This window comes from Thunnus albacares, chromosome 11 (genome assembly GCF_914725855.1).
Source record: "Thunnus albacares chromosome 11, fThuAlb1.1, whole genome shotgun sequence".
NCBI lineage: Eukaryota > Metazoa > Chordata > Actinopteri > Scombriformes > Scombridae > Thunnus > Thunnus albacares.
Window position 1 is genome coordinate 32,394,018 of NC_058116.1, and position 144,179 is coordinate 32,538,196.

Sequence of the window (144,179 nt, forward strand, 5' to 3'; positions counted from 1 at the left end):
TGTTCATCCAGAAGAAGAAGAAAAGCAGATTCGTCCAGTTTTCTGTCTGAACGATAGAAAACGAGTTCTATTTAGTTTCCTTCTGTCATTTATTGATAATCTCTGAGCCCATCGGCCGTCTGTCTGATGATGATTTATCCTCTGGAGACATTCGGGACTTCCAGCGTCGACAGCAGATATCTTGGATAACAGATAACGGATATCAGGGCCGAGACTTCCTCCTCCGGTCGTTGTTTACAGTCCGATCAGCAACTTGAGACGTCCAGACAACGTTTCTGCTGATGTCTATAAACAGATATATGATATGAATGCAGATACATTTTCTAAAAAGCCGTAGTCAGATGATAGCTGACCACACGGACTGCTCGCTCACGTGTGATTGGTCAAAACTACTCAAACTACAAACAGAAACCAGGAAGCTTCTGCTACTAAAACCTTGTCCCGTTGCTACAGATTGATATGCTGATATCTGTTTATAGAGATGATGTCTGTTCATGTATGAAACATATAAATGAGTCGGTTAGCTGGAGGAAGCCTGTGAGAGGAGAAAAAAAAGCTCATCTGTAGAAATGTAACAGGTCTTTATTTGTTGTGTGTTACCAAACCAGTCGCCAGAACAAAACGTCGGCATGGAACGTTTCTACAAACCACAGAAACGTTGAACATCTACGTTTCAACACGTGAATTACGTATCATATCAACAAATGTATCATATAAACATTTCTACCCGTTGAGTAATGATGTTTTATGGTGTGACAACGCTGTGGTTAAGCTCTGGTTACCCCTGGTTACCCCGGGGACACACTGGAACCGCAGCAGTGCGTCGCTGAACTGCTGCGTCTCTCAGGCTTGTAGCGTCCACACAGGAAGCGTGTCTGCTGCGGCGCTTCTGCCACCGGCAGCCCTGTCTCTCTATCGTGTTCCCCGTCTATTTCTGCTGAGAACCGCGCGCGTCACGCGGAGAAAATATGGCGAGACCTCAGATCTCTAGATGAAGCGACGCAGCAGCCTCGCCGCCTAGCAGCCGCTCTAACCTGTTAACATGGCCGCTGAAATGAAAAGCAAGAGGTTCCGCGACGCACGCGTGCTGCTCAGGCATCCGGTGTGTCCCGGGGTTATGTTTAGGCACAAAGACCACTTGGTTAGAGTGAGGGGAAAGATCATGGTTCGGGTTAAAATTAAAATAAAAAATAAAATAAAGACGGCCGATGTCTCGCTAAAGAAAGAAGCTTTTATCGGTTGAAACAGGAAGTGGACATTGGTTTCGGTTTCGAGGTCTCGAACCGTGTTCTCTTCCAACTTGCCGCCAACAAACTTACTAACCGTCCACCGACCCCTCGTCCTCCTATACAGGAAAGATCAGCTCATATAGATCACATGTGAACTACGTCACTGTAGAAATGTTGATATGCAACATATTTCACGTGTTGAAACGTAGATACAATGGCAGCGTTTTATTCTGGCGAGCAGGCTGTTGTTACAGGAAGAAGCAGGTCTAATAGTGGTGTAATAACTTTAATCCCATGTGTGATGTGCCAGATGTTCGACATGACACAGAAATAGAAATAAAAACTAATATCCAAACATTATGACTAATATTTTACTGTGTTTGGTGATAAAGAACAAAGGCTGAAAGTTGTGTCTCATCTTTCTTCAAAGTCCAAAAATCAAATCAGTAATCTCGGTGTAATTATTGACTCAGATCTAAATTTTAACACCCACATCAAGTCAATAACTATTATCATCTGAAAATATAGTAAGAATTAGAGAACACGTGTCCAAACAAGCTGCTCAGCTGCTGCTGGAGCTCCAACAACAGCTAAGAACATATTACACCAGTTCCAGTTCTCAGGTCTGTGCACTGGTTACCAGTGTGTCATAGAACTGTTACTGGTCTATAAATCACTGAATGGTTCCGTCCTGTAACAGACTTCTGCTAATTATTCACTGTGACTTTACTTTAGTCTGTGGAGAGCAGTTCTGTGTTAGACGCCACTGAGCATGTGCAGGAACGCAGCGTGTTAGCTTGTTGTGCTACAGATCACAACACAAGACCAAACTCTCCATGATGGAGGAACATGTGACCCAGTGCAGCGATGTTTTAATCAGATATATCAGCTTTGATACACACAGAGTAACGAGTTAGTAGATCAGTTCATTGATGGTTTGGATCCAAACATGAAGACAAATAAAGAAAATCAGCAGAAAGACATTAAAGTATTTAATGATGAGACTATTAAAGGAAACACTGAGTTTCCTCTGAAGCTTCACACAGTTGATCTACAGGTGAACATGTTGATCTCTCTCTCTCTCTGTCTCTCTGTCTCTCTCTCTCTCTGTCTCTCTCTCTCTGTCTCTCTCTCTCTATCTGTGTCTCTCTGTCTCTCTCTCTGTCTCTCTCTCTGTCTCTCTCTCTCTCTCTCTGTCTCTCTCTCTCTGTCTCTCTCTCTCTATCTGTGTCTCTCTGTCTCTCTCTCTGTCTCTCTCTCTGTCTCTCTCTCTCTCTCTCTCTCTCTCTCTCTCTCTCTCTCTCTCTCTCTCTCTCTCTCTCTCTCTAGCTCCTCCCAGTCTTTTATATGAAAATGCAGGTCGAGCGAGCTCTCTCACCTGCAGGTAACCTCTCTCTCTCTCTCTCTCCTCAGTGAGTCTCACCTGAGTGTGTAAATCACATCCAGTCAGAGTTCAGTCAGCAGGACAGTCAAGAGTCTCTGCAGGTTTTTAACGGTGTGATGACTGCTGGACAAAATCAAAAGTTTCTCTTGAACATCTTGAAGAAAGAAAGAAGTTTGAGGGAGTAAATGTGGACGACAGGTGGACATCTGCAGCGTTTGGATGTTTGAAGAAAGAAGGAGTTAAAAAATAAAAAGAGTTACAGGTACAGAGAATGAAAAGGACTTTTGTAAAAATAAAAGTAAAAATGTTTGAAATTAATTTTTTTCTGGATCATTTTGAAGGAAGATGATTGAACGTCTCTGAGATCTTTTATTCTTGAACAGTTTGAAGACAGAAGAACAAGAGACGGACGGATTTCTCTGAAATCTTATTTTTGTTTCATTTTGAGTTCTTGTGGAACGTTTTCTCTGGTTTGAAAGAGTCTGAGAGGATTTAAGGACGACGACGTCTCGGAGGTTTTTTTTTCTTTAGAGGAAGAAAATGTGACGACTTTTCTGGATGTCTGATGAGTCGTCTTCATGTCAGACCATCTGACCTCTGACCTCTGACCTCTGACAGGTGTGAATGATTTTCCTTTTTTTTAACTAAACAGAACTGTTGATGAAGACGAGTAAATGTTCTTCAGACCCTGAAACGACATCTCAATAAACTCTAATTAACAGACACCTGAGATTTTCTTCTTCTTCTCCTTTATTTACAGACGTCTGAGTCAGAAATTTGATATAAAAGTCACCTGATACTTTATGAAATATAATGTTCCTTCATCTCTGACGTTCAGTGTTTTTAATTCTTATGATTATAATAATTATAGGAACCATGAACAGTAGACAGTCGTAGTGCTGATCAGTCCTTTAATATTGATTATCTACCAACACCAAGTCTGATCTGATATTTATATCTACTTACATATTGATTAAATATGTATCTGACTCATTAAAGTAACAGCTTCATGTTGATGTTCAGGATCTACTTGATCCAAACCCTGAAGGTTATTGATTGATCAGAATAAATGAAGTGATCCTCTACAGAGACGACGTCTCACTCTGTTGCAACTACAGAAACACTCTGATTGTGTTACAGAGTGAAGCTTCTTCCCTCACAGATGATCTTTGTTTGAGTACAGAAACACAAACAGACCATCACTTCCATTAAAGAACATCTGAAGCATCTTTTAATATCCAGTATGAACAGGAGGAATGATCACAGCACGGACACCCGATCACATCTCAATATGCTAATTAGATGAATTAGAGGATGGTCATTTAGAGCAAACAGTCATTTAAAAGTCTGTGTGAAGCTTCTATTCAGCTTCATCAGTCTGAGTTAGTCATATCAAGTGGATATCTGACACATTTACAGTCTTTTTAGCATCAAATTCCCTCTTTGTGTTTCCTCGGACAGTGTTTCCCTGTTGAGCTGCAGGTGGAAGTATAGTAACAAAAAGAGGGACTTTGGCACTAAAAAGACTGTAACGTTGAAAGATATCTACTTGATTTGACTCATTTGGACGCTGAAGCTTCATATTAGCTTCAGATAAACTTTAAATACATTTTTGCACAGAAGGAGGACTGTGGATTTTGTCCTCCAAACAGGCTCTGAAAGCTCCTCTCAGACGACCACAGACTGTAACTTTATGAAACAGATCAATAAACATGACCACTTTGCTCTCTGATTGGTCGGGTGTGTGCAGAGTGGGCGGGGTTTCTTTTCCAAACTACTTCATACTTACTGTTCATTTGTCATGTGAACATTTTTTTCCAGTGACGACGTCAACAACAGACAAACAACTGATCAGTTGTATATTAGTAATAATAGTAACGTTCACTTGATGAGACATTAGTTTAGTTGTTTAATCAATTAGTTGGTCAACATTTACAACACTTTTAAATAAAAAAATTCTGATTCCAGCTTCAAAAATGTGATGATTTTTAGGTTTTGAGTCTTTCTGGAGGCTTTAAATTGTAACAGTCATATTTCACTGTCTGACATCTGAGAGACCAAACACAGATAAATCGTTAATGTACAGCTCAGACACACAAACTCAAATCAAATCCTGTTTAATATCATTTCATCAACCTCAGAAACAAACTGTAATCACCCCTAACATCAAACTCTTCTAAAAGTGATTTTTGTTGTTTGTTTCTTGAATTTTTACCTTTTTATTTTATTTTTAGGTTCAAGATTCTCACACAGAAGTCTCTCCTGGATGCCGTCGTTGAACTCTGAAGGATCATTTTCATGGTAACGTAGTTTTTTAATGCTTGATTAAAGATGGAAAAAGTCTTCTGTGATATATTTTCAGTTTGGATCAATTAGAGAAACATTTCAGTCAGTTTGATTTAAAAAGAACAAACTGCTGATGTGTTAAAGATTCGCTTCAAAAGGTGTGAGACAGGAAATGACATCTAAATTCTAATTAACGCTGCTGTAACAAACTGAGAACTTAATTTTGTTTTCTTCAACACAGACGCGTGATTAAATAAAGAAGAAGAAGAGTCTGAGTTACGAATCCGACCGACAGGAAAATGGCGGTGAGCGACGCAGGTCAAGAAGCAGACCGCTGAGGTGGAATCGAACCGACGTCGCTGGCGGTACGCAGGCGTGATGTTGGCGCGTCGCTCTCTGCTGCTCACCTGGGTGCTGCTCGCCCTCACAGTCCAGAGCCAGAGCTGGAAATCCTGCACAGGTACGAGCATCTTAGAAAAACATATGATGTAATACACACACGTTTAGCCTAGCTTAGCACAAAGACTGGAAGCAAAGGGAAACTGCTAGCATCACAGTCCAAAATCTACTCAGGGTGTTTCCACTAAACCTCCTGGTGGTGGCGGCATGTACAAGTTCAGCTTTGATTAAATATGATTGGTGACATCACACAAGCAGAATTCATCAAAACATTATTATTTTTCTGAAGTAAGTTTTCACCAAACGGCAAGAAAGAAGCTAGAAGTCAGATCTGGAAGAGTTCTGCCGGCTTTGAGAACAGAAAGACAAACTGACTTCTGTTTAGCGTAGCTTAGCACAAACACCAGACACAAAGGGAAACTGCTAGCGTAGCTCCATCAAAGAGAGAAAGTCAGTCTGACTTACATGTGGTATGTTGTTAGCTAGTCTGCGTGTCCCCGACGGTCTCTGAGCTGGACGGACTGTTTCATGTGTCTCAGACGTCTCTGCGCTGCTTTGTGGCTGTTTTTTTTTTGTGTCTTTGAAATGTGAGATCTGTTTCTGTTCATAACGTCCCCTCCCTCCATTCATCCTCCATTCATCCTCCATTCATCCTCCATTCATCCTGCATTGATCCTGCTGCAGCAACTAAACACACAGACAGGCCTCAGAGGAGCTTAAAGGGGAATTCCAGCTAAAAGCTAATATGGATCTGCTGCTGCTCAGTGAAGAAACACAGACTGAAACTCCCACAGATACATCTCATCTGTCTTCTTTTACATTTGGTCTCAGTTTATGTCCAACAGTGAAAGAAGAAGTACTCAGACCCTTTACTGCAGCAAAAATACCAATATAGCAATGTACAAATCCTCCATTACAAGTAAAAGTCCTGCATGAAAAATCCTGCTGCAGTAAAAGTACATAAGTATTATGAGCTTGATGTAGTTAAAGTATTGCAGTAAAAGTACATAAGTATTATGAGCTTGATGTAGTTAAAGTATTGCAGTAAAAGTACATAAGTATTATGAGCTTGATGTAGTTAAAGTATTGCAGTAAAAGTACATAAGTATTATGAGCTTGATGTAGTTAAAGTATTGCAGTAAAAGTACATAAGTATTATGAGCTTGATGTAGTTAAAGTATTGCAGTAAAAGTAGTGGTTTGGTCCCTCTGACTGATATATTATTATATATGACATCATTAGATTATTAATAGTGAAGCATCAGTGTTAGAGCAGCATGTTACTGTTGTAGCTGCTGGAGGTGGAGCTAGTTTACACTACTTTATATACAGTTAGCTAGTTTAGTCCAGTGGTTCCCAACCTAGGGGTCAGGCCCCTCCAAAGGGTCAGCAGATAAATCTGAGGGGTGGTGAGATGATTAATGGGAGAGGAAAGAAGAAAAAACAAAGTTCTGATACACAAATCTGTTTTCAGTTTTTGGACTTTTTCTCTAATCTTTGATTTTTGCTGAAATATTGGATCATTTGAACATTTATTGAAATGAAAGCATGTGAGAAGTTTAGAGGGAAAAATCACTATTTGGTGGAGCTGTTAACAACTCATAGACATGTGAAATGTGACCCCGACTACACACTGCTTTTTGTAAGACGTCAAAAGACAAAAAGGTTGGAAACCACTGGTTTCATCTTTAACAATGTGTTGTATTTTAAAAGCTTGTTATATTATCCATTGTGTCAAATCTTCATGTGAAAAGTAACTAAAGCTGTCAAATAAATGTAGTGGAGTAGAAAGTACAATATTTCCCTCTGAAATGTAGAAAGTAGCATCACATGGAAATACTCAAGTAAAGTACAAGTACTTCAATACTGTACTCAAGTACAGTAATTGAGTAAATGGACTTTCCATCACTGGTCTCTAACTGTGTGTGTCTACTGGGTACTGTGGGATATGATCAGTGCTGCCAAAACAGTGATATCATTAAACCATCACAGGAACCTGAGCTGCCAAAAGATGATTTTATTTTTAGATCGCCGCTGAAGCCGCAGACGGAGGAATCTAAAGATCTCTGCGGCGATAATGTGATAAAAATAAACCCTGTCCAGAGCTGAAGCGTTTATCTGTCACTGATCTGATCTGAGAGCAGCTCATTTACATCTGAGAGCTGATAATAATTAACATCCAGCTGACCACATGACAGACGGCAAACACACTTATCAATCACACCTATCAATCACACTTATCAGAGGGAAACGTCCTGTTAGAAAGAGATCCTGATAAACACACACACACATACATACACACAATGTTTTCTGTCACCAAGGCCGTCATTTAATCAGATTACCGTTTGTTATGAGTGGCATTTATTGCCAAATAATGTACATGTATCACTACAACTATAACCTGTATTGTAAGAATCACACAGACACCAATGAAGAGTTCATGTCAAATAAATAAATCTTTAACGTAACATAAACATAAATATTGAAAAGGAAAATCAGCATCATCTGCATTACATTTATAACAAATATAATAATTAAATTAATACTTAAAAAACTAACCAGAGCCTGCCAGCGTTCATTTACCCAGAGGAGAGTCTTCAGTGTGTTGATACATTATTGATTTGCTGCTAATTTCTTAATGAATGAAAGTGTGGATGATGGATCAGTGTATTATCTTCTGGGATCGTCTAGAACTGCAGGGAGCACAAAATCATCATTATCATGGATATCCTATTAGATCCTGTATATTTTATACTCTGGAGTTCCTAAACAGATACCCAACAAAGACCAGATGTGCTAACTGCTAAATAAGCAAGTTAATTTATCAAAAAAGTCCATGTGGGTCTTACAGGCTTCAGGCTGGAATTGAAATGTTTTGTCTCATTTTGCAACCCAAGTTACGTCCAACTCCCTTATTCCAAAAGGAAAAGAAACACATGTTTCCATGTGTGTCTCTGCTGGGTCACTGGACCGTCCTCAGGTCTCACATGGACCCCCCTCTGAATCCACACACAGAACCTGGACTAATCCAGCCAAGGTCATCTGCAGGTGGAGTCCATATGGGTAAGGACTCCAGTTGGCCCAGTTGGAGAGGTTTTGGGTACCATGTGGGTCAAACATGGGACCAGATGGGTTCAATTATGTGCCATAGAGAGCCACAGGAATCTAGTCCACAAGAAACCAAAACAACCCCTTCAAACTGTCTCAGCCAGTCACCACAACGGGGCCCGAGGGACCACGTTGGGTCGGTTCTCCAGATCAACGTGATCATGTTATTTGAATCAGACTGAAATATCTCCACAGTTTCGATGGATCGACATAAACATTCATGTCTCCCAGAGGATTAAAGTGATTTTAGCGCCACCAGCGGGATCAAATACCTGCAACACTAATGACGTTCCCATCAGCCCCTGCTGTACTTTGTGTTTACTGCTGATTAGTAAATAAGATCTGAAACATCCCAGAAGAGTAAAGTTGAACTCTGTTGATGATGGAAGAGGTTTGACAGTCAGACAAGACACAATTGATCTGGATCATTTTCATGCTAATATGTAGTTTTTAACGCAGCCATCTTGATTGAAGGTGGAAAAAGTCTTTTTTAGTTTGGATCAGAGACCAATTTTAGAAACAGTTCAGTCAGTTTGATTTAAAAAGAACAAACTGCTGATGTGTTTTTGTTCAAGATTAGCTTCAATTTGAAAGGCGTGAAACAGGAAATAGGAAGGTTTTTACACTTAAATGTTAAGTTCTTATTAACGCCGCTGTAACAGATCAAAACTGAGACTTTTATTTAGTTTTTAAAGTCATTTTCTTGTTGATATATATTTTCTCAACACATACTGCTGATGAGAAGAGGAAGGAAACCTGTAAAACATATATTTTGTGTGATGTGTCGCCTCCTCAGACCTGCTGCCTCTGGACCTGCTGGCCAGAGCTCTGCCGCGCCCAGGACAAGCCCCGCCCACACAGGTAGGACGCAGCAGGTATGGAGGGAGGAGCAACGGGTGAAAACATGAGGGGTGAATGAATGAACAAATAGTGGATAAAAATCACTGCACCCTGTACTGTACTATAGACATATATGACATTATGTTATTACTCCATATATATATGTGTGATCTATGTATGTGTGTGTATATATATATATATATACACACACACATTAGTGTGTTATACGCTATGTGTGCTGATGTTGAGCTGAAAGTTTATTTAATAAAAGCTTATAAATGGATCTAAAGTACAGTTGAAGCTGTACACATGATCACATGATCCATTAACTGACCAATCAGGTGCAGATGGTTCAGTCTGGAGGGTCCAGAGGGCTCCGATTGGCTGGCGCCGTGGCGACAGCGCTGAGTTTTCCTGCCTCCCAAATCTTCACCAACTGTGACTACTTCCCTGCTGAGTTCTCATTGGTCGCCACCATCAAGATACCGAGACTGAGACAGAAGGTGAGCCAGCAGAAGAGAGTAGAACCCGGTCTGGTCTAGTCCAACCTGGTGCAGTTCAGTCTAACCTGGTCTGGTCAGATCTAACCTGGTCCGTTTGGTCTAACCTGGTCCAGATGGTCTAACCTGGCCTGGTCCGGTCCAATCTGGTGCAGTTCACTCTAACCTGGTCCGGTCTGATCTAACCAGGTCTGGTCTGGTCTAACCTGGTCCAAATGGTCTAACCTGGCCTGGTCCGGTCCAATCTGGTCCAGACGGGCTAACCTGGTCCGGTCTGGTCCAACCTGGTGCAGTTCGGTCTAACCTGGTCCGGTCCGGTCCGGTCTAACCTGGTCCGGTCTGATCTTACTTGGTCCGGTCTGGTCTAACCTGGTCCAGTCTGATCTGACCTGGTCCAGACGGTCTAACCTGGTCTGGTCTGGTCCAACCTGGAGCAGTTTAGTCTAACCTGGTCCACATGGTCTGACTTGTTCTTCCTCTCTGTTCCAGAGGAATGAGTACATCTTCTCTGTAGTGGAGGAGGAAGCCGATTCGCTGTTGCTGGGGTTACGTGTTTCGGAGAACCGCCTCCACTTACTGTCCACGCCCCCTGATGGAGGGGGGAGGAGTCGGCTGAGCTTCAAGGAGGTGGAACTAGACGACAACCGTTGGCACACCGTGGTGCTGGCCGTCACCGGACCGTACGCCACGCTGACCGTCGACTGTGGACTACCGCTGGAGCTGTGAGTCACCTTCAGACCAGTTCGGACCAGTACAGACTGGTGTAGTTCAGTTCAGCTTTGCTCACTTTCATTTAGACAGTTTCATTCTAGTTCATCTGGTCTGCTCAACTGGTTTCCTGTCTCCCAGTAAACAGGTCCGGTCCTTCCCCAGCACTCTGAGCACCAGAGGATCCAGGTTCTTCATCGGCAGCAGGAGGAGGTGGAGGGGACGCTTCTCTGTGAGTCTGCATTCAGGATCAGGACTCAGCTGAGACCTTCAGGGTCCTGCTGAATATTCATTCTGTGTAGAATAAGTGTGAAGTAAAGTAAATATATGAATACAAGTCAGTAACTTGCTGCTCAATTCTAAAACGCTGTTTGAGCTAAATCGAAGCTCGTTTCTGCTGCTCCGTCCACATTAAAACGCCAAAACAGGTAATTCTCCTCCTACTGGGCATGTGCAGAGGACAGACAACTAGTAAGCCACAGAAAACCAGTGAAGAAGAAACAGTATACGGTTTCTGTTCCCGCGGCAACTTCCTGACATTTAGTTTATTGCAGCAGATTGAGCAGAGAAAGGTGGTAGATAACTATGTTTAACTCTGAGCAAGCTGTCAAAGTAGACAATAAAGAGAACAGCACTCACCGTCTGCCATCGTTGTTGTTGTTGTTATTGTTGTGTTTCTTCTTCCTCCTCTTCCAATGAAATGCTGTGCTACTGCCATCATCTGGGGTCCGTTTCACAAAGCAGGTTTAGTGAAAACTCAGGGTCTGTTAACCCTGAAATGAGGGAAACTCTGAGTTTTCCGTTTCAAAAAGGGAGGTAACTCAAACCAGAGAAAGAGGGATAACTCTAGCCTGTTTCACAGAGAGGGGTAACTTAAGCTCTTGGTCAGTTACCGTAGTAACAGACTCTATGAACCTAACCTGGTCGGGACCAGGTTTTTCTCAATGAACCTCGAGTTTCTCTCAGTCTCCGCCCTCTTTCAGAGCCACACACTCCATTTGATTTCCTTATTCGTTCAGTCAGCAGGCGAGTTTTGGCGTAGCCTAGTTCTGCCGTCTGTCATTTAAAAAAATCATTAAAAAAAATCAGAGTCAGTATATTAGAAGTCCATTAGGCACAGTAGGTGGCGACTTTTTCACTAACATGGCATGTCCTTTTGATAACGATCCCGTGGATGAAGGTGCAGCATTACTGCGCAGAGAATTAAATATTCGTTGAGAGATGGTTATCAGACCGCGCATAGATGTTCTAGCATTTCCAGACAATTATCTTTTTGAGCGGTACCGTTTCACGTCACAGTCCATTATCTACATACAAAACCTAATCCGTCCTTACATTTGCAACATTACCAATCGTAGTCATGCTCTCACATCCCAGCAGATGTATGTTGCGCTGCGTTTCTTTGCAAACGGAAGTTTTTTGTACAGTGTCGGAGCCAGCCACTGGCCTTCCTAAATTCTGACTTAGGGCCAGCTCCTCTGCCTCCGTTAGAGGTGGCGGTGCTGGACCACCACCCGTTTTACGGGCATCTGCCTTCTTTCTGTTGGCTGAGTAGAAGTCTGTGTTAATTTAAATAGGATTAATTATTTAACAGAACATGATGTAGATGAGAAGACATTTATGTGTGTGAAACCAGCATTATGTTGGGGATAAAACAACTGCACAGTCAAACAGCCACTTAATATTTACTTTACAATGTAAAAAAATGATCAAAGTGAGGTACCCCCATGAGATTATGCCGAGGTTTCACCTGTTTGAACAATGTTTTTATATTTTATCCTAAACTGCTGCCAAGTGCGCTTCTCCCTCGCGGGATTGGACCTAAATAAAATAAATTAATAGGCGACCAATCAAGCAGTTTTCTTCTGTAATATTATTGTGATTGCAAAGGACTACATTTAAACTTACGCATTGACCCGAGCAGTGATGTTCTCCCACGCCGTCTCCCTCTCTTTCGCAGCTGCAGCGGTGTTGCACTTCTTTTTGAAAACATGTTCAAACTCGCCGTATTATCGCATTAAGATTTCTAATTCTGGTGGGGCGAAAAACGCAGCCCTCCTCTTCCCCGTTGCCATGGTGACTCGTTGAATCGGGGCTCCATTGATGCTGGCTTTTTATAGTTGTGGTGCACGCGCTTAACTCCAGGTGAAACTACTCCGAGTTGAATAAACTGACTCAAATCAGCTGTTCTGGAACCGGAAACTCAGAGTTTCTTATCTCAGAGTAGATCAACTCAGAGTTCAGGATTAGACTCAGAGTTTGTTGAACCTGCTTTGTGAAACGGACCCCTGCTCCGAACACACTACAACGCCAAGCCAGAGTTTTCACATTTAGACACTCTGGAGGCTGTTTCGGAAAAGCTCCGTTTCAGCGGAAGAAAAACGCCATTTTAGTCTGGACGGAGGAACAAAACGGAGAGAAGAAGATGCGTTTGGTGTGGACATGGTCCCAGTCCGGTTCAGACTGGTCCCCTCTTTGACCCCCTCGGTTCATTTAATCACTGATGAACAAAGGTCAACAAATTATTCCCTACAAACCACATTTACAGCAGAAGCATCGATAAAGTGGAGGACCCGTTCATATGGTTCCATATGTTGAGTTTTTAACAGCAAGAACTCTTCTAAAAACCCTAAAACGTCCTGACAGGGAGCAGTTTACCGTACTGAACCTCACTGATTGGTCAAACACCAGCCTGATGTTACTTTAACGATTATTCTCAGTACACTAGTGGACCCAGTACATCGTTCAGCCCGTCGTTCCCTCAGAATGAGCTGATTATCACTTGTTGGCCAGGCAGCCTCCAGTTAACCCATCTGTCTGTGTTCAGGGTTTACTGCGTCAGCTGGTTCTACTTCCTGGTTCAGACGCCACGCCCAGAGTGTGTCCGAACTCTGACCCCAGTCTGGCCGAGCTGTCCGTCCCCCAGGTCCTCAAGTCCATCCCCCTCCAGCCAGACCACAACGGACCAGATTACCCGTACGGTGAGGAGGGACGACCAGTGTCCAACTCTGAGAGCAGATACTATTATTATATATGACATCATTAGATTATTAATAGTGAAGCATCAGTGTTAGAGCAGCATGTTACTGTTGTAGCTGCTGGAGGTGGAGCTAGTTTACACTACTTTATATACAGTTAGCTAGTTTAGTCCAGTGGTTCCCAACCTAGGGGTCGGGCCCCTCCAAAGGGTCAGCAGATAAATCTGATGCTTGACACTTGGTCTTGTTTTTTGGTTGAATATAGATGTATTTCAGTGTGGTTATGATCTGTATGAATACGTTAGAGGATGTAAACATGTCAAATGTTTTGTTGCTTGTTTGTGTTTGAGTGAGAAAAGTATTGAGGACATTTGAAGGCTGTAGTCACTGAACGCTTCCTGTGTGAAAACAATACAAATGTGTCACAGTTTGCTCCATAACTGATGCTGTTGTGTCGACTGTGTGAAGAGTTTCAACTTGTCGACTCAGTATTGATCCATGCAGGTAACCAATCAGAAACATCTCTAATTTGAGGAAGGTTACAGACTCCTCATCATCGCTCCACACAGATCTGATGTTTTCGTCTCGTCAGTGACGTTTAAGTCACATGATTCATGTACGTCAGTGGTAGGCAAATAGCAGCCTGGGGGCCGAGATATCTGCCTCCCTGACGAAAGCTGAAGTTTAGACTTTCATAATTCACAAATCTACTGTAGATAACAAAATGAACTCAAGAATCGTGTAAATCCCAGTGAATATAACCTTGTTACATCTAATACAGGAGAGGCATCAACGCCATGGTTGCATCCTGCTGTTTGAACAGTGGATGGTGCTGAAACTCTCATAAATATACTACAAATTAAATAGAAATATGTGAATTCTAACTGTTTTAATTCCACAACTCTAACTTATTGGACCAGAATTTATTTATAGGAGGCAGTCTCATAGAATTTGTGTGTTGATGCCATTTTTTTTCTAAGGCAACAACAGAACTTTTAATCAACGGTAAATAAAACAGGCTGCTGTTTATCGTATGTGGATAACTAATAAAGTCTCTATTCTCAAAGTGCAACACAGATCATATATTCACATATTTTTAGCTAAAATGAGTATTAAATAAGTAATTTACTAAAGTGAAACATGACATCTGCCCTCAGATACAATCCAGAACAGTGTTATAAATCAATTTTACTCTAAAATGTGAGTTTCCTCTGCACTTGTCCCACTGATGAAAAATCCTGTAGAAACTGTCCGATGGTTGAACTTAATTTCTATGTCATCATTCGTTCAGTAAGTCTGTTGACATTTGACTTTTATCAACTAAACTTTTACACCTCAGGAAAACAGGAAACACTTTTTTTTTGTAATATTTCAACTTTCTTTTCACATTTCTGGTCTTTACATTCCGATTTTTTATGCCCTAATTGAAAATGTGCATAACAATAGGCAGATAGGCGTTAAAAAACGTCTCTGGGACGTTCTTAGTTTCAGTGTTGGTGGTTTTGGTTTGATAAATTATATGTGTTACATCATGCTCGTGTGTGTGTGTGTGTTTGGGCTGTAAACTGCCAGTTGTGATGGTATCAGTGATTCAGTAACACGAGCTACAAACTGACTGAGAGGATGGAAGAGCCGCTTCGTGTGTGTGATTGTCAGTCCATTATAGCTACTGGTTTTATGTTTCACTATGTGTGTGTGTGTGTGTGTGTGTGTGGCCAGCAGTTTGTTTGACAGTTGGGTTCTGTCCTACTGTTTGATGTGTGTTTCCATGACAACAGTGTGAGGTCAGACTGGTGCTGAAGTGACCGACAGGGACTGAGTTTCATTTCAGTTTTCAGAACATCAACATTGTTCAGGTGTGTTCATGTCATGATGTCAACAATGAGGACAGTAATGCAAACATTAGCTTGAAAGCTAATGACATTTTTTGAGCAGGTTTTATGTTAAATTGGCTGTTTAATACCATTCCTATAATCCTCAAACCACAGATTTTTGTTGATAATGATCAAACATTGGTTTGTTAGAAAGCTACATTATCAAACTGACATGTTAGCATGATAGCTAACAAATAACCACAGAGAATAATAATATCTAGTACTGTAAATCCTATTCAGATCTCTGTGGGATATCATTAGCCTAGCTTAGCACCAAAACTGTTAGCATGGAAATAGACAGTGATAGAGCTCGCATTTGGAGCTAAATGTAGTTGAATACTCTGAAGGCTACTAAGTGGACATATGACCTTATTTCATTTTGTAGTGCTACCTGTTTGTAGCTAACTGATGCAATGGTAGCATATCTAACATTAGCATTATAGTAGTTGTTTGTAGCTAACCATGTTTAGCCTAGCTTTGCACAAACTTTGTCCCTTCTTTCTTTCTTTACTTATTTGCTATGAAAGCAGCAGGAGTAGGTGGACCCAAATGCAGAACACTGGAGGCAGCAGGTACTCGAGAATACTCTTTACTCCAGACAATATAGCTGGCGAAGCAGAACTTAACTGAACAGATGACTGAGCAGACAGAACAGAGGATCCAACAAAGACTGACTCCAAACCAAGGCTTAAATATTAATTGAACTAATAAAGGGAATGGGGAACAGGTGACTAGACACAAGGGCAGGCTGGGAGTGACTGGCTGGGGAAAGACACTGGTAGCAAGGTAGGGCTAACGAGGACGAATGCAGGGCAGGTGTGAGGAGGAGTACATGAACACAGGAGGAGTGAAGAACACACAAGGGAAACACAGAACTAACCAAAACCCAGAAAACACCACTCAACAGTCCAGCATAAATCAAACTGTCTCTGAATAAATAAACCTAGATACACAACACTTTAAGCTAACCAATAATCTAATAGTCTTTCCAAGATACAACTCAAATAACATGAATGAGCAAAACCAAATGACCAAAATGACTGAAAAACAGAAGTGCAACACAGGAAACCAAAAGGACAAAGAGTCCCAAAACCATGAGTCCGTTCCTTTTTGTATTTTCCTTCTTGCCCTCTTTCTCCTCGTCACGTATTTGTTTTTCTTTTTCCTTTCCTTTTTTTCATTTTACACCAAACTTTCCTTCATTCATTCACTCTTTCTGTCTTTATTTCATCCTTTCTCTTTTGTTTTACGTCCTTATTTAATTCTTTATATGCTGAATCAATTGGCTATCAGATTGTTAGACAAGATGTTGTACTTGTTAGCTAATATTTTAGTTGGCTAACAATCAGCAACGTCTGTGGTTTGGGGATTTAGGAATGAATTACAATAGCCTATTTTAAATTAACATTAGCATGCTTGCTAATGCTCGCATAACTTTCCCCCAGTGTTAATAATGGTAGAGATTTTTGTGATTATTATGGCTGGAAATTATTAAATTTACAGTGGATTTTCAGATATTTGTGTCTTTTGACAGAGTTTGTGATCAGTTGTGCTCAGCTAGGCTAAACACTTTTTTTTTTTTTTACTTTTTATTTTTCCTTTATTTAACCTGGTAAAGTGATCTGATGCAGAGAGCAGCATGAACACTGTTACAACAATAAATAAAAACAACATAAACAGACAAATACAAGTGTCAGACACTACAACTGAGTGAACACAATATCCAGTTAAGATGCATAAACAGATATGGTTTTCAAAAACTATCTCAAATTAAAAGAGGGAAAAATTTATCATCATTTAGAAGTAACAGTGAGTCAATTTTATTTGTAATGCAGCTTTTGAAACAAGTTACAAAGCGTTGTACAATAAAAAACATTAAAGAAATAAAAATAGAAAGTTAAAAACAGAAAATAATGCAAAGACATTAAAACTTCACAGAAGGCAAACACACATTATAAAACACAGTGCTTATGAAACAAGTTAGTTTTCAACAGCTTCTTAAAATTATCCACTGACTCTGTGTTTTTTTTATTGCTAAGGGACGACGGTTCCAGAGAGTTGGAGCTACAACTGCTAAAGCTCGATCACCATTAGTTTTTAGAGTTTTTAGTCGAGATTTCAGGACAACCAGAAGGCTCTGACAGTTTCAATCCTTCTGCACATTATTCCAGGAAGAAGGAGCAGCATATTTAAAAGCTTTTTTGCTGACTCGGGAAACCAACATCTGTAGAAAATCATGAGAGCAGGTACAGCAGAGTACAGTGATGTACAAGATACAGCCAGTAATGAAACATAAAGCACAGCAGTGAACAGTATCCAACGTATTTAAGCTCTGCTCAGGTACATTCATAAAGAGCAGATCACATTGTTTACTTGAGGCACAGAGAAGAAACTGATATCCATCTTCTGACTCTGAAGAAGACAGAAAACAAAATAAATGAGTATTTTAAAGTAAACATGTGAGCAGCCTGAGGCTTGGAGGGTTAATAAAGTTCAGCAGATTGAACTCTGAGTCTCTTCAATCAGATCTGACTCTTTATGACTCAGAGTTTATGTAAACCTGCGTCAGGTGAGCAGTCTGTGGTGTGTTTGATTTCAGTACCTGTTCACAGCTGAGTGCTCCATAAACTACAAAGTCACTTTAACTTGTGTTGAGACTCATTTGAAGTCACTGACATCAGAGCGTTTCTGCTTCCAGGTGATTATTTATTTGGTTGATGAGACTTGAGAAATCAACTTGTAAATTCATGACATTTAATCCCAACCTCTAAAAAACAGATTTCCTGCTCAGTGACCATGTCTCAGAGACAGTCAGACTCAACAGGCTTTTATAAAGAACAAACAAACATGTTTTTCATGTTTTTAAAAGACAAGTTTTTCTGGCTTTGAAAACAAAATGAGAAACAGAAATTTATCTTAACTTGGCACAAAGACTGGAAGCAGAGGAAACTGCTACCCTGCAAATAATAATCATAAAATTAGTTCTATATATTCTACAATTCTAGTGTCAAGACATTATTAAGAATAAACTTATGCAAACATTAGCTTGCAAACCAATGTTAGAAACAACAACACGTCTTCAGGAATGATGTGTTTTGTGGCGTGAAATGGTTGAACTTGAAATAAACCAACATGATGTTAAATAACAGCAGTGAAGAAACATAGTTGAAAAAAACAAATATCTCGATCATATTTGGGAATTTAGATCATTTGGGAAGACCTCAATGGTGGCCAGAGAGACAGTATTCCCTCAAGTACTCCAGGTTTGTCCTGTTAAGTAGACATAGAAAGCAGCATCAGATGGAAATACTCAAGTAAAGCACAAGTACCTCAAAACTGTACTTAAGCGCAGTATTTGAATAAATATACTGATCAAACACATAATTATTCATGTTTCCTAAGTAACTGATTTAGTAATTCCTCACTCAGCCATCGGAAGTCTCTGGTGTGCATCATGCTGAAGCTGTGCAGAAGATCTGGGTAATTCTACACCTGGAAATTGACCTGAGCAACTTTCATAGGAATGAACGGGGCTCCGCCTCCAACACTGCATCCAGTTCTCTTTGTAATCGCTGTGTCAGAAGCTAATGGGGATCCAAATAAATAAACAAAGACGTTGTTGATTGTTTGTATATTTTGGTTGATTGATAAAGAAAGGGATACATTAACCTGCCCATTGTACAGTTAAACTGTCATAAAACAATATTTAATTTGTGGTTTTGTTGTTGATTTTTAGAGGCTGAGGCCAGAGTGACTCTGGGAAATCCGCCTCCGTGTTCCAGAGCCGAACAAGGCCAGCTGTGGTTCAACGCTCGCAGGAAAGGCCTGTTCATCTGTGACGGACTCACATGGAAGACTCTCTTAATGAGTGAGTCTGAGAGTATTTAATATTATATATACTATTCACTTTGCAGAAATGTTCACTTCTCAGTAGCCTTTAGGGGTTTTTACTTTGGAATTTCACTGTTTTGGGGAAAAAAAGATTTTGAAATAAAAAAGATTTTGAGAAAAAAGTTGTTATATTACAAGAATGTCAAGTTGCAATTTTATGTGTTTAAGTCACATTATGAGGTAAAATAAAAATTTTATGAGAACAGTGTTTTATTATTAATAAACTTTACAAGAAAAAGTCACATTATGAAATAAATTTAGATTTTTTTGAGGAAAAGTCAGAATACTATGAGAATAAGTCTTAATTATACAAGAGAAAGTCATTATACTACGAAAAAAGAAGTGGCAATTTATATAAAAAGTCATGATGAAATGAAGTCATGAGGAAAAAGTCTTACTATTAGAAAAACAAAGTTAAAATTGTATGAGGAAAAATAATTGAGGATTAATTTTCAATTTTATGGGAAAAAGTTACAAGATAGAGACATAATTTGATGAAAAAAGGCATTACGTTATGAGAATAACATTGTAGTTTATGGAAAAAGTCAATGTTGTAGTTTTATGACAAAGAATAAAGCTTCAATGAGAAAGTTGTATTACCAGATGAAGTTGTAATTTTATGAGAAAAACTTATGAGTATGAAGATACAGTTTTACAGTTAAGTCATATTTTGAGTTAAAATCACTTTTTGAGAAAAACGTCATAACTTGAATGAGTTGTAATAAAAAAGTTGTGTTGGGAATAAAGTCGCAATTTGAGAAATTCATCATTAGATAATGTTTTATTTTATAAAAAAAGTACTTAAAAAGTAATTAAAAAGTCAGATTATTACAACTATACAAGTTTTAAAATGATTAATTATGAGATGAAGTTGTAATTCTATGAGAAAAACTTGTAATATTAGAAGAATTAAATTGCAATTTTCTGACTAACTGTCATATATGACAATGAGATAAATTGGTAATTTATGAGAAAAAAAATCATATTTTGAAAAAGTCATCACATTTTGATGTAGTTGTAATATTTCAAGAATTAAGTTGTATATTACAAAATCTTTATATTTTGGCAAAACGTTTTTTTTATTTTTAATTGTTTTTTTTGAAATTTAGTATTAAAACGTTGAGAATGAGCTAACGTTTGTCGTAGTAAACAGTTTATGTGTCACAACGAGGGATGTGAAGGATTTGCGGGGCTCCATCAGAGGATGATATAATACAGAACATAGTTTTCTACATTTCTCACATTGTCACAGCGGGCTAACTGACATTTTCAATGAAGACAATGTTGAAATAAGAAAAGGTAAATAATCAGTTCTGTTAAACGCGTTAATATTGTGGTTGTAATGAACACTACAGCCTCTAGAGGAGACACACAGATTATTAGTTTTATTCAGAATACACTGAAGAGATTTCTTCTGTAATTTACTGGAGTCACAATTTTTTTTCCGACCTAGTTTTCTTCTTCTTTGCTCAAAGCAGTTTGCAAAAACGATCTTAGCAACACAATCTGAAAAAGAGGAAATGAGACAGTAAACAAATAAACAAAAAACAAGATGCACAAAAAAAGAGAAAAACATCAAAAATTAAGCAAGGGACAACTAAACAATGCAGACAAACCAGTACAAAGTCAGTAAATACGACAGCATTGACATTCATTGATCTGTTTCATTTTGTTAGTTTTATGGGCTAAAAGATAGTGTTTCTGATGAGCAGGTGCTTTTTTCCACTTCCTTTAATCTGTGTCACGGAGCGTAGCAGGAATGGACCCAAATGCAGAGACCGACATGCAGTATTGACAAAAACCTTCTTTATTCTAGCGATTGTCAGGACAGCACAGGGCAAAACAGACCAATGATCCAGCAAAGACTGCTTCCCAAACCAAGACTTAAATACTGACTGAACTAATAAGGGAATGGGGAACAGGTGACTAGACACAAGGGCAGGCTGGGAGTGATTGGCTGGGAAACACACTAGGAGTAAAGCAGGGCTAACGGAGGATAATGCCAGGCAGGTGTGAAGGGACAGCAGACTGGGGAAGAACACTAAGACAACGGCAGGGCTAACGAGGGTGACTGCAGGGCAGGTGTGAGGACTACATGAACACGCGAAGGAAACAGAGTAACAGAAAACCAAAACCCAGAAAACACAAAACTCGAAATCACAACCCAGCATAAATCATACCGTCCCAGAATTACATAAACTTAAGCACACAACACTACAAGCTAACTAATAATGCAGTCCTTTAAACCCACCACCCAAACCATAGCAAACAAAACCATATGACCAGAAGGTCTTAACAGACGTGTCGCACAGGAAACCCCAAAGAACACAAAAACACAAAGAGTCCAAAACATATACAAAGTCCAGGCAGGATGTGACAATCTGCTTTTCCATTTCAGCTCTACATTTCTTTGCTGTACCCAAAATAATATTTAATAAATATGATATCTACAAACTTTGGGGATTACTTTTGACACGACCAAAAGACATCTGCAGATTCTTCTCCTTATTAAAACCATTAAAAGTTTAGAAACTCTGCTGTATTTGTGTTTTATCTGTACTACAAGTTGAAGCACTGCGTCATTCCTCTACTGTCTCATGTTCTCTGCAGATCAGGAGCGTTTGGATTACGTGGAGGACTACCAGGATCTGTACACCAGCTCAGAAACCTTTGACGTCGAGGTCTTCTCCATCCCGTCTGAAGGCCTGTTCATGGCTGCAGCCAACAGGTAAACTGACAAACCTCTGGAGAAGCAGAGAAATAGATCATATGTATAGAACATATATATATATAAATAGGACATGAAGGACTGTCCTGTCTGTGTCTCGTCCTGCAGGGACTCACGACCCGGTTCAGGTATCTATAAATGGACCGACGGCTCGTTCCGGCTTTACCAGAACATCAGCACTCAAGAGGCTCGAGCCTGGAAACATTTCACCATCGACGACAAGGTGAGAGCTCACAATAGGCGATTCACATGTGACTGTAAAGACACAGATTTAAAGACAAGACGAGATTTACTTTATTGTCACATTTTCTTTAACATCCTTTCAATCATTCATACATAAAAATACATTTAAGAAAAGCAGATGTTCATACATTCAACAGAAACAAACAAAAAACTAATAAAATAATTATTTTAGTAGTAGTTTTGCACAAAGAACTGTCATTTTTAAAGGTTTATTGGAGTTTGTCCTTATTTGAATTGAGGGTTTAGAGGATGTTGTTGGGATATATAAATACAAGTTACCATAGACTGGTGTCTGTAGAGGATTAAAGGAGCAGTTCAGCATTTTGGGAAATGTTTGATGATCTGATGGATATTAATCTCATGTCACGTGTTCATATAAACATTGAAAGAGGTTTTTCTTGCTGTAATCATTCTTCCTGTTCATACTAGACATTCAAAGATCATTCAACAACATAAGTAATGTAGGAGAAAATCCACAGTCCTCATGGGAATATATTCCACTCTTCAACTGAAGTTAATGTGAGGTTTGGGACAATGTGTGGGACAATAATAGTTGCCCAAAAGTTGTCCAGAATACTGAGATCAAGTCATAAATCTCCTGAAGCCTTTTAAATTCTCTCTTTATTCTTCACTGTTGAGCTGCAGTGGAGAGATTTTGCTTAAGTGTTTATCTTTATTGAATATAAGTACCTGATTTGACTGATTTGGACGTCTGACGCCTCATATTAACTTCAGAAACACATGTGACCTCCAGTTGACCTCTGACCATGTGACATCTGACCTGTAGCTGAACCATGACGGCTTTAATGTGAACAGTAGAAACTGTGTTTACACGGAGAGAGACGAGAGTCAAAGGAGAAGAACAAAAACAGTTGACTTTGTTTGAAGTTTTCTCCTCACTTTGTGTTGTTGTGTTTGTTCAGTGCAGGAGGTTCATGTGTAGCAGCGCACACACACACACACACACACACACACACACACACACACACACACACACACACACACACACACACACACACACACACACACAACAGGTGTTCACATAAAGGTATTCAGTGTTACAGGCTGATACACTCAGTCATGTAGTGATGCAACTTAATATTCAAAATAATTTAATTCAAACTCTGACTTACATCAACTGCTGGGACTGCTTTGCTGAAATTTCATAGGAGGCGCTATTCAGCCAGTCTGCATCACTGATGGAATATTGTCATGTAGACGTGTTCAGACCGGGAGAAGTTTGACAGACTGGAGCAATTACAATAAAGTTATAGCAACTTCCTCTGTCATGGTGAAATATTAAATCTCAACGGTGTTCTGCAGGGTGAGACATGTCTGTCTTGCAAGTTTTGTGCTCATTCACTTGAATTTCAATTAGTAATTTATAAACTCTTGATGAGTTTGTGTGTAAAACAAATTAATTTCCTAATTTTCATCAAGTCTATTTTTAGAAAAGTAAAGACTTTTAACCCACATGACCTGGTCAAAGTTTGATTGACATGTGTACTGTCAGGTGTGTAGAAACAATAAGTAACTGCAGCTGGACACAGAAAAATACTCATATATTTGAATGGAGAGTGTGAGTGAACCGCTAGGTGCTCGGGCCCTAATAAAGGAAAAACTGCAGTACAGAGCTACAAATTTTAGTTTTGATGGTATTTTTCTACAGCACTTTATCACTAAACTGTCACTCTCACTCCATTTTTCTCTTCCACTCATAGGTCATCCCCACTACTGAATTATAAATATAAGACCTATAATTATTGTAAAATAAATGATAATAACACCAAACTTCATACAAAGTTTGTATATAATGTACTGTATGTATATAGGCCTATCTGCTGTATCCTACAAAAATGAGCTGCATTCAACCCCCACACCAGTGGCGGCTGGTGACTCAAGAAATTGGGGAGGACAGGAGGAAAACCAACAAACCGCATCAAACTATATTATTGTCCCCCATCTGATGAAATCGGAGGGGTAGGGGGCAATTTTATATGCCAATAAAATTTATAGTATTTCAAATTTATAGTATTGTTCTGTTGTGACAACAGATTTATGTTCTCATCAAAAACAGACAAAATATCACATGATTTACACTTGTGTCCTATGTATTTTCTTAGTATACAGAAATATATAAAGTACCACAAAGCTTATAATGTGATACAGGAACAGATCAGTGCTGAATTCTAGAAAGACTGAACACTAAAAACATTCACAGATCTAAGTAGGTTCACATCAGAAAGTATGAATGCATGTACCAAATACTTGACTTACACACTCTTATCTATGTGCACGACATACAAAATACAGTCTACAAAGCTGACATGTTAACACTAGGGGTGCAATGAATCACAAAACTCACGGTTCAGATCATATCACGGATTTGAGTGAAACACTTTGTTTTCCATTTATTCTATAACACACTTACAGCAAGAAACAGCAATGAACTTTTTGCCCATGGTCTGAAATGAAAACAACAGACAGACTTATAGTTCAGACGTCCTCTGTTTGACACAAAGGTCATGCCTCCTCATTGCTTTACATTGTAAGGTGTGATGTGGCACTGCAAACTTTCAGGGCTTATAAAATCCAAACCGTTCGAGTTATTACAAAGTTTTTAACAACGTTTTTTCAGCACAGTGTCATAAGTCATGTATTAAAGTTTGAAGTCGATACCATTAACGCCCTCGGGGGAGATAGCGTTTGTTCGGGAGCCAAAACTGAGAACAAAAAAAAGTCTCTTGAAAGACTAATTGCGGATCTCTGGTTGGATTTAGGTCAGAGGTGTCAGTGTATGATTTGTAGGACTTGATGAGACGAATAAGTCGGTTTTGGTTTGATCTCTCTACGACATTCCTACGGGCCGTGGCAGCCATTTTAGTTACATAGGTGTCGCTAGAGAGCACATTTTGGCACTTTGGGGGTTAATTTTTACATTTTATCAAATTTTTCACCAGACCTGATGTGCGTGCCAAATTTGGTGAGTTTTCAAGCATGTTTGGGGCTGATGTCCCGTAATAATAAAGAAAGAAACAAACACATAAAATACAATTCACCCTTTGGACCTAATTATCACCTTTCTGTCAACAGAAACTGAAAATGTAGAAGCTTCATAAAGTCGAATTTATGGCAGAACTGTTGTGTTGGATTAGACTAATAAAGTGTGTAGATACAGAAGTTTAATGTATAAAAAAAGATGATAAAAGAAAGTATATTTGTTGTTAAGAAACATTATTGTGTAAAAAACAACGTTAAACAGAAAACTTTGTAGTTTACAGGGAAAACGGAGGCACATTTACCTTCCAAATTCATATCAATTTAAAAAACAATTAGAGAAACGAGCTCTGTTCAGCTACAAGTATCCAACATGAGTTTTATAGAACAATCTACTGACCAACCAAAAAGATCCCAAGTATTTATGTTGCTGTAGTGTCAGTCAGCATGGACAGGTATGGGAACCATACCAACCATAGTTCTGATCCAGAACTTTAAGATCACATTTATATAAAAGTCTTCAGTGCAGATTTATTAAAAGTGTTTTTGCAGCTTCACACAGTCGATCATTTCATGTTGAATCAAATGTTACTGATCGTAGTCTGAACATTACAACACTTTTTCTAGATATATAAAGTTTTGCACATTAATCCAAAATGTTTTTATGGATATAATCAAAAACAAGTTCGATATTTTTTTGTGTAATTTTGTTTGTTTCCTGCTGCTGTTGTATTTCTGTGTGTTGATGTGTGTCACGCTACTGATTGTGAACACACGTTACCGTTACGACTTACCGTGTTAAAAACTCCCAGATCTGATGATCGTGTCATTATTGTACAGAGACGGAGGGTCAGTTGTTGATATGATGTTAAAGTAGATGAATAATCATATTTTTTCTCCGTCAGATTTTCCTGGTGGTGGCTAACTCCAGGGAGGCGGAGCCCGAGCTGTCAGTCATCTACCGGTGGAATCGGCGGCGACGGCGTTTCCTCCGACATCAGACTCTGGAGACTCACGCCGCTCTGGACTGGGAGGCCTTTCACATCCACAACAACAGCTTCCTGGTCGTAGCCAATCACAGACGAGGTAAACAGGAAGTGAGCGCACAGATGACAGAACATAAGAGTGAAGAGGAGTCTTCATCAGAACATTTTTGTCGTTGAGCATGCTCAGTAACAACACTGCACATTTTCTATTTAAAGCTGTATTGACAGTGTTTATTAAAGGAATATTCCAAATACCGGATGTCTTGACAGGTGAGTCTGAACAGATTGTTTTTTGATCTTGTGTGGTGGACGGCAGCTGTCAGCTCATATATATCAATATGTTTTGAACAATCATTGCTTCACCAACATGTTGCTGACGTTCGCTTTTAGCTGAAGAAGAAGAGTGAAGCTGTGAGGAAGCACCAGATTTAGATTTACTGCGGAGAAATGAATTAATCATTCAACATGGCTTACACCACTTTTAGTTTTTTGTCGAGGAAAACTCTCGTCTGTGTGTCTGCCTCCTCAACCGAACATCAAACACCTGCTTTGATTGTGTGTGTGTGTTTGTGTGTGTGTGTGTGTGTGTGTGTGTGTGTGTATCCTGTGAAGACAAAACACACTCACTGATCTGAGCTGAAAAGAAAAAAGATTGTTTATGATCTGACCATCTGAAAGAAAAAGACAGAAAGAAAGAAAGAAAGGCAGCTGATGCAGCAGGTGTACTGTGGTTAGATCACACACACACACACACACACACACACACACACACACACACACACACACACACACACACACACAGTCTGTACAGGCCGTTGATGTTAAAGTCATTGACTTTGATTGACTTTTATCACACAAGACAAATTTACCAAAACACAAAACTGCTTCATAAAAATGTGTCAAGTTTTAGTTTCTGAGTTTTCAGCAGTTAGCAAAGAAGAAATTAATTTGACAGATTTAGTGGGTGGAGTTGAGCGGAATTTTGTCTTTTTTTAGCCAGCAAATTCATTTTAGGGCACTCGATATGTCTAATTGTATTTTGGCCATTCAAAATATTTTAATTCATTCCAAAGATCCAAATACAAACTTAATGTGTTAATGAGCTATCATTTATTAGCTTGACAGCTAATGTTATTCAGCTGACACGTTTGATTTCTACCTAACATATTAAAGTAACACTCCAACATGACAGTAAATCCAGAGTCACATGTTTCAGATCAGTATCTCCGTGTGTCCCATACTGAGACTGGACCTGGATGTGATTAGCATAGCTTAGCACAAAGACTGGAAGCAGGGAGAAACTGCTAGCTTGCTTTTCAATTCAAGAAAACATTTGTTTACCTGAATTGTTTCTTGATCTACAATCAGAATATTAATAGATCTTTATTAGATCAACAGGTTAAAATTATTTAAATTATTATTACATAATAAAAACAGTAGATTTGTTCTCACGTTCAGGTTGTTTTTATTCAAGTTTAAAATGATTAAAACGTGTCCCTGTTTGTCCTCAGCCAGAGACTCCAACCACAACATCCACAGTGTGATCTACAGGTGGAACCCAAACACAAAGGTGCTGCTGTCCTCACAAACCTGCTGCTGTCCCCACAAACCTGCTGCTGTCCACACAAACCTGCTGCTGTCCTCGCAAACCTGCTGTCCTCACAAACCTGCTGCTGTCCTCACACACCTGCTGTCCTCACAAACCTGCTGCTGTCCTCGCAAACCTGCTGCTGTCCTCGCAAACCTGCTGCTGTCCTCGCAAACCTGCTGCTGTCCACACAAACCTGCTGCTGTCCTCGCAAACCTGCTGTCCTCACAAACCTGCTGCTGTCCTCACACACCTGCTGTCCTCACAAACCTGCTGTCCTCACAAACCTGCTGCTGTCCTCACAAACCTGCTGCTATCCTCACAAACTAGCTGCTGTCCTCACAAACCACCTGCTGTCCTCACAAACCTGCTGCTGTCCTCACAAACCTGCTGCTGTCCTCACATACCTGCTGCTGTCCTCGCAAACCTGCTGTCCTCACAAACCTGCTGCTGTCCTCACAAACCTGCTGTCCTCACAAACCTGCTGCTGTCCTCACAAACTAGCTGCTGTCCTCACAAACCTGCTGCTGTCCTCACAAACCACCTGCTGTCCTCACAAACCTGCTGCTGTCCTCACAAACCTGCTGCTGTCCTCACAAACCTGCTGCTGTCCTCACAAACCTGCTGCTGTCCTCACAAACCTGCTGTCCTCACAAACCTGCTGCTGTCCTCGCAAACCTGCTGTCCTCACAAACCTGCTGCTGTCCTAACAAACCTGCTGCTGTCCTCGCAAACCTGCTGTCCTCACAAACCTGCTGCTGTCCTCGCAAACTAGCTGCTGTCCTCACAAACCTGCTGCTGTCCTCGCAAACTAGCTGCTGTCCTCACAAACCTGCTGCTGTCCTCGCAAACTAGCTGCTGTCCTCACAAACCTGCTGCTATCCTCACAAACCACCTGCTGTCCTCACAAACCTGCTGCTGTCCTCACAAACTAGCTGCTGTCCTCACAAACCTGCTGCTGTCCTCACATACCTGCTGCTGTCCTCGCAAACCTGCTGTCCTCACAAACCTGCTGCTGTCCTCACAAACCTGCTGTCCTCACAAACCTGCTGCTGTCCTCACAAACTAGCTGCTGTCCTCACAAACCTGCTGCTGTCCTCACAAACCACCTGCTGTCCTCACAAACCTGCTGCTGTCCTCACAAACCTGCTGCTGTCCTCACATACCTGCTGCTGTCCTCACAAACCTGCTGCTGTCCTCACAAACCTGCTGCTGTCCTCACAAACCTGCTGTCCTCACAAACCTGCTGCTGTCCTCGCAAACCTGCTGTCCTCACAAACCTGCTGCTGTCCTAACAAACCTGCTGCTGTCCTCGCAAACCTGCTGTCCTCACAAACCTGCTGCTGTCCTCGCAAACTAGCTGCTGTCCTCACAAACCTGCTGCTGTCCTCGCAAACTAGCTGCTGTCCTCACAAACCTGCTGCTGTCCTCGCAAACTAGCTGCTGTCCTCACAAACCTGCTGCTATCCTCACAAACCACCTGCTGTCCTCACAAACCTGCTGCTGTCCTCACAAACTAGCTGCTGTCCTCACAAACCTGCTGCTGTCCTCACAAACTTGCTGTCCTCACAAACCTGCTGCTGTCCTCACAAACCAGCTTCTGTCCTCACAAACCTGCTGCTGTCCTCACAAACTTGCTGTCCTCACAAACCTTCCTATGTTGTCCTCTGCCACCCCTTCCTGTCTTGTCCTTTTCTCTTCCATCCCATACTTTCTTGTCCTCTCCTGACTCGTCCTCTCCTTTCTTATTCTCTCCTGTTTTGTTGTGGTATCCTCATCTTTTCTTGAGATCTTGTCCTGTTCTGTCCTGTCCTGTTGCATCCTTTCCTGTCTTCTTCTTACCAGTCCTCCTTTATCCTCTCCTTTCCTGTCCTTTACTTCCCTTCCTGTCCTCATCCTCACCCATCCTCCCCCGTTCAACCCTGTCCTTCCTCTTTCTGACCTCTCCCGTCTAATTGTTTCTTGTCCTCTCTCAGCTGTTTGAGGTGAACCAGACTCTGTCCACATCCGGGGCATATGACTGGGAGTTCTTCACCGTTGGACCGTACCACTTCCTGGTGGTTGCTAACACCTTCGACGGCCAGACCACCACCATCAGCTCCACTGTCTACGTCTGGCTGGACGGATGCTTCCAGACCTTCCAGAGCATCCCGGTCAGTCTTTGTTGTCTTTGTATCAGAGACCTCGTAGCAGCAGGTTTTGGTTCAGGATCTGGGCCTCGTTTCTCAAAAGCTTCTTAAGAGTAAGATGATCGTAAAATCCATCTTACAAAAGCAATGCAACCGAAAACTCTTAGAAACGATCGTAGATCTTAAAAAGCTGCAAGAGGAACCAAAACAAAAGAAAACTGATGTTTTATTCAAGTTGTCACTGTTTTTTTACATTTTATACTTTTCTCATGAACACTGATGTTCTTTGTTCAGTGATGTTTCATATAAAATAAGTGATAACAATGTAAATTGGAAAGTAAAACTAAACCAACACACACACAACATTAATTCAACAACTGATCTGCCATTTTGTGTCATCCTCCTCCTCCTCTCTTCTTCTTCATCATATCTTCATCTCTTCTGGCTGAAACTCTCCCTGGTGGGATTCTGTATCTACTCTTTTCTTTTAATTTATGAAGTGTATGTTGTTTGTCTCACACTTACATACAGACAGTCTGAGACTTACAGGAAGCTCCACTTGTTTACAACATTTATGCTTTTGATGTATTTTCATTACCTATATTGTGCAACTTACAGATAGTTAAATATGCAGAGTTACTTTAAAATGTATTCATCATCACCTTCATCACCACAGACAGCAAACGTTAAGAAGCTCTTAAACATTCTTAACTTCTAAGATTGATCGATTGATCGCTGTGATCTGTTATGTCCATCTTCGAAAACGTTGTTCAATTTAATTCAATTCAATGTGTTGTTGTTACATTTCCATCCAGCCAGCTGGTTGAATCCACAAAGCGTAGAATTAGAAAATATCCAACTTTGATATCCTCCAAAATCACATTATATGAAAAATATTGATGTGGAAATCTGAACAGATCGATTATCAAGAGAACGGAGTAATAAACTGTCAGTAAAGATGTGTGCAGTGAAAGGTTAAATAATGTTACAGTAATGCTATTATTTATTTTAAAACACAGATTAATTAACTATAAAACATGTCATCTACACATATAAGAAAGACCATCAACCAATCAGAGCAGAGTATAAATCAGACACTGAGCGTCCTGTGTGATAATTACATACAAATTATATAATTTATATGTAGTGTGAGAAAGTAACTAAGTACATTTACTCAAGTACTGTACCTAAGTAAAATTTTGAGGCACTTGTTTATTAGATAATTATAAGATATTTTTCTCATAATTATAAGATACAGATCTTGTAACTAATTGTCTTTTATCATAATTACAAGGACTTGTCTTCGTAATTACACATTACACATTTTTAAAATCATAATTACATGATGTTTTTGATATTTTTCTCTAATTATGTGATACGGAGCCCATAATTATAAGATATTTTTTTAATCTTAATTATGATATTTGGGAGGATTTATGAGATATTTCTCTTATAGCATCTTTCTCTTGTAACTGTGAAATCACATATAATCATAATGCCTTTTTTTAAACTGAATTATGAGACTTTTTTATTGAAATTGTAAGATATTTGTAATCAATTGTGTTTTTTATTGTAATATAAGAATCATTCATTCTGTCCTCACACATATCTCAACAACTACTGATAAGATTTACATGAGACTTGCTGATAATCATTGTCCCACAATGACCCTAACCCTATGACCCCATGACCTTTCCTCCAGCGCCACGTTCAGGACAAACTTTCTTCTTCTTCTCTTGTTGTATTCAAACTACCTGGAAAGGTGAGTCCTGTCAGACAGCAGAGTCGAGAGCAGACAGACATGATGAGGAGGATTATCACAATTATTGTTGTGAATCAGACGTGACAACATCCAACCACAAATCACACACGGATAGTAATAAACCTGCCGACTCACCGCTGCAGGGAAACACTGTGTGTGTGTGTGTGTATGTGTGTGTGTGTGTGTGTGTTGTCATGGATTAAAGGAGTCAAACTATTCAGTGTTTCATGAGAAGTCAGAAAAAAATACATTTAATTTTGTAGAAGTATGTTCTTCTTGTTGAAGGGTATTTCAGGTTCATTACATCCTGTGTCTTATTTCTGTAGTTTTGTTGAGATCTGGAGACATTTGGGGGAGGGGGGGATGTTTTGTCTTGGTTTTGTGTGTGACTCGGACTTTTCTCGGTGTCATTATGATTTGGATTTATCGTATTCTTGTGAACTTTTTGCCTCGGACTTGCCTCGGTTTCTGCATCTTGACTTGGACTTTTTCTTTTTGATCTGGACTCATTATGGTTTTGGTGGGAGATTTGACTCCAACTTGTCTCAGTCTCATGGATGTTTTGACTCGGACTGCAGCTCTTATTCATTTATTTTAAAAAGTTCATAATCAAGTGATAAAATTAATAATAAAAAAAACTGGAGTCAAGACCCACATAATAGCTTTTTCTGGAGATTTCAACCACATCTCACTGTCTGCCACAGCGGATTGAGTTTAATCTTTTTTTAGCAGCTGTAATGTAACACAGCAGCAGCCTCTGTGTGTTTACTGCTTCTTCACTCATCAGCAGGAAAAGGTCAAACAGCAGTAAAACAGCAACATGATGACAGACGTTCACATGAAAGAACATCCATCAAATCAGTGTCAGATTTATGAAAATGTGTTTTCATTTCTGCGTAGTTACGTAGTTCATGATAAAAAGGAAATGAAACCTTCCAATTAAAACACAGGAAACTAAAAGGAGTGTAATTAATGAAACACACACACACCTGCAGGTGACCTGTGTGTGTGTGTGTGTGTGTGTGTGTGTGTGTGTGTGTGTGTGTGTGTGTGTGTGTGTGTGTGTGTGTGTGTGAGGGGGTTTCCAGCAGCAGACTGTTTGGACTCGTCAGTCGGGGCGGATCATCTGACTGAAGACTTTAATTGGATTTTAAAACCACAAAAAACATGTTAAAGCTTCATGAAAACCAACTGAACCTTTAATTCAACTTCTGACAGCGAGTCACAGCCAGGAGAGAAAACATTCAACTTGTTTACACAAATACATACGTAACACATCTACAAATACGTTTCAGCAGCTTTGATGCCATAAACACAGAGCCTGCTGGCGTCCTCTAGAGGCTGCAGGAGTCATTACACCCAGAACAAAAAACACACCGATGAAATCTGTTTGTTAAACTGAACATTACATTTAGAGACGTGTGTGTGGACATAACTGAAGTACAGGAAGAGGTGATATATGTTACAGATTAAGGGATTTTATAATATATTAATGAAAATCTGTATTTCCTTGCATGAGTCTGTTAGATGTTTGGGAAACTAATAATGATATGTTAAGTTTAGTATTTGCAACAGTGTCAATTTCTTATTTACTAGCAATAAAACTAAAGAAGCTTATTTCCGATTCATTCATAAATAAATCAGGATTCACAAGCTCTAAAAAAAAAAACTCCACAAAAGACGTCAGAAGGCACAAAAGGCACTTTTTGGAAATCGATACATAACTTCACAAAATTAATGCAAGATACTGAAATTCAATTCAATTGTTTATTTTTATTAAATTATTCCACATCAGATCAAAACTTAGATAAATTAAAAATAAAGATACTTATTATCGTTGCTTATTTTGTGTTGGACGGACTATACTGCTGTTTTCAAAAATAAAAAATATTGTTTAATGGACTTTTGGTAACAACATAATTTTAGCTCATTGTATATAACTGAAGTGCAGTTTTGTGTTTGTTTGTTTGTGGGGACGGGGTGATGAAAAGTGTGGACTGTATTACTTTTTGTTTGTTGGGATTAATTAATTAATTTCTGGGCTGATCTTTTATTACAGCTTTAGCAGTAGCGGAGCTAAAAATGTTTCTTCCTGACGGTGGCGCTAGAGGAAAGGTCAGGGTCTCATGAAAATAAATTGGGTTTTTCCTCACTGGAGCATCAATTTTCACAGTAAATTTAATGGAAATCTGACTTGTAGTTGTTGAGATATGTGACTCTGGAACAAAATGCTGGAAACCATGAAAACCAACAACACCAGATCACGTTCAGACTTGTGTCACATCGTGTTTTAAACAGTAACTGTACCTCGATAAGGCTTCTTCCAGTCGGAGCTTCAGATCTGAGTGTTTTCTTCTGGCTGCAGACGGTGGGAGCGACGGACTGGGAGACGTTCCAGATCGACGGCAGGTTCTTCCTCGCCGTCGCCAACAGTCAGAAGGTTTCAGAGCGCGGCCCGAGTCTCTACAGCATCAACTCCACCGTGTATGAACTCAACACGCTAACCCAGACCTTCATCCGCTTCCAGGACATCCTTACACACAGGTGACCAACCCGCTCATCACACAGCAGGTTCAAATCCAGAACAGATTAATGAACAAACATCTTCAAATGTTTGTTAAAAATTAAAAAGTAACTAACAAATAATATGTTGTCTGCCAGGAGGTGGTTTGTGGAGTTGTTGGATTTTCTTCTCTTTGATGGAGCTCAGCTAACAGTTTCCTCCTGCTTCCAGTCTTTGTGCTAAGCTAAGCTAAACATGTCCTGGACCTGTTGAAACATGATGTATTTTACACTTCTGGCAGCATTTAGGAGTTTATTGTACTGAATACCAGATATATGTGTCCTTATCAGGGAATATGAAAGACCTGAACTCAGCAGAGAGAAATAAAACAAACAAACACACATTCAGCATCAGAAACACTCACAGACACTAAATAGACTTGAGGTGAACACTAGAACTGAGGTTAAACACAGGTTAAAAGCTGTTGTTGTGTTGCTGTGTTCAGTGCTGTGGACTGGGAGTTCTTCACCATCGGAGAGGAGAAGTTCTTGGTGGTGGCCAACTCTCATGATGGCAGCTCCTACTCTCTGAACAGCGTCGTCTACAGGTACGTACATCCCGTTGAAGGTTGGAGACGAGTCTGACGGTGACATCAGCTGTTGCCGGGTGGTAGATGATAGGTGGTATAGGTGGCATTATTAGGGCCTGAGCCCAAAGGGCGAAGACCCTATTGTTATTTCTGTTCTTTGTGTTTACAGGTGGCAGGGCTACGAGGGCTTCGTTCCAGTTCACAGTCTACCAACATTCGGATGCAGAGACTGGGAACACTTCAGCACCGACGAAGGTTCCTTCCTCATCTACTCCAGCGCCACCTCCAGGCTCAGCAAGGTCTTCAAACTCAGGACCTACTGAATCACAGATCCTCACACTCCGCTGTGGACAGATTTCATCCGACTTTAAAACCTGCTGAAACACTGAAAACCTGCAAGACTTGACCGTCATCATCACCTCAGTTTCTCAGGTCTTCAAACTTCATTTCCAACTTACCACTTTTCACCAATGTCCACTTCAGGGCTTGTTTCAGGGCCTGTTGAGATTTTGTTCAAGCTACTTCCTCTTCAGGCTTTACAAGTACTACAAATAATAATAAACATTATTTATATATTTTCTCAAAGATGAAAGTTGAGTCATGTCAAGCTCTGCTGATAAGGACAGCGCCCTCCAGTGGAAGATAAACTCCCCAAAAATGATTTAATGAGAAGAAACGTTGGGAAGAATCTCACAAGATGTGACTCTTCAGAGCTGGAAGGTTTCTAACATTAACAACACACAGGTCCATCACAAAGGCCAGTCCATGTGGCACTTTCCCATACAGGTGTACAACCTTTAAAACCTGCTGAAATGCTTCAACACATATTTGTAAAACCAAGATTTAATGGATTCAGACTGAGGATTTAAACTCTAAACAACAACTTCAGCCTCTGTGAGGAGCTGATCAACGAGTAAAACCATCAGACTGCTGAAGAGATTCAGATTCATGACGGACTGAAACACAATCTTTGCTTTGTAATTGTTGGTGAAAGTGAAGTTTTGGATTTGAAGTTTAAACCAGACTGTAAAACATGAAGCTTACCTTAGTTTTTATTCTCATTTTTCAAAGTGATTTCTCACCAAAACTACGAAGTCAGCATTCGACCTATAGATGCTCGTTTTGTCCATTTGTCCAAAACCAAAAGATATTTATTTGAATCGTAGACAAAAAAGTTGATGTAAGAGAATTATTTGCTTTAACAAGAATAAGAGTCAACAGACATGTTAGCAGCTTTGTGAGGCTTTAATTAGGCACAGTGGTGCTTTAAGCTAAACGCTAACATCAGCAAACATAATGTTTAACCTTCACCATCTTAGTTTAATGTGCTAGCATGCTAACGTTTTTCAGGTATATACAAAAGTAAATTATAATTAATATATAACATAATATATATAACATAAATGTCTGAACCAGATTTCATGAGAATCCATGAAATAGTTATTTCAGTCTGGACCAAAGTGGTGGACTAACAGACCGACATCGGCTTCCACAGAGCTACGTTGCTAGCATGGCTAAACACAGTGATATAACGACAACATCAGTTAGTGTTTTAGAGGGAAGCTGTTTGTCTTTATCATGTGTTATTGACTTAATTTAAGCTTCAGATTCAAAGATGATAAATCTGCAGTCTTCCAATACTCACAAATCAAGTTATAAAATCCTTTTGATAAAAACATGTTCAGACCATCTGAAGCAGAATATATCATCCTGCTGTGATGCAGTGTGTTTCTGTAAAACCAGAGACACGGCTGCCAACTCTCACGGCACACGTCCATTTTCTGTGATCACAAGTGTTCAGCTGACACCTTGGAGACGCCTGATAGACACAGGTGTGAATGGCGATGTGTCCATTTGTGAAACGCATTTTAAAACTAAATGTAAACAGCCTCAAAGACGTTGGACTTTCATTTTGAAACACATATAACACAGTTTGTACTGTTTAAACCAACAGAGCTCAGGGTTTATGTTTGTGTCCTTCACACACTTTAAAACATGTGATCAGTGGACAGAAAGACTCTCAGGTGTCCTCACAGGGACAATAATGGACTCAGAGGAGGACATGTCACCTCATGATGGACTGTTTATCTGGACTGAAGGTTTTTACTTCCTGAGGAAGCTGGAACGCAGCACAAGACTCCGTTTTTGTCTTTTTTAATATTATTCTGTAGCTGAAGTGTAATTTATTATTTTAATGTTGTTGGTCAGAATGATTCTCAAACTTCAGGAAAACGTACTGTTTAAAATAATAATATGTTTATAAAGCATCTTTTAAACCATACACACATATATATAATATTACACTTATTTATTATAAGGCAAGGAAAGTTTTAATTTTTGTGTAAATTTTGGGACCAAAAATGATTTCATATTGTAAAACTGTACAGATAATTTTCTGTTATTGTGCAACAAACAACTCTTATAATATTCTTTCCAACATGTCTCAGTCATAGTCATACCTGTACTGAAATCTGATGGACAGCACCTGCTGTGACATCACAGCAACAGCTGCAGTCTGCTGCCCTCTGCTGCCTCAATATGGAATTACACTTTAAAATCTTTACTGTAAGTCCTCCTACATAGTATTCATAATCAGTATATAAAGAGTTAATAAATGGTTTGTAGCATACTATAATGCTGTTATAAGCAGATATTTTAAGTGTTTATTAATGACTGATACATTAATAAACACTTATATCTGCTTACAGCTACATTATAGTGGGTTATAAACCATTTATTAACTGGTTATAGACTGATTATTAATGATAAATTGAGTAAATAAATCCTCTCTTGTACAGTGATGGCTGCTGAAAAGAAACCAAACTTCAGTTTTTTTCATTTTACTTACAAAGTAGAGACAGTTACAGTCAATAATGTTCATACTAATCTTCATCTTTAGAACTAGCACAGGTCAGAAAAGGTGGGGTCACATTTTTGTTTTTCATTTTTTGTTCTTTTCATGTTTCATGTTGGGATGAAACTACTTAAATAACACTCGGACACAGAAAACTAAGTGACCTTCATCATCATCATCAGTTTTCTGCTTACACTCTAACAAACATATGAAGGTGTAAATCAGAGCTGTTAATGTGTTTCTGTTTCATATAAGATACTGTCATCATTAACATCATCATCATCATCATCTTAATAAAGCACTTTTACTACACAGATAATCTTAAATCTCTGCATGTGATGTATAGATTCAAATGTCAGTCCTGACTGGTTCGGCTTCGTGTTCATCATTAAAATAAAAACGTTTACATTTTCAGTTCACTTGTTGTTCTGTGCTGCTTTTGGACACTTTAGACGCAGATGCATTTAAACCAGTAGTGTTGTTTCCTCTCAGATATTTGAGATTGGATGCTTTCAGAAATTGTTTTATTATTTTATTTTCACAATATTTATTTTAAATTTGCCTTATCAATATAATCAATATAAACAGAAGTCACTTTTCTGTGTGTTTTTACTGCCATCTTCAATCAGAGATGGAATAAATACTCAGATCCTTTACTGCAGTAAAAGCACTAATACAGCAATGTAAAAATACTCCATTACAAGTAAAAGTCTTGCGTGACAATTCCAACTTAGGTACAGACTGATGCTTCAGTATTAATAATCTAATGATGTCATATATAATATAATATCAGTCAGAGGGACCAAACCACTACTTTTAATGTGCAATGCCAAGACTATATGTCAGATGTGTCTCAAGGTTGCATTGGCAGTAGCAGATCTATGGACTTAGTCTAACTTACCTATGTTACACCTGACCTCACACCTGACATAGTATCTAAGGCATGCAAAGGTTATGGGGGAAACAGACTACAAACTGACTATGGTACCAGATGGAGTGAGTAAGCGGTAGTGCATGCTGAGGTTGTGGGTACAGTACACTACGCTGATACTACCACGGTGGCTCCACCCCCCTTTGGTGTGGAGGCTGCTCCACCCAGGGTGTAGAAACGGCTGAAAGCTTGGCCAGGGGGAAGGTTCGGTCATCACCGCTGTGGTTTCGTTTCCCATCCTGCTGGCGAGGTGGTGGGCACCTGGGAGGTCCTGTTCTGCCGTCCATCCTGGTGCGAGGCATCTTGTTACCTTCCAGCGCTAGGTTGGCGTCTCCTGAGGTGTGGATCCACAGGACTTTGTGCCTTCCTAGAGGACACAAAGACGACGGGTGTTGATCAGGTTTGAGGAATTAGGTTCATTGAAAGGACTAGATGTTAAAATCCCTAGTGCACCACTAATTCGGGAGTTCTTGAGGGATGGCTGCTATAAGGCTGTACCAGCGGGACACATCGTCAGTTGTGTACCTCAGCATCACAGGGTGTTTCGGCCAGTTTTCACAATACACCCTCTGCTGAGGCAGGCCCACTGCAGGTTAAGCCTCATTTGCTGGTTAAGCCTGGGTGTGTGTCCCGCTGTTAGCTGTTCACCTTAGCAGCCCAGGTGGTGTCGCTCCTCTTCAGCCACAGCCAATGGCTCGTCCTCTCGGCGGTGTTGGTCAGCTCTTTGATGGCTTGTCTGTGAGCCTGTCCCCTGACTTCAACCTCCCTAAGCTTTGCTGTTGTGCTGGCTACAAAGCCCCTACACCCCACCTCCACCGGGCACACCCTTATCTTCCAGCCTCTGTCCTCTGCCTCAACTGCTAAGTTGGAGTAGCACAGCTTCTTATGCTCATACGCTTCTTCGATGGCGTCCTCCCAGGGAACTGTCAGTTGACTCACCTATGATGTAGGTGAGCTGGCAGGAATGAGACCAGAGGACGAGGTCTGGTCGCAGGGTGGTTGTTGCAATCTCTGGAGGGAAAATGAGCCTCTGATCTAGGTCGACTCACATCTGCCAGTCCCTGGCTGCATTTAGTGGGGCCAGATCAGGGTTTGAGGGGCCAACCTTCAGCTTGTCCCCCTCCCAAACAAATGATGGTGGGTGTCGGCGCACATCCTGGTTGAAGGGTTGGGCGTTGATGGAAACCCTCTTGCACTCAAGTTTATCAGCTACACACCTGAGGACCTGGTCTCCATGTGTATCTGCCTTGAGTGAGGTTGGTCCTACAGGTAAATATATTGTGATTTATTACTAATTTTGTTTTCACACAAGATGAACAATCATCTTCCCTCAGTCGCTTTATAACACCACTATGTACATAGTGACATGTGCTACAGATAATGATGATGATGCTGTTGATGATGATGAAGAACGAAGGCAAAGTGAAACAGATGTTTTAACACATCATCACTATTCTGCAAAAGCTTTAGTTTCATTTCTAATGGTGTATGCAAAATAATATTTTATTTTTTTATGTGTATTTGATAAAAGTCAGTGAATAAGAATGTTTAAATATATATATAATGTGGCATCTTCTGCTCTGTTGATCATGTTGATGAAGTTAAACTGAATTAAACAAGATACAGAGAAGTTGTGCTTTGTCAATCATTGATTATAAGTGTTTTGTTTTGTTTTTTACTGGTTGACATACAGTATAGTTATGTGCATAATGATGAGTTTCTTCTTTCCATTAAACACATTTGACATCTGTTCAGAGATTTTCTGTGAATTATCCACAGTAACGTGCAAACTGTCTGGACAGACACTGTTGTGTCGAATTGTTGCAGAAAAATGTATCAGAGCAAAAAAAAACCTCTCTCTTAATAAAAAGGGAGTCAGAGGTCCAAGTAGCAAAGTGTTCTTTAATGCCGGCAAAAAAGGGGAACGAGTAGCACTTTTTACAAAGTATCAAATCGCTCCAAAGGTTTTTCTCTGGGGCATTGTTTTTATGTCCTTGGGTCAGCTTAGGCCACACCTTATCATCCAGCCTCCCTAATTTTTGACCAATTATTATGTTACTTTTTCCCTCGTCACTCGTTGCTGGCAAAAACTCTTCAGACCATGTTTTGAGCTGTTTGTGGGCATATCTCGGCCCACATAATTCTTCCTGATTGTGTCCAATTTTTTATATATAAGTATTGGGAATCACTTTATACCATTATTGTCCAGTTGTCTTCTGGCCTCTTATTTTATTCTAGTTATTCTTAGTCATTTTACACCCTTATTTCTTGATCTCTTCCAGAGGGTATTTTTTCTAAAAGTTGAAGACTTTAATGCAGACCCAAGCAACATGACATGTAATACAAACACACTCAAATTTCTCCAGTGTATGATTATGATTCTTCTACTGTGCCTCTATATGTACAGTGTGATTAAATATGGTTCGTGAGATTATAACTACACCAATACAAATTGTATCCCACTAGCCCTTATTGCTTATAAACTTGTAAAATCAATCTGCATAGCTTAATATTGTCTTTAAGCACACCAATGACTTTTAATGAAACTACACCACATTTCCCCCCTTTGGGACTAAAAAGTCCCATCGATAATGCTTGGGGATGATCAGGTCCCATTGCCAATCGATATTTATGTACACTGTATTTAGGTTCACAAACCATGTCATCTCTTAATAACAAGGATCCTGCAATATGGGGAATGGGTGACAAATACATCTAAGTCATAGGGGTTCAGGCACATTCATTTTGTTTCAGTATCATAAGTATTAGTAGTAGTCTTAGGTAGCAAGAAAACAAATCAAAAACAATCATTGGACAATACAGTAGTTAGCTGATTGTAGGACTAGATTTCGGTCCTTCCCATAATGAGTGTGGAGCGGGCAGCAGGTCAGTCTCCACTGAGTTGTCGTCAATTTCTCGTTTAGTAGTGGAGCTGGCGCCCTTCCCCTCTTTGATGCCTTCTGATTCAGTGTATAAGTACTGCATGGGTTACGGCGGTTGTGGTTGCTGTTCCTGGCGGGTCCTGCTCCTCAAGAGCCATGGAGTTGATGGTGGCTTGTGGGGTGGTGGTGGTCTGCTCTCAGTCCAGGTGGGTCCTGTCGAAGGTGGCTCGTATGATGTGGTGGGTTGAGGTGGCCGGCCCTCGGTCCAGGTGGGTTCTGCTGATGATGGCTGGAATGTCCAGGTATACACACCGGCCCAACCTGGAGCTGCATTTCCCCCTGGTGTTGGTCCTGCTGGCATGTGTAGGCCATTCTGGTAATCTGCATTGGATTGCCCATCCATGCCGTAATAGTACAGCCACTGTTCAGCCATGTCTACCTAGGGTGGAACATCACATAATGAGGATTGACACAGACTTCTGCCAGTTATTACTCCTTTTCCTCCTCTGCTTCAGCATCCATCTCCCTGCCAAGCTGCCATAACTCAAGCATTCTTTTATACTTCTGCTCGTATCTAGTTGATAGTCATTCTAGTCCTGATCATGTTGACTGTATATTTAGTGGTAAGGGGAAAGTAGGGAAAATCAGGATAGCCGTAATATCTTGCTGTTGCCTGATTATATCCTGCTGTTACTAAATCGTATTCATATGTTAATGAGATTTTAGCACAGTCCTCCCCTACCACCTGATGGTCTTTTTGGTACTCCAATGGGCTCCTGGTTCCATGCTATGTATATGTTATTCTCCAATTTCCATGGAGTCTGAGCCGTTCGCCTAATTCTTTTGGTTGTTCTATTTTTTACTACCTGCTCACTAATTACAGTACCTTGTCCCGTTACCATAACTGGTGCGCATATCCCTGTCCACTTCCATTAAATTCCATTAACGTTACTTTTACTTGTTGGTTGTCGTCACACAGCCAAAATATATCTGCTAGTGGTCTTGTGCCGTTGTCTAAGGATGGTAAGATGAACTGACTGTAGTACCTATTATTGTTCATAACAATCAGTGGTAGCCCTTGATCTATTATAACTTGTTCACATTGTATTGCTGCAGTGTTTGTAGTACTATATACAAAGTAAGGCATGCTGCTTGGTAGGTGTTTAACTCTCCCCTGTTCTGGCATACGCAGCCACCTATAATCTAGCCGTACACCATCTTCTGATTCTACACTTAGCACTATTCCCAAGTCGCTAACATTATTCATCGTTGTCCCCATCTGTTTCAGTGCTACCTTTTCAGTTTGTTGCTGCAGCTTACCATTGAGCGCTACCATTTTCTTTTTCATTTCTTGTCCCCTTGTTATACAGAAGGGATGTTTTATCTTTTTAGTTATTTTAGTTAAGGATGGTGTCCAGGTGTTTAGTTCATTATCTACTCGTTGAGGGCATATAGATGTATTTTTTGTCCAATCCATATTTGTTATACTCTCCCAACTTGCCATTACCGTTGCACAGTAAGCAAAGCAAGTGGATTTATTTGAACATGTTTCTTCTTTTATCCCTGGAATTGGTTTTATTTCTGGCAGTCTTTTTGAGTTATAGCATGTAATACAAGCGCGTTGGCTGACCTGTCTAGCAGAATATTTTACCAATTGATAAAACACATTGCTCTCCCATCCTAATACCTCCTCTTCATCACTTTGGTGCACTGTTTCCTGCAGGCTTCTAACTTTACTATCGTTCACATACACCCGAGTCAATTTGATCGCTTCTTCGGCATTCATTATGCGTTTGGACCTTATGTTTGTACACTGATTGTGAGAGCATTGCACCCGTATTTGTACTATCCCCTCTGCCAGGCATTGTTGGTGGACTGCATATGTGTCTATTTTCACGTCTCCAGGTACTAATGTTAGGGTTTGATTGTACTGGGCTGATCTTATGTATGTGAGTGCAATTACCTCTTCCTTCCATATCTTTCCCTCTAATGCTGCTACTAGACCTGTGGCTAGGGCGCATTCTTCCAACTGCTCTTCTTCTGACTTTGCTCTGTCTTTCTGTGCTACTATACCTAGTGAGTATTAAACCCATCCCCAAAATTACTAGTAGCAACGCTTTCCGTCTGTCACTCCCTGGACTTCTCTCATGCTTTTGTCTTCCGATTATAGTAACTCTGTGGGTTACATTCAATGGGAATGGCTCCGGCTGATACTTTCTCTCCTGATGAGACACCTGAAGTTTCCCTGACTTCTGCTGGATCCTCATGACTCTGTCTGACTGGGGTTGAGCTACTACTCTGTGGCTCACCACTCGTTGACCCTCTAACTGTCTCTCCTCCCACTGCTTACTGACTCTCTACGTCTAGCAGCTAATCTTTGTGATCTTCTTTCTCCTTGAGGCCCGCACTGCTGTCTCTCCTCTTGTCGGGAGGCGTTGCCGTCCCGTTCTGGTTCTTGTCGGCTTCGTGCTCTGCAGCAATGGTTGAGATGAAACCAAAATCTCTTACCCTCTACTTTTAGTGCAGTTGGGGTGGCTAGGATCACCTTAAAAGGTCCTTCTCGCCTTGGCTGATCCCACTTTCGTTTGAATACTTTTACGTAGACCCAATCACCAGGCTCGACTGTCCTCAGTTGTTCTGGGATTTCCACGTCCTTGCTCTCAGCCACAGTTTTTATCTGTTGAAACACAACCTTGTGTATTTGGGTTAGATGTTGCAGATAACATGTTAGTTCTCTTTCACATTGTTCAAGGGGTGGCCCTTCATATGGCCCCCTACGATAGGGAACCGGCATCGGTCTCCCTGTAAGCGCTTCATGCGGTGTTAGATGCGTTAGTCGGTTAGCTTGTGTTCGCATAGACATCAATGTCAACGGCAAAGCATCCACCCAGTTAACCTTGTACTGGCTATCTGCCATAATTTTCCTAAGCTTCGTCTTTAAGGTACCATTTGCCCTTTCCACAGCCCCCTGAGACTGTGGATGGTACACACACCCAAACTTTTGTTTGATCCCTAACATCTTTAAGGCTATTTTGAGTGTCTCTGCTACAAATGACGGCCCATTATCAGAACTGATAGTGTCTGGTATTCCAAATCTCGGAAAAACCTCTTTGCACAAGAACTTAGCTACAGATCTACAGTCTGGACCTTTCGTTGGGATCGCTTCTATCCATCTGCTGAATCTGTTGATTACCACCAGGATGTATCTGAACCCTTTTACTCGTTCTGTCATATCTATGAAATCTAACATTAACATTACATCAACATATAAACGGTCCTTCTGGTGGCGGGATGTGTGCTATTGGTGCTGAAAATGCTTTCCTTACATTATGCTGTGCACACACCTCACATTCATGCAATGTTCTATCCACCATTGCCGCTAAATATGGCGACCACCATACCTTCTGAAGCCTTCTCAATACTTCTCCCCTTGCACAATGGTCCCGGCCGTGAGCATCACGAATTGCGATTTGTATCAGTGATGTGGGGAGAACAAAGTGGCCTTGTGTACTGCGCCATAGCCCCTGTGAGGGACCCTCATCTGTTGTTTTAACCGCCCCCCTTTGAAGCCATGCAGAGTGTGCATATGGACCTGACTGTTGTTGTGCTGCAATAAGGGATGCTAAGTTTGTTAAGGGTTCACAATCTTCTGCCACTAGCTGTGGTCCCATACATGTGGATGTAGCTATACATTTTGCAGCCTCGTCTGCCAAGTTGTTACCCTTGGCAATCAATGAGTTTGTTTTTTGGTGTGCCGCACATTTGATGATGGCTAGTGCCTTAGGGTGATGTATAGCTTCCAGCAGAGCTGATATAGCCTCCCCATGGGTTACTGGGGAGCCATCTGCTCTCAAAAAACCTCTTTGTTTCCAAATAACTCCATGAACATGGCATACTGCGTATGCATACTGTGAGTCTGTATAAACATTCAGCGTTTTGTCTGCAGCCAAATGACATGCTGCAGTCAAAGCCTTAATTTCTGCCAATTGTGCTGAACAAGGCTGAGGCAATTTCAATGTTTGTACTTCCGTAAAGGTATCATCGGGATGCAACTGTATTATAGCATATCCAGCGTGGTTTCCTGTAGCATCCCTGAAACAAGAACCATCTATAAAAAGTGTAAGTTCTGCAATTATAGGCTGGTTATGTAGGTCCTGACGAGGACGTAGGAACACATCTGTAGACCGGACGCAATCATGTGGTGTGCCCTCTATAGGCAGCATCATGCGTGTGGCTGGGTTAACTATAGTGCATCGTTGAACTGTGAGTTCAGGGGCTGAGAGGATTACCTCATAGCCTGTTCGTCTTGCTTGTGTTAACACAAATCTGGGGCTCGTGATCAAAGCGTGCAGCTGATGAGATGTGTACAAAATGGTTGGATGGCCCATTGTGATTGCTGATGCCTTCTGAAAGGCAAAGGCAGCTGCTGCTAGCCCCTGATAGCAGGGTGGTAGACCTGTTTCAATGTTGTCCAATTTGGTACTATAGTATGCTAGTGGTTGCTTACCTGTTGGGGTATCCTGCATTAACACCGCACAAGCATAGCCTGCTTTTTCTGCAACATATAAATGAAAAACATTAGCATAGTTAGGATTACCTAACACTGGTGCTTGTTGCAGGTCATGTTTTAAAGCCAAAAATGCGCCCTCAGCTTCAGCAGTCCATTGCAACTCAGCTGAGCCATTTGTTTGTCCTGCAGCACGGATTAGGCCACGTAGTGGGGCTGTTTTTATAGCATAATCACAGATCCATGGTCGACTAAATCCAGTCATTCCCAGGAATGACAGCATGTGGCCCACTGTCTGAGGTTTTGGAGCTTTTGATACTGCCTCGATTTGTGAGGGAGCGATTGCTCGTTTATTGCCACATAACTGTCTTCCTAAATACTCTACCTGTGTTTGGCAAAACTGCAATTTGTCTTTGCTTACCTTATGTCCCCCTCTTGCTAGAGCCTGTAGAACTGAGAGTGAGTCCTGTACACATTGTTCTTTTGTTAGACTACAAACCAGCAGATCATCTACATACTGTAGCACTGTGCTAGTGACGTTTAGATGTTGCAAATCATTGGCTAGAACTCTGTTAAAAATTGACGGGCTGTCCACGTAGCCTTGCGCAAGACGTGTATAAGTGTACTGCTGGTTTTTATATGTAAATGCGAACAAGTATTGTGAGTCTAGATGCAATGGTACACTAAAGAACGCTGAACATAGATCAATGACTGTGTACCAGCAGGCATCATGAGGAATATTAGACAACAGAGTGTGTGGGTCTGGGACCACTGGCATTTCTGCATCTACAATAGCATTAATGGCACGTAAATCATGTACCAGTCGATAATCATTTGAGTGTGGTTTCTTGATAGGAAAAATTGGTGTGTTACATGGACTTTTTGTTGGTTTTAGCACGCCTGCTGCTACCAAGCCCTTGATGGTGGGTTCTATGCCTGCTATTTGATGGGGCTTTAACGGGTATTGTTTTTTATATGGCAGTATGATGCCCTGTTTTATTTTAATTTGGACCGGCTGCGCTGACCTAACCAGCCCTACATCTGTTTTATGTTGTGACCACAGCTCCTGGGATATCTGTAGTAATAGCACACTGTGTTCTTCTGAGAGTGGCGCTTGAGTGGGAGATCTCTGGCTGAGCAACACTTGGATCCCAGTGCCTTCATCATACGTTCGTATGGATATTTTCAGATATTGTCCACAGGCAGAGGACCGCACATGGTTTTTTTGAGTTGGTTTCCATGTTGTTATTTGTAAGGCTTTCTTCACCATAGGTCCCATGTCCTTAGCCTTTTTTCCAACTGCAACCATGAGAGTGACATGTGGGGTGGAGTTGGCCACTTGGAACCAATGGCGCAATTCTGGTGGCAGGATGACTGCTACTGCAGCTCCTTGTGGTCCTACATAGAGGTCTTGACATACCATGGAGAATATTTTTCCACCCACCAGCTCTTTCCAACATTCTCTGTAATCCGTGTGTTGTTGGGTTTCATCATACAGCATAGTACAGTGCAGTGGCGGTTGTGGTTCAGATGCAGAGGGCAGCTCTCTTTGTACCCATGCTTTCCAGGTGTTCCACTGGTGTATTAGCTCTGAGTTGGGCGGCCATTGTATCCAATATACTGCAGGCTGAACATGAGTGGTTAGTTTTTCAAATTCTTTTAGCCCTTGGACTGTCATCATGCTTGAAACACTGTCTTTTAAGTCCAATTTGAGACCTGTATGGGTGCAGGTAATAGTTGCCTTTAGTGGGCACAGGATGTCTCGTCCCAATAGGTTGATAAGGGTGTTTTCTGAATAGAGTAGGGGTGCCGTTATTGATTTTCCTGATACTATCATATGCACCGGTCGTGTTAGGGGAATTATTTGGGTTGTCCCAGAGAAGCCTACAGTCTGGATGGATTGTCCTGAGAGGGGAAACAAGGAACCTTCGCTGCCTATACAGGAGTACGTAGCTCCTGTGTCCACCATAAAGGTGTATGTTCGACTCTGTATTTCAACGGCAATAGTAGGTTCTTCTTGTGGTTGTGTTGAGATGACCGGTGTCATGTGTATCCCCTCTGGCTTCTCTAGGCGCCCCTATTGCCAATCTTTGGCTGGTCCCACCCATGGATTGGTGGGGCAGTCCCTTCGGCGGTGTCCTTTCTGGTCGCACCCCCAACATAACATTTCCTCATCTTGGTTTGAGTTGGACTGGTTTTTGGACTGTGTCTGTCTGTTCATCTGTGGGTTTTGTCCTCTTCCTCTGTCAGGGCGATAGTTTCCTCCCCTTGACCTTGGCTGTCCTCTATAGGGGGGCCCTTGATTTACCTGAGGCTGGTTAACATGCACATGAATAGGTGGTAGGGAAGCAGGTGGCGTCACAGGTGTAACTTCGGGCTGTGCTTGGGGCTGTTTGGGTGTCTGGGGTGTTGCAGACTGTGGAGCTGGAGGTTGTTCCACTGCCACTACTGGAGCCTGTATTTTTGTTTTTTCCTTTTTTTGTTTGGAGTGTAGATCATTCAATTGGAGCTGGGTGAGCTTACTAGCCAGGTTTTTATTTACCTCCGCTTCTTTCTGTTTTTCTTTTCTCACATTTTCCACATAATGTATAAGATGTTCAGAAAACAGAGGCCAGTCCATTTTCATCAGCCCCACTACATTATCCAAGCGCTTTTGCACTTCTTGAGGCATGGCTTTCTTTGCCATGACCTTGAACAGGCTTTCAGTTGTGCTGTTCTCGTTCCATGCTCCACCAGTTTCCTCCCTCCATTTATTTTGAAAAGACCTTAGGAATTTTGCAGGACACTCTTCATCCCTTAGTCTTTCTCCCTCCAATTTGGATGGGTCCATTTTTTCAGGGTATTGTTTCCTCAGCTGGGCCCATATTTGGCTCCGATATCCATTAAATCCTAATGGATCGTGGCTATTTCCTAGCAGCACCGCCGGCATGTGTGCTCCCTTGAAAACTTCTTCTGTAGCAGCAGTTCCTGCCATGTGCATGAGCAATGCTTTGATGTCACCCAAAGCCAAGGTGACTCCTGCTGTGCTTTCTTCTAATGCTGTGATCCACTTATTAGCTCCCTCATTCAAGTCTGGCAGTCTTCCTGCTAGACCAATCATGTCACAGAAGGACCACGGAGTATATTGAGGAATCTGGTTTCGGCCCTTGGTCACTAATGGCATCTGGCGAAGGGGTGTCTGTTGAGCGTTTGGTCCTGTAGTTTTTCCATTTCGGAGTTGCATATCTAGGGGGCTGAAAGAGGCTTCTGGCCTGGTTGTCCATTCTGCCAATTCTATTGATTCCCCTTGTAATACTCTTGAATGTCTTTGCATCTCTTCCAGTTGTTCCATCTCCTCCAGATGTTCCAGCACCAGCCATTTTTTCTCCAAATTTTTTAGCATTTCTCGTTCTCTCTGCTCTTTCTGCAGACGCTCCTCTAGACGTTCTTTTGCTCTCATAAACTCCTCACGTAATATTGCTCGGCGTCTTTTTCCCTCCACTTCATCTTCTACTGTGTGAGCTTCTCTTGGTGGTGGGAGCTGAGTCCCCTCACATCTTGGGAGGGAATGAGCGCGGGGTGTCATTATATCGTCAGTTCGGTATCGTCGTTCTGTATACTGTGACCCCTTCTGGCTGCATCCCTCCTTTTTCTGGCTCTGCACAGGTAAGGCATGTCGTCTCTCTGATCCACAGGCTGTCATTTCCTTGTCGTTATATGTTGTTTTGGCTTTGTTTGGATCTAATTTGTCCACCTGGGAGCGTGTCTTCTGTCCATAAGCCTCACAGGCATCAAGATATGCTGTCCTGGCTTTATCTGTATCTAATTCATCCTCCAGGGTGCATGTAGCTTGCCTGTAAGTCTCATAGGCGTCATCGGACCGCACACCTCCTTTTTCTTCCTCACAGAGAGGGGAGGCAGCTGATACCCTTGATGACTCATTGCGTGCTGGAAGATCTTGTGTGTCCCAGTTCAATGTGAATCGTCCGGTGATTTCTCCCTCTGCTATAGCTTCTCGTCCCACCAGTGGGCACTGTTTTACTCGTACAGCCTCTTGCTGGGGGGAATATGGAGGTGGCTGGCTTGTTTCCATCGGAGCTGAGGGGGTAATTTGCTGTTCTGCCTTCTTTTTCTTGCTCTTTAAAGCGGGCATCTGTTTTATGTCCAATATATGTTGCTTAGCAGTGTCTCTAAACCATCTGAGCACTTCACGTTCTCTGGCGCGCTTTCCTTCCCTGCTATTGCTGGTTTCTTTTGCCTTGTAGTGTTTGATGTTAGCTTCTACTTCTTTACAGCAGGCCACGTCGAAAGTCCCCTTCTCAGGCCACTGAAGGATGCCTGTTGTTCGCTTATGCCACGTCTTCATACAATGTCTTATTTGTTTGACCTGGTCTGGATGCTGTCTTATTACTAGCTCTACTGGGGTTAGCAGCCCTTCCTGTTTTGTTATTTTAGCTCCCATCACTCCTTGTTTAGCACTGTCTTCTTTTCTGGTGATTTCTGGCTGTCCGTCTTCCCTTGTTAGTATTAAAACTAATATTTTGCCTACTGTAGTAGCCTGTTTTAACCTTGGTACTAACTCTGGGTTGTACTTTAAGAACTCACTCCCGTCTTCGGCTCGGGTTTTTTCAAGATACCCAAATTTACCTGTCTCCCACTCTACGTTCCTGGGAACAATCCAAATCTGCAGCCGCGGATCTACTGCCCCTCTATGTCTCCCTGCGATTGCTAAATTTTCAGGGATTCCTAAAAAAGGGCGCAAAGGAAGAATAGCTACACCTTTGGGGTATAGGCAAAGATTTTCCAATATTGCAGCTAGGGTGAATGGCACCCATAAACTGCGTATCACGTCTTCCCAAGGTACTGCTGGGAACTCTTCTTTTGTTTGATTCAAATTTATGATCTTTGTCAGTTGCCACAATTTCTGGTTAATTTCTTGTTCAGTCTGCCAGTGTTCCACGCCGTCCTCGTCAAAATATGTGTGTTCCAGCCAAAAATGTGTTTTTATGCCTTTAGTTTCCACATTTCCCTTATTCAAAAAATGACTGGGGGCCTGTATTTCATTATCACTATTACTTTCTTCTCTTTGTTGAGCCATTCACTATTTTTACACTCTATTCTATTTGTTTAATGTTATTCTTGAGTTTGTGTATGTTCATACACTTTCTCTGCACCTGTGTATGTGGGAATGTGTGTATATGTTTGACACGATCATCCACTTTCTCCTGCACTTGTGTATGTGGGAATATGTGTGTGTCTGTTTGACACAATCATCCACTTTCTCCTGCACTTGTGTATGTGGGAATATGTGTGTGTGTGCGTGAGTGTGAGTGCGTGTAGGTGTATAAGCGTATGTGTGTATGTGTGTAAGCGTGTGTGTGTGTGTATGTGTGCAAGAGTGTGTGTGTGTGTATGTGTGTGTATGTGTGTAAGCGTATGTGTGTGTGTGTATGTGTGTAAGCGTATGTGTGTGTATGTGTGTGCTCTGCACTCCTTATCTACACCTGCTCTGGCTTCGCGCCCAGATTTATGCACAGGCCTGCCTTGGCACAATGCCCAGGCTTACTATCTGTTGTCTTTGGGACTTCTAGCTCTTCACTTCTCCCTCCTTTTTTCCTCTCCCTTATACACTAGAAAGGGGCCTCTTTTTTTTTTTTTTATAATCCTTTCATACATGTATATTATATTTTTGTACACTACTTCATACTAACTTTAACAGAATTATCACCTCTTCTAGGTGATGTAAAAGATAAGCCTTTATCCTGAGGCTTAAAAATTAGCTCGTTTTACCCTTAAAACGCTAATTTCTGTTTCTCGAGATATATTCTTGTTCATCTATGCAGACCTCCCCTCTTTGGGAGCGGTATCATGAACTTTAAGATAAGCCTTTATCCTGAGGCTTAAAAATTAGCTCGTTTTACCCTTAAAACGCTAATTTCTGTTTCTCGAGATATATTTTGTTCACCCATGCAGACCCCCCACTCTTTGGGAGCGGTATCGTGAACTTTAAGATAAGCCTTTATCCTGAGGCTTAAAAATTAGCTCGTTTTACCCTTAAAACGCTAATTTCTGTTTCTCGAGATATATTTTGTTCACCCATGCAGACCCCCCACTCTTTGGGAGCGGTATCGTGAACTTTAAGATAAGCCTTTATCCTGAGGCTTAAAAATTAGCTCGTTTTACCCTTAAAACGCTAATTTCTGTTTCTCGAGATATATTTTGTTCACCCATGCAGACCCCCCACTCTTTGGGAGCGGTATCGTGAACTTTAAGGTACGCCCTTATCCTAGAGGCGTGACCTTTGACCTTTGACTCTAAGCGCTTACAAAAACTCACACTTATGTTTGTTTTGATTAGGTATGGCAGTCTAATTTAAGAAAACCTCAACCTTTGATCTGTTGGGCTGATTGGCATGGAACTTCACTCTACCAGATTCAACTTAATGAATGTTCCAGGATGAAAATTCCATGCCGCACAACCCAACGCTCAAAAAAATTATTTATTTATTTATCACCCGTCATTTATCACCCGTCGGTGAGTCATATCGCACTCCAGTCAGCCAGATCCAATTTAATGGATGGTCCAGGATGGAAATGCGATGCAACCCCCAACTTGGCGCCTTTTTTCTTTTTTTTTTTTCTTTTTTTTTTTTTTTTCACATCGGGTGTCAGGGAAATACTGCTCTGATCTTTCTAGCTATCCCTGGTTTATTGCCAACCTAATCAACCCTCCCGCAAAAACCACAGTTGCTAACATCCAAACAACTATACATACATGAAATATGATCTCATCACATTCATTCTTTTCCGCACCATGGTTTTGCTGGGGCATAGCAAACACAAACATCAAAAGACAGACAAGACATTTAACACATATTACACCAGCTACTTGGCCTCTTATAATTTGCTTAAATTTAGACAGGTTAGGTTCAGAGGAATAGATCATTTACCTGGGCGGATCACATCTCCCACACAGACACCACTATTAATTGGCAGATATAAAAAAGGCTCTGCTTACCTCAAGAATTTGGTGGCCCGTGGGTCTTTAGGGAGGTGAGAGTGCCGCCCCGGCGAAAGGATCCGACTTCCTACTGGCTGGGACTCGCCATTTGTTGTGTCGAATTGTTGCAGAAAAATGTATCAGAGCAAAAAAAAACCTCTCTCTTAATAAAAAGGGAGTCAGAGGTCCAAGTAGCAAAGTGTTCTTTAATGCCGGCAAAAAAGGGGAACGAGTAGCACTTTTTACAAAGTATCAAATCGCTCCAAAGGTTTTTCTCTGGGGCATTGTTTTTATGTCCTTGGGTCAGCTTAGGCCACACCTTATCATCCAGCCTCCCTAATTTTTGACCAATTATTATGTTACTTTTTCCCTCGTCACTCGTTGCTGGCAAAAACTCTTCAGACCATGTTTTGAGCTGTTTGTGGGCATATCTCGGCCCACATAATTCTTCCTGATTGTGTCCAATTTTTTATATATAAGTATTGGGAATCACTTTATACCATTATTGTCCAGTTGTCTTCTGGCCTCTTATTTTATTCTAGTTATTCTTAGTCATTTTACACCCTTATTTCTTGATCTCTTCCAGAGGGTATTTTTTCTAAAAGTTGAAGACTTTAATGCAGACCCAAGCAACATGACATGTAATACAAACACACTCAAATTTCTCCAGTGTATGATTATGATTCTTCTACTGTGCCTCTATATGTACAGTGTGATTAAATATGGTTCGTGAGATTATAACTACACCAATACAAATTGTATCCCACTAGCCCTTATTGCTTATAAACTTGTAAAATCAATCTGCATAGCTTAATATTGTCTTTAAGCACACCAATGACTTTTAATGAAACTACACCACAACACACTGCTGGTTAGTTTTTAAATGTGATTTTTCAATGCTGTGAGTACCACACGTTAAATCCCATCGAGATCCGGCAGCAGAAATATTAGAGAAACATTTCCAAAAACACAGCAAATAAAACCAAAATAATCTGCATGTTTACATATTCTAAGAGGTTTTCAGTGTACCAGTCCTCTAATAAACTGAACCGGTGCACATCAGCAGATGGTCTGTTAATTTCACAAGAAACTATATTATTCATGAAATTTGCAGAAGATTAAAGGCTAACCTTTGAATGAAAACACATTTTCAGCACTGATTCACCATTTGAAGAGCAAAGTACAGTAATACAACACTGAGCAGTTCAGTTTTTGGCCACATGAGGGCACAAGTGTCAAATCTATACTTTATTGCAGCTTTTCAAATGGAAAATGAAGAGGTCATATTCCAAAGAGTGTCTGACATCAGAGACAGCACAGTATTTGACATATATTAATGGTCAAATCAAGTGGTTATCAACCAAAGTTTCAGTCTTTTTGGTACAAAATTCTTTGTATTTTCCTGGACAGTGTTTGGTTGCTGAGCTTTGGTGGAAGGATTGTAGCACTAAGAGGGAATTTCATGGTAAAAAGACTGTAAGTAGATGGTCCCCCTTGATTTGACCAGCAGACTGTTGAAGCTTCATATTAACTTCAAATGAACTTTAGATTAAAGTCTAGATTTTGTCTCCTATCAGAAACACATTCAGAAGGAATGTTGTCTAGAAAGCAAAACCTGTGTCAATGTTCCTAAGGGCACCTGCTATTGTTTTAAGACATACTTGAAAAAATATGAGATTATCATTTAATCTCAGGAGATAAAAATCACAAATGAATGAGGAAACTGAAAGATCTTCATGTCAGAGGAATGTGTGATAACACACCTTTGATTTTGTTCTTTTAAACAACATTGTTTCCACCAACAAGTTTCTCTTTCTCTCTCTCTGTTCTCTGGAAACTTAAGGACATGTCAGATAAGAATGAAGATATTATGTAAAGTCAGTTTTAGGAAAAACTCTGTTTGTTTAATCCAAACTATTGTTGAATTTAAAAGAAACATTTCCAACATATATTGGTATTAATCCCAGTAACCCCGTGAAAAGTGTGAGACTTTCAAATATCTCTTACTTACCTATACAGTAGAACTTTTAGTTCCAAACAGTTTGTTAATGGTGAAACTTTTAAAGTTATTCAGATCAGATTGTCACATCTGTTTGTTTCACATACTGAGGCATCGTCAGCAGAGGTGTGTTTGAGTATCTATGGAGTCTGCATTTACTGAACATCTCTCTCAAAAATAATAAAACATGTAACATATTCAGCCTGTTATTGTCTGCTGTGTAAATTTACTGTCTGACGTGTTTAAAGGGATTTTGTTGCATTGTGGTTAAACTCACATACTTCTCACTTGTTGATTTCTTTTACTTTTCCGTTACAGCTTGGGGAATCTCTTCTGCAGTTATCATCTCTGTTTGTTCACATAGACACTGCACACATGCTGACCTGCTGACAGACACACATTTCCTTATTTAATTTACTTAATTAAAACATTTTACATTATTTAAGGACTATGTGTGGTCACATACTTTTAAACCAGGTTGTGACAAATCCCACAGCATGAGGTGAATATGAACTCTTGTTCAGGTTTCATCACTGCTCCCCTTTAGATTTTCTTCAACCAAATCACTTACTGACACACTCAAGAATAAACCAACATGTTTATCCTGCAGTCAGACTGATTACATGGCTGAGTGTAGATTATGTGACACAGTGGAGATTAAACGACTTTTGAAATCTACCTGAAAACACTCAGGTGCTTATGTATTCATTGACATGTTTTTTTTGTTTGTCATCATTCCTGTTCATACTGGCCACTAAGATATTCCTTCCAAACATGCTTCCAATGTAAGCAAGTTTACTTGAAGTTTCTCTTGTATCTTTTCAGTCCAGGTTGTTCTCTGGAAACTTAAGGACATGTCAGATAAGAATGAGGATATTATGTAAAGTCAGTTTTTGAAACCCTCCTGTTTGTTTAATCCAAATTATTGTTGTATTTTAAAGAAGTAATTCCAGCATATATTGGTATTAATCCCAGTAAACCTGTGGAAACTGAGGCTTTCACATAACATCTTCTACAATGTACAATTATTAGGCAAGTGAGTATTTTGACCATATCATCATTTTTATGCATATTTACCAACTCCAAGCTATATAAACTTGAATGCTTATTGGATTTAAGCATATCAGGTGATGTGTATTTGTGTAATGAGGGAGGGTGTGGCCTAAGGAGATCAACACCCTATATCACGGTGTGCATAATTGTTAGGCAGCTTCTTTTCCTCAGGCAAAATGTGCCAAAAAAGAGATTTAATTGACTCTGAAAAGTCAAAAATTGTAAAAAGTCTTTCAGAGGGATACAGCACTTGTGAAATTGCTAAGATATCACAGAACCATCAAATGTTTTGTGCAAATAGTCAACAGGGTCGCAAGAAACATGTTGAGAAAAAAAGACACAAATTAACTGCCAAAGATTTGAGAAGAATCAAATGTGAAGCTACCAGGAACTCATTATCCTCCAGCGCTGTCATATTCCAGAACTGCAACCTACCTGGAGTGCCGAGAAGCACAAGGTGTTCAGTGCTCAGAGACATGGCCAAGGTAAGGACGGCTGAAACCAGACCACCTCTGAACAAGACACATAAGTTGAAACGTCAAGACTGGGCCAAGAAATATCTGAAGACAGATTTTTCAAAGGTTTTATGGACTGATGAGATGAGAGTGACTCTTGATGGACCAGATGGATGGGCCCGTGGCTGGATCAGTAACGGGCACAGAGCTCCACTTAGACTTAGACGCCAGCAAAGTGGAGGTGGGGTACTGGTATGGGCTGGTATTATTAAAGATGAGCTAGTTTGACCTTTTCAGGTTGAAGATTGACTCAAAATCAACTCCCAAACCTCCTGCCAGTTTTTAGAAGACACTTTCTTCAAGCAGTGGTACAGGAAAAAGTCTGCATCTTTCAAGAAGACCATGATTTTTATGCAGGACAATGCTCCATCACATGCATTGAAGTACTCCACTGCGTGGCTAGACAGTAAAGGCCTTAAAGATGAAAGAATAATGACATGGCCCCCCTCCTCACCTCACCTAAACCCTGTTGAGAACCTGTGGGCCCTTCTTAAATGGGAGATTTACAGTGAAGGAAAACAGCACACCTCTCTGAACAGTATCCGCTTGCGGCTGCACAAAACGTTGATCGTCAACTGAAATGTCTGAAATGTCAGAAATGTTTATTTGTAAATTTTGAGTTGTTTGTTTATTATTCTCACTTTACCAGATGAAAATAAACAAGTGAGATGGGAAAATTTTTGTTTTTCATTTAGTTGCATAATAATTCTGCACACTAATAGTTACCCAATAATTGTGCACACATAGATATTCTCCTATGAAAGCCAAAACCTCACTTTTACTTTCTTAAATATTCAAGTTTGAGGGTTTATTAACATTTTGGATTGACCAAGAGGACTGTAGTTGTTCAATAGTAAAATTAATCCTCAAAAATACAACTTGCCTAATAATTGTGCACACAGTGTACTTGCCCACACAGTACAAACCGTTTATTAACAGTGAAACTAAGTTATTAAGGTAAAATTGGCACATCTGTATAGTTTCCCATGCTGAGGCTGAGGTATTGTCAGCAGAGGTGTGTTTGTCAATCAGGACTTGAATTTTAATAATTCTTGCAGTATTGTAAATCACATCTTAACAAGACCATGTGATATTATGTCATTAAAACAACACGACAATATAAAACAGCAGAGTTAACAAAAGCAGTTTAATCATCAAGATAATTACACGGAAAACAGAGAACATGCTCATGACCATAGGCACCTGAGCAATGGAGCAAGTGGAGTAAATGCATCCCAATTATCAATTTAGGGGGAGCAAAGTTATGGTTTTGCTGTCACACTTATTGTCTTTCTAAAAATAAACTTATCATCATAGAGAGGAGTAAAATCTGAACCTGTTCAGTGTGAAACTTAAAAATGTGAGATTTAAAAATGCAAGCAGGTCATGAGTTTCTGAAGTCAGAGGCCACATTTTCAATCAGCTTTTATACTGGGCTTATGTGTGATGAGTAATAAACAAGAAACTGTATTTTGGTGTGGTTACCTTCTGAATACAAATCATTACACCAAGCAATAAAATAAAACATTGCAGGTTTTGGTTAATGTTGCAGTAAAATGTGATCCCTGACAAACACACTGAGCCTCTAAAATCATAAAGATTTCCTGCTTCTTTGCTGAATTTTCTTTTTACTTGTCAGCAGCAGATGTGATGTCACGTGGGAAAATGTCCCAAGCGTCCATCCCAGGACGGTGATTCTTCCAGTCCGGCTGAAGAGGAGGATTGTTTAAAGCCATCAAACAACCCAACCAGCAGCACTCAGAGGCCAGATGTGTGAAATCCACATGCTGGGGGACTTGATCTTCATATTCAGAGAAATAAGTCTGTATGGGAGAAAGTGTAACTTTAAATGTTGAGTCCTGCAAGTTAAAGATCAGACATCTCATTGTTCCATTTTATCTACAGATGTACTTGTGTACTGTCTTGTTTCAGAAGATGTAACATCTATCAAACATACCTTCAGAACATCTTCTTTCTTGCTGTGGAACAGAGCCATTTGAAGGTTCTGAATTGCTAATTGTCTGTACTCTTTAACCTGGAACAAAAGAAAAATGCTGCTTACACAAGAACAGTAGCACAAGCTTAATGATCCAGTTTTAGACAAAAGTCTTCCAGTCCAATACCTGCTGAGGTGTCCGTCCACTGCTGGGCTCAATCAGTCCAAACACTTCATCTATCTGCTTCTTCTTTTGCTCCATTTGGTTTGATGCATCTTCAAACACTTTCTATAATTATCAGTTTAAATTTTAGCCACGTAAATACACAGAACAACCAATAGAACTTGAATTCCAAGTTTGTGAAATTGAACAGGAACTGAGTAAGTAGACTACAGAGTGATGTCACTTCAACAGACTGCACTGTACCTGAACCAGAGCTTTGGTAGACCCTGAGCGCACATCATTTGATTTCAGATGATCTTTGATCTTAGGCCACTGCTGCACTCTCAGCTTGTTATACATCTCTGTCAGTCTGGTTTTACTAACTGGGTTGTTCATGCTCTCCGTGTCTCCTGCCTTTATTGAAACAGCCACATCTCCTGCCACTCTGTACAAAGATTAAATGTGATTTTCAATCTTTCTAAGTCAACATGTGAAGCAAATTAGAATAAGTAGATTCAGCTCTTTGCATGTACAGTACCTGTTTTTGGATGACTTTAGTTCTTCCTCTTTTTGTTTCAGAGCAGCTCTGTGGGGTAAAAATGCAGCATGTGAAAAAGCCTCATGCTATTATTCAACAAATAATGAAACATCAACTGAATTAATGTTTGCATCAATGATGTAACACTCTGAATCACCAGGATTTTCAATGTGTTGCAGGGCTGTTGTGTTGGATTGTATCGTATTCTTCAGGTGTTACTGTGTCCACACTTTGTATGTCAGACTATAGTGAATTTAAAGGACCAGTTTATAGAATTCAGTGGCATCTAGCAGTGAGGTTGCAGATTGAAAACAATACCCCTCCCACCCCCCTCCAAGTGTGTAAGAGAAACTACGGCGGCCATGAAACTCACAGAAAACGGAACAGGCCCTCTCTAGAGCCAATTTGTCCGTTCTGGGCTACTGTAGAAACATGGCAGTGCAACATGGTGGGCTCTGTGGAACAGGACCTGCTCCCTATGTAGATATAAAGGCTCATTCTAAGGTAACGTAAAACCAACAGTTCTTATTTCATTTCATGTTACTTTTATGTTTTACCTTTATCCATTATTTCTAACTTTACTTTTAACTGTTTCATGTGTTATTAAGTTTATTGACTGTGATTTTGTATTTGATTGTTTTCCTGCTTTCTTTTATTTGTTCTTGTTTGTGAAACACTTTGTAACAGTTGTTCTGAAAAGTGCTCTATAAATAAAGGTTATTATTATAATCATTATTATTATTATTATTATTATTATTATTATTATTATTATTGTTATTATCATCATTATATTTTGCTGTATGATAAAATACATTTGCTGTAATTTTTTATAATTTGGGGTGAACTAATTATTCAGTAGAGAAACACAGTGGGATTATTTCACAGGTTTCTCTGTTTTGAATGAGAGTGAGCTCTCCTGCCATTTAAAGATAAAAAACAAGTTTTGAAAAAATGTGCAGTAATAAACTTTTAAGCTGTAATTTGAATGTTTGATTTTCCTATCTAAACATATGAATCTAATTAGAATAAGTAGATTCAGTTCTTTGCATGTACAGTACCTGTTTTTGGGTAACTTCAGTTTTTCCTCTTTTTGTTTCAGAGCAGATCTGTGGGGTAAAAATGCAGCATGTGAAAAAGCCTCATGCCATTATTCAACAAATAATGAAACATCAACTGAATTAATGTTTGCATCAATGATATAACACTCTGAATCACCAGGATTAGTCAAACTACAATGAATTTAAAGGACCAGTGTGTAGAATTTAGTGGCATCTAGCAGTGAGGTTGCAGATTGAAACCAATGAATACCCCTCCCCTCCCCTTCCAAGCATGTAGGAGAACCTAAGGTGGCCATGAAACTCACAAAAAATGGAACAGGCCCTCCCTAGAGCCAATTTGTCCATTCTGGGCTACTGTAGAAACATGGCGGTGCAACATGGTGGGCTCTGTGGAACAGGACCTGCTCACTATGTAGATATAAAGGCTCATTCTAAGGTAACGTAAAACCAACAATTCTTATTTCATTTCATGTTACTTTTATGTTTTACCTTTATCCATTATTTTTAACTTTACTTTTAACTGTTTCATGTGTTATTAAGTTTATTGACTGTGATTTTGTATTTGATTGTTTTCCTGCTTTCTTTTATTTGTTCTTGTTTGTGAAACACTTTGTAACAGTTGTTTTGAAAAGTGCTATATAAATAAAGGTTATTATTATAATCATTATTATTATTATTATTATCATTATTATTATTATTATTATTATTATTATTATTATTATTATTATTATTATTATTATTATTATATCTTGCTCTGTGATGAAATACATTTGCTGTCATTTTTTATAATTTGGGGTGAGCTAATTCAGTAGAGAAACACAGTGGGATTATTTCATAGATGTCTGTTTTTAAGGAGAGTGAGCTCCTCTGTTATACAAACAAAGATAAAAAATAAGTTTTGAAAAAGTGTGCAGTAATACATTTTTATGCTCTAGTTTTATTGTTTCGTTTTTCTATCTGAACCTATGAAGCTAATTAGAAAAAGTAGATTCAGCTCTTTGCATGTACAGTACCTGTTTTTGGATGACATCACTTCCATCTCTTTTTGTTTCAGAGCAGTTCTGTGGGGTAAAAATGCAGCATGTGAAAAAGCCTCATGCCATTATTCAACAAATAATGAAGCATCAACTGAATTAATGTTTGCATCAATGATGTAACACTCTGAATCACCAGGATCAGTTATTTTCAATGTGTTGCAGGGCTATTGTGTTGGATTGTATTGTATTCTTCAGGTGTTACTGTGTCCACACTTTGTATGTCAGACTACAGTGAATTTAAAGGACCAGTTTGTAGAATCTAGTGGCATCTAGCAGTGAGGTTGAAAATTGAAACCAACTGAATACTTGACCTTCAAGGCCCTGAACGGTATGGCACCGAGCTACCTGGCTGAGTTTCTGAATCATTACTGACCAGTTCGTAGCTTGAGATCCTCTGATAAGACCCTGTTAGCTCTTCCTGGCCAAGGCTGAAGATGAAGGGTGACAGAGCTTCTGCTGTCAGGGCTCCAACCATTTGAACAGCTAAGCAGAGGAACTCAAAACATACTTCTACCGTATGGCTTTTTATTAATTATTTTATCTGTTACTTATTTCATGTTACTTTTATGTTTTACCTTTATCCATTATTTCTAACTTTACTTTTAACTGTTTCATGTGTTATTAAGTTTATTGACTGTGATTTTGTATTTGATTGTTTTCCTGCTTTCTTTTATTTGTTCTTGTTTGAGAAGCACATTGTAACAGTTGTTCTGAAAAGTGCTCTATAAATAAAGTTTATCATTACTGTTATTATTATTATATTTTGCTGAATAATAAAATACATTTGCTGTCATTTTTTATATTTTGGGGTGAACTAATTATTCAGTAGAGAAACATAGTGGGATTATTTGACAGGTGTGTCTGTTTTGAATGAGAGTGAGCTCTCGTGCCATTTAAAGATAAAAAACAAGTTTTGAAAAAATGTGCAGTAATAAACTTTTAAGCCGTAATTTGAATGTTTGATTTTCCTATCTAAACATATGAAGCTAATTAGAATAAGTAGATTCAGCTCTTTGCATGTACAGTACCTGTTTTTGAATGTCTTCAGTTCCATCTCTTTTTGTTTCAGAGCAGCTCTGTGGGGTAAAAATGCAGCATGTGAAAAAGCCTCATGCTATTATTCAACAAATAATGAAGCATCAACTGAATTAATGTTTGCATCAATGATGTAACACTCTGAATCACCAGGATCAGTTATTTTCAATGTGTTGCAGGGCTGTTGTGTTGGATTGTATCGTATTCTTCAGGTGTTACTGTGTCCACACTTTGTATGTCAGACTACAGTGAATTTAAAGGACCAGTTTATAGAATTTAGTGGCATCTAGCAGTGAGGTTGCAAATTGAAAACAATACCCCTCCCATCCCCCTCCAAGTGTGTAAGAGAAACTACGGTGGCCATGAAACTCACACAAACACTCAAAAGGCCCTCTCTAGAGTCAGGGTTTGGTTTGTCTGTTGTGGGCTACTGTAGAAACATGGCAGTGCAACAAGGTGGGCCCCGTGGAAGAGGACCCGCTCCCTATGTAGATATCAAGGCTCATTCTAAGGTAACGAAAACACAGTGATTCTTATTTCAGGTGATTATACACTAATTAAAACATACTTATGAATATTTTATTCCATTTCTGCCAATAGATCCCCTTAAATTCTACATACTGGTCCATTAAAGCCTGTTTTATGTGTCGTTAAAAGTAAATTCAGAAAAATACTTACGTTGCTTCGTTCAGTTTCTCTTTGTTAGATGTTTCCATCTCAGTCATACTGTGTTAAAAACATCATAAATGGGAAGTTTGGTTAAAACACTTCAGAACAAAGATTAATGAGTAAAAACATTGATTGGGTGAACATTCATGACTGATTGGATGGCTGATTATCAAACTGTCTGTTAGGTCCATTAATCCAATATTTTTAGACACAAAGTTTTGTTTGTGTTTAACTTCCTGTTGTTCACGTCGCTGGCAGCTGCATTTGTATAAATAATAATAAAAACAATAGAAATGTTAGATAGACTGATAATGTAATAATTGTAAATAATGTATCAACAATGTGTTGTTTACTGTGTTTCTTAGCGCCTGTGTTTACCGTGTATGTTAACGAGTTAGCACATATTACCAGGCCTATACCCATTGTAGTAGTAGTACCCCGGGTGCCTCGCCTAGACGATAAGCCCCTTTGATGGAGCCCCTGTAGCTCATGTTAAAAGTTTGTATGACTTGTTTATTAAGAAATATGGTGTATAATATGCAAACATAATTTGTATTGAAATACTGAAGACAGAATAACCTCAAATAAAAGGTTGAGAACATGGTTTGGTATCTCTGGGACTGCCCTCTAGTGGTTCCCTTCATACTTTTCTGACAGAAGATTTGTTGTGTCTGCTGATGTTTTACCTCCTCTCAAGCATCGTCTACGTATGGGGTGCCACAGGGCTCCATTCTAGGACCAGTTTAATTCCTCTACATTTACTCCCTTTGGGCCACATTATCAAACAGCATGATATTTCATTTCATTGCTATGCTGATGATACTCAACTGTATTTATCCTGCAAACCATCTGAATCAGCTTAGTTATCGTCCCTACATTATTGCCTAGCTGCAGTTAAGGATTGGATGGCAGAAAATTTTCTTCAGCTTAATTCCTCCAAAACAGAAATCCTCATCATAAATCCTGAGCACACTGATGGCCAAGTTCTGCCTGCTCTTGGCTCTCTAGCTCAGCATGCTGTACCCACTGTTAAAAACCTTGGAGTTATTTTGGATCAGAAGCTCACTCTGGAGTCTCATGTTAAGAGGCTAGCTCAGTTATGCTTCTTCCACTTGAGAAATTTCTCTAGAATTAGATCTTTTATGTCTTTTAATGATCTTCAAAGAGTTATTCATGCTTTGATCACTTCTCGTCTGGATTATTGTAATGCTGTGTTTACATGCCTTGGCCAAAACATGACTGCATGGCTTCAGGGTGTCCAAAATGCAGCCGCTGGACTTTTAACAAATCAGGAAAGCATGATCATATCTACCCTATGTTAGCTTCCCTTCACTGGCTGCCTGTCTGATTTAGAATTGATTTTGACTTTTTACTCTTCACCTTTAAGGCCCTGAACGGTATGGCACCGAGCTACGTGGCTGAGCTTCTGAATCATTACTGACCAGTTCGTAGTTTGAGATCCTCTGATAAGACCCTGTTAGCTCTTCCTGGCCAAGGCTGAAGATGAAGGGCGACAGAGCTTCTGCTGTCAGGGCTCCAACCATTTGAACAGCTAAGCAGAGGAACTCAAAACATACTTCTACCGTATGGCTTTTTATTAATTATTTTATCTGTTACTTATTTCATGTTACTTTTATGTTTTACCTTTATCCATTATTTCTAACTTTACTTTTCACTGTTTCATGTGTTATTAAGTTTATTGACTGTGATTTTGTATTTGATTGTTTTCCTGCTTTCTTTTATTTGTTCTTGTTTGAGAAGCACATTGTAACAGTTGTTCTGAAAAGTGCTCTATAAATAAAGTTTATCATTACTGTTATTATTATTATATTTTGCTGAATAATAAAATACATTTGCTGTCATTTTTTATATTTTGGGGTGAACTAATTATTCAGTAGAGAAACATAGTGGGATTATTTGACAGGTGTGTCTGTTTTGAATGAGAGTGAGCTCTCCTGCCATTTAAAGATAAAAAACAAGTTTTGAAAAAATGTGCAGTAATAAACTTTTAAGCCGTAATTTGAATGTTTGATTTTCCTATCTAAACATATGAAGCTAATTAGAATAAGTAGATTCAGCTCTTTGCATGTACAGTACCTGTTTTTGAATGTCTTCAGTTCCATCTCTTTTTGTTTCAGAGCAGCTCTGTGGGGTAAAAATGCAGCATGTGAAAAAGCCTCATGCTATTATTCAACAAATAATGAAGCATCAACTGAATTAATGTTTGCATCAATGATGTAACACTCTGAATCACCAGGATCAGTTATTTTCAATGTGTTGCAGGGCTGTTGTGTTGGATTGTATCGTATTCTTCAGGTGTTACTGTGTCCACACTTTGTATGTCAGACTACAGTGAATTTAAAGGACCAGTTTATAGAATTTAGTGGCATCTAGCAGTGAGGTTGCAAATTGAAAACAATACCCCTCCCATCCCCCTCCAAGTGTGTAAGAGAAACTACGGTGGCCATGAAACTCACACAAACACTCAAAAGGCCCTCTCTAGAGTCAGGGTTTGGTTTGTCTGTTGTGGGCTACTGTAGAAACATGGCAGTGCAACAAGGTGGGCCCCGTGGAAGAGGACCCGCTCCCTATGTAGATATCAAGGCTCATTCTAAGGTAACGAAAACACAGTGATTCTTATTTCAGGTGATTATACACTAATTAAAACATACTTATGAATATTTTATTCCATTTCTGCCAATAGATCCCCTTAAATTCTACATACTGGTCCATTAAAGCCTGTTTTATGTGTCGTTAAAAGTAAATTCAGAAAAATACTTACGTTGCTTCGTTCAGTTTCTCTTTGTTAGATGTTTCCATCTCAGTCATACTGTGTTAAAAACATCATAAATGGGAAGTTTGGTTAAAACACTTCAGAACAAAGATTAATGAGTAAAAACATTGATTGGGTGAACATTCATGACTGATTGGATGGCTGATTATCAAACTGTCTGTTAGGTCCATTAATCCAATATTTTTAGACACAAAGTTTTGTTTGTGTTTAACTTCCTGTTGTTCACGTCGCTGGCAGCTGCATTTGTATAAATAATAATAAAAACAATAGAAATGTTAGATAGACTGATAATGTAATAATTGTAAATAATGTATCAACAATGTGTTGTTTACTGTGTTTCTTAGCGCCTGTGTTTACCGTGTATGTTAACGAGTTAGCACATATTACCAGGCCTATACCCATTGTAGTAGTAGTACCCCGGGTGCCTCGCCTAGACGATAAGCCCCTTTGATGGAGCCCCTGTAGCTCATGTTAAAAGTTTGTATGACTTGTTTATTAAGAAATATGGTGTATAATATGCAAACATAATTTGTATTGAAATACTGAAGACAGAATAACCTCAAATAAAAGGTTGAGAACATGGTTTGGTATCTCTGGGACTGCCCTCTAGTGGTTCCCTTCATACTTTTCTGACAGAAGATTTGTTGTGTCTGCTGATGTTTTACCTCCTCTCAAGCATCGTCTACGTATGGGGTGCCACAGGGCTCCATTCTAGGACCAGTTTAATTCCTCTACATTTACTCCCTTTGGGCCACATTATCAAACAGCATGATATTTCATTTCATTGCTATGCTGATGATACTCAACTGTATTTATCCTGCAAACCATCTGAATCAGCTTAGTTATCGTCCCTACATTATTGCCTAGCTGCAGTTAAGGATTGGATGGCAGAAAATTTTCTTCAGCTTAATTCCTCCAAAACAGAAATCCTCATCATAAATCCTGAGCACACTGATGGCCAAGTTCTGCCTGCTCTTGGCTCTCTAGCTCAGCATGCTGTACCCACTGTTAAAAACCTTGGAGTTATTTTGGATCAGAAGCTCACTCTGGAGTCTCATGTTAAGAGGCTAGCTCAGTTATGCTTCTTCCACTTGAGAAATTTCTCTAGAATTAGATCTTTTATGTCTTTTAATGATCTTCAAAGAGTTATTCATGCTTTGATCACTTCTCGTCTGGATTATTGTAATGCTGTGTTTACATGCCTTGGCCAAAACATGACTGCATGGCTTCAGGGTGTCCAAAATGCAGCCGCTGGACTTTTAACAAATCAGGAAAGCATGATCATATCTACCCTATGTTAGCTTCCCTTCACTGGCTGCCTGTCTGATTTAGAATTGATTTTGACTTTTTACTCTTCACCTTTAAGGCCCTGAACGGTATGGCACCGAGCTACGTGGCTGAGCTTCTGAATCATTACTGACCAGTTCGTAGTTTGAGATCCTCTGATAAGACCCTGTTAGCTCTTCCTGGCCAAGGCTGAAGATGAAGGGCGACAGAGCTTCTGCTGTCAGGGCTCCAACCATTTGAACAGCTAAGCAGAGGAACTCAAAACATACTTCTACCGTATGGCTTTTTATTAATTATTTTATCTGTTACTTATTTCATGTTACTTTTATGTTTTACCTTTATCCATTATTTCTAACTTTACTTTTCACTGTTTCATGTGTTATTAAGTTTATTGACTGTGATTTTGTATTTGATTGTTTTCCTGCTTTCTTTTATTTGTTCTTGTTTGAGAAGCACATTGTAACAGTTGTTCTGAAAAGTGCTCTATAAATAAAGTTTATCATTACTGTTATTATTATTATATTTTGCTGTATGATAAAATACATTTGCTGTCATTTTCTATATTTTGGGGTGAACTAATTATTCAGTAGAGAAACACAGTGGGATTATTTGACAGGTGTGTCTGTTTTGAATGAGAGGGAGCTCTCCTGCCATTTAAAGATAAAAAACAAGTTTTGAAAAAATGTGCAGTAATAAACTTTTAAGCTGTAATTTGAATGTTTGATTTTCCTATCTAAACATATGAAGCTAATTAGAATAAGTAGATTCAGCTCTTTGCATGTACAGTACCTGTTTTTGAATGACTTTAGTTCTTCCTCTTTTTGTTGCAGAGCAGTTCTGTGGGGTAAAAATGCAGCATGTGAAAAAGCCTCATGCTATTATTCAACAAATAATGAAGCATCAACTGATTTAATGTTTGCATCAATGATATAACACTCTGAATCACCAGGATTAGTCAAACTACAGTGAATTTAAAGGACCAGTGTGTAGAATTTAGTGGCATCTAGCAGTGAGGTTGCAGATTGAAACCAATGAATACCCCTCCCCTCCCCTTCCAAGCATGTAGGAGAACCTACGGTGGCCATGAAACTCACAGAAAATGGAACAGGCCCTCTCTAGAGCCAATTTGTCCGTTCTGGGCTACTGTTGAAACATGGCGGTGCAACATGGTGGGCTCTGTGGAACAGGACCTGCTCACTATGTAGATATAAAGGCTCATTCTAAGGTAACGTAAAACCAACAATTCTTATTTCAGGTGATTATACACTAATTAAAACATACTTATGAATGTTTTATTCCATTTCTGCCAATAGATCCATCTAAATTCTACATACTGGTCCTTTAAAGCCTGTTTCATGTGTCGTTAAAAGTAAATTCAGAAAATACTTACCTTGCTTCGTTCAGTTTCTCTTTGTAAAATGTTTCCATCTCAGTCATACTGTGTTAAAAACATCATAAATGGGTAGTTTGGTTAAAACACTTCAGAACAAAGATTAATGAGTAAAAACATTGATTCTGTGAACATTCATGACTGATTGGATGGCTGATTATCAAACTGTCTGTTAGGTCCATTAATCCAATATTCTTAGAAACAAACCTTTGTTTGTGTTCAAGTTCCTGTTGTTCACATCGCTGGCACCTGGATTTGTATAAATAATAATAATAAAAACAATAGAAATGTTAGATAGACTGATAATGTAATAATTGTAAACAATGTATCAACAATGTGTTGTTTACTGTGTTTCTTAGCGCCTGTGTTGACCGTGTATGTTAACGAGTTAGCAGGTATTACCAGGCCTATACCCATTGTAGTAGTGGTACCCCGGGGGCCTAGCCTACACAATGAGCCCCTTTGAGGGAGTCCCCATAACTCATGTTAAAGGTTTGGGACTTGTTTATTAAGAAATATGGTGTATAATGTGCAAACATAATTTGTATTGAAATATTGAAGACGGAATAACCTCAAATAAAAGGTTGAGAACATGGTTTGGTATCTCTGGGACTGCCCTCTAGTGGTTCTCTTCATACTTTTCTGACAGAAGATTTGTTGTGTCTGCTGATGTTTTACCTCCTCTCAAGCATCATCTACGTATGGGGTGCCACAGGGCTCCATTCTAGGACCAGTTTAATTCCTCTACATTTACTCCCTTTGGGCCACATTATCAAACAGCATGATATTTCATTTCATTGCTATGCTGATGATACTCAACTGTATTTATCCTGCAAACCATCTGAATCAGCTAAGTTATCGTCCCTACATTATTGCCTAGCTGCAGTTAAGGATCGGATAGTAGAAAAATCTCTTCAGCTTAATTCCTCCAAAACAGAAATCCTCATTATGAACCCTGAGCACACTGATGGCCAAGTTCTGCCTGCTCTTGGCTCTCTAGCTCAGCATGCTGTACCCACTGTTAAAAACCTTGGAGTTATTTTGGATCAGAAGCTCACTCTGGAGTCTCATGTTAAGAGGCTAGCTCAGTCATGCTTCTTCCACTTGAGAAATTTCAATAGAATTAGATCTTTTATGTCTTTTAACTATCTTCAAAGAGTTATTCATGCTTTGATCACTTCTCGTCTGGATTATTGTAATGCTGTGTTTACATGCCTTGGCCAAAACATGACTGCACGGCTTCAGGGTGTCCAAAATGCAGCCGCCAGACTTTTAACAAATCAGGAAAGCATGATCATATCTACCCTAAGTTAGCTTCCCTTCACTGGCTGCCTGTCTGATTTAGAATTGATTTTGACTTTTTACTCTTGACCTTCAAGGCCCTGAACGGTATGGCACCGAGCTACCTGGCTGAGTTTCTGAATCATTACTGACCAGTTCGTAGCTTGAGATCCTCTGATAAGACCCTGTTAGCTCTTCCTGGTCAAGGCTGAAGATGAAGGGTGACAGAGCTTCTGCTGTCAGGGCTCCAACCATTTGAACGGCTAAGCGGAGGAACTCAAAACATACTTCTACCGTATGGCTTTTTATTAATTATTTTATCTGTTACTTATTTCATGTTACTTTTATGTTTTACCTTTATCCATTATTTCTAACTTTACTTTTAACTGTTTCATGTGTTATTAAGTTTATTGACTGTGATTTTGTATTTGATTGTTTTCCTGCTTTCTTTTATTTGTTCTTGTTTGAGAAGCACATTGTAACAGTTGTTCTGAAAAGTGCTCTATAAACAAAGTTTATCATTACTGTTATTATTATTATATTTTGCTGTATGATAAAATACATTTGCTGTAATTTTTTATAATTTGGGTGAGCTAATTATTCAGTAGAGAAACATAGTGGGATTATTTCACAGGTGTCTCTGTTTTGAATGAGAGTGAGCTCTCCTGCCATTTAAAGATAAAAAACAAGTTTTGAAAAAATGTGCAGTAATAAACTTTTAAGCTGTAATTTGAATGTTTGATTTTCCTATCTAAACATATGAAGCTAATTAGAATAAGTAGATTCAGTTCTTTGCATGTACAGTACCTGTTTTTGGGTAACTTCAGTTTTTCCTCTTTTTGTTTCAGAGCAGATCTGTGGGGTAAAAATGCAGCATGTGAAAAAGCCTCATGCTATTATTCAACAAATAATGAAGCATCAACTGAATTAATGTTTGCATCAATGATATAACACTCTGAATCACCAGGATTAGTCAAACTACAGTGAATTTAAAGGACCAGTGTGTAGAATTTAGTGGCATCTAGCAGTGAGGTTGCAGATTGAAACCAATGAATACCCCTCCCCTCCCCTTCCAAGCATGTAGGAGAACCTACGATGGCCATGAAACTCACAGAAAACACAAAAGGCCCTCTCTAGAGCCAGTTTGTCCGTTCTGGGCTACTGTTGAAACATGGCGGTGCAACATGGTGGGCTCTGTGGAACAGGACCTGCTCATTATGTAGATATAAAGGCTCATTCTAAGGTAACGTAAAACCAACAATTCTTATTTCAGGTGATTATACACTAATTAAACATACTTATGAATGTTTTATTCCATTTCTGCCAATAGATCCACCTAAATTTTACATACTGGTCCTTTAAAGCCTGTTTCATGTGTCATTAAAAGTAAGTTCAGAAAATACTTACCTTGCTTTGTTCAGTTTCTCTTTGTAAAATGTTTCCATCTCAGTCATACTGTGTTAAAAACATCATAAATGGGAAGTTTGGTTAAAACACTTCAGAACAAAGATTAATGAGTAAAAACATTGATTCTGTGAACATTCATGACTGATTGGATGGCTGATTATCAAACTGTCTGTTAGGTCCATTAATCCAATATTCTTAGAAACAAACCTTTTTTTGTGTTCAAGTTCCTGTTGTTCACATCGCTGACAGCTGCATTTGTATAAATAATAATAATAAAAACAATAGAAATGTTAGATAGACTGATAATGTAATAATTGTAAATAATGTATCAACAATGTGTTGTTTACTGTGTTTCTTAGCACCTGTGTCGACCGCGTTAAGTCAGCAAGTTAGCAGGTATTACCAGGCCTATACCCATTGTAGTAGTACTATCCCGGGTGCCTCGCCTAGACGATAAGCCCCTTTGATTGAGCCCCTGTAGCTCATGTTAAAAGTTTGTATGACTTGTTTATTAAGAAATATGGTGTATAATATGCAAACATAATTTGTATTGAAATACTGAAGACAGAATAACCTCAAATAAAAGGTTGAGAACATGGTTTGGTATCTCTGGGACTGCCCTCTAGTGGTTCCCTTCATACTTTTCTGACAGAAGATTTGTTGTGTCTACTGATGTTTTACCTCCTCTCAAGCATCGTCTACGTATGGGGTGCCACAGGGCTCCATTCTAGGACCAGTTTAATTCCTCTACATTTACTCCCTTTGGGCCACATTATCAAACAGCATGATATTTCATTTCATTGCTATGCTGATGATACTCAACTGTATTTATCCTGCAAACCATCTGAATCAGCTTAGTTATCGTCCCTACATTATTGCCTAGCTGCAGTTAAGGATTGGATGGCAGAAAATTTTCTTCAGCTTAATTCCTCCAAAACAGAAATCCTCATCATAAATCCTGAGCACACTGATGGCCAAGTTCTGCCTGCTCTTGGCTCTCTAGCTCAGCATGCTGTACCCACTGTTAAAAACCTTGGAGTTATTTTGGATCAGAAGCTCACTCTGGAGTCTCATGTTAAGAGGCTAGCTCAGTCATGCTTCTTCCACTTGAGAAATTTCAATAGAATTAGATCTTTTATGTCTTTTAACTATCTTCAAAGAGTTATTCATGCTTTGATCACTTCTCGTCTGGATTATTGTAATGCTGTGTTTACATGCCTTGGCCAAAACATGACTGCACGGCTTCAGGGTGTCCAAAATGCAGCCGCCAGACTTTTAACAAATCAGGAAAGCATGATCATATCTACCCTATGTTAGCTTCCCTTCACTGGCTGCCTGTCTGATTTAGAATTGATTTTGACTTTTTACTCTTGACCTTCAAGGCCCTGAACGGTATGGCACCGAGCTACCTGGCTGAGCTTCTGAATCATTACTGACCAGTTTGTAGCTTGAGATCCTCTGATAAGACCCTGTTAGCTCTTCCTGGTCAAGGCTGAAGATGAAGGGCGACAGAGCTTCTGCTGTCAGGGCTCCAACCATTTGAACAGCTAAGCAGAGGAACTCAAAACATACTTCTACCGTATGGCTTTTTATTAATTATTTTATCTGTTACTTATTTCATGTTACTTTTATGTTTTACCTTTATCCATTATTTCTAACTTTACTTTTAACTGTTTCATGTGTTATTAAGTTTATTGACTGTGATTTTGTATTTGATTGTTTTCCTGCTTTCTTTTATTTGTTCTTGTTTGAGAAGCACATTGTAACAGTTGTTCTGAAAAGTGCTCTATAAATAAAGTTTATCATTACTGTTATTATTATTATATTTTGCTGAATAATAAAATACATTTGCTGTCATTTTTTATATTTTGGGGTGAACTAATTATTCAGTAGAGAAACATAGTGGGATTATTTGACAGGTGTGTCTGTTTTGAATGAGAGTGAGCTCTCCTGCCATTTAAAGATAAAAAACAAGTTTTGAAAAAATGTGCAGTAATAAACTTTTAAGCCGTAATTTGAATGTTTGATTTTCCTATCTAAACATATGAAGCTAATTAGAATAAGTAGATTCAGCTCTTTGCATGTACAGTACCTGTTTTTGAATGTCTTCAGTTCCATCTCTTTTTGTTTCAGAGCAGCTCTGTGGGGTAAAAATGTAGCATGTGATTGTTGTATTCAACAAATAATGAAGCATCAACTGAATTAATGTTTGCATCAATGATGTAACACTGTGAATCACCAGGATCAGTTATTTTCAATGTGTTGCAGGGCTGTTGTGTTGGATTGTATTGTATTCTTCAGGTGTTACTGTGTCCACACTTTGTATGTCAGACTACAGTGAATTTAAAGGACCAGTTTATAGAATTTAGTGGCATCTAGCAGTGAGGTTGCAAATTGAAAACAATACCCCTCCCATCCCCCTCCAAGTGTGTAAGAGAAACTACGGTGGCCATGAAACTCACACAAACACTCAAAAGGCCCTCTCTAGAGTCAGGGTTTGGTTTGTCTGTTGTGGGCTACTGTAGAAACATGGCAGTGCAACAAGGTGGGCCCCGTGGAAGAGGACCTGCTCCCTATGTAGATATCAAGGCTCATTCTAAGGTAACGAAAACACAGTGATTCTTATTTCAGGTGATTATACACTAATTAAAACATACTTATGAATATTTTATTCCATTTCTGCCAATAGATCCCCTTAAATTCTACATACTGGTCCATTAAAGCCTGTTTTATGTGTCGTTAAAAGTAAATTCAGAAAAATACTTACGTTGCTTCGTTCAGTTTCTCTTTGTTAGATGTTTCCATCTCAGTCATACTGTGTTAAAAACATCATAAATGGGTAGTTGGTTAAAACACTTCAGAACAAAGATTAATGATTAAAAATACTGATTCTGTGAACATTCATGACTGATTGGATGGCTGATTATCAAACTGTCTGTTAGGTCCATTAATCCAATATTTTTAGACACAAAGTTTTGTTTGTGTTTAACTTCCTGTTGTTCACGTCGCTGGCAGCTGCATTTGTATAAATAATAATAAAAACAATAGAAATGTTAGATAGACTGATAATGTAACAATTGTAAATAATGTATCAACAATGTGTTGTTTACTGTGTTTCTTAGCGCCTGTGTTGACCGTGTATGTTAACGAGTTAGCACGTATTACCAGGCCTATACCCATTGTAGTAGTAGTACCCCGGGTGCCTCGCCTAGACGATAAGCCCCTTTGATGGAGCCCCTGTAGCTCATGTTAAAAGTTTGTATGACTTGTTTATTAAGAAATATGGTGTATAATATGCAAACATAATTTGTATTGAAATATTGAAGACAGAATAACCTCAAATAAAAGATTAAGAACATGGTTTGGTATCTCTGGGACTGCCCTCTAGTGGTTCCCTTCATACTTTTCTGACAGAAGATTTGTTGTGTCTGCTGATGTTTTACCTCCTCTCAAGCATCGTCTACGTATGGGGTGCCACAGGGCTCCATTCTAGGACCAGTTTAATTCCTCTACATTTACTCCCTTTGGGCCACATTATCAAACAGCATGATATTTCATTTCATTGCTATGCTGATGATACTCAACTGTATTTATCCTGCAAACCATCTGAATCAGCTTAGTTATCGTCCCTACATTATTGCCTAGCTGCAGTTAAGGATTGGATGGCAGAAAATTTTCTTCAGCTTAATTCCTCCAAAACAGAAATCCTCATCATAAATCCTGAGCACACTGATGGCCAAGTTCTGCCTGCTCTTGGCTCTCTAGCTCAGCATGCTGTACCCACTGTTAAAAACCTTGGAGTTATTTTGGATCAGAAGCTCACTCTGGAGTCTCATGTTAAGAGGCTAGCTCAGTCATGCTTCTTCCACTTGAGAAATTTCTCTAGAATTAGATCTTTTATGTCTTTTAATGATCTTCAAAGAGTTATTCATGCTTTGATCACTTCTCGTCTGGATTATTGTAATGCTGTGTTTACATGCCTTGGCCAAAACATGACTGCATGGCTTCAGGGTGTCCAACATGCAGCTGCCGGACTTTTAACAAATCAGGAAAGCATGATCATATCTACCCTAAGTTAGCTTCCCTTCACTGGCTGCCTGTCTGATTTAGAATTGATTTTGACTTTTTACTCTTGACCTTCAAGGCCCTGAACGGTATGGCACCGAGCTACGTGGCTGAGCTTCTGAATCATTACTGACCAGTTCGTAGTTTGAGATCCTCTGATAAGACCCTGTTAGCTCTTCCTGGCCAAGGCTGAAGATGAAGGGCGACAGAGCTTCTGCTGTCAGGGCTCCAACCATTTGAACAGCTAAGCAGAGGAACTCAAAACATACTTCTACCGTATGGCTTTTTATTAATTATTTTATCTGTTACTTATTTCATGTTACTTTTATGTTTTACCTTTATCCATTATTTCTAACTTTACTTTTAACTGTTTCATGTGTTATTAAGTTTATTGACTGTGATTTTGTATTTGATTGTTTTCCTGCTTTCTTTTATTTGTTCTTGTTTGAGAAGCACATTGTAACAGTTGTTCTGAAAAGTGCTCTATAAATAAAGTTTATCATTACTGTTATTATTATTATATTTTGCTGTATGATAAAATACATTTGCTGTCATTTTCTATATTTTGGGGTGAGCTAATTATTCAGTAGAGAAACATAGTGGGATTATTTGACAGGTGTGTCTGTTTTGAATGAGAGTGAGCTCTCCTGCCATTTAAAGATAAAAAACAAGTTTTGAAAAAATGTGCAGTAATAAACTTTTAAGCCGTAATTTGAATGTTTGATTTTCCTATCTAAACATATGAAGCTAATTAGAATAAGTAGATTCAGCTCTTTGCATGTACAGTACCTGTTTTTGAATGTCTTCAGTTCCATCTCTTTTTGTTTCAGAGCAGCTCTGTGGGGTAAAAATGCAGCATGTGAAAAAGCCTCATGCTATTATTCAACAAATAATGAAGCATCAACTGAATTAATGTTTGCATCAATGATGTAACACTCTGAATCACCAGGATTAGTCAAACTACAGTGAATTTAAAGGACCAGTGTGTAGAATTTAGTGGCATCTAGCAGTGAGGTTGCAGATTGAAACCAATGAATACCCCTCCCCTCCCCTTCCAAGCATGTAGGAGAACCTACGGTGGCCATGAAACTCACAGAAAATGGAACAGGCCCTCTCTAGAGCCAATTTGTCCGTTCTGGGCTACTGTTGAAACATGGCGGTGCAACATGGTGGGCTCTGTGGAACAGGACCTGCTCACTATGTAGATATAAAGGCTCATTCTAAGGTAACGTAAAACCAACAATTCTTATTTCAGGTGATTATACACTAATTAAACATACTTATGAATGTTTTATTCCATTTCTGCCAATAGATCCATCTAAATTCTACATACTGGTCCTTTAAAGCCTGTTTCATGTGTCATTAAAAGTAAGTTCAGAAAATACTTACCTTGCTTCGTTCAGTTTCTCTTTGTAAAATGTTTCCATCTCAGTCATACTGTGTTAAAAAAGCATCATAAATGGGTAGTTTGGTTAAAACACTTCAGAACAAAGATTAATGAGTAAAAACATTGATTCTGTGAACATTCATGACTGATTGGATGGCTGATTATCAAACTGTCTGTTAGGTCCATTAATCCAATATTTTTAGAAACAAACCTTTTTTTGTGTTCAAGTTCCTGTTGTTCACACCGCTGGCAGCTGGATTTGTATAAATAATAATAATAAAAACAATAGAAATGTTAGATAGACTGATAACGTAATAATTGTAAACAATGTATCAACAATGTGTTGTTTACTGTGTTTCTTAGCACCTGTGTCAACTGCGTTAAGTCAGCAAGTTAGCAGGTATTCCCTGGCCTATACCCATTGTAGTAGTGGTACCCCGGGGGCCTAGCCTACACAATGAGCCCCTTTGAGGGAGTCCCCATAACTCATGTTAAAGGTTTGGGACTTGTTTATTAAGAAATATGGTGTATAATGTGCAAACATAATTTGTATTGAAATATTGAAGACGGAATAACCTCAAATAAAAGGTTGAGAACATGGTTTGGTATCTCTGGGACTGCCCTCTAGTGGTTCTCTTCATACTTTTCTGACAGAAACTGTGTTGTGTCTACTGATGTTTTACCTCCTCTCAAGCATCGTCTACGTATGGGGTGCCACAGGGCTCCATTCTAGGACCAGTTTAATTCCTCTACATTTACTCCCTTTGGGCCACATTATCAAACAGCATGATATTTCATTTCATTGCTATGCTGATGATACTCAACTGTATTTATCCTGCAAACCATCTGAATCAGCTAAGTTATCGTCCCTACATTATTGCCTAGCTGCAGTTAAGGATCGGATAGTAGAAAAATCTCTTCAGCTTAATTCCTCCAAAACAGAAATCCTCATTATGAACCCTGAGCACACTGATGGCCAAGTTCTGCCTGCTCTTGGCTCTCTAGCTCAGCATGCTGTACCCACTGTTAAAAACCTTGGAGTTATTTTGGATCAGAAGCTCACTCTGGAGTCTCATGTTAAGAGGCTAGCTCAGTCATGCTTCTTCCACTTGAGAAATTTCAATGGAATTAGATCTTTTATGTCTTTTAACTATCTTCAAAGAGTTATTCATGCTTTGATCACTTCTCGTCTGGATTATTGTAATGCTGTGTTTACATGCCTTGGCCAAAACATGACTGCACGGCTTCAGGGTGTCCAAAATGCAGCCGCCAGACTTTTAACAAATCAGGAAAGCATGATCATATCTACCCTAAGTTAGCTTCCCTTCACTGGCTGCCTGTCTGATTTAGAATTGATTTTGACTTTTTACTCTTGACCTTCAAGGCCCTGAACGGTATGGCACCGAGCTAACTGGCTGAGTTTCTGAATCATTACTGACCAGTTCGTAGCTTGAGATCCTCTGATAAGACCCTGTTAGCTCTTCCTGGTCAAGGCTGAAGATGAAGGGTGACAGAGCTTCTGCTGTCAGGGCTCCAACCATTTGAACGGCTAAGCGGAGGAACTCAAAACATACTTCTACCGTATGGCTTTTTATTAATTATTTTATCTGTTACTTATTTCATGTTACTTTTATGTTTTACCTTTATCCATTATTTCTAACTTTACTTTTAACTGTTTCATGTGTTATTAAGTTTATTGACTGTGATTTTGTATTTGATTGTTTTCCTGCTTTCTTTTATTTGTTCTTGTTTGAGAAGCACATTGTAACAGTTGTTCTGAAAAGTGCTCTATAAATAAAGTTTATCATTACTGTTATTATTATTATATTTTGCTGTATGATAAAATACATTTGCTGTAATTTTTTATAATTTGGGTGAGCTAATTATTCAGTAGAGAAACACAGTGGGATTATTTCACAGGTGTCTCTGTTTTGAATGAGAGTGAGCTCTCCTGCCATTTAAAGATAAAAAACAAGTTTTGAAAAAATGTGCAGTAATAAACTTTTAAGCTGTAATTTGAATGTTTGATTTTCCTATCTAAACATATGAAGCTAATTAGAATAAGTAGATTCAGTTATTTGCATGTACAGTACCTGTTTTTGGGTAACTTCAGTTTTTCCTCTTTTTGTTTCAGAGCAGATCTGTGGGGTAAAAATGCAGCATGTGAAAAAGCCTCATGCCATTATTCAACAAATAATGAAACATCAACTGAATTAATGTTTGCATCAATGATATAACACTCTGAATCACCAGGATTAGTCAAACTACAGTGAATTTAAAGGACCAGTGTGTAGAATTTAGTGGCATCTAGCAGTGAGGTTGCAGATTGAAACCAATGAATACCCCTCCCCTCCCCTTCCAAGCATGTAGGAGAACCTACGATGGCCATGAAACTCACAGAAAACACAAAAGGCCCTCTCTAGAGCCAGTTTGTCCGTTCTGGGCTACTGTTGAAACATGGCGGTGCAACATGGTGGGCTCTGTGGAACAGGACCTGCTCATTATGTAGATATAAAGGCTCATTCTAAGGTAACGTAAAACCAACAATTCTTATTTCAGGTGATTATACACTAATTAAACATACTTATGAATGTTTTATTCCATTTCTGCCAATAGAGCCACCTAAATTCTACATACTGGTCCTTTAAAGCCTGTTTCATGTGTCATTAAAAGTAAGTTCAGAAAAATACTTACCTTGCTTCGTTCAGTTTCTCTTTGTAAAATGTTTCCATCTCAGTCATACTGTGTTAAAAACATCATAAATGGGAAGTTTGGTTAAAACACTTCAGAACAAAGATTAATGAGTAAAAACATTGATTCTGTGAACATTCATGACTGATTGGATGGCTGATTATCAAACTGTCTGTTAGGTCCATTAATCCAATATTCTTAGAAACAAACCTTTTTTTGTGTTCAAGTTCCTGTTGTTCACATCGCTGGCAGCTGCATTTGTATAAATAATAATAATAAAAACAATAGAAATGTTAGATAGACTGATAATGTAATAATTGTAAATAATGTATCAACAATGTGTTGTTTACTGTGTTTCTTAGCACCTGTGTCAACCGCGTTAAGTCAGCAAGTTAGCAGGTATTACCAGGCCTATACCCATTGTAGTAGTACTATCCCGGGTGTCTCGCCTAGACGATAAGCCCCTTTGATTGAGCCCCTGTAGCTCATGTTAAAAGTTTGTATGAGTTGTTTATTAAGAAATATGGTGTATAATGTGCAAACATAATTTGTATTGAAATATTGAAGACGGAATAACCTCAAATAAAAGGTTGAGAACATGGTTTGGTATCTCTGGGACTGCCCTCTAGTGGTTCTCTTCATACTTTTCTGACAGAAGATTTGTTGTGTCTGCTGATGTTTTACCTCCTCTCAAGCATCATCTACGTATGGGGTGCCACAGGGCTCCATTCTAGGACCAGTTTAATTTCTCTACATTTACTCCCTTTGGGCCACATTATCAAACAGCATGATATTTCATTTCATTGCTATGCTGATGATACTCAACTGTATTTATCCTGCAAACCACCTGAATCAGCTAAGTTATCGTCCCTACATTATTGCCTAGCTGCAGTTAAGGATCGGATAGTAGAAAAATCTCTTCAGCTTAATTCCTCCAAAACAGAAATCCTCATTATGAACCCTGAGCACACTGATGGCCAAGTTCTGCCTGCTCTTGGCTCTCTAGCTCAGCATGCTGTACCCACTGTTAAAAACCTTGGAGTTATTTTGGATCAGAAGCTCACTCTGGAGTCTCATGTTGAGAGGCTAGCTCAGTCATGCTTCTTCCACTTGAGAAATTTCAATAGAATTAGATCTTTTATGTCTTTTAACTATCTTCAAAGAGTTATTCATGCTTTGATCACTTCTCGTCTGGATTATTGTAATGCTGTGTTTACATGCCTTGGCCAGAACATGACTGCACGGCTTCAGGGTGTCCAAAATGCAGCCGCCAGACTTTTAACAAATCAGGAAAGCATGATCATATCTACCCTAAGTTAGCTTCCCTTCACTGGCTGCCTGTCTGATTTAGAATTGATTTTGACTTTTTACTCTTGACCTTCAAGGCCCTGAACGGTATGGCACCGAGCTACCTGGCTGAGCTTCTGAATCATTACTGACCAGTTTGTAGCTTGAGATCCTCTGATAAGACCCTGTTAGCTCTTCCTGGTCAAGGCTGAAGATGAAGGGTGACAGAGCTTCTGCTGTCAGGGCTCCAACCATTTGAACAGCTAAGCAGAGGAACTCAAAACATACTTCTACCGTATGGCTTTTTATTAATTATTTTATCTGTTACTTATTTCATGTTACTTTTATGTTTTACCTTTATCCATTATTTCTAACTTTACTTTTAACTGTTTCATGTGTTATTAAATTTATTGACTGTGATTTTGTATTTGATTGTTTTCCTGCTTTCTTTTATTTGTTCTTGTTTGAGAAGCACATTGTAACAGTTGTTCTGAAAAGTGCTCTATAAATAAAGTTTATCATTACTGTTATTATTATTATATTTTGCTGTATGATAAAATACATTTGCTGTAATTTTTTATAATTTCGGTGAACTAATTATTCAGTAGAGAAACACAGTGGGATTATTTCACAGGTGTCTCTGTTTTGAATGAGAGTGAGCTCTCCTGCCATTTAAAGATAAAAAACAAGTTTTGAAAAAATGTGCAGTAATAAACTTTTAAGCTGTAATTTGAATGTTTGATTTTCCTATCTAAACATATGAAGCTAATTAGAATAAGTAGATTCAGTTCTTTGCATGTACAGTACCTGTTTTTGGGTAACTTCAGTTTTTCCTCTTTTTGTGTCAGAGCAGATCTGTGGGGTAAAAATGCAGCATGTGAAAAAGCCTCATGCCATTATTCAACAAATAATGAAACATCAACTGAATTAATGTTTGCATCAATGATATAACACTCTGAATCACCAGGATTAGTCAAACTACAGTGAATTTAAAGGACCAGTGTGTAGAATTTAGTGGCATCTAGCAGTGAGGTTGCAGATTGAAACCAATGAATACCCCTCCCCTCCCCTTCCAAGCATGTAGGAGAACCTACGGTGGCCATGAAACTCACAGAAAACACAAAGGCCCTCTCTAGAGCCAGTTTGTCCGTTCTGGGCTACTGTTGAAACATGGCGGTGCAACATGGCAGGCTCTGTGGAACAGGACCTGCTCACTATGTAGATATAAAGGCTCATTCTAAGGTAACGTAAAACCAACAATTCTTATTTCAGGTGATTATACACTAATTAAAATATACTTATGAATACTATATTCCATTTCTGCCAGTAGATACATCTAAATTCTACATACTGGTCCTTTAAAACCTGTTTTATGTGTCATTAAAAGTAAATTCAGAAAAATACTTACCTTGCTTCGTTCAGTTTCTCTTTGTAAAATGTTTCCATCTCAGTCATACTGTGTTAAAAACATCATAAATGGGTAGTTTGGTTAAAACACTTCAGAACAAAGATTAATGAGTAAAAACATTGATTCTGTGAACATTCATGACTGATTGGATGGCTGATTATCAAACTGTCTGTTAGGTCCATTAATCCAATATTTTTAGAAACAAACCTTTTTTTGTGTTCAAGTTCCTGTTGTTCACACCGCTGGCACCTGGATTTGTATAAATAATAATAATAAAAACAATAGAAATGTTAGATAGACTGATAATGTAATAATTGTAAATAATGTATCAACAATGTGTTGTTTACTGTGTTTCTTAGCACCTGTGTCAACTGCATTAAGTCAGCAAGTTAGCAGGTATTCCCGGGCCTATACCCATTGTAGTAGTGGTACCCCGGGGGCCTAGCCTACACAATAAGCCCCTTTGATTGAGCCCCTGTAGCACATGTTAAAGGTTTGGGACTTGTTTTTTAAGAAATATGGTGTATAATATGCAAACATAACTTGTATTGAAATATTGAAGACGGAATAACCTCAAATAAAAGATTAAGAACATGGTTTGGTATCTCTGGGACTGCCCTCTAGTGGTTCTCTTCATACTTTTCTGACAGAAGATTTGTTGTGTCTGCTGATGTTTTACCTCCTCTCAAGCATCGTCTACGTATGGGGTGCCACAGGGCTCCATTCTAGGACCAATTTAATTCCTCTACATTTACTCCCTTTGGGCCACATTATCAAACAGCATGATATTTCATTTCATTGCTATGCTGATGATACTCAACTGTATTTATCCTGCAAACCATCTGAATCAGCTAAGTTATCTTCCCTACATTATTGCCTAGCTGCAGTTAAGGATTGGATGGCAGAAAATTTTCTTCAGCTTAATTCCTCCAAAACAGAAATCCTCATTATGAACCCTGAGCACACTGATGGCCAAGTTCTGCCTGCTCTTGGCTCTCTAGCTCAGCATGCTGTACCCACTGTTAAAAACCTTGGAGTTATTTTGGATCAGAAGCTCACTCTGGAGTCTCATGTTAAGAGGCTAGCTCAGTCATGCTTCTTCCACTTGAGAAATTTCAATAGAATTAGATCTTTTATGTCTTTTAACTATCTTCAAAGAGTTATTCATGCTTTGATCACTTCTCGTCTGGATTATTGTAATGCTGTGTTTACATGCCTTGGCCAAAACATGACTGCACGGCTTCAGGGTGTCCAAAATGCAGCCGCCAGACTTTTAACAAATCAGGAAAGCATGATCATATCTACCCTAAGTTAGCTTCCCTTCACTGGCTGCCTGTCTGATTTAGAGTTGATTTTGACTTTTTACTCTTGACCTTTAAGGCCCTGAACGGTATGGCACCGAGCTACCTGGCTGAGTTTCTGAATCATTACTGACCAGTTCGTAGCTTGAGATCCTCTGATAAGACCCTGTTAGCTCTTCCTGGCCAAGGCTGAAGATGAAGGGTGACAGAGCTTCTGCTGTCAGGGCTCCAACCATTTGAACAGCTAAGCAGAGGAACTCAAAACATACTTCTACCGTATGGCTTTTTATTAATTATTTTATCTGTTACTTATTTCATGTTACTTTTATGTTTTACCTTTATCCATTATTTCTAACTTTACTTTTAACTGTTTCATGTGTTATTAAGTTTATTGACTGTGATTTTGTATTTGATTGTTTTCCTGCTTTCTTTTATTTGTTCTTGTTTGTGAAACACTTTGTAACAGTTGTTTTGAAAAGTGCTCTATAAATAAAGTTTATCATTACTGTTATTATTATTATATTTTGCTGTATAATAAAATACATTTGTTGTAATTTTGTATAATTTGGGGGGAACTAATTATTTAGTAGAGAAAGACAGTGGGATTATTTCACGGGTGTCTCTGTTTTTAATGAAAGTGAGCTCTCTTGTCATAGAAACAAAGATCAACAATAATTAAAAAAAAAAATGCATTAATAAAATTCTTCACCCTAATTTGACTGTTTGATTTTCCTATCTCATCATGTAAAGCTAGTTAGAATAAGTAGATTCAGCTCTTTGCATGTACAGTACCTGTTTTTGAATGTCTTCAGTTTTTCCTCTTTTTGTTGCAGAGCAGCCCTGTGGGGTAAAAATGCAGCATGTGAAAAAGCCTCATGCTATTATTCAACAAATAATGAAGCATCAACTGAATTAATGTTTGCATCAATGATGTAATTCTCTGAATCACCAGGATTAGTCAAACTACAATGAATTTAAAGGACCAGTGTGTAGAATTTAGTGGCATCTAGCAGTGAGGTTGCAGATTGAAACCAATGAATACCCCTCCCCTCCCCTTCCAAGCATGTAGGAGAACCTACGGTGGCCATGAAACTCACAAAAAACGGAACAGGCCCTCTCAAGAGCCAATTTGTCCGTTCTGGGCTACTGTAGAAACATGGCGGTGCAACATGGTGGGCTCTGTGGAACAGGACCCGCTCACTATGTAGATATCAAGGCTCATTCTAAGGTAACGAAAACACAGTGATTCTTATTTCAGGTGATTATACACTAATTAAACTATACTTATGAATATTTTATTCCATTTCTGCCAATAGATCCACCTAAATTCTACATACTGGTCCTTTAAAGCCTGTTTAATGTGTCATTAAAAGTAAATTCAGAAAATACTTACCTTGCTTCGTTCAGTTTCTCTTTGTAAAATGTTTCCATCTCAGTCATACTGTGTTAAAAACATCATAAATGGGTAGTTTGGTTAAAACACTTCAGAACAAAGATTAATGAGTAAAAACATTGATTCTGTGAACATTCATGACTGATTGGATGGCTGATTATCAAACTGTCTGTTAGGTCCATTAATCCAATATTCTTAGAAACAAACCTTTGTTTGTGTTCAAGTTCCTGTTGTTCACATCGCTGGCACCTGGATTTGTATAAATAATAATAATAAAAACAATAGAAGTGTTAGATAGACTGATAATGTAGTAACTAAATAATGTATCGAAAATGTGTTGTGACCAGTTCGTAGCTTGAGATCCTCTGATAAGACCCTGTTAGCTCTTCCTGGTCAAGGCTGAAGATGAAGGGTGACAGAGCTTCTGCTGTCAGGGCTCCAACCATTTGAACAGCTAAGCAGAGGAACTCAAAACATACTTCTACCGTATGGCTTTTTATTAATTATTTTATCTGTTACTTATTTCATGTTACTTTTATGTTTTACCTTTATCCATTATTTCTAACTTTACTTTTAACTGTTTCATGTGTTATTAAGTTTATTGACTGTGATTTTGTATTTGATTGTTTTCCTGCTTTCTTTTATTTGTTCTTGTTTGTGAAACACTTTGTAACAGTTGTTTTGAAAAGTGCTCTATAAATAAAGTTTATCATTACTGTTATTATTATTATATTTTGCTGAATAATAGAATACATTTGTTGTAAATTTTTATAGTTTTGGGGGGAACTAATTATTTAGTAGAGAAAGACAGTGGGATTATTTCACGGGTGTCTCTGTTTTTAATGAAAGTGAGCTCTCTTGTCATAGAAACAAAGATCAACAATAATTAAAAAAAAAAAATGCATTAATAAAATTCTACACCCTAATTTGATTGGTTGATTTTTCTATCTCATCATGTAAAGCTAGTTAGAATAAGTAGATTCAGCTCTTTGCATGTACAGTACGTGTCTTTGAATGACTTTAGTTTTTCCTCTTTTTGTTGCAGAGCAGTTCTGTGGGGTAAAAATGCAGCATGTGAAAAAGCCTCATGCTATTATTCAACAAATAATGAAGCATCAACTGAATTAATGTTTGCATCAATGATGTAACACTCTGAATCACCAGGATTAGTCAAACTACAGTGAATTTAAAGGACCAGTGTGTAGAATTTAGTGGCATCTAGCAGTGAGGTTGCAGATTGAAACCAATGAATACCCCTCCCCTCCCCTTCCAAGCATGTAGGAGAACCTACGGTGGCCATGAAACTCACAGAAAATGGAACAGGCCCTCTCAAGAGCCAATTTGTCCGTTCTGGGCTACTGTAGAAACATGGCGGTGCAACATGGTGGGCTCTGTGGAACAGGACCCGCTCACTATGTAGATATAAAGGCTCATTCTAAGGTAACGTAAAACCAACAATTCTTATTTCAGGTGATTATACACTAATTAAAACATAGTGATGAATATCTTATTCCATTTCTGCCAGTATATCCACCTAAATTCTACATACTGGTCCTTTAAAGCCTGTTTAATGTGTCATTAAAAGTAAATTCAGAAAAATACTTACCTTGCTTCGTTCAGTTTCTCTTTGTAAAATGTTTCCATCTCAGTCATACTGTGTTAAAAACATCATAAATGGGTAGTTTGGTTAAAACACTTCAAAACGAAGATTAATGAGTAAAAACATTGATTCTGTGAACATTCATGACTGATTGGATGGCTGATTATCAAACTGTCTGTTAGGTCCATTAATCCAATATTCTTAGAAACAAACCTTTGTTTGTGTTCCTGTTGTTCACACCGCTGGCAGCTGGATTTGTACAAATAATAATAATAAAAACAATAGAAATGTTAGATAGACTGATAATCTAATAACTGTAAATAATGTATGAAAAATGTGTTGTTTACTGTGTTTCTTAGCGCCTGTGTTGACCGTGTATGTTAACGAGTTAGCAGGTATTACCAGGCCTATACCCATTGTAGTAGTAGTACCCCGGGTGCCTCGCCTACACAATGAGCCCCTTTGATGGAGCCCCCATAACTCATGTTAAAGGTTCATGTGACTTGTTTAATAAGAAATATGATGTATAATATGTAAACATAATTTGTATTGAAATATTGAAGACCGAATAACCTGAAATGAGTCTGAGAAGTATGATATTTTATTTTGGGGTATCTGTGACATTTTGTTAGTATTTAATATGCATTAATCAGACAACGAGAGTATCTGTGTAGGAATTGGAAGCAGAGAATACTGTGTAGTGATTGTCAACCTAAAGTGCTATTTTCACGTTTTGCAGGAAAACTTTATTAAATCTGTAGCAACAGTTTGAGCCTATAAGACACTGTTCTGTTGACCGCTACACTGGCCTGGTTCTAGACTCTTAATTTTGTTTTCTTACATTATCTGCAATTTTTACATTACCAGGATGACAGATGCAAATTTAGTCACACTGGATGGTACAAAATCTGTAACTCCCATGAGCTGGATGCTTTCCTGGTCTGGTGGGCACAGTGGCAGTATTAATTTGTAATTTTTGTCATAGCTTTCATCAATGACAGTCTTTATTGATAAAAACCAGAAGATAACTAAAAAAACTAATTTAGGATGACAAAAACTATGACAAAATCTATTGACACCTTTATCAACAAATACAAATGAGATGGAAATTTTAGGGAGAGACGAGTTGGGAAGAGATCAGATAAATTTCATAACAATGATAAAAAACAATGAACTGGAATTGTTGAAGCCGTCCTGAAATTCATGCGAAGTTAAGTAGACTTCAGTGTTCTTTTTTTCTTTTCGAGCTAATGTTATTTTATCAGCTAACCTGAGCTGGTGTGTTTTCACTAAGCTTGTAATACAATACAAACTAAAAGAAACCACCACTATCTCTACTCCCACTCCCATTGTTTCTCTTATCCATCAAGATTTGTCTGATGTGTATTAGACTGTTAATTAAATCAATTCCCAATAAGGGCTTAAACAATAAGGCTGGTAAAATGATATCTGACGTCTGCCCTCTGGGAGGTGCTACAGGTCTCTCTCCACCAAAACAACCAGGTTCAAGAACAGCTTTTTTCCTGTTGCAATAAGCACTCTGAATTCTGCCTCTTAATCTGAAACTCCTGCATCTTGCTTTGTGTTACATACAGCTCTTCATTGTCTAAGAATGTTGTGATTATTACTTAGTGTATAAATATGTTATTTCTGCTCATATGTCGTGCAGTCAACACTGTCTTCAAATATGAGGGGCAAGATATTTAAGACTGCACTTTTACAAGACAAAAACTCATATTTGAAATTGTGTACAGGTGCACGAGCTTGATTTCTACTCACACAGTAAGCAATATATAAATGCAAACACACCATATCAATTATACCAATCAACTATTTTCATATTAATACATCTATGTGCATTATCTTTCTGTCAATGAAAAGAAGGGCAAAGAAAAACAGGAATTTCTAGCTTAGAGCATCTCATTAGACATGTTTATTTACATGGCTGCAGTTATTTGCATTACCTATACAGTGTAAAGTATTCATCAAGTGATGACACAATCAACAGTGAAACTATATGTCAGTCATTGTCATCAAATGTCAGACAGGTGCTTTACAAGAAGCAGAATAAAGCAGAATCAGTTCTCTTTGTTACATTATACCGGCCACAAAAACACTTCTCAATATTTATACAGGAGTTCTCGGAGCTGATCTCACTCTGTGTTACCTGATCCTAAACGAAGACCTGAATATCCATTTTAATAAAAGAAACGACTCTAAAACTATAGAGCTCATATATTCACTAGACAGTTTTGCACTAACTCAGCATATTATTGGAGCATAGTAATACTCTAGACTTAGTGATAGCAACTGGGTTAAACATCGATAATGTTTCAGTAACTGAATTACCTCTCTCTCCATCACTGTGTACTCTTTGATACTGAGAAACCTTAACTAGAACTAAAAAGGAACTTATAGTTCAAAAGAGGCTTTTAGATGAAAGCTGAAGCTTTTATGAGATCAATCGAGCCACACAGACATGACAGCTCTCTAAATGACATGGTAGAAGATCTCAATGGTGTCATCTGTGTAAATACTGTTGCTCCACTAAAAGTCAAAAAGAGGTCGACCAACAGAATCTCCCCATGGTTAAACAATAATAATGTTAATGAGATCAATAGAAAGTGAGAGGCTGAGAGAAAATGGAGGAAAACTAAGTTTACAGTTCACTGTGACATATACAGAGAAGCCACGACTGCCTATAACCAAGCTGTACGCATGGCAAAAGAGGAATACTTCTCTAAAATGATTACAGAGAACGCTGGAAACTCTAGAGTACTGTTCTCCGCTATTGATTAGCTGCTCAACACTGCCCCCAGCCCTCCACAGTCTTCAACAGCAAAATGTGAGGAGCTCGCACTGTTATACAACAACAAAACCTCAATTAGAGCCGCTGGTGTAAACACAGATGATCTCAACAAACACTGTAATGTAACCATGGGAAGATTTACATGTATCAATTAGGTGAGCTTTGCAAAACTGTCACAGAGTGTAACTCCTCCACCTCCTGCATTGATCCTATACCTACTGCATTTTTTAAGCGGGTGTTTAATAGTGTCTCAAGTCAGGTCCTGAACATTATAAATACAACTGTTAGAACAGGCATCTTCCCAGGTGCCTTCAAAACAGCTGTTGCTAAACCTTTATTAAAGAAACCAAACCTAGATAGTAATGTACTGACTAACTATAGACCAGTGTCCAACCTTCTCCAACCTTCTCTCCCAAAAAAATTCCTTTCTCAAAGAAAATAATATTCTGAAGGAGTTTCAGTCGGGCTTTAGAACAAACACAGCACTGAAACTGCTCTCATTAAGATGATTAGTGACCTCAGACTGAACTATGATTTGAATAAGGTTTATATAAAAAATATATAATTGAACACACACAACAGCTGGTAAAGTAACATATTTAATGCCCCTTTAATTGGCATAATGTAAATTGTGAATTGTATTAACCACGAACAAGGAATTCACACTGAATAAAACTGATTAAAACCTAAACAATAATATTACTTTTTCACTGTACCAGATCAAACCTGCCTCGCTCTAAAAAACTGTGTACTGTGTTTATTTGTGGGAAATGGTGTGTGGGTGGTTTTGGCATTAATTCAAATTGTGATGTGTGAATCCAAAATGTTGATGAACTAAACATTTGCCCTTGATGTTGCTTCAAGTTGTTCTTTACAGACAGAGAGCTGCTGAGCTCACTTAAGAAATAACAAGCAGCTTTTATTTCTGTTTCTCATCCGGTTTGTATGATGCAAATAATAAAATCTGCAAGTTGTATTTCACTACACTCAACATTCCTCTTTCTACGGCATGGACTATTAAGAGTAGAAATAGATTTTTTTTCTTACCTCCAACAGTCCCCCATTTTGCCTCTTCTCCTTTTTCTCGTCCAAAGTGAAAATGTTTTGTCAGTCTGACAGCAGAACTCATATGACACTCAGCAGACCAGGAGGCGGGACTTACTGAGAGAGAACAATGACTGCTGCTCATTGGCTCATTGACTCTTTTCTTCACCGAGACTAGCAGGACCTGTTTCTACAATGAGTGACTCACAACATTAAAGTAGTAGTTAAGCTTTATTTATTCAGAAAGTCTTACTGAGATCAAGATCTTTCTACAAGAGAGACCTGAGAACACATTACATATTACAAAACAGTTCAGTCATACATACACACATTAACACACATACAATAACAGGTGTGTTTATAAACTGAATATTGATTAATTCCTTTTGTGTGTTTAACTTTTATCGTTCTTTTAATTTACATAGGATGCGTCATTTTATTTCCCTGTTATATTATATTATATATGAGCTACAAACTATTGATTGATTACATTTCTAATGTTTAATAATGATGATGAGAAATCACAGCTGATGATGGTTTACAGGTACATGTGATGAATTAATGATATGGACACAAAACATAGCCACAGCTATGTGTAATGACAGCTGAACGTCTTCAATTCCATTTTTTTTCAATTCAGTTTTATTTATATAGCGCCAAATCATAACAAGTTATTTCAGGGCAGTTTTCACATAGAGTCGGTCTAGACCGAACTCCTTAATTTACAGAGACCCAACATTCCTTCATGAGCAGCACTTGGTGACAGCAGCAAGGAAAAACTCCCCTTTAGCGGGAAGAAACCTCAAGCAGAACCGCACCTTAGGTGTACGCCATCTGCTTTGACTGGTTGGGTAGAGAAAGAAAGAAAGAGAAAGACAGAGCAGCATAATAACAACAATAATAACAATAACAATGATGATAATAGAGATATGACTAGTAATAATAATAACAATTAAAGCTGCAAGCAGCGATGAACGGGCCCTCGCGCCTCTGCAGACGTCGGGCTGCGGTGCAATCGAAGGGCTTCTGTCACGGGTATGTAGATGTCTTCAGACTCGGGCTGTTTTCAGACAGTGCAAGAAGGGGATAAACATCACTTCCTTTGTCCACTATTTTGCCTGCTATTGGGGCTGCTTTACTGAAATTTCATAGGGGGCGCTATTCAGCCAGTTTGCATCACTGATGGAATATTGTCATGTAGACGTGTTCAGGCCGGGACTCTTATCAACCATGTAAAGTTTGGTGCAGACTGGAGCATTTACAATAAAGTTATAGCAACTTCTTCTGTCATGGTGAAACATCAAATCTCAACGGTGTGAGAATTTTCTGCATGGCTGTCTTGCAAGTTTTGGGCCCATTCACTTGAATTTCAATTAGTAAATTGAAAACTCTTGATGAGTTTGTGTGTAAAACAAATTAATTTCCTAATTTTCATCAAGTCTATTTTTAGAAAAGTAGAGACTTTTGACCCACATGACCTGGTCAAAGTTTGATTGAAATGTGTACTGTCAGGTGTGTAGAGACAATAAGTAACTGCAGCTGGACACAGAAAAATACTCATATATTTGAATGGAGAGTGTGAGCGAACCGCTAGGTGCTCGGGCCCTAATAAAGGAAAAACTGCAGTACAGAGCTACAAATTTTAGTTTTGATGATATTTTTCTACAGCACTAAACTGTTACCCTCACTCCATTTTTCCCTTCCCCTCATAGGTCATCCCCACTACTGAATTATAAATATAAGACCTATAATTATTGTAAAATAAATTATAATAATAACCCCAGATTTCATACAAAGTTGGTATATAATGTACTGTAAGTAAATAGACCTTTCTGCTGTATCCTATAAAACTGAGCTACATTCAACTGTCACACCACAGGATTTCAGAGCAGTCGTCTAGTGGAAATATCCTCATAAATCCCATGACTTTGGCCAAATCTTACATTAAAAATCACATTTTATGTAGGAATTTTCGTCGCAAATACATTGATACAGGTTTGAAAGTGGTCTGACTTATAGTTTAGACGTCAGACGCCTCAGTTTGGCACAAAGTCTATGCCCAGAGATTGCCTCCCCATTGGTTTACATTGTAAGGTGCGATGTGGCACTCCAACTTTTGGGGCTTACACAATCTAAAAAGTTCGAGTTATTACAAAGTTTTTAATAACTTTTGTTCAGCACAGTGTGATAAGTCATGTATTAAAGTTTGAAGCCGATACTATTAGCACCCTAGGAGGAGATAGCGTTTGTTTGGGGTCCAAACTTGGCACAAAGTCATACTTTCATGGGTGAATTGTGGACTTCCTGTTTGATTTAGGTCAGGGTGTCAGTGTATGATTTGTAGGTCTTGATGAGACGAATAATTGAATTTTGGTTTGATCTCTCTACGACATTCCTACGGACCATGGCGGCCATTTTAGTGACATAGGTGGTGCTATAGAGCACATTTTGGCACTTTGGGGGGTAGCTTTTACATTTTATCAAATTTTTCACCAGCTCTGATGAGCGTGCCAAATTTGGTGAGTTTTTGAGCATGTTTAGGGTGTCAAATTTAGGGTTGAAGTGGCAGATTAATAAAGAATGAATAAGAAAGAAACAAACACACAAAATACAATAGGGTCTTCGCCCATGTGGGCTCAGGCCCTAATAATGACAGGTGAGAATTTTCTGCAGGGTGAGACATGTCTGTCTTGCTCACACCTGTGATACATACATGAATCATACAAGTTTTGGGCCCATTCACTTGAATTTCAATTAGTAAATTGAAAACTCTTGATGAGTTTGTGTGTAAAACAAATTATTTTCCTAATTTTCATCAAGTCTATTTTTAGAAAACTAAAGAATTTTGACCCACATGACCTGGTCAAAGTTTGATTGAAATGTGTACTGTCAGGTGTGTAGAGACAATAAGTAACTGCAGCTGGACACAGAAAAATACTCATATATTTGAATGGAGAGTGTGAGTGAATCGCTAGGTGCTCGGGCCCTAATGAAGGAAAAACTGCAGTACAGAGCTACAAATTTTAGTTTTGATTTTATTTTTCTACAGCACTTTTTCACTAAACTGTCACCCTCACTCCATTTTTTCCCTTCCCCTCATAGGTCATCCCCACTACTGAATTATGAATATAAGACCCATAATTATTGTAAAATAACACCAAACTTCATACAAAGTTTGCATATAATCTATTGTATGTATATAGGCCTTTCTGCTGTATCCTACAAAAATGAGCTGCATTCAACCGCCACACCAGTGGCGGTTGGTGACTCAAAAAATTGGGGAGGACAGGAGGAAAACCAACATACCTCATCAAACTATATTATTGTCCCCCATCTGATGAAATCAGAGGGGTTGGGGGCAATTTTATATGCCAATAAAACAATTTGCTAAAACAAAACCCTAAGTGGTGTAAAGGCTGCTTCTTTAAAGACATTTAGCATATATATATTGTTTCTAAACAAAGAAGAGCTCATTTTAGCCGTGGAGTGGTTCAGATGTGTGATTTTACCAACAAAGTGAAATTCAAATTTATAGTATTCTATTGTGACAACAGATTTATGTTCTCAGACAAAATATCACATGATTTACATGTGTTTCCTGTGTATTTTCTTAGTATACAGAAATATAGAAAGTACAACAAAGCTTATAATGTGATACAGTGCTGAATACTAGAAAGACCGAACACTAAAAACATTCACAGTTTTAAAAGTGTAGGTTCACATCAGAAAGTATTAATGCATGTATCAAATACATGACTTACACACTCCTATCTATGTGCACGACATACAAAATATAGTCTACAAAGCTGACATGTTAACACTAGGGGTGCAATGAATCACAAAATTCACGGTTTAGATTGTATCACGGATTTGAGTCAAACAAATAAAACTTTGCTTTCTATTTATTCTGTAACACACTTACAGCAAGAAACAGCAAGGAACTTTTGCCCATGGTCTTAAATGAAAACAACATTTAAGATGTCCAATGTTTAAATAAAATAAAATAAAATATATAAAATATTCAATGCTCAATTATTGCAATATGAGGCATGAAACCTTCCTCTTTTAAACATGTTAGTGAATGAAACAGCCTCTGTCCACATCATCAAAACTTGATGATAACTTAGAAACATGAACACACGTCTTGTCCTGCAGCTTGGTGAATGAGCCACTGAACAAACATTCACCGCTAACACCAGTTAGCAGCTAGATGCTAATTAGCTGCTCAGCTGCAGCACATCAAACAGCGTGTAAACATACCTACAGATGTCACTTCAGACCTGTTAGATGCTGATTTGATCATTACCTTTCAAAATCCCTGTAAACGACACGCTGCCTGTCCATGACTTGTACTTACAGCAGTTTGTTTACTTTGTCTTAAATGAGACATTAAATTTTGAAATTAATCCGCAGTTCATATGCCTGCCGAACCGTGGGGGGTGATCCGTACGGATCATGGATCAACTACAATCAGTTACACCACTAGTTAACACTTGTTATTCTAGTTACTTTAAGCTTATTACTCAATATATGGCTCAGCTTAAAAACAAACTAAAGAAACTGTCAGAAGCAAGCAGCCAGACCTCCTGCACACTAATCATAGAACATCAACAAGTGACTGAACAACCACTCAATTAAAAACGGGATCAAATCCACATGAATGAGTGAGTCCAGACATCTCACTGTAACTTCAACAAGAAAACTACCCACAACACATTATACATATATCTCTGCTGCATTCTTGTTAAGGAGATAAATTCACACAACAGCCACACAGAGAGACCTTTAACCATCAGAGATGAAATTAGTGACCAAAGAGACAGAGAGAGAGTAGCTGTATCTGACACACGTTATCTGATGTCTTCTTCTTTCTATCATGGTGATGAAGTGTTCACGTCATAACATCCATTTGTGGCTGTTGGTCATCTTGTTTGTTAGTTAACAGAACTTTATGGCTGCTGCTTAACCAGTCTGATATCATTAGCAAGAATGACAAACAAGCTAACTCTCCTGGTTGTTTCTCCGGTTGCTTCTCTCTCCAGCCGCTGCCTGGCGGTGTCCTGCTGCTGCTGCTGCTGTGCTGCACAGTCCAGATCATTTGTCCCATTAGCTTAACAACAGTCCTTAACAGTCCTTCCATGGATGTATAAAGAGTCCTTCAGGGTGCTACAACAAGCCAGCTGTTGCATTGGCTAACGCAAGGAGCTATCTACTGCTGCTACTCTGCCTTACAGTGGAGAGAATTGAAGATGAATTCTGGAAACTATCATTGGACCAACTTGATGTCAATATTGCATTCTGGTTGTTGATTGGTTAGGGAGGCCGTCCTCCCTTGGAGCATCATTTTACGTGTCTTTTCCAAAGAAGAGAGAAAAAGTATGTTGTAAATAATACTGAGATTTGGTAATGGTTTATTTCAACCAAATATTCTTTTTTAGGATCAACCTCCTCTGCCTCTATGGACCAGCCTCCACTGTGTGTGGCACACACCCCTCCCCCCCTTTCTTCCCTCCTCTCTCTCTTCCTCGCAGTTGGAGAGGAGAATGTTAAAGTACCCTTCTTGTGAAATCTCCTCATAAATCCCATTACTTTGGCCAAATCTTACATTATAAATAATATTTTTTGTAGGAAATTTCATTGCGAATCATTGATACAGGTTTGAAAGTGGTCAGACTTATAGTTTAGATGTCAGAAGCCTCTGTTTGACACAAAGGTCATGCCTCCCCATTGCTTTACATTGTAAGGATGATATTATTATATTATTAAAAAGTCATAAGTCATGTATCAAAGTTTGAAGTCAATACCATTAATGCTCTCGGAGGAGATAACGTTTTTTGGGGGGCCAAAATTGAGGCAAAGTCTTGTATTGACAGGCTAATTGCGAACTTCCTGTTGGATTTAGGTCAGGGGTGTCAGCATATGATTTGTAGGTCTTGATGAGACGAATAATTGAGTTTTGGTTAGATCTCTCTACGACATTCCTACGGGCTGTGGCAGCCATTTTAGTTACATAGGTGGCGCTCTCAAGCACATTTTGGCACTTTGCGGGTTAATTTTTACATTTTATCAAATTTTTTGCCAGACCTGATGTGTGTGCCAAATTTGGTAAGTTTTTGAGCATGTTTAGGTGGTCAAATTTAGGGTTCAAGTGGCGGAATAATAAGAAAGAAAGACACAAAATACAATAGTATATACTAATAATAGTAGGAGAAGGTGTCAAGGCAGGACACCACAGGACCACGCCACTTCTTCTTTTGACTGTGTCATTGACAGGTGCAAAGACTTCCCCTCATTTCATTGGATCTTTTGAAATCGACCGTGTTATCGGCCCCTCTGCTGTCCGGTTGAAACTCCCTGCTTCCCTCCGTGTCCATCCAACCTTTCATGTGTCCCCAATCAAACCTGTCCATTCCAGTCCCTTAGGTTAGTTTGTTCCTAAGCTTATTTGCTAGTTGTTTGTTGCTTCATACACAGTCTGAACCTTATTCCTTCTTCCCTGCAGTTTCATCTGCTCTGCTCTCTGGCGCCTGTCTCCTGGGCCTTGCCACATCTTGTTTGCTCCATTCTCCTAACCTGGACCCACCAAGCTCCATCATTCACCTTTCGGATCTCCACCTGACTCTGCTGTGAACCATTCCCTGGGCCTCACCTGGCAAACTAATCCTGCCATTCTGAAAATAAACACTGTTTCATTCCCACCCTGTCTCTGGCTTGTCAGTGTTCAAGCCAGATTTAAGGACTGTCATCCATTGAATTTCCAAATTTCATTCTCTTATAGTCATCATATTTGGAGTGATGTATATTAATATTTAGGGTGTCCTAATTTGTATCTTGGAATTTCAGGTGCTTCACTCTTTTCTTTCCCTTCTCTCTCCCCTATTTCACCTGTTGTTGTGTTTAAAGGGGATGAGAGGAGCTCATGTGATTGGTCATTACTGAAGCTTGCCACAACTCCATCTGTTGATTTTGTATTCCTCTCACTAACTAACTAAGTATTTAGCGTTTCCTCCATGGTGCGCCTGGTTGCACCCAGTTAGTGCCAACCCTATTTCAGGTAATAGTGCCCTCAGTGTGTCATAAGGGAGAAAGCCCTGTGTTTCAAGGGAATGAAAATAGCAAATGTGATTGGCCGCGATTGTCACAGCCTCCAATAATCTTGATTTACCGTGTACTCCTCCTGTCTGCCCTGCTCTTCTCCGCCCCCGCATCCTAAATTCCTCCACTGTCAGTAGATTTACAGATCTTGTCTCACACTTAAACAGCACTGCTCCGGCCAAGCTTGTTTCTGTTGCGGCTGTAAAAACTAGAAAACCTAAGTCTTTGGCCTCACTGTGACTCAGTAACAACAATACCAAAGAAATGAGGAGAGCATGCAGAAAGCAGAGCAGAAATGGAAGCGGCATACATTACAAATCTCTTTTCAAATTCTGAAGGAATTTTCTTGGGGAAATACCAGCTAGTCATAATTATAATATCATAATCCCATTGGTCATAATCCCAGAACACTTTTACTGTGTTAAACTCTGTCACCTCCTCCCTTCACCCATCCTGCTTAAAAGCCTCTGTTACTAAATGTGAAGATTTCCTTCATTTCTTTAAAGGTAAAGTACTTGATATCAGATCTGGCATCATCCCATCTGTAAATAGTATACCCATCTCCTCTGGCAACCATTAACCCCATCACACTGCCTGAACTCATGATCTCCTCTATGAAGACCTCCACCATATTTCTAACTAAACTCCAGCTTCCATTCAATCTTTGATAGCTCCCTAGTAACCGGCTATGTTCCCCCATGTTCTCTTTCAAACATGCAGTTGTCCAGTTTAAAAAAAACAGAACCTAGATCCTTCAGTCCTCAATAATTACGGACCAATCTCCAAACTCCCATCTATTTCTAAAATCCTTGAAAAAGTAGGTTTTACACAACTTTTTTGAAAAACTTCTGAATCTGTAATTTAACTAAAATGGTTATTCTCAACTGCCTCATGATTTTACAAAAGCAATGTCGGTCAGTGATGCAAATACTAATGTGATTTGAATGCAACACAAACTTTCATAGTGGAGCTGCAGGCTGTTGTGGGAAATCTTCAGATGGGCCAATAAATCTTCAGGTCACCCACAACTTAGCATTATACTCAAAACTTACAAGAGAAAGACTCAAAAATACACTTGAAGCTGGTAGAGTTCAATGTTAATAGGTTTACTGTGCATAACGAGCAATACAAAGCAAACCGAGGCCTTGATCCTGGGATAAACAAGCTGCTGCAAAATCATAAAACATCATATTATATACTTCTCATAACTCCTCCTACTGTGGAGCTTATTTTCTAGACTCCATCTCGTATTTTAATCATATCCAAAAAATTCTTTAATATTGCTGAGTTCATTAGTGACCTTGATACTTTGGTAATAATCCAAGTATGATTCATCTTAGAAACAATGGTGTCTCAGACTTCTCTAAAATGTATCAGTTGTCTTGGAAATAATACTGACTCAGCATCTTCCACATTTTTCAAAATAAAAACAGGCCTAGCAGCCTTCATCTTCATCTTACTCAGAGAACCAAAATGTTAAACCGCTGAGTGGCATTCTTTTTAACTTCCCTGGGAACTGTCTCATATTGACATAAATGTTGTCTTTGCAAATTCACTGGCACATTTGTTTGATCATGAGAAGGCAGCCTCCACCACAAGGCTTGTTAAGTCCTATGGGGCTTGCTATTTTGTGTTCTCATGGTAGAACAATGAAAATTTCAATGAGAATGTTAAAGAGCAAGTTGCAGGTTAAAGTTTTTACAAAATTTTTACTTAACCTTGTGTGAAAATGAACATTTGAAAAGTTAATGCAGGCCCATGGATGTGCTGACGTGCTACGGTAAGCGTATTGTATCATTTCTGGTTGCCGACTGTGTCTACTGATAGCGTTGTTGCTGCTCTCAACTCAGTTGATTTTCCTATATATATATATCACATTACTGTGGATTAATACCTGCTGTATATTTAAACTTTCGCTAGTTCTACACAATCACTCTCACCGCTTTTCTCTTAGCGACTTTTCTCACCAATCACACAAGTTGTTAGTTACTTTAGCTCTGCAGCTAGCATTCGCAGCTAACTTAAACTAAGCAGTTAGCGATGGCTTCTCTCTCTCCCTCTCGTTCTCCTGCTCTCTCTTGCTCGGTGTGTCAAATGTTAAGTTATTCCTCTGCCTCCTTTAGTGATAGTGGTACGTGTAATAAGTGTAGTTTATTTGCAGTACTGGAGGCAAGGCTAAGTGAATTGGAAGCGTGGCTCCGCACCATGGAAAAACAATCAGCAGCTAATGTAGTTAGCCAGCCCCCAGTAGCCGGTGTGGGCCAACCTAGCGTAGCTCCCACTCCCCCAGTAGCTCCCGAGCAGCCGGGAAGCCAGGGTGGCTGGGTGACTGTCCGAAGGAAGCATAGCCCTAAGCAGAAGCCCACAGTTCACCACCAACCAGTTCATGTTTCTAACAGGTTCTCCCCACTCAGCAACACACCCACTGAGAAACAAACTCTGATTATTGGCAGCTATTATAGTCAGAAACGTGAAGTTAGCGACACCAGCAGCCATAGTTAAATGTATTCCTGGGGCCAGAGCGGGTGACATAGAATCAAATTTAAAACTGCTGGCTAAGAATAAATGTAAATATGGTACGATTGTCATCCATGTTGGCGGCAACGACTCCCGATTACGCCAATCGGAGGTCACCAAAATTGATGTTGAGTCGGTGTGTACGTATGCAAAGACAATGTCAAGCTCTGTAGTTTTCTCTGGACCACTGCCTAATGCGACCAGTGATGACATGTATAGCTGTATGTCACAATTCAACTGCTGGCTGTTGAGGTGGTGTCCAGCAAACGATGTGGGCTTCATAGATAATTGGCAGACTTTCTGAGGAAGACCTGGTCTGATTAGAAGAGACGGCATACATCCCACTTTGGATGGAGCTGCTCTCATATCTAGAAATATGGCTGACTTTATTAGTAGACCAAAACCATGACAACACAGAGTTGAGACCAGGAAGCAGAGCTGCAGTCCTACACGCTTCTCTACGCTTCCATTAGAGCAGTTAACCACCCAAAACCACATAGAGACTGTGTCTGTCCCCAAAACCACATAGAGACTGTGTCTGTCCCCTGACCACTTGAATCAATTAAATCCCAAGTAAACAAAAGAAGAGTCATTCATGAAAATCTAGTAAAAATTAAAACCACTACTGCAATAGTACAACAAAATAAGATAATTAAATGTGGACTCTTGAACATTAGATCTCTATCATCTAAAGCCGTATTAGTAAACAATTTAATCTCAGATCATCATATTGATTTATTTTGTCTTACTGAAACCTGGCTGTGTCATGAAGAATATTTCAGCCTAAATGAATCCACTCCCCCCAGTCATATTAATACTCATATTCCTCGAGACACTGACCGAGGAGAAGGAGTTGCAGCCATTTTCAACTCAAGCCTAATCATCAACCCTAGACCTAAATTTAATTATAACTCATTTGAAAGCCTTGTTCTTAGTCTCTCTCAGCCAACCTGGAAAACTTTACAGCCAGTTCTATTTGTTATAGTGTACCGTCCTCCTGGCCCGTACTCTGAATTCCTATCTGAATTCTCAGAGTTTTTGTCGTATTTAGTCCTTAGTACAGATAAAGTAATTATAGTAGGTGATTTTAATATTCATGTGGACGTTGATAATGACAGTCTCAGTACTGCATTTATCTCATTATTAGACTCAGTTGGCTTCTCTCAGCGTGTAAATAATCCCACTCACCGTTTTAACCACACCCTAGACCTTGTTCTGATTTATGGGATTGAAATTGAACATTTAATAATTTTTCCACAAAATCCTATTCTATCAGATCATGTTTTTAATAACTTTTGAATTCCTATTACTGGATTACACACCATTAGACAAAATGTCCTCACTAGATGTCTATCTGATAGTGTTGTAGATAAATTTAAGGAGGCAATTCCATCAGTACTGAATTCAGTGCCATGTCTCAATACTACAGAGGACTCTTATGTTAACTTTAGTCCCTCCCAAATTTATAATCTTGCTGATAGTGCTGCAGGCTCATTAAGAAAAACACTCGACTCCATCGCCCCCTTGAGCTTCTTTAATGATAAAATTCTAACTATTAGAGACAAAATTAACCACCTCCTGCCCTCAACAGGCACCAATTTCTCCTCAAACACAGGCACCTTAGAAACAGCTGTAAATCCTGACATATATTTGGACTGTTTTTCTCCAGTCGACTTTTCTGAACTAACTTCAATGATTTGTTCAGCTAAACCATCAACCATCAACCTGTCTCTTAGACCCCATCCCAACTGGACTGCTTAAGTAAGTCTTACCCTTAGTTAGCACTAGATATGATCAATCTGTCTTTAGTAAGAGGCTATGTACCACAGTCTTTTAAAGTAGCTGTAATTAAACCTTTTCTTAAGAAGCCTACTCTTGATTCAGGTGTTTTAGCCAATCGTAGACCTATATCTGACCTTCCATTTCTCTCTAAGATCCTTGAGAAAGCAGTCTCTAATCAGTTATGTGACTTTCTACATAACAATAGTTTGAGGATTTTCAGTCAGGATTTAGAGGCATCATAGCACAGAGACAACACTGGTGAAAGTCACAAATGACCTCCTAACTGCATCAGACAAAGGATTTGTCTCTATACTGTCCTGTTAGATCTTAGTGCTGCATTCAACACAATCGACCATCAAATCCTGTTGCAGAGACTGGAACATTTAATTGGCATTAAAGGAACTGCATTAAGCTGGTTTAAGTCCTATTCATCAGACAGATTTCAGTTTGTACATGTTAATGATGAATCCTCCATGAAGGCAAAAGTTAGACACAGAGTTCCACAAGGTTCTGTACTTGGACCAATACTATTCACCTTGTATATGCTTCCTTTAGGTAATATTATTAGGAAACACTCCATAAATTTTCATTGTTATGCAGATGACACCCAATTATATTTATCAATGAAGCCTGATGAAACCAATCAGTTAAACAAACTCCAAGCATGCCTTAACGACATAAAGACCTGGATGACCTGCAATTTTCTACTACTAAATTCAGATAAAACTGAAGTTATTGTGCTTGGCCCTAAACACCTTAGAAACACATTATCTAATGATATAGCTACTCTGGATGGCATTACCCTGGCCTCCAGCACCACCGTAAGGAATCTGGGAGTTATCTTTGATCAGGATATGTCCTTTAACTCCCACATAAATCAAATCTCAAGGACTGCCTTTTTTCACTTGCATAATATCGCAAAAAATTCACATCCTGTCCCTAAAAGATGCAGAAAAACTAGTCCACGCATTTGTTACTTCTAGGCTGGATTCTTGCAATTCCTTATTATCAGGCTGCCCTAACAAGTCTCTAAAGACTTTCCAGCTGGTCCAGAATGCAGCTGCACGTGTTCTGACTAAAACTAGGAAAAGAGATCACATTTCTCCCATTGGCTTCCTGTAAAATCTAGAATAGAATTTAAAATCCTTCTCCTAACTTACAAAGCCTGTAATGGTCAGACACCATCATATCTAAAAGACCTCATAATACCTTATTATCCCACTATAACACTGCACTTCCAGTATGTAGCTTACTGGCGGTTCCTACAGTCTTTAAAAGTAGAATGGGAGGCAGAGCCTTCAACTATCAGGCTCCTCTCCTATGGAACCATCTACCAGATTCGGTCTGGGATGCAGACACCCTCTCTATGTTTAAGAGTAGGCTTAAAACTTTCCTTTTTGATAAAGCTTATAGTTAGGGCCGACCAGGCTCGCCTTGGATCAGCCCTTAGTTATGCTGCTATAGGCCTAGACTGCTGGGGGACTTCCCATGATGCACTGAGCTCCTCTCTCCTCCTCCTCCTCTCCATCTGTATGTATTCATGTCACATCAATGCATGTCACTAACTTTGCTTCTTCCCCAGAGTTTTTTGTGCTTTCTCATCTCACAGGAAACCCTGGGTTCCGGGCCGAGCCTTCGCGGTCCTTCATAGTCCTGTTGGCATCCTTCCCTGGCTATTGATGCTTATACTTATTGTTATTGTTATGATTGCTGTTATTCTGTCCCCCCTCCCACTTTCCCTCTTTTTTTCTCTCTCTCAACCCAACCGATCAAAGCAGATGGCCGCCCACCAAGAGCCGGGTTCTGCTTGAGGTTTCTACCTGTTAAAGGGGAGTTTTTCCTTACCGCTGTCACCAAGTGCTGCTCATGGGGGGATTGTTGGGTCTCTGTAAATGAAAGAGTACAATCTTGACCTGCTCTATGTGAAAAGTGCCCTGAGATGATTTTTGTTGTGATTTGGCGCTATATAAAGAAAAATTGACTGATTGATTGACTGACGATGTTTGTCGTATAAAGCTGACTTCCTGTTGTCAATAGACGGCACTATGACTATGACTCATTATTGACACGTAGATGTGTTCGGGCTTGGACTCCTATGAAGCATAAGACATTTGGGGCAGATTGGACAATGTAAAGTGGAGTTACAACAACTTCCTGTTTAATGCCCCAAACATGTTTTGGGGCCTGTCAATTGCTTTGCTTTGCAAAAAAAATTCAAAGTTGATCCAAATGGCTGACTTCCTGTTGGGATTAGGGTATGGCTCCAAGAGGTTCTTTGTAAGTCTAGACATGATACATGTGAATACCACATTAGGTACATCTAGTTGAAACCTAAATGTATGGCATTCAAATTTGAAATATCATGGGGAGCGCTAACGAGCCATTTAGCCACACCCATGTCCAAGACCCATAAAACATATAAATCTTTGCCACTTCTGACACATGTGTGAAGTTTCAAAGGTTGTGATTAATTTGGACAAAAAACAACAATTCCTTGCATTACAATGGGACCTTCGCACTACTCAGTGCTCAGGCCTTAATAAATAATGGTGTGATGGAAAAGCAAAGCTCAGAAAGACTGTCCATCAGTCAGGTGAATCATCCTGAACTTCTGTGAATTTGTTGTGATATGGCGCTATATAAATAAAAATTGATTGATTGATTGACTGACTTAATATGTTTTACAAGACATAAGGCACATATTCAGAGCAAAAAGTGGCCGTTTTGAGCAAAGTTCCTAAAAACGCTTCTTTTTCAACATCGTGTCAGATTACATAACAGGAGGGAGTCGGTCTTCTCGGCTCTGCCTCAGCTCAGTGTGTAGTAGTAGGTGGTAGTGAGTCTGTGCGGTCGTGATATAGTGAGTTGGTCTGTTTTCAGTAGTTTTATATTGCATTTATTTATCATCATCATGGCTGGATGCACAAACTCCAACCTGTCCGAACATCCAGCCCACCATTTTCCAAACAGGAGAAGGAATGGTGTTATCTTTCGTGTCTGGGTGCATTTTGTGCAGGTGAAGAGATGGGACTTCAGTTTGGCATCTGTTACTAAAAACGCGGTCGTATGTGGTGCTGATTATGGGATTATCATCCCAGCGATATGATGGAGTTCAGGATGGGATGCCAATGCCAGGACCAGGTGAGACTCACAGCTGGTGTGGTTCCCTCAGTGCACACAGCGGCTTAATCAGGTCACAGACTAACGGTCACAGATCCGTCAGAGATTCAGCCTGACGAAAATGTGAACTGTGCACTGTAAATATTGTTTGCTAACTTCTAATTAGTGAAAATAATGATTTCAATAATGAGACGCAACGTGTGATTCATGTTAATTGTTGTAAGGCAACTTAGCTAGCTTGTAAAACCCCCAGCTAATATGGCATAGTGACTAATGTTAGCCAGCATTAGAAATGCATTTTGTTAGTATACTTTACTGTTTACATATGAGAAGGCATAATTGGTAACCTCAGTTTTAACATTAGAACCCTGAAGTCTAGTTACAGTTTGGTGACTTTTTTTGCACATCTAATAAATTTGTAATTTATTTTTATGTGGTGTAATGTTGTTGTTGTTGTGTGTTATAAGGATTTGGGAGATACTGCAAGTAATGAGGGGACAGATGTAGACCCAGAGGAAGAGGCTTTCTCTCCATTGGCTCCTGTTACCTCTCCAGTTTCATGGCACCGAACCGTAGTTGGCTGCTAGTGTGACGCTAGCTCACTTAGCTTAGCCTGGCTCGCAGCTGGTAACAAACTTTACAAAGAGTCCGAACCAACTCTGCAGTGGAGAATGGGACACTTTATTCCAGCGCTGCAGCAGACTTGACACGTAGCCTCTCTTGATGCATCTGACTCTTTCTTCACTAAAAGTGATAACTTTTCTGCTCTTGGCATGCAACTATTCACTGTGGCTGCGGCTAAACACACACATGCACTTCAGACTGCCAGCGTTACACTACTATGTCACACACACACACACACACACATTACCCACAAAGCCACCTTCTTAAAGGAGCAGGCTTGGCTTGCAACACTCCTCAACCATCTGTGCTTCAAGCCTTTACATCGTTAATCGGGTAATGTAAAATTACTATTATATCTAGAATTAGCTGTACATGCCTCACATTCATTTACATAGTGTAGGAGGGCAAAATATTAGAAAAACTCAGTATGATGCAGGCTGGTACAACTCCAACACTATGACCTCCATAATTAACATATAATTGAATTAACAAATCTCAGACCGAATGTCAACAAACATTGAACATTATAAGCCTCATAAATGCAGATTTTGTGGCAGAGCTGTTGTATTAGATGGCATTCGATTGTACAGGTGTACCTATTAAAGTGGCCACTGAATGTATGATGTTACACAATTATATAAGGTAGACCTCTTTTTTTTAATCATAGCTTTCCAGGTACAGCCCAAGATGATCAGTGTGGTGGCTCAGACAGAAAGGTTTGAGAAACAAACATCAACTCCACTGGCCAGTCCTGTACACAGTGATGATGAATCCTCCTATGTTTTCATGGATGAACCTAGTGATATGTCATGGATCCCAGAGGAGGAAATGAGTGAGTCATCTGTCAAAAGAGTCATCTCAGGAATCTCCCCCTGACCTCAAGTTAGACTTCTTCTTTTAATTTTAGATGAAGTGTCATCAAACTGTGTCATAGTCAGAAATAATAACTGTTTTTCCTTTTTCAGTGCTGCTGACAAGTTAATTGTGTGCCAAAGCCAGCTGATGTCCTTGTTTAACATTTGCCCTGCCTGTTGTGGAGAAACCAAGGGAAACATGGAGCAGCAGGAGGGAACTTATGTAAAAATAAAGCAAGTAAGAGGATATTTGTGAATTCTGTATCATAACGTGTATATTAATTTTTATTTTTATTTTTATCTATTCATATATTTTTTGTATGGGATAGACTGGCCTTTCATATACATCTCTTAGGTCTGTGCAACATGTGGGTATGAGCATTATTGGAAGAACCAGCCAATGCTTCACTGAAACATGCCTGCCTGCAACCTCTTATTGAGTGGTGCCATCCACTTTTCGGGTAGCATGGCTACCCAGACCATAAGAATGCTGAAGCTATTTGGGCTTCAGTGCATCGGTGCAAGGGATCGTCAGAGAGCTGAATGAGATAGTGGGTGGGCTAATCCTCTCTGGTGACTGTAGGTAGTACACTTCGGTTTGTATCATTCATATAGAAAACAGGTCAAAACAATATGATATAATATAGTTTAATGTGTCACTTTTTGTGCTTTAATGTCTGACGGCAGATGTAAATTAGCTATATAGCGAACTCTGGCCCAACATTTGTGTTGTGCGTTTTGTGTGGTTTTTGACATTTATAGGTCAGATTCTCCTGGCCATTGTGCCAAACATGGCACTTACTCTTTGATCGAGGACAGAATTAACAAGGTTTTGGATCTTCAACTTGTTCAGGAGAGTTAACGTTATCAGACACACAAATCAGTTGTCTGATAACACAGTTAGTGATATGACTGAATGTTTTTTTACAGAGTCCCAAGTAGCACCTGGTGTGAGGTAGAAGGTCTGAAGTGCAGCATAGAATTTCTTAAGGAGCAATACATGCAAGTGTCAGCCCTCATCACAGACAGAAATCGGCAGGTAAAGACATGCAACAACAGACATGTACACACAAAAAATCTTGGCACGGACAACATTTACAGCTAAAACTACATTTTCTGATTATGATTAATGTGTCCTATGCTTTAGGTTGATAAGTGGGTGTGGGAAGAGTTGCGTCCAGAAGGAACAAGCCATTTCTTCAACATCTGGCATATTGGTAAAAGTACGCATCTCAATGAAGGTAGTTTCGTTTAGGTTGGCTGTTCTTTATAATGACATTTTCTTTTTTTTAACATTGTGTGTTTCTGTTCTGAAACAGGTCTAGGCAAAACTCTGGATGCTGCTGCAAAAGAGAGGGAGTGTTAGGACCTGAAGTTCTCTGGAGGGAAAAGCAAGGGACAAGGAGTGGCTACAACCAGGTACAACATACCGTGTACAGTATGTGGCTGAAAATGTTTAGTGCTTGGTTTATATTGATTCTATCAATATATAACCCAGAGTGTTCTAGGAATTGCTTGTGTTGTTCTTTTATCAAAGAGAATATCTGTTTTTTAAGCTCAGCAGCTATTTTCAAGATAAAGGGTAAAAAAACATGAACAAGGTGTTATACAAATCACACCTGATTGTGATCATACAATCATGCCTTATCATCAGAACAAGGTTTGTGTTTATACTGTCGTGTCAAATTGATGAAAGGCAGTTGGAAAAAACACAAGGTCCAAAAACTACTCTTAGGTGATAAAAAAATCAGGAGTCAGAGGTCCAAGCAGCAAAGTGTTCTTTAATGCTGGCAAAAAGGAGAGCAAACTGTGCATACAAGATGTACCAGGTCACTCTGAAGGTTCTGGCCTCCAGGGCGTAGGTTTTTATGCTCTTGGGTCTGTATAGGTCACATCTATTGTCCATCCTCTTTAATTACACCATTATAATTTATCTTTGTCACTCGTTGTTGGTCAAAATTCTTCAAGATATGTATATATATGTATTAGCATATTCAGTTCTATCTAGTTATGTCCCCCTTTTTATCTATTGGGGATCATTTTACACCAGTATTGCCAAATTGTCTTCTGGCCTTATTTTTTATAAGTTATTCTTGCCCTTATTTCTTGATCTTCTCAGGGTGTATTTTTTTTTAAAAAAGGTGAAGACTTTAATGCAGACCCAAGCAAAGTGACATGTAATACAAACTCACTCAAATTTTATCCAGTGTATGATTATGATTAAATGAACAGTCTTTTACCACACTTCCATACCCATATCTTGATTCTATGTGATTTGTAAGATTACAAATACATCATCAATAAGAATTCAACACACTAGCACTTATTGCTTATAATGTTTTATAAACTCACTCTGCATAGCTTAATATTTTCTTTTAGCACACCATGACTCTCAATGAAAATACACCACAATACAGGATCAGCTGTAGCAATTAAACTAGAGAGTGTAGCTACTAGAACAGCACTGGTGAAGGATGTTCGGCAGTTGTCCCCACAGCATCAGACCTTTTCTCTGGAGGCATTTCACTCCCTCATCCTGCACTTTGTGCCAAAGCACACTGGATTCTCCTTCCTTGGGATGTACAGCAGGTAAATATGTGATGATCAAGGAATGAGTATGGCTAAAACTAATGCAGTCTAAGACAGCAGAATATTGCTTATAATGTTTTATAAACTCACTCTGCATAGCTTAATATTTTCTTTTAGCACACCATGACTTTCTTTTAACACACCATGACTCTCAGTGAAAATACACCACATTTCCCCTCTTTGGGACTAAAGGTCCCATCGATAATGCTTAGGGATGATAAGGTCCCATTGATAATCGATACATAATTGTACTGGGGTCAGGTTCACATACCATATCATATCCTAATAACAGGGATCCTGGAATATGGAGAATGGGTGACAAATACATTAAGGTCATGAGGTTTCAAGCACATCCATTTTAGTTACACTGTCTAACAATGGTCATAGGAATCAAGTAAAGAAATCAAAGTAAAAATTAAACACTGGACATTACAGGATTTGTTAAAATGTAGAACTATGTTGAATTAACTTTAGCAATTTGATTACAACTCCTGATCAATCACTGTAGTCAATCAAGCACAACTGTCATTATGATCACACCAATACATGTACACACAAAACAGGTAACTTAAGGTTACTCAAAATTGCAGAATATGCTGTTTTTATGGTCAAGATACCTGAGTAATAGCAAGCTTAATCCACACTATTTCACATTACACTTCAACTCAATATCTCCTCAAAACACTTTATAAACCTGTAAGGTTAACAATTGCCTTTATGAAAATCGTGTCATCTACTACATAAGGGTTTTCATTGACCAATTTCGTCAATGGCAGTGGTTGGTCACTGGAAGGATGAGGAGGTGACATCAGGGAGGAAAGCAGTAACGTGTTCCCCATCAGTTTGATTCAACAACATTAGTGTCACCTTCTGAGAGAAAGGCCATTTGAGCAGGGCGTCACTGTTGCCCCTCATGACAACAAAGAACAGGGACAGGTGGGTTCCTTGACCCACCCCGTCACCATTCAAATACAATCTTAGGCACATTTTGTACCCATATTTGCTGGAATAAAAGGCTGGTGAGATCATAGCAGGTGTTGGACCTGCTGCTGCTTCCTGTCTGCGATGTGAAAAGTCAGAGATTTTCCAGATAAATGTCCCATCATAGGTGCAGTGTTGGAGTTCGAGCACCTCATGTTCAGTTTCAGACAACAGCTGAGGTCGACAGTCCTACCGCAGTTGCCCTGACCGCTGAGGACAAATAGGTGCCCAAGTGACAATGGTACTTTCTGCAGGGTTAGGGATTTGGGGCCAACACAATTCTCTCAGAACATGTCTTTTGAGGCGATACAACAGCATGATCAGAAGAGAAAGTGGTGTCATACAGGTTAACCCCACCACAATGGGCCTGTATGCTGTGGGTGAAGGCACTGCCATGTTTGAGACATATCCTGAAGGTAGAGAAAATAAAATCCTCTGAGGCCTCTGACCTTCTTTACCCCCTGCTATTAGACAGTCCACATCTCCTTTGTAGTCAGCAGAGACTGTCAGGGTGATGTTGCCTTTGCTTGTGAACGTGTGGTCTGTATTTGTCACTGTCTTGACTGCGGTTTCATTACTGGCAATCACAGGGGGTGAAAAGAGCCATTGGATCTCTGGGGAAGGTTAGCCTGTGGCTGAGTAACTGAATTTAATCCTCACAAGTCCTTTTGATGGTATGCTGTTGAGCACCTTGGCATCAGTTCTTATTTTGGACAGTCCTTGTATTGAAAGGCAAGTCTGCTTGCAAGTGATGTTGCTCAAAGTGATGGATGAGGAGCTGTGGGATGACTGGGCAATTGTCAATTTCTTTTGATAGGGTTTATTCACTTGTGGTCCATGTTTCTTGTTGTAGGTAGCCAAATTCACTAGGGAAGCATTTTTAGACAGTCTTTACCATGTGACCTGGAGCACACCTGTTGAGTTCTGTAGTGTACATCTATAGTAGGTGTCCCCGCCATATTAAGCTGTTGTGTCTCCATGTGCTATGATCTGGTTCCCCCAGACTCCCAACAGCAAATTGGATAGTAACAGGAGATGTAGCACATCCATTCAGGGTTCAATTTGTCCGTTTCACACAATACAGTTCAACAGGATCTGTAGAAGAACACAAACAGGGTAAGAGGGACTTTCTCTGGTCTTTGGATTGCATTGTACAATAAACGCAGCAGGACAGTCACTTCAGTCTTTGCACAAAGGCAGTCATAGAGGCAGTGTTTCAATGGCTGTGTGAGCTGTGTGATGGGTGATGCCATGTCCAATTATGGACTGAGAAAAGAAGAGCTAAAGTCGAGACTTGGCGTAGAAGGGTCTGAAGATCCACGTGGGGTTGTAGGAGACAAAGAGGGCTCACTGCACGTAGATTGTTGATGGACGCTCAATTCTCCCAATCCCATAGCAGTGGAAGCCTCTATCATGGCCAGTCGGTCAATCATGTCGTTGTTGCTATCCGTGAGCTCTTTATTCATGCGCAGGAGATCTTTATTGGCACGCGTAAGGTCTGTAATCTCTGTCAGGAGTTGGCACCTTTCAGAGGTCCATTGTTGCCTCTCTGCATCTCTTTCAGTTATCATGCAATGCTTTTCTGTTGTCCACAGATGCTGTTCTTCTTTCAGTTGGTTGTATGAGATGCGAGTGCGCTTCTGGAGAAGACAAACCATTTCCACCTTCTGTATTTGGCGTAATTGTGCAGCTTCTTCTGGAGTCTGGCTGGTGCTCAGAAGGGCCTTGTATTGCCATACTGGCATAGCACCCACTTCTTTCCGGGTAGGTGCTTTCCGTGGCACATAGCTGATAGGAGGTCGTAGCTGGGCTGTGGGGTTCTCAAGCAACTTCCATAGAATGGGAGAGGCGGACATGCCCTTAGCTTTGGTCTTGGGCGGCAGTGGTCTTGGAGATACTGGGGTGGTAAGGGGTACTGGTGTTGGCTCCAACTCTGTCAAAGATTCAGCTGGAGTTGGGGGACTGGACTTTGACACCTTCTGCAAGGGGGCTGGAATGGACGGCAAGTTGATTATCAATGAGTTGTCATCCAAAAGTGGGGAAAATAAGGGTATGAATAATACCTTGCTGTTGCCTGATCATACCCTGCTGTTACCAGATCATATTCATATGTTAATGAGATTGTGGCACAGTCCACCACAATGCCTTGTTGCATTTGATAGGATTTATTCTTCCATGCAGTAGACCGTATGGACCATAGATGTACTTTGTGAGGTGGTAAAGGCAGTTTGTTTAGGAAGTCTTGTATGTCTTTATGATATTCGTGCGACCGTTGTGACTTTGATTTTCCTCTAGCATTTTTGTGGCTTTGTTGATCATTGCTGAAATTATGGGTAGTATGCAACACATAATGACTGCTACTATCAACAGGAAGCCCCCCCTTTTTCCAGGATAAATTGCCTAACCAGTCCCAAAGCTGGGACAGTACTTGAGACTTTGTATTCCAATTGGAATTTGTCATGTGTTCGTCTCTTAGGATTTTTATTTTGTGCAATAGTTTTGTCAAATTGCCATCTTTTCCTGTCACTGTAGGTATCACTGTACAACACTCATCTCCAAAGTAACTACAGACTCCATGTTCTTCAGCCATTATTTTGTCAATTGCAAAACTGTTCTGCAAGGTCATTTTAGTCGTAGCATGTAACTGGAGGCTTACGCCTTCCAATGCTGACAGTGTCCAATTGATAAAGCGCTGCTGATTATACCATAAATAGTTCACCCATCTGCTGTTGCGCACAATATTTTGTGAATTTATCATTGTCCCCACTATGGGTATCCACCCTGTTCCTTGATTCCCTGATTTTATCCAGTCTTCCCCTACAGCCTGATGGTCTTTTGGTACTCCAATGGGCTCTTGATTCCATGCTATGTATATTTTATCATCCAATTTCCATAGAGTCTGAGCAGTTTGCCTAACTCTGTTAGTTGTTCTATTCTTTGTTGCTTGCTCACTAATTACAGTAACTTGTCCTGTTAACATAACTGGTGTGCATATCCCTGTCCAATTTTTTAGGTAAAGTCACTTTTACTTGTTGGTTGTCGTCACACAGCCAAAATACATCTGCCAGTGGTCTTGTGCCATTATCTAGGGATGGTAAGGTGAACTGATTGTAGAATGTGTTATTGTTCATAACAATCAGTGCTGGTCCTTGGTCTATTATAACTTGCTCACATTGTATTGCCGCGGTGCCTGCAGTACTATATATAAAGTAAGGCATGCTGGTTGGCAGGAGATTTGCTCTCCCTTGTTCTGGCATACGTAGCCACCTATGGTTGAGCTGTAGGCCATCTTCCGATTCTACACTTAGTACTATTCCCAAGTTGCTAGCGTTTTCTGTCGTTGCCCCCATTTGTTCCATTGTTACCTTTTCAGTTTGCTGCAGTATCTTACTACTGAGTGCTGCCATTTTCTTTTTTCCATCTTGTCCCCTTGTTACACAGAAAGGATGTTTTATCTTTTTGGTTATTTTTGTTAATGATGGTGTCCACGTGTTCAGCTCATTATCTACTCGTTGAGGGCAAATAGATGTGTTTTTGGTCCAACTCATATTTGTTACACTTTCCCAACTCGCCATTACCGTTGCACAGTATGCAAAGCAAGTGGATTTGTTTGAGCATGTTTCCTCTTTTATCCCTGGAATCGGTTTTATTTCTAGCAGTCTCTTTGAGTTATAGCACATTATACAAGCATGTTGGCTGACTTGTCTAGCAGATTATTTTACCAACTGATAAAACAGATTGCTTTCCCATTCCAATACCTTTTCTTCATCAAATTGAAGCACTGCCTTTTGCAAGCTTCTAACTCTACGATGGTTCATAGACACTTGGGTCAATTTGGTTGCTTCTTCAGCCGTCATTGTGCGATTGGACTTTATGTCTGTACATTGATTGTGAGAGCATTGTACCCGTATTTGCACTATCCCCTCTGTCAGGCATTGTTGGTGGACTGCGTATATATCTATTTTCACGTCTCTTGGTCCTATTGTTAGAGTTTGATTGTACTGGGCTGATCTTATGTATGTGAGTGCAATTACTTCTCCCTCCGATATTTTTCCTTCTGATGCTGCGACTAGGTCTGTGGCTGGGGCACACTCTCTCAACCGCTCATCTTCTGACACTCTTCCTGAGCTACCATACCTGGTGAGTACTGCACCTATCCTCAAAACTACTAATAGCAAAGCTTTCCATCTGTTACTCCCGAGACTTCTCCCATGTCCCCGTTTCCCAATTATACTAAGTCTGCGGGTCACATTCCATGGGAGTGGCCCTGGCCGATGCTCCCTCTCCTGGTGATGTATCTGGAGCCTCACTGACTTCTGTTGGGTCCTCATGACTTTGTCTGACTGGGGTTGAGCTACTACTCATTTGCTCACTACTGGTTGACCCACTGCCTGTCTCATATCTGGCCGGCAATGAACCACTGCTTACTGTCTCTCTACGTCTTGCAGCTAGTCTCTGTGATCTTCTTTCGCCGTGAGGCTCGTACTGCTGTCTTTCTTCTTGTCGGGAGGCGTCGCCGTCCCTTTCTGGTTCTTGTCTGTGCTGCTGTCTATCTTTCAGTCGGGAGGCGTTGCTGTCCCTTTCTGGTTCTCCTGGACCTCGTGCTCTGCAGCAATGGTTAAGATGAAACCAAAATCTCTTACCCTCTACTTTCAGTGCAGTTGGGGTAGCTAGGATCATCTTAAATGGTCCTTCTCTCCATGGCTGGTCCCACTTTCGCTTGAACACTTTCACGTAGACCCAGTCACCAGGCTCAACTGTCCTCAGTTGTTCTGGGATCTCTGCGTCCTTGTTCTCGGCAACAGCTTTTATCTGTTGAAACACAGCCTTGTGTATCTGAGTTAGATGTCGCAAATAACATGTTAGTTCTCTTTCATATTGCTCAAGGGGTGGCCCTTCATATGCCCCCCTATGATAGGGAACCGGCATCGGTCTCCCTGTGAGTGCTTCATGTGGTGTTAGATGCGTTAGTCGGTTAGCTTGTGTTCACATAGACATTAATGCCAAAGGCAAAGCATCCACCCAGTTAACCTTGTATTGGCTGTCTGCCATGATTTTCCTGAGCTTTGTTTTTAGGGCACCATTTGCCCTTTCCACAGCTCCCTGTGACTGTGGATGGTATACGCACCCAAATTTCTGTTTGATCCCTAACATCTTTAGGGGTATTTTGAACGTCTCTGCTACAAATGACGACCCATTATCGGAGCTGATAGTATCTGGCAATCCGAACCTTGGAAAGACCTCTTTGCACAAGAACTTGGCCACCGATCTACAGTCCGGACCTTTCGTCGGGACTGCTTCTATCCATCTGCTGAATCTGTCAATCACCACTAGGATGTATCTGAACCCTTTCACCTGTTCTGTCATGTCTATGAAGTCTAGCATCAAATGACGAAACAGTCCTTCTGGTGGTGGGATATGTGCTATTGGCGCTGAAAATGCTTTCCTCACATATGACCACCATACTTTCTGAAGCCTTCTCAAGACCTCCCCCCTTGCGCAATGGTCCTGACCATGCGCATCACGAATCGCAACTTATATCAGTGATGTGGGGAGGACAAAATGGCCCTGTGCACTACACCATAGCCCCTGTGAGGGACCCTCATCTGTGAGTTTAATAGCCCCCCTTTGCAGCCATGCAGTGTGTGCATATGGACCTGACTGCTGTTGTGCTGCAATAAGGGATGCAAAGTTTGTTAGTGGCCACTAGCTGAGGTCCCATACATGTGGAAGTAGCTGCGCGTTTTGCAGCTTCATCTGCCAAGTTGTTACCCTTGGCGATTAGTGAGTTTGTTTTCTGGTGTGCTGCGCATTTGATGATAGCTAATGCCTTAGGGTGATGTATAGCTTCTAATAAAGCTCAGTTAGCCTCCCTGTGGGTTACTGGGGAGCCGTCTGCTCTCAAAAAGCCTCTTTGCTTCCAAATGACTCCATGAACATGGCATACTGCGTACTGTGAGTCTGTGTAAACATTCAGTGATTTACCTGCAGCCAAGTGACACGCTGCAGTCAAAGCCTTGATTTCTGCCAATTGTGCTGAGCAAGGCTGAGGCAGTTTCAAAGTTTGCACCTCTGTAAAGTTGTCATCGGGATGCAGCTGTATTATAGCATTACCAGCGTGATTTCCTGTAGCATCCCTGAAACACGAACCATCTACAAAAAGAGTAAGTTCTGCTTTTATAGGCTTGTTATGTAGGTCTTGGCAAGGTTTTAAGAACACACCTGTAGACTGGACACAATCATGTGGTGTGCCTTCTACAGGCAGCACCATGCGTGTGGCTGCATTGACTGTGGTGCATCGTTGAACTGTGAGTTCTAGGGCTGAGAGGATTACCTCATAGCCTGTTCGACTTGCTTGTGTTAACACAAATCTGGGGCTTGTGATCAAGGCATGTAGCTGATGAGATGTATACAAAATGGTTGGATGGCCCATTGTGATTGCTGATGCCTTCTGAAAGGCAAAGGCAGCTGCTGCCAGCCACTGGAACAGGGGCCCCATAACAGAGTGGCAGACCTGTTTCAGTGTTGTCCTGTTTGGTGCTGTAGTATGCTAGTGGTTGCTTACCCGTTGTAGTATCCTGTATTAGTACCGCACATGCATAGCCTGCTTTTTCTGCAACATATAAATGAAAAACATTAGCATAGTTAGGATTACCTAACGCTGGTGCCTGTTGCAGGTCCTGTTTTAAAGCCAGAAAGGTGCCCTCAGCTTTAGCGGTCCATTGTAACTCAGCTGAGCCGTTTGTCCTGCAGCATGAATTAGGCCACATAGTTGGGCTGTTTTTATAGCATAGTCGCAGATCCATGACCCACTAAACCCAGCCATTCCCAGGAATGACAACATGTGGCCCACTGTCTGAGGTTTTGGAGCTTTTGACACTGCCTCAATTTGTGAGGGAGCAATTGCTCATTTATCGCCACATAACTGTCTTCCTAAATACCCTACTTGTGGCTGGCAGAACTGCAATTTGTCTCTGCTCACCTTATGTCCCCCTTTTGCCAAAGCCTGCAGAACTGAGAGTGAGTCTTGTACACATTGTTCTTTTGTGAGACTACAAACCAGCAGATCATCTACGTACTGTAGCACTGTGCTAGTGACGTCTAGATGTTGCAAATCATTGGCTAGAACTTTGTTAAAGATTGACGGGCTTTCCACATAGCCTTGTGCACGACATGTGTATGTGTACACATACACATGCTACCTGCTACTTGGTAGGGCTATATTCCCCTCGTTTAGAAAATGACTTGGGGTCAAGACCCCATCATCACTATCACTCATTAACACTCATAAACTTATGTATGTGTATGTTGTGATCTGTTTATGTGTCTGTTTCTTTTATGTGTTGTGTTCTTCTTCTGCTATCTTATCTTCTGCCCTTAAGTACTATTTTAGTGTGCTTGATACAGTCTGTGCTTTCTCTGCACCTGTGTGTGTATATGTGTGTGTGGTCCACACAGGCTTATATCGCCCTTGCTCTTATCTGTGGCACTCTGCCACTTTTGTCCCCAACTCCTTATCTAAAAAGTCCCGTTTTGCCCAGGCTCTTGCACAGGCCTGAAGGGCCCTGTCCTGGCGCTCAGCCCAGGCTCATACGAGCTGAAAATTAAAAATCATTTACAGGTACTTTCCTAAACTAGCCCTGGCCGTTGGCTCAGGCTCATGCAACGTAACACTAAAAGGGCCTTTTGATTATACTTGTATATATATATACATATATGTACACTACTTTTCACTAGCTTTAGCAAAATCACTAACCTTTGGTGATTTAAAACGCCTTATCCTATTGGCATAATTTCATCAGCTCGTTTTACCCTTAAAAATGCTGGCAACTTATTCTCGAGATATACTAGTTCACCCGTGCAGACCTCCCACCTTTGGAAGCGGTATCCGTGAACTTTTTTGACTTTAAAACACTACAAAAAAAACCCAAAACATACACTTGTGTCTGTTTTGGTTAGGTGTGGCACAGTACTGGCAGTAGTCTATTCTCACATTTTCACTACATAGAGACGTTGTTTAAGAAAACCTCAACACTTGGTCTGTTGAATTAGTTAAATCCCACAGTATTCCAATCTACTAGATTCAACTCAATGAATGGTCCAGGATGGAGATACCATGTGATTCCAATTCAACCTCTCCTTAGTTTTCTATTGGTGTCAGGGACGTGCTGCTCTGATCTTTCTAGCTATCCCTGGCTTACTGCCAACTTAATCAACCCTCCCGCAAAAACCACAGTTGCCAAAATCCAAACAGCAATACATACATTAAATATAATTTCATCACATTCATTCCTTTCTGCACCATGGTTTTGCTGAGGCATAACAACAAACACAAACAGTGAGGACAGACTCTACTTAACACATATTACATTTTGCTGCCTGGCCTCTTATGATTACTTAAATTTAGACAAGTTAGGTTCAGAGGAATAGATCATTTACATGGGTGGATCACATCTCCCACACAGACACCACTAGTGATTGGCAGATATTATGTTTCTATTTATTTCTATATATTTCTTGATCTTCTCAGGGTGTATTTTTTTTAAAAAAAAGTGAAGACTTTAATGCAGACCCAAGCAAAGTGACATGTAATACAAACTCACTCAAATTTTATCCAGTGTATGATTATGATTAAATTAACAGTCTTTTATCACACTTCCGTACCCATATCTTGATTCTATGTGATTTGTAAGATTACAAATACATCATCAATAAGAATTCAACACACTAGCACTTATTGCTTATAATGTTTTATAAACTCACTCTGCATAGCTTAATATTTTCTTTTAGCACACCATGACTCTCAATGAAAATACACCACAATACAGGATCAGCTGTAGCAATTAAACTAGAGAGTGTAGCTACTAGAACAGCACTGGTGAAGGATGTTCGGCAGTTGTCCCCACAGCATCAGACCTTTTCTCTGGAGGCATTTCACTCCCTCATCCTGCACTTTGTGCCAAAGCACACTGGATTCTCCTTCCTTGGGATGTACAGCAGGTAAATATGTGATGATCAAGGAATGAGTATGGCTAAAACTAATGCAGTCTAAGACAGCAGAAACACCCCTCAGTATTAAGGTTGGGCAATGTCTACAGAATTGGCATATGACGATGTCCACAATGAAACATTGCGATGGACAATGATATCGTCCGGTGGGGGGCCTTTAAAATCACAATGTTACAAAGGTAGAGGCGCAGTGGTCGATGACTGTCAGCCATTGGAAATGGATGATGGCATCACCCATCGGCCCAACCCTACTCAGTATTATACATTAAAATTCAACAGCATCACATACTGCACTCAAAAATTACCATAAAGTGGAATCGTCACCACTTGAAATAGTTTGCACAAAAAACATTATAACCTACATCGAAATAGAAATTATTGCAGGGTTATTGCATTAGATTATATGAGTTTTAGCTTGGTGTACCCAGTGAACGGTGAATTAAGTATTTATTGTATAATAATATTATGTCAGAAAAATTAGGTTTTTACAAATTTTCTATATGTTGTTTTTACTTCTGGGTTTATTTACATGTGTAGAACTTGTGACAGGCACATTCTACTCTTTCTCCAGGCTTCTCTTGGCAGCTCTGCATTTCAACAGCAATGGCAGCAGAGAAGTTGCTCGAACCAGTGATGGTGAGGTATGTTATGCGGTTCACTATCTAAGGTTCTGCAAAGGTGGCTGGGTAGTCCGTCCTGTCAAGGAGAAGCCATCATACGGTTGGCAGTTTCAGTCAGTCCCTAAATATTATTTATTATGCGAGTCAGTCCAAGTCAACAGTAATGACAATGACTGTGATGTAAACATTTGTTTCCTTCCCCCAGCATATGCATTGGCCCTCATGGAGTCTCTGAGAGTGGGATACTCGAGGTCACCACAGGCTCTACGAAAGCGCATTGCTGTCTTGTCTTCCACTACACCTGCCCCCCTTTCCAGATCCTTCCAGAAGATCAACAAGGAGGAGGCAGTTGGCCTGTATCTTGCACAGCATTCCTGTTTTAACACAGGACATTAGTGTGAAACTAGCACAGGTGTTGTGGTTCGAATGACTCATTCTTTGCTTTTTTGGCCTTTTTTACTGTTTATTAATGCATATTATACTCAAATACACATATCTCATGACTTTCAATATGTGTATTTTAATGTAGAGCCAGATGCACATTAAAACATTTTCTATTAATGAAACATCTAATTGAGAACTGAGACGGCTTTAGTTGGAAGTATGCACTCTGAGTGCTTTCTAGTTTTACATGGGTCAGTTGGTATATTTTTCTTTCAATGATATACATTTGGCACATCCACATATATATTTTAAAAAGTTCCAATTTTGTGTTTTGAGTTTTGGTTGTTTTACAGAATGTGCCTTATTGTCTTATCTGCAATTCATGAACAAATAAATACATTAATATAAATACATTAATAATTTATATATCTATATCTGCTTAGGCTGCTGTGCATGCAGGCCTAATCATTAATGCAGATCTGTTTGATATACAGGACTGTGCAAAAGTTTTAGGCACCCTAGATATTTGGATTCTCATCCATTATGCAATACCGTCAGGGAGGTGTCTGATCGGTCCTAAATTTATTCATGACTATTTTCAGCAACAAGAAGATTGATGAGTCCTGCAAAAGATGGTTTGGTCCCCACAGAGCCCTGATCTCAACATCATGGAGTCAATCTGGGATTACATGAAGAAGCACCTAAGATGGCCTGAATAATATATCCAGAGAACAACATTCTTTCTCCAGGATGGTTACAACAACTTACCCACAAATTACCATGAAAAACTGTGTTAAAGTGTACCGAGGAGAACTGCTGCTGTTTTAAAGGCAAAGCTGCTCACAACAAATATTGATTTACTTTAGGTTTCTGCTGTTTACTCAACTTTGTAACAAGTTAATTGATAAATTAAAACAATTGATAACAATATTTTTGTAAGCATTCTCACTTTACTTTTAGTGCCTAAAACTTTTGCATAGTACTGTATATCTGATCTAAATTTCACAAAAAGTTTTTATACAGTACACTTTGTGATTGTGATTTTTTTTATTGATTGTCACCCAAATGAGATTATTTAAAAGCAATGACTTCTAGGTTTAGAAATCTGCTTAAAAATATATACATATCTATTATAGACACTATAACTGGCCTGGAGAGGGTCATGCACCTGCCTGAAGGTCATGTAAGCTATCTGTAGCACAAACGGATTCAGACAGCATACTTCAAAGCCTGGATGCACTGTCAGGCATGATATATCAGGTCTGGGGATGAGATTCTCCACCAGGGCCGAGAAGGCATCCATCTCCCTGCAGCACATACTCTCCTCAGCTGAGGTCATTGGCTGGCATTTCCCACAAAAGCACCTATCAAACAAAACGTCTCTCTCTGAGTAGAAGGAGTGAGTGTGCTGAGTGGTCGTGTGAGAGCGTTGTGAGTATTTTTTCTTCTTTTTTCTTATGTGTAAATGTTGTAAATAGTGTGTAGTTTGAAGTTGTTTAGGTGTTAGTTTGGTGTGTTTATAGGGGATTAGGGGGTTTGTTTTGCGGTCGGCCAGCGTTTTCGCTGGTTGGCATGATATACACCGGCATGGAGTTTACCAAACTCAGCAGGAAGAATGGTTTTAAGATCTCTTCTGGTTTCCATTGTTTGGTTGAGGACTGCAGTCTGGCAGTGGGAGAATTTGTGGGTCACAGCAGCAGTAAATCTGCTGCTCGGATGAATGGCGCTGTTGGGATCTTTGTTGATAGTATTGAAAAAGTGAATAAAGTGATTGAGACCGGCATTGTTGTGAATGATACGTTTGTATTGGTGTTTCCTCTCACTACACCTGCTAAACAGGTCACCATATCCAATATTCCACCATTTACCAGTGATGATGTTTTGTTGAGGGAACTGTTGAGGCACGGGAAGATCATTTCCCCGATCAGGAAACTGCCGTTGGGCTGTAAATCTCCGCTGCTGAAACATGTTGTTTCACACAGATGGCAGGTTCTCATGATCCTCAATAAAAAGGATAAGGAAGTCTGGTGTTTAATGTGAGAGTGGATGATTTTGATTATGTTGTGTGTTGTGAACTCTGGGACTTTGAAGTGTTTAGGCTGCGGGAAGGAGGGTCATTTAGTCCGAGCCTGTCTTGATAAAGTCCCCTCTGCTGATAAAACACAGAGGGAGGCGAGAGGAGACACACAGGGACAGACTGAACAAGATAGTGAGAAGACAGAAGAGACACAGCAGACTCAGGAAGACACTTGACACTGAGAAACACAGACAGACTGCAGCAGCTGTCAGTCAGGAAGAAAAAAGAAAGGTGACAACAGTGAAAAGGCAGCAGAAGGAGAGCAGCCTGTGTTAAACACTGCAGGCACAGCAGCAGAGGACACAGTGAGAGACAGTGATGAAGACTTGATGCAGGAGGAGAATGTTTTTAAAGTCCCTGTTCTCAAAAGAAAACAGACAAACAGTAACAGCAGCTCTCAGGCCAATAAAGGAGCAGTAAGCAGATCAGAGAGGCAGCAGGAGGTGCAACCAGAGTCTGAGTCCAGCATGGAGGAGGAGGAGGAGGGGGACTGTGCTGAAGGCAGCCATCCTCACACTGACTCACAGCTGTCTGCTGAATCACAACAGAAGAAAAAGTATGAAGTACAACAACTTGAAAAGTCCTGCAAACAATGAAAAATATGAAAAAAGTCAAAGTTGAAGAGCACTTTGCAGACAAAAAACTATTTTTACTTTCTGTCAGATCACAGATGAGCAGCAGAGGAAAAGGACGTTATACTGACCAGGAAGTCTACAGACTGAAGAAAATAGTCCTGAAACTCAAACAAGAACTCTGTAATGATGAGGACTCAGAAATAGTGTAAGACAGTCTGTTTTCTGTCTGTTTTATTTTGTGTGATGCTTCTCACGTCAGAGATCATGAGTGATTTCAGAGTCTCCACACTTAACATAAATGAAGCCAGAGATGTGAGAAAGAGAGCAAGTCTGTTTGAACTGGTTAAACTGAAGTGTGATGTTGGTTCAGGAAACACACAGTGACACTTTAAATGAGACTGACTGGAGGAGGGACTGGGATGGGGAGCTGGTTTTGACTCATTTAAGCAGAACCAGTGGAGGAGTGGCACTCTTTTCTAAAAACTTCCTGCCAAAATATCATGTGGTGGAAGAAGTAATGAAGGGTAGACTGATGGTGGTTAGAGCCAAATATGAGCTTTTTGCTATTGTTTTTGTAAATATATGCACTCTCAACACAGGACCCGCCAGAGCTAATATTTAAATGAGCTAGATGTGGTTTTAGGTCAGTGTGGGCCTGAAGAGTTTTTATTTTTAGGAGGAGATTTTAACTGCACAGAGAATGATCGGCTGGACAGAAATTAGAACCTCATGATGCTTCGAAACGAGCCATGAAGCAGCTGGTCGAAGCTCACATGTTAACTGACATATGGAGAGAAATACATGACAAACACAGGCAGTACACTTGGGTCCAGACCAGAGAGAATCTTTTTTCTATGGCCAGATTAGACAGATTTTTATTGTTTTAAGTATCATTTTAGTATTTTTAAAGGATGCAGAATACTTCCTGTGGGGTTTTCAGATGATTCTATGGTGTCTTGTAATGTTTTTATTACAAATGTTAAGCACAAATCTGTGTATTGGCACTTTAACACTGCTTTGTTATTTGATGAACATTTTATAGACACTTTTGGAAAGTTTTTAGAACTAGAAAAGAAGATTTTACATCGTTGAAGCAGTGGTGGGATTGTGGGAAAGTGGAGGTCAAGCAATTTTGTCAACAGTACACTCTCAATGTCTCTTGTGACATTACCAAATCTATAAGAGATCTGGAGATTGAAATAGTGGAGCTGCAGGGTTCTGCAGAGTCCACAGGACTCCGATCTCGCTTTCAGAGCGCTGCTCTGATGGACTCACCGTCAAAGTTGGAAGGACTGAAGAAGAAAAAGATGTTATAGAAGTCTTCACTGACAGCTTTAGTGAATCGTCTCTGTCCCAAAGCTGCAGGAGAGCAGTTCTGACTCTATTGCCAAAAAAAGGCGACCTTCAAGACATTAAAAACTGGCGACCAGTCTCTCTACGGACTATAAACTGCTGTCTAAAGTCCTGGCAAACAGACTGAAGAAGGTGATGGACCAGGTCATCCACAGAACCCAAACCTACTGTGTGCCCGGTAGGTCTATTGTTGACAATGTGTCACTGATTTGAGATCTTTTGGAAGTCTCTGGTTCTTTGGGTTGTCATGCGGGTCTGATTTCTTTGGACCAGGAAAAGGCATTTGACCGGGTTGAGCACTGTTACCTTTGGAAAGTTTTACAAAGGTTCGGCCTCAGCCCTGGACTCATTGCCAAGATTAAGGTTCTGTATGGGGGGGGGGTGAGACAAGGCTGCTCGATGTCCGGAATGCTATATGCACTTTCTATTGAGCCAATGTTGCACAATATTTGTTTTTTTATTGATGGTTTGGTTTTACCTGATTTTAATAAACATTTGATGTTATCTGCATATACAGATGACATTATTGTTATAGTAAAAAACCAGGATGATGTAACAAAGTTAGGAAACATTGTTAAAACCTTTGGAAAAATCTCTGCTGTAAAAGTGAATTGGGCAAAGAGTGAGGCCTTAGCAGTTGGGAGTTGGTCTACAGGTCTCCCTCAGCTGCCAGGGGGATTGAGCTGTAGGAGGGGAGGCTTAAAGTATCTGGGGATTTATCTCGGAGACGATCAAACTGTAAAGAAGAACTGAGAGGGAGTGGTGGAGAAGGTGGAGGGGAGGTTGGCCAAATAGAAGTGGCTGTTACCTCACATGTCCTACAGAGGAAGAGTTCTGATCATTGATAACTTGGTAGAATCAACTCTTTGGCACAGGTTAAAATGTATGGAGCCCCCTGCTGGTTTGCTACAAAAAGTGCAGACCATTATGGTTAATTTTTTTTGGGATAACTTGCACTGGATTCCACAGAGTGTACTTTACCTGCCGGAGGAAGAGGGTGGTTAGTACACCTGGGTAGCAGAGCAGCAGCTTTCAGGTTACAGTTTATTCAACGTTACCTGACAGGAAATGATGACATGGTATGGAAATCAGTAATGAGCATCATTTTAAGGGGAGTAGCAGGTTTCGGTTTAGATGCATCTTTCTTTTTAATGAATTGTAGTTTTATATGTTTGTGTGACTTGAATTCATTTTATCAGGGACGTTTTAGAGCCTGGACTCTCTTTAAATGGGACAGATGACAACCGGCAGCTTCACTTTATTGGCTCCTGGAAGAGCCTCTAATCCACAGGGCCTGGTTGGATGTTCAGGACAGTGGTAGACCTGGTCTCACCCGGCATTTGTGTTCAGCTGGCACAGTGAAGCTGAAACACACAGTGGATGCTGCAGGTCCAGGACTTAACAACATGGAGGCAGCGGCTTCTCTATTGGGCCTGAAGTCACGTCGTCACACCAGAGACATTTTAAACACATGGACTAAAAGTAGTGAGGAAAAGGAAATGCTACTAGACTATTTTTCTGGAATAGACACTTAAAATAGACCAAACTGGATTAACGGGACCATTGTTGGTTTATAAAACTGCTGCATCTGCAGACCTCTACATGTTGACTGGGAAAGCTCTTTATAAATATTGTGTTCAAGCTTTGAACAAGAGAAAGTTGAGTGGGAGAATGGATACTGTGTGGAGAGAGAGATTAAAGGTGCAGGATGGCTGTAAATCAGTGTGGAGGCTGTTTTATAAACCGCCATTAAACAAGAGATCAGGTGATCTGCAGTGGAGAATCCTACAGGGAGTGCTGGCTGTCAACAGCTTTGTTTCTAGGATAAACCCCACAGTGTCCATTAAATGTCCTTTCTGTCAGGAACCAGAAACTATTTTTCATTGTTTCCTGGAGTGTAAAAGGCTTGAAGTTCTGTTTGAAACTCTGAAAACTGTGTTTTTAAACTAAAGTGAGAGTTGGTGTGAAACTGCTTTTATTTTTGGTGCTGGCTACAAAAAAGAAAATGCAGAGAAGTGGCAGCTGTTGAACTTTGTAGTGGGAATGGCCAAACTGTCCATTTATAAAAGCAGGAAAAATCGATTAGAAAATGTTTCAGGTGGGGGGCTGCTGTCAGTATTTAAGTTGCTGGTAAAAGCCAGAGTCAGAGTAGATTTTAACTCTGTATTTCTATGAGATTTTTAAAATCTTGTTGTCCTGATTAATCTGGAAATTATGTTGATAGTCTTTATTTATTGAAAAATAAAGGTGTTTTAAAAAGTCAAATCTCTCTCTCTGAGTGCATGCTGGGAGTGAGCGTGGTAAGTGCGGAGGTGAGTTTGCTCTGTGAGTGACTGAGTTTTTTCTAACTTTTTATGTGTTTTTTCTTGTGTGTGTAAATTCACTGTTGACCATACTGTTTTGTGTGTCTTTCACTGTGTTTGGGTGAAGTTTGGGTGGTGTTGGTGGCGTCAGCTACCAGCTCTGCTGGTAAGAGTGGTGTGGTCATTCAAGACACCTTCACCCAGTGTTTTTGTTGGTGAACCCCGCAAAAAGTCATCATTTCCAATGTTCCTCCATTCATTATAAATGAAGTGCTGGCAAAGAGTTGTCCAGGCTCGTATCACCCAAAACCTGGTTCCTCTGGGCTATAAATCTCCACATTTAAGACAAAGTCAGGTGTAAGTCACAGAGCAAACTCAAACTTTCAATTGAAAGTCAGGTGCTGCAGGTACTGCTGGGCCGCGGGTGCTGCCAGGTCCGGCTCCTGCTGCGGAGCTGCCAGGGCCATCGGTTTTGGCGGGGATTCTGCTGCCTCAGTCGCCAGTCTGTGCTGTGTCTCAGGATGAGGACATACAAGGTGACAAGCATAATTGAGAAAAATGGCGTGAGGTGACTTGATTCACAAACCAATTTGGAAGTTGTGACAAATGTCAAACAGGTAAATGACAGCAGAAATCAGGAGGAGGAAACTGTCAGGAAGGAAGTGAGCAGGGTGGGACAGACTGCTGCCAGGGTGGCAGAGTCTGTGAGGATGTTGTGAAATCAGTAAAACGAAATACAGAAACCAAACAAGTTGAAAGCAGAGTGAGAAGGATGTCAAAGTCAATGACAGAGTGTCCAGAGCAGAGAGTGAGACTGAATGATTGGATAATTCCCACAGCAACAGGTGAGGGGGAGAGCAGACTCTGACAGTGAAGAATCAAATACGTACTGATGAATAATATGTTTGTGAGTTTTCTTTTTTGTGTGCTTTTATCCCAGGTTTGGTCCATTTTGCACATGTGCAATTTAAATATTGGCACTTTAAGTCTTAATGGAGTGAGGGATATCACCGAGAGAGCCTCTCTGTTTAGCTTGATTGGTATGAAACATTTGAATGTTACTTTTGTTCAGGAAACTCATAGTATTAAAGAAAATGCTGCTGAATGGAGGAGAGAGTGGGCGGGGGAGGTTTTTCTCAGTCATAAAAGCAGCATGAGTGGTGGGGTTGGAATTTTATTTTCCCAAGATTTTAATCCCAGTAACATTGTTGTTGAGGAAGTTGTGGCAGGAAGAATTTTAAAAATGAGGGTTGATTTTGGAAAAGTTAAAATGGTGTTTATCAACCTTTACACACCAACTGTAGGGTCTGAAAGACTTGACTTTCATGATGTTTTAAGTGATGTAATTAAACAATGTCATTCTGATGAGTTTCTGTTCCTTGGAGGGGAGAACTGCACGGAAAACCCAAAAATGGACAAGAACCATCCAGAGCCACACGTGGCTTCTAAGAATTGTCAGTACACCTGGGTCCATACTAAGGACAACCTTTTGTCCATGGCCAGGCCTGATCGGTTTTATTGTTTTAAACATCATATAAATGTTTTTAGAAGTTCTTTTATAAGTCCAGTTGGTTTTTCTGACCACTCTTTGGTTCAGTGTTCTGTTTTTATCAAGCAGGTACAATCTGGCAGTGCTTATTGGCATTTTAACACATCGCTTTTATTGGATGGAAATTTTAAAGATGTTTTTAATTTCTTTTTGAAAAATTTGAGTGAAACAAAATCCCTCTACAGGTCCTTGCAACAATGGTGGGATAATGGGAAAAGTCAGATCCAGAAACTATGTCTACAGTACACTTTCAATGTCTTTAATGTCTATAAGAGCACTGGAGAGAGAAGTGGTGGAGCTGCAGGCTTTTGCAGATTCCACAGGAGAAAGAGGACACATTGAGAACCTCAAGACTAAAAGGTCTGTCTTGGCTGACTCGCTGGGTACCTCTGCAAGGGGCGCTGTGGTGCGCAGTAGATTTCAGAATGTAGAGCTGATGGACGCTCCTTCTCACTTTTTCTTTGGGTTGGAGAGGAAAAATGGGCAGAGGAGGCAGATGATGTCACTACGCTCACATACTGGGCAGCTGCTGCAGGAGTCGGCTGACATCTGCAGGTTTGCAGTGAGCTTTTATGGTGACTTGTTCAGGTCAGAGTACACCGAGAATCCGGAGGTGTCTCATTTCTTCTATGAAAATCTACCCAAGGTCTCGGAGGATGCCAACGCAGAGCTGGGGAACAAGATATCACCTGAAGAACTGTATGCTGCGCTGCAGGGCATGTGGGGTGGAACATCCCCGGGCATTGATGGTCTGCCTGCTGACTTCTATAAGACCTTCTGGTCGGTGCTTGGTGGGGACCTCCTGATGGTGCTAAATGACAGTTTGAAGAAGGGCCTGTTGCCTCAAAGTTGCAGAAGAGCAGTCCTGACTCTTCTCCCTAAAAAAGGAGAGTTACAGGATATTAAAAACTGATGGCCTATTTCTCTCTTCAGACAGCTTTGCTGTTTTAAGTTTGGTCTGTGATAGTCTGAATCTGAATCTGACTCCATCAAGTGGTTCCAAAATTTGATTGTTCTTTTCTTAATTTTAATTAAGAGTGGAAATTGGCCCAGTTCTGCTCTGCATCCGTGGTTTGGACAGTTTCTGTGGACTCTCAGTATGTTTTTACAGAACTCAAGATGTACTTTTACAATTGGGTTTGAGTCCTAGTGCTCTTATTTAATTAATGGGCCCCAAACTTCACTTCTGTATAAAAAGGATTGGTTCAATAATTAGGAAAATTTTAAGTCAAATCTTTACTGGGGGGTTTAACTGGAATAGGACTTTTCTTATACAGTAATAAGCTCTACGAGCTTTATCTGTCAGTGCACTTACAGCCTTGACAAAATGTCCTGAAGCAGTGACAGTCTGGCTGAGGTATGTGTACTCCGCTATATGACTCAATGTTGTTTCTCCAAAAATAAACTTGTATCTTTTAGTTTAGCTTGCTTTTTTAAAATATAATTTTAGTTTTATCTAGATTTACTCTGATTGCCCAATTTTCACAGTAATCATGGAGTATGTTCAGATGTTCTTGCATTCCTTGCTCTGTTTGTGACAGCAGCAACAGGTCTGCATAGAAAAGACACTTAATTTCCTTTCTTTGTAAGTCCAGTCCTGGGGCTGCAGAGTTCTCCAGTAGTTTTGATAACTGGTCAATGTATATGTTGAAAAGTGTTGGAGATATGTTACAACCTTGATGGACCCCGCAGCATTGTTTGAAAAAATTCTGTTCTTTTTTGTCCAATTTTTACAGCACACTCATTTTCTGAGTACTTGCATTTAAGTAAGTCATATACTTTGCCACCATTTCAGAGTAACTGGTAGGAAAGACCATTGTGCCAAATCGAATCAAAAGCTTTCCTGAAATCAACAAAGCGTACATTTTTCCTTTCTGTTTTTGGTATACATGTTTTTGGATTAGAGTATGGAGAGTAAATATGTGATCTGTCGTTCTCTGTTTGGGTATAAAGCCAATTTGAGATTTACTTAGTGTGTTACTTTCGATCATGTAGGACAGTATTCTTGAATTTAATATACTAAATGGTTTCCCTGAATTTACAGAGACACCTCTATAATTATTGGAATTTAGATTGTCTCAGTTTTTAAAAATAGGAGTAATCAGTCCCTTGTTCCAAATTTCAGGATATATGCCACTTTTTAATACCAAATTTAATCATTTTAGAACAGCCATTTTAAGTTTGCTACTACTGTGTTTCAACATTTCTGTCTTGATACCATCAATACCACAAGCCTTTCCATTTTTAAGATCAGACAGTTTTTCTTGTAGCTCTTCTATTGTGATTGGACCGTCCAGAGCACTCTGGTCGTCCTTTATTGTATTTTCTAATGATTTCAATTGGTCAGTTGGTGACATTTGATGTGTGTTTAAACCATAGTGTTCTGGACTTCGATATAAATTTCAGAAATACTTTTTCCAAACATTGCCATTCTGTATTGCAATGGTATCTTTATATTTGGTTTAATTCAAGTTTTGAATCACTTTGATTTTTGAGACAAGATGTTGTGGGATACTTGAAGACTTATTGGCCCATTTGAAGAATGTTTCCACAACTGCATTAATTAATGAACTAATTGATTTGAAAGCATCTTATGGTCTCCTGCTGTATGAGAATAACAAACTGAGTAGGAGGCAGAGTGCTCCATTGTGTTATTAATGACATGTCTCCAGCAGCAGAGAGCAGCCTTGTCATGCCCTCCACTTCTGCCACTTCCTCCACCTAGCCAGCAGCCTCTCTCTCTCTCTTTCCTCCCTTGTGTGTCTGTGCTTAATTACAGGAGTGGAGACAGGTGTGCGGGAGTCAGGCAAACAGCTGCCATTCATCATGATTAGTGCTGCCTAAATAACCGGTTCAGCCTCCACCTCATCACCAGATCGTAGACTCTGTTACTGCAGTCAGTCACGCTTCTAGCCCTCCTAACCTAGCCCTCGGTGATCAGCATTTATAATACCTGTTTCGCTGCCCCTGTCTCCAGCCTTCCTGCCTCATCTGTGTTGCATTATTCCCTGCCTGACTCTCCTCAGTATTCCCTCTGCTCTGCTTGGCCCAGCTTCATGCCAAAGCCTCTGCCCCAGGTTCCAGCTCCTGCCCTTGCCCTTTCCCCAGCCTTCCAGCTACCACCTTGCAATAAACCTCCTTGCAAAACTACTCACTGCCTCCTGCCTCAGTGTTCTGCACTTGGGTTCACTAGTAACGACTTTATGAGCTTCCTTAATGATAAAACTCAAACAATCCTAACTATTAGAGACAAAATTCACAAAAATCACCTCCTGCCCTCAACAGGCACTGATTTATCCCCAAACACAGGAACCTTAGAAACAGCTGTAAAACCTGATATATATAGACTGTTTTTCTCCAGTCGACCTTCTTGAACTAACTTCAATAATTTCTTCATCCAAACCATCAACCTGTCTCTTAGACCCCATCCCAACTAGGCTGCTTAAGGAAGTCTTCCCCTTGATTAGCACTTCTTTACTAGATATGATCAATCTGTCTTTAGTAACAGTCTATGTCTGGTTTCAGTCCTATTTATCAGACAGATTTCAGTTTGTACATGTTAATGATGAATCCTCCATGAAGGCAAAAGTTAGACACAGAGTTCCACAAGGTTCTGTACTTGGTCCAATGCCATTCACCTTGTATATGCTTCCTTTGGGTAATATTATTAGGAAGCACTCCATAAATTTTCATTGTTATACAGATGATACCCAATTATATTTATCAATGAAACCAGATGAAACTAATTAGCTAACTAGACTCCAAGCATGCCTTAAGGACATAAAGACCTGGATGACCTGCAATTTTCTGCTACTAAACTCAGATAAAACTGAAGTTATTGTGCTTGGCCCTAAACACCTTAGAAACACATTATCTAATGATATAACTACTCTGGATGGCAGAGATTATTTTATTTGCCTTTTTGATAGTGCGTTTGATATATAGTGATTCAACTGTATGCATTCATGTAACATCAATGCATATTACTAACTTGGCTTCTTCCCTGGAGTTTTTTGTGCTTTCTCATCTCGCAAGAAATTCTGGGTTGCAGGCCGAGCCTTTGTGGTCCTTCGCAGTCCTGTTTGCATCCTTCCCTGGCTATTACTACTGCTATTGCTGCTGTTATTGTTAGGATTGTTGTTGTGTCATCTGCATATTTGAGTATAGTGACTGAGCTGTGGTGGGATGTAAGGTGGTTTGTGTGGAGGGAGAAGAGCCAGGGTGAGAGCACGCAACCCTGGAGGGTGCCTGTGCTGAGGGTAAGGGGTCGAGATGAAAGGCCGTCCATTTTGACCCTCTGTTTCCTTCCCAACATACCTTGTATTGAAGGCTGAGCTGAAGTCAATGAATAGTATGCAAGCGTAGGTGTTGGGTGACTCCATGTGATTGAGGGCTAGGTTGACTGCATCCTCCACTGACCTGTTGGCACAATAGGCAAACTGGTGAATGTCCATCAGAGGGGTGGTGAATAGTTTCAGGTAGGAGAGAATGATGTGCTCAAATGACCACGGATGTTAGGGCAATTGGTCTGAAGTCACTGAGGCAGGAGATCTTATTTGATTTTGGCACTGGAATTGTGATTGAGTCCTTAAAGCACTGTGGACCTGTACACTGGTGGAGGGAGATGTTGAAGATGTACGTGAATGTGGGGGCCAGCTGAGCTGCACAGTGGTTCAGAATAGCTGAACTGATCCTGTCCGGGCCTGCTGCTTTCCTCTTGTTCGTTTTCCTGAATTTTGCCCTCACCTCCTCCTGGATGAAGAATGGACGGGGTGGAGGGGGGGTCAGAGGAGAGTAGGGTGGGACTGGAGACTGTTCAAACCTCCCATAGAACTCATTGAGCTTGTCTGGGAGATCAGGGTCAGTGTCAGTGGGTTTTCACTGTTTCGGTGGGGAAACACATCTCCGCACAGAAGTTGATGTATGTCACGGTGTCCGTGAGCTCATCGAGGCTGCTCGCACATGTACTGAATATCCCCCAGTCAGTACACTCGAAGCAGCCTCTCAGTTTCCATGGCAGATGTAGTCCAGGACTTGACGGGTTTGGATGTTATATTGGTGGCTTTGAGTTTCTGTCTGTATTTCGGGATGAGGAGCAGCATTGCGTGGTTGAGCCTTTCCAGTGGAGCCCTTGAGAACAAGCGGTAAGCTTCGTTGATGGTACCATAGCAGTGGTTGAGTATGTTGGATCCTCTGCTGGGGCATGCCACCTGTTGTTTATAGTTTGGAAGTTCAGTGGACAGGTTTGTGTGGTTGAAGTCGCCAAGTACAATTACTGCTGCATCGGTATGGGAATTTTCCACAGAGGAGATGTAGGTAGCTAGTTCTGTGATTGCTATGTTAGCATTAGCTGTCAGTGGGATGTAAACACCAACCATAACAACATGCAAACTCTCTGGGAAGGTAGGAAGGTCTACATTTAACACTGATTAATTCAAAGTGAGGGGAGCAGGAGCTGTATAGCACAGTAGTGTTGGTACACTAGCGTTCATTAACCATGAAACAGATACCACCACCTTTGGTTTTCATTGATACCTTGGCTGACCTGTCAGCTCGGCAGAGTGTAAGGGCAGGGTTACCGCTTGGTCCGGCATGGTGTGGTCCAGCCAAGTTTCAGTCAGGCAGATGGCAGAGCAGTCCTTGTTGGTTTGGATTAAAAGAAAGAGTTCATTGGTTTTGTTCCGGAGGGATCTCAGCCAGCAGTGCAGGTAGTGGTGGCCGGTATGAGCACCTCCTGACCCTGGAGAGAGCACCGGCTCACCGTCCGGCCCGGTTGTTGCCTCCTGGAGGTTGGGTAGCCAGGTGAGGAGTTGATCTCTAGTATCTCCACAGGTGAAGTTGGTAGAGTGAGTAGTTCTGAGGCGGGGATCGGATTGACTCTTAGGGATAGTAGCTCCCAACGTGTGTACATGAACAGACATGACGATTTCCTGACATATAACATAGAAGTGCGAGACACAGTAGCAGAGCTTGTACCGGGGTGAGCCTCATGTCCGCCATCTTGCCTGAAGCTTGCTCAGGCTCCTCTCCTGTGGAACCATCTTCCAGATTCAGCCTGGAGGGCAGACACCCTCTCTACGTTTAAGAGTAGGCTTAAAACTTTCCTTTTTGATAAAGCTTATAGTTGGGGCTGACCAGGCTCGCCTTGGACAAGCCCTTAGTTATGCTGCTATAGGCCTAGACTGCTGGGGGACTTCCCATGATGCACTGAGCTTCTCTCTCACTCCTCCTCCTCTCCATCTGTATGTATTCATGTACCATTAATGCATGTTACTAACTTGACTTGTCCCCACAGTTTTTGTGCTTTCTCTGACTAGACTAGTTTAAACACCTGGGTTACACAGCAAAATGAATAATGCAGTGTCAAATATTAACATGGAAAATTATAAGGTGGAAAACTCTGCTTTGATCTGATGTTGATTTAGAATAATGTCCCTCTAAGGTCAATTCAGTCTATCTATGTGGAGAATAGACTTACAAATATAAGCAACTTAATTATCATACCAAATAATGTTTTAAAGATTAACTCAGATCAGTCCTCTCCCACTAAGTCGAGTCTAAACAAACAGGGAACAAGTCTGAGGGCTTCCGGTGGACTGGTGGAGAATGTCACGTACACACACTTGGCTGTCCACAGACAAATGTTCCCAGATGATAATCAATAACTCCAAATATGGTGTCATGCTTGTCTAGACAGCTTCCTGTCTTTGTATTCACTTCCTCTCGGTAATTTCCACTTATAATGCAAAAAACACATGCACAGGACGTGATCTGCAGTCAATTTCACACAGTATTCTATTGGGTACATAATGTTGTCATACATTGACAATGATTTTTTAAAAAGGCTTTGAGGCCTTTTGTAAGTAATTTCAGGGTATAATAAGTTAGAATAGTAATATAATAGGTAATATTATTAGGAAACACTCCATAAATTTTCATTGTTACGCAGATGACACCCAATTATATTTATCAGTGAAGCCAGATGAACCCAATCAGTTAACTAAACTCCAAACATGCCTTAACGACATAAAGACCTGGATGACCTGCAATTTTCTACTACTAAATTCAGATAAAACTGAAGTTATTGTGCTTGGCCCTAAACACCTTAGAAACACATTATCTAATGATATAGCTACTCTGGATGGCATTACCCTGGCCTCCAGCACCACCGTAAGGAATCTGGGAGGTATCTTTGATCAGGATATGTCCTTTAACTCCCACATAAATCAAATCTCAAGGACTGCCTTTTTTCACTTACGTAATATCACAAAAATCAGACACATCCTTTCCCAAAAAGATGCAGAAAAACTAGTTCACACATTTGTTACTTCTAGGCTGGATTATTGCAATTCCTTATTATCAGGCTGCCCTAACAAGTCTCTAAAGACTCTCCAGCTGGTCCAGAATGCAGCTGCACGTGTATTGACTAAAACTAGAAAAAGAGACCACATTTCTCCCATTTTAGCTTCACTGCATTGGCTTCCTGTAAAATCTAGAATAGAATTTAAAATCCTTCTCCTAACTTACAAAGCCCTTAATGGTCAGGCACCATCATATCTTGAAGAGCTCATAATACCGTATTATCCCACTAGAACACTGCGCTCCCAGTATGCAGGCTTACTGGTGGTCCCTACAGTCTTTAAAAGTAGAATGGGAGGCAGAGCCTTCAGCTATCAGGCTCCTCTTCTATGGAACCATCTACCGGATTCAGTCCGGGGTGCAGACACCCTCTCTATGTTTAAGAGTAGGCTTAAAACTTTCCTTTTTGATAAAGCTTATAGTTAGGGCCAACCAGGCTCGCCTTGGATCAGCCCTTAGTTATGCTGCTATAGGCCTAGACTGCTGGGGGACTTCCCATGATGCACTGAGCTCCTCTCTCCTCCTCCTCCTCTCCATCTGTATGCATTCATGTAACATCAATGCATGTCACTAACTTTGCTTCTTCCCCGGAGTTTTTTGTGCTTTCTCATCTCACAGGAAAACCTGACCCCCGGGCCGAACCTTCGCGGTCCTTCACAGTCCTGATGGCATCCTTCCCTGGCTGTTGCTGCTTGTGCTTGTTGTTGTTGTTGTGAATGTTTTTCTTCTGTCCCCCCTCCCCCTTTCCCTCTCTCTTTCTCTCTCTCAACCCAACCGGTCAAAGCAGATGGCCGCCCACCAAGAGCCGGGGTCTGCTTGAGGTTTCTACCCGTTAAAGGGGAGTTTTTCCTTACCGCTGTCGCCAAGTGCTTGCTCATGGGGGAATTGTTGGGTCTCTGTAAATTAAAGAGTACGGTCTTGACCTGCTCTATGTGAAAAGTGCCTTGAGATGACTTCTGTTGTGATATGGCGCTATATAAATAAAGATTGATTGATTGATTGATTGATTGATTGATAATTTTATATGTTTCATATCTAAACATCATAATAAATCTATAGGTGTGTTGGGCCTCGAGGTCACACAGAGAAGGCCTACATGTAACCTGTGAGGCTTGATCACGAGGTGCTTTTTCCCTTGTTTCCCCCGAGACAAAGGAATAGCGCCAAAATGCTGCTTACATACAATGGGAGTCCATTGCAAACTCCATTTCCAGGGATGCTTTGTGATTTTCACACCTCAGCAGGGAACAGTCAATATACAGTCCCTCACTGGCGGAGACGCTCCTGCACAGCGGAGCGTCCTGATGACACAGCCATGACATCACCGCCCCTTTAAAAACTGAACGTGCCCTGAAGATCACACCTTCATTGTGAGCCAGGAGAAACACCGTCCTCCTGTGAGTCAGCTTCGCTAACGTAGGTATCCCACACACGTGTTTTTCCCTCACTGAAGACTCACCGCACCGGACGAGATGAGACTTCGCCCGTGTTCACCCAAACACATTCCTGGATCCGAGATCCACTGCTGCAACCAGCATCCTCAAATTCCCTCGAAGGAAGAAATGGAGTTTCTTCAGGAAGACGTGGAACTTCTCTGCCCCGCTCTTCTTCACCGAGTCGACTCTGCTGTTCTCTCCGCCATGCCGCTGAGAGCCAGCTTGCCGGAGATTCGCCACAGCGCGAGAACGGCTACCGTCTGCATCCGAGCCGAGAATTGAGCTGGACAGAACTGGACAGAAAGACAGACTTCACAGACACCCTGCTCGCTTTCTGAAACGACCAAGTAAGAGGCAGAGGCAGTGTTAGTTGTGTGTTCTTTACAGCATCAGTGCTGTTGTTTAGCTTTTAGCTTTTTAGCTTTATTGCTATTGTTCTTGTTGTGTGAGTTGACGGACCGCCGAGTCCATTTTTCCTGTTTACTCTGAGGAGTATTTTAAGTTTGCTGCCTGTTTAGTTGTGTTCACCACACTAGACTGTTTTGCGTTTGTCCCGCTCAGGATTACTGCTGTGTTTGTGCCACCGTGAGTGAGAAAGTCGGGCCAAATCGCCATCTTGGCACACAGAAACTCACACACACTCACACACACTCACACACACTCACACACACACACACACACGCATTCCCCTGCATGTGTCCAACCCTGTACATAGCTTTGTGTTTTGTTTGGTAGAATTAGATTTTAGGATAGTTGTTTATTGAATGAAGCATTTGTTAACTATGTTAACTTTGCTAAGTTTAATAAACAATGTTATATCTTTAAAGAGAAGTTCTTTTGTCATTATTGTGTTTAACATATTGTTAAAAGTGGCTGATTGAAGGAGTCAGAACTCGAATTCAACCCTTCTTTGAACACCCTTGAATGTTGATATCTCTCAGATATTAACATTCTAGGTGAACTCCTTTTATGAGGCTACTTTGTTTGGTTATTGGTCCCGGTTTCCAGGTGGTGCCCCATATTTGTTAATACATATTAATAATTCTATTAATTTTATAATTAATTAATTATTACTGATAATTGTTAAATATTGTTAATAACCAACTGTGCTCCTCACAGATCCAACAGCTGGTGCCCAAATTATTGATTTAGGTTAACAATATCTTGATTTCATAATTCATAATTATCTGTGATAATTATGAATAACCAAACGCACCCCTGCCCATCCCAACAGGTGTTTGGGGCCCTTTTAGCTAGGAGCCCTAAGCTTTGCCTAGTGGTAAAGTTTGCCTCTGTATACTGCAGTATGTCGTCTCATTTTGCACTATTTTCTTTAAAGAAGAAAAAGATCACAGTATTCCCAGTACGAACAAGGCTCCGCTTCCTTTACATCTGCTAATGTTACCTGGACTGATGGACACTGTTCACATCTGATTTTAGCTCCTAAATAAAAAATGTGACTCTTTCCTGTAAACCTCTTCAAGGACACGCCAGTTTATTAGATTATTCTTTCAAATACTATATAGATGGTCTTTGGACAAATAATGTGTGTCATGAGGAGAGAATGTGTGGAGTCAGTTGTGATCTCAGTGAAAAAGAACTTTTATTTAGAGCACAACCTAAAGACAAAAACAAAATGAGTATAAACACAACAATATCTTCAAAGAAAAACTTAAGACTTTATTGGATAATTACCTCAAAATAAAATATTAAAGTGATTCAGACATACATTGTTCTTCATCAAAATGCAGCAAACAATATCAGCATAAACACTTTTATTGTACAATATATGATACAAAATCACATTTTATGATACAGTAATTACCAGTTTCATTAACTCATTACTCTTCTTAGAAGCTCAGTCTTATGTGTCTCCACATTGTTAGGGTGGATGGAGTTGTTTTTTTTAAAAATGATGACGCATCACTCTGTGCTCACGTACTTAGCAGTAATTCACACAGGACTAGTTCTTCTCAAACAAGCTCTGTGGTTTAGTTGGACAGGAAGTCACAGCATACAACACGCTCTGCAAAGCTCTGAGAGACTCAGACACAAAGAAGAAATCTAGAAAAACAGAAGAAGCAAAAAGCAATAATCTGTATAAACATTATTACTGTATTTGTTTGAAGATTTCTTCACTGTCATTTTCCACTAAGTGAAGATTTACTGTGTCTTTGATTTGTACAATCTTAATAAGTACAAATCTTTCTTTTCAATTTTCAGACTGTCAGGATGTTGCATCCACTGATCTTACTTCTCCTATTACAGTCATGGGGAGGTCATTTCAATGAAACATGCTTGAGCTATACATGGTTGTGTGTGCATGTGGTGAAAAGCAAAGAACACAATTCAGCTTCTGACAAAAAAGAAAAAAAATCCTCTTTATGTAAGCGCAATGCATGAGATATGATAGAAACATCGACATGAATGTAATACTGACATGAAAACTAATATTAAATTATAAAAAAGATCATTAATTCAACAAGAAAGGCTGGGTTAGAGTCTACAGTTAAGCAGCTCTGTGAGGCTGCACTTTACAACATCAAGTGAGGTTTCCAGTGTGAATTCAGTTGAAATTTACAGCATCTTCAAAGGTAATGCCTGTAATTTTTGATTTCCAAAGCGATTATATTTCAAAAATATTTTTTGTGCACTTACCAACTGATTAAAAGTGAAAATACACAGAGTTGCCAGTTTACTTTAACTATGTCCAGATTAGCCTTGTAGGAGTATTAAAGAACAAGCGGTTGTCCTCTTACAGCCTGCGTTAGTTAGTACAGATCAATTTTAAATGTTTGCCTGTTATTGACTAATTGAATATACTGTTCAGTAGCTTTAATTTGGGTAATTTTAAAATATCACCTGAATAAGTGATTCAGGAATACACAACTTTTTTCCAGAACTCCAGGGACAGCACGACAGAGATTTAACATTTAAAAATTAAAGGCAAAAATGTTTTATAGTGACAGGGTGAAAGGGTCTCTTCAGATAACTAATCTTTGAAAAGCTGAAAATCTCACACTCAGTCAATCTTACAGTCAGAACACCATGAGAGAGACAAGAGTTCATTCCCACGCTCACTGTCAAATCTCATTTGGTTTCTCTTTCTGTTCATCTGTGGCTGCTGAGATAGAATCGGCACACTGGTTGTGGTTAGAAAAACAGGAAGGTTAAAGAGTGAGAAACAGCATATTGAAAGTCACTGACTTCACCTTGCAGTGAGAAACTTATGACTGTCTTCAGTGCCTGCATACACAGTATATTGGCTGAGGACTTTTTTATTCCTGATTCAATGATGACATATTTGTTAGTTTTCTTTTAACTGTTTTGGATTCACAGAAGTTCAGGATGATTCACCTGACTAATGGACAGTCTTTCTGAGCTTTGCTTTTCCATCACAACATTATTTATTAAGGCCTGAGCAGGTCCCATTGTAATGCAAGGAATTATTGTTTTTTTGTCCAAATTAATCACAATCTTTGAAACTTCACACATGTGTCAGATGTGGTAAACATTTATATGTTTTATGGGTCTTAGACATGGGTGTGGCTAAATGGCTCGTTAGCGCTCCCTATGAAATTTCAAAGTTGAATCCCCCACATTTAGGTTTCACCTAGATGTACCTAATGTAGTATTGACATGTATCATGTCCAGACTTACAAAAAGCCTCTTGGAGCCATACCCTAAGCCCAACAGGAAGTCAGCCATTTGGATCAACTTTGCATTTTTTTTTTTGCAAAGTGAAGCAATTGACAGGCCCCAAAACATGTTTGGAGCATTAAACAGGAAGTTGTTGTAACTTCACTTTACATTGTCCAATCTGCCCCGAATTTCTCATGTTTGATGAGAGTCCAGGCCAGAACACATCTACGTGTCGATATAGAGTCATAGTCATAGCGCCACCTACTGACAACAGGAAGTCAGCGTTATACGACAAACATCATCAGTCAACCTCCACTAAATATGTTGCTGCATTAATGACCCTCTTGTGTAGCACAGCCTACTGGCAACTGGAAATTAAGCCTTATGTAGCAAACATCATCTATTTCACATGAAATTTACAAGGTGTGGCCCACACTCGATATACAACAACATGATGTATAATTAGTGGGGTTTTTCTAGCACCACATAGTGGACACAGGAAGTGACAGTTATCTCCTACATGTAATGTCTAATATTCATGAAAATGTATGTCCATGTTCGTTGCCTTCTGGTTAATGTATTGCACCGATGAACACATCTACATGTCAATATAGAGTCATAGTCATAGCACCCCCTACTGACAACAGGAAATCAGCCTAATGTGAAAAACATCATCCAATTTACATGAAATTTACAAGGTGTGGTCTACATGTGATACAGAGAAACGTGATGTATAAATGGTGGATGTTCTCTAGCGCCACATAGTGGACACAGGAATTGATAGTCATCTCCTACATGCCATGTCCAGTATTCATAAAAATTTAGATCCATGTCAGTTGCCTTCTGGTAAATGTATTGCTGCATTAATATTTCACTTATGTAGTATTGCCAATGAGCAAAAGGAAGTGAAGTGGAAATGGACATAGATGATCAAATGTATACACAGTTTCTAATAAGTCATCTCCAACGCCACATACTGCATATAGGAAATAATGTTTTATCCATTAACAAAGTGTCCGATAATTCTGAAAATTCAGAACCATGTAAACAGACCTCCGATATGGATACCAAGGCTGCTGCTGCCTCCGACACTCGCATCAGGGCCTGAGCACCTATTGTTTTTGAAGGGATCATTATTAGGGACCTAGCCTAAAAGGCAGAGGACTACTGCCTAAGTGTTAGGACCCTATTGTTAGGGCCTGAGCCCCAAAGAGGCGAAGACCCTCTTGTATCTGTTCTGTTTCTTTCTTTATTAGGGCCTGAGCCCAAAGGGCGAAGACCCTATTGTTTTTCGTGTGTTTATTAGGGCCTGAGCCCAAAGGGCGAAGACCCCATTGTTTTTCGTGTGTTTCTTTCTTTCTTCTTTATTATTACGCCACTTTAACTCTAAATTTGACCCCCTAAACATGCTCAAAAACTCACCAAATTTGGCACGCACATCAGGTCTGGTGAAAAATTTGATAAAATGTAAAAATTAACCCCCGAAGTGCCAAAATGTGTTCTCTAGCGCCACCTATGTATCTAAAACGGCCGCCACGGCCCGTAGGAATGTCGTAGAGAGATCAAACCAAAACTCAATTATTCATCTCATCAAGACCTACAAATCATACGCTGACACCCCTGACCTAAATCCAACAGGAAGTCCGCAATGTCAATTTCAAAATATGAATTTTTGCCAATTTTGGACCTTGAATAAACGCTATCTCCTCCTAGAGCGTTAATGGTATCGGCTTCAAACTTTAATACATGACTTATCACACTGTGTTGAGCAAAAGTTATTAAAAACTTTGTAATAACTCGAACGGTTTAGATTTAGTAAGCCCTGAAAGTTGGAGTGCGACATTACACCTTACAATGTAAACCAATGGGGAGGCAAATTCTGGGCATGGACTTTGTGCCAAACTGGGGCATCTGGCGTCTAAACTATAAGTCCCACCACTTTCAAACCTGTATCAATGGATTCGCGACGAAAATTCCTACAAAAAAATGATATTTTTATGTAGGATTTGGCCAACGTTATGGGATTTATGAGGATATTTCACCAGAGGATCACTTTGAAATCTTTCCTTCCAACTGTGAGGGAGAGAGAGAGAATGGGAGGGGGGGGATGGGTAAAGTAAACATCTACTGCCTGTGACAGAAGCCCTTGGACTGCAGCAGTGACAGCAGTGTTCAATCCTTACTTTTTTCAAGGAGTACATGTGCTCCTAAATGACAGAAATTAGGAGCATACATATAACTTTAGGAGCACACTGAAAAATGTTCAAGTAACAGTTTCTTAAAGAAAACAATTCATTACATACATATTTACAATTTATCACATACATATTTAAACTCTGTGTGTGTGTGTGTATGTAAATCACAATTTGCTGTTTTTAGGGGTGCTTGATTATGGCAAAAATTATAATCACAATCATTTTTGTTCAATATTGAGATCATGATTATTTAACATGATTACTTTTTGACTGTCATCTTCTCCAATTGCTGTTGTTCATACATGCACATATTTTTTCTAACTTGGCTGAGGAGACTATTACATATGTAATCATATATTGTAGTAATGATTAAGAAAAACTATAGCCTATATGAGGGAAAAACTCAGGAAGGCTGGAGTTCCGGAGCTCTGTATTAAAACTGTAATGGACCTGCCATGAGGGTGGAGCAAACTCCATTTCCAAGGATGCTTTGCGATTTTCACACCTCAGCAGGGACCAGTCAACATCGGTCCCTCATTGGCGGAGACGCTCCTGCACAGCGGAGCGTCCTGAGGACGCAGCCATGACATCACCACCCCTTTATAAGCGAGCACGCCCAAACTACACGTCTTTCCCATGTCACTGAGCTAGGGGTAACTCCTGTTCCCCTGTGAGTTAGCTTGACTACCCCACGAACATGTTTTCCCCTCATCGAAGACTCCCCTCGTCGGACGAGACGAGACTTTGCCCGTGTTCACCCGAACACATTCCTGGACCCGAGAGAGACCGCTGCTGCAACCAGCGTCCTCAAATTCCCCCGAGAAAGAGGAAATGAAGTTACTTCGGGATAACGTGGACCGGCTCTGCCCTGCGCGTCTTCGCCGAGTTGTCTCTGCTGTTCTCTCCGCCACTCCACTCAGAGCCAGCTGCCGTGTTTCCGCCGACGTGCGAGAACGGCACCGTCTGCCTCCGAGCCAAGAACAAAGATGGACATTAAGACGGACAATACACACACACACAACCTGCGCACTTTCTGAAGCGACCAAGTAAGAGGCATAAGTCTGGGCATAGGCAGTGTTAGTTGTGTGTTCTTTTCAGCATCAGTTGCTGTTGTTGAGCATTTAGCCTTTTTAGCTTTATTGCTATTGTTCTTGTTGTGTGAGTTGACGGACCGCCGAGTCCATTTTTCTCTGCTTTACTCTGAGTAGTATTTTAAGTTTGCTGCCTGTTAGTTATGTTCACTACGCTAGACTATTTTGTGTTTGTCCCGCTCGGGACTACTGCTGTCTTTCTGCCGCCGTGAGTGAGAAAGTAACTGCTTTGTCGATCTGAAACCAGACAACGTACGTTACAGACTGCCGTCCGTACGTGCGCTCTCTGTGGACAAAAGAGCCGCTTCTCTCCCTCTCACGATCGCTTTCCCTCCTTCCTCTCTTGCTACTAACACACACACACATACATACACACATACATACATACATACATACATACATACATACATACATTCACGCATTCCCCTGCAAGTGTCCAACCCTGTGCAAAGCTGTTTGTGTTTTGTTTGGTAGAATTAGATTTTAGAATAGCTATTTATTGAATGAAGCATTTGTTAACTTTGTTAATTTTGCTAAGTTTCATAAACACTGTTATATCTTTAAAGAGAAGTTCTTTTGTCATTATTGGTAACATATTGTGAAAAGTGGCTGATTGAAGGAGTCAGAGCTCGAATTTAACCGTTCTTTTTACCCTTGAATGTTGATATCTCTCAGATATTAACATTCTAGGTGAACTCCCATTTATGAGACTACCCTGTTCGGTTATTAGTCCTGGTTTCGGGATGGTGCTTCGTATTTGTTAGTTCATATTAATAAATCTGTTAATTGTTATAATTATTTATTATTGATAATTGATAATTATAGCAAATAATCAACTGTGTTCCTTGCAGATCCTACAGTTGGTGCCTGAATTATTGATTAAGGTTAACAATATTTTGATTTCATAATCTATAATTACCTGTGATAAACAGAGGGGTGCGCTCACAGAGAGAAAGTGGTTAGTATTGTGTGTCAAAAGACTCTCACACTGATCATCTCCAAAC

The 144,179-nt window shown here is 39.9% G+C and overlaps 2 protein-coding genes and 1 long non-coding RNA gene across 3 annotated transcripts; 2 read left to right on the top strand and 1 right to left on the bottom strand.

Moving 5' to 3' along the window:
• Positions 1-4,635: 4,635 nt before the first annotated feature.
• LOC122991926 (thrombospondin-type laminin G domain and EAR repeat-containing protein-like) lies at positions 4,636-35,755 on the top strand. Its single transcript, XM_044365410.1, has 15 exons — positions 4,636-5,359; positions 9,202-9,266; positions 9,587-9,748; positions 10,235-10,467; positions 10,595-10,685; positions 13,281-13,434; positions 19,042-19,173; positions 21,807-21,924; positions 22,033-22,147; positions 26,070-26,250; positions 27,662-27,720; positions 29,715-29,891; positions 33,995-34,173; positions 34,638-34,739; positions 34,891-35,755. The coding sequence occupies exons 1-15, from the start codon at positions 5,278-5,280 to the stop codon at positions 35,042-35,044; spliced, it is 2,004 nt and encodes a 667-aa protein (XP_044221345.1). The 5' UTR covers positions 4,636-5,277; the 3' UTR covers positions 35,045-35,755.
• A 7,564-nt stretch (positions 35,756-43,319) lies between these two features.
• On the bottom strand, positions 43,320-44,635 carry LOC122991916 (protein NYNRIN-like). The gene has a single exon (XM_044365395.1). It carries the CDS (start codon positions 44,618-44,620, stop codon positions 43,712-43,714), a length of 909 nt encoding a protein of 302 aa, XP_044221330.1. The 5' UTR covers positions 44,621-44,635; the 3' UTR covers positions 43,320-43,711.
• A 61,922-nt stretch (positions 44,636-106,557) lies between these two features.
• Positions 106,558-108,626, top strand: LOC122991935. The gene is made up of 4 exons (XR_006405944.1): positions 106,558-106,595; positions 106,775-106,869; positions 106,943-107,051; positions 108,510-108,626. It is a non-coding gene; the product is annotated as an uncharacterized LOC122991935 (long non-coding RNA).
• Positions 108,627-144,179: the final 35,553 nt, after the last annotated feature.

What these genes read in the sequence shown, in the direction of transcription:
- LOC122991926 (XM_044365410.1), top strand. Translation starts at nt 5,278, where the DNA reads ATGTTGGCGCGTCGCTCTCTGCTGCTCACCTGGGTGCTGCTCGCCCTC. An exon ending in CGTAGCCAATCACAGACGAG is followed by an intron (nt 26,251 to 27,661) that starts GTAAACAGGAAG and finishes GTTTGTCCTCAG; the next exon opens with CCAGAGACTCCAACCACAAC. An exon ending in CAGGACATCCTTACACACAG is followed by an intron (nt 34,174 to 34,637) that starts GTGACCAACCCG and finishes TGCTGTGTTCAG; the next exon opens with TGCTGTGGACTGGGAGTTCT.
- LOC122991916 (XM_044365395.1), bottom strand. Translation starts at nt 44,620, where the DNA reads ATGACAGAACGAGTAAAAGGGTTCAGATACATCCTGGTGGTAATCAAC.